Source organism: Rhinopithecus roxellana, chromosome 12 (assembly GCF_007565055.1).
Source record: "Rhinopithecus roxellana isolate Shanxi Qingling chromosome 12, ASM756505v1, whole genome shotgun sequence".
Taxonomy (NCBI): domain Eukaryota; kingdom Metazoa; phylum Chordata; class Mammalia; order Primates; family Cercopithecidae; genus Rhinopithecus; species Rhinopithecus roxellana.
The window spans coordinates 122,415,007-122,538,729 of NC_044560.1; the positions used below are offsets into that span (position 1 = coordinate 122,415,007).

Consider the following 123,723-nt stretch of genomic DNA (forward strand, 5'->3'; position numbering starts at 1 on the left):
TTCCTCAGTATCCAGGCCGGAAGGAGACTCTCGGCTACTCGCCCTAAACATGCAGAGCAGCACTGGCTTCCCTGTCTCTGGATGCCGCAGGGACGTCCTGTCAGGAGTTGCAGTGGCAAGATTCCAGTTCTTATGCGACTTGGTAGAGAAGCAGGAAGTTGCTGTTTATCGGACAAGGGGGGCTAGGGAGGGAAACAATCCCGCGGAGCCATATGGAGAGGGCAGTAGGTGTCCTTAGATAATGGTAGGCCTGCGGGGGACGGTGGGGCGGTGTTGAGTCCTGGCCCTTTAAACCCGAGGGGGAGGACCCGGAAGTGGCTGGGCGGGGCGAAGGGCCCTCGTATATAAGAGGGCACCAGCCGCGCGGGGTCTCTAATCTGCCATTTTCTGTCCCTGAGTGAGTCTCTGGCGTCCCAAATTGCCTGTTTTTCTCACAGGCTCTATTCCGTTCGCTAGTTCGCCACCCCAAGGGAACGATGGCCACTGAGTCCACAGCTACTGCCGCCGTCGCCGCGGAGCTGGTTTCTGCCGACAAGTAAGCGGGACTGGAAAGCTTGAGGCACTGGCCAGTCCGCGGGGAGGGCAAATGGACGGGGGCTCCTGAGAAAGGACAGACCGGTGGGCGGGCGTACTTGCCTTCCCGGGAGCAGCTGTCGCTGTTCGGGAAGGCCCGGTCACTGGAGCAGTCCTCCTCTTGCTGAGAGCCTCGCGCACCAGCGGTAACGGCGGTCGGCTGGCGCCCCCTGCCCCGCTTTTTGCGGCCGCCATCTTGCCGGGGGCAGCGGCGGCTGTATCCATCTCCTGCCCCTCTCCTTCCTCCCCCGGCCCGGGGCGGTTGGCCGGGAGGCGGGGCCCTGGCGCACGAGTTGGCCTTCACTCCCCTTCTGTCCCCAGCGTGTGCCTCGGGTAGAGTCCCTGGATAACCCGGGAATATAACCAACGGAGATTTGGCGCCAAAAGAAAAAAAAAAACCTTGCACGAGGAAGGAGGCTGGACCTGAGGGGTCGGGGTGGGCGGGGCCTTGCTGAGGGCGGGGTTTTGCGCGCGTCCGTTCGCTTCCCTTGCCGGCTCTGGAGCAGGGGGCGGGGCCTTGAGGAGGCGGGAAAACTCTATTGTTTGGGGCCGCTGCGGCTCCAGCCGGAGCCTTTGGACTATCTCTGTGGGACAGGTGAGGCTAGTTCCGCCCCCCACGCCTCGCTCACGTCTTGTGCTGGGAGATAGTTATCGCTCCCCTCAACTCCGTGAGCCCCTGCCTGTGGTGGGGAGGATTGTAGTTCTTTAGACTTCGGAGGTGTTGCCTTGTTCGGGGGAACATTATCCGGACGCAAAGCGTCTTCAGGAAGCACTGTCTGGAGCTCTCACCAGCACTGTTTGGTTGCTAGGTGAATCGGCAGTAATGTGCACGAAGTGGAGAAGGGCTGGAGGGAAACAAAATAGGATTGCTTTGAAAGCAGCACAGTGCCACTCAGGCGTAATCTATTTTTTGAACAGTGGAGGGAAACACTACATGAGTTCAAGGAAACAAGTGCTGTTTCCCATACAGTAGGTCTGATTTCCCAATCTTGCCTTATTTTTTTAGTGATCTGGTTCTGTTTTTTTTTCTTTTTCTAATCTTGTGCGCTTTAGAGGTTAGCTGCCTTCCCTGTGAAAGGAATGGTTGCTGTAAAGTTTTTTAAATTGATATTCTATAGGCTTACACTCTGTCATGATTATGTCTTAGTTTGCTTATAGTTAGAGATTTACTTACATCTCTGCTTACCACCTTTTGTTTTCTCTGCATTCTTGCAGAGCAGTGGTTCTCAAGTCACCCTGACAATCATCTGGGAACTCATGGGAAATATAATTTTAATTTCAAACTCCCATTACCTGCCTCTTTCCCCATTGATTCAATATGAGCAGTATAGATTGGACTTGGGAGTCGTGCTATAGCTGTTATAAAAAGAGCTCCTTTTTATAATGTTTCCTGGATAGCTCTGGCAGTCAGTATTTCACTGACAGATGTGTGTTTTTGTTTTGTTTTTGCAGACAGGGTCTGGCTGTCATACCCAGGCTAGAGTGCAGTGTTGTGGTCATAGCTCACTGCAACCTCGAACTCCTGGGCTCAAGTGATCCTCCCTAGTAACTTGGGACCACAGTCGCCATGCCTGGCTAAGTTTTTGTAGATACAGGGTCTTGATGTTGCCCAGGCTGGTCTCAGACCCTTGGGTTCTAGTAATCCTCCCGCCTTGGTCTCCCAAGGTGTTGGGGTTACAGGTGTGAGCCACTGCGCAGGACCAGGTGTGTGTATGTGTTTTTTTATTTTTATTTTTATTTTTTTGAGATAAAAGTATGCAACAAATATCTCTTGCAGGTCCCCTGTGTCTTGCCAGAGTTAGGTCATTAGTGAACTTAGTCTCAGCTTCCTGGCAGGTTATACGTACAGAAAGTTTATATGTGGCTACAAGAAAGCAAACCATTTAAGTAGTTCCTCACTACTTAATTGAAAGCTAAAATTGAAAGCTGAAACTGAGCAATTATATGTGCTGGGTGTGTGTGTGTGTGGTAGGGGGCAGGGTCTCTGTCACCCAGGCTGGAGTGCAGTGATGCCATCATGGCCCACTGCAACCTCTACCTCCTGGGCTCAAGTGATTCTCCCGCCTCAGCCTCCTGAGTATCTGGGATTACAGGTGCACACCACAAGACCCAGCTGATTCTAGTATTTATTTTGTAGAGACGGGTTTCACCATGTTGCCCAAGCTGGTCTCCCAACTCCTAGGCTCAAGGGATCCACCCGCCTGGGCCTCTCAAAGTGCTGAGATTACCGGCATGAGCCACCAAGCCTGGCTGGTATTTTCATTTTCATTCCCTCGTTTCCCCATCTAATTAGTGTGAGAGAACAATGAAAGCATGTGCCTCAGTTAAGTAAGTTAGTGGGGACATTTAGAAGTAAAGTTTATAAGGTCCTCATGTTTAAGGGTAAGTTAAAGAAAATGACTTGAATTTAGACTTTAGGTAAGAATGTACATTATACTTCGAGCATAACCATTGAAAGAATAAATATAACTTCCGAACCAGTAGAAAGAAAAAAAAAACGGAATGAGAAATAAACCTCAGTTCAGGTTTTTTAAATTTAGGAAATGGGGATTTTTTTTTTTTTTTTTTTTTTGAGACGGAGTCTCGCTCTGTCGCCCAGGCTGGAGTGCAGTGGCCGGATCTCAGCTCACTGCAAGCTCCGCCTCCCGGGTTTACGCCATTCTCTCGCCTCAGCCTCCCGAGTAGCTGGGACTACAGGCGCCCGCCATCTCACCCGGCTAATTTTTTGTATTTTTTTTAGTAGAGACGGGGTTTCACCATGTTAGCCAGGATGGTCTCGATCTCCTGACCTCGTGATCCGCCCGTCTCGGCCTCCCAAAGTGCTGGGATTACAGGCTTGAGCCACCGCGCCCGGCCGGAAATGGGGATCTTACTGTGTTGCCCAGGCTGGATTCCCAACTCCTAGTTTCAAGCAATCCTTCCACCTCAGCCTTCTGGGTAGCTGGGACTACAGGCATGTATCACCTCACCTGGCTTACAGTTGGCACTACTTCATTGCTTCAGTAGTGATATCGGACCAGTTTTGTCATCTGCAAAAAGTCTTAGGTTGGCTTTTGTCCCCTCATGCCATTAAAACAGTATTGTTTAAGGTGATGTATATCTAAATGCTAAATTAATCCTGTCATTCTTAGCTTTCTAACTAGTTGTTTTTTGTTTGTTTGTTTGTTTTGAGAGGGAGTTTTGTCACCTAGGGTGGAGTGCAGTGGCACAATCTCCGCTCACTGCAACCTCTGCCTCCCAGGTTCAAGCAATTCTCCTGCCTCAGCCTCCCAAGTAGCTGGGACTGCAGGTGTGCACCACCACACCTGGCTAATTTTTTGGGGTTTTGCCATGTTGGCCAGAGTGATCTCGAACTATTGACCTCAGGTGATCTGCCCATCTCGGTGTGAGCCACTGTGCCCGGCCGCAGTTATGATTTAATACTGCATCTTTGTTCATTTACATATCTCAACTGTGGATGGTGCCATGTATGGTCTGTGTGTTTTGAGAATTTTAACATTTTATAATTTGTGTGCATTTTATGGTAGTAAATAAGATAGACTAGTACCTACATATATTTTATGCATTGATTACATACATTTTGTTAATTATTCAACATTTCTAGGCCATGAGGTTTTTCTTTTTTATGTGTCTATATATAATTTATTTATTTTTTATTTTTGTTTTTTTTTTGGAGAGTCTTGTTCTGTTGCCCAAGCTGGAGTGTAGTGGCCCGATCTTGGCTTACTGCACCTTCTGCCTCCCATGCGCAAGCGATTCTTGTGCGTCAGCCTCCCAAGTAGCTGAGACGACAGTTTACAAAAATTAGCTGAGCATGGTGGTGGGCGCCTGTAATGGCTTGAAACCGGGAGGCAGAGGTTGTAGTGAGTCGAGATTGTGCCACGGCACTCTAGCCTCAGAGCAAGACTCCATCTCAAAAAAAAAAAAAAGGCCAAGTGCTGTGGCTAAAACGCTGGTAATCCCAACACTGTGGGAAGCCAATGCGGGTGAATCACTTGAAGCCAGGAGTTCAAGACCAGCCTGACTGACATGGCAAAACCCCATCTCTACTATAAAATACAAAAATAAGCCAGGCATGCTTGCGCATGACTGTAATCATACAGAGCCTCACTCTGTTGCCCAGGTTGGAGTGCACTGGCGCGATCTTGGCTCACCGCAGCCTCCACTTCCAGGGTTGAAGTGATTCTCCTGCCTCAGCCTCCCGAGTAGCTGGGATTACAGGCGCCTGCCACCATACCCGGCTAATTTTTGTATTTTTAGTAGAGATGAGGTTTCACCATGTTGGCCAGGCTGGTCTCCAACTCTTGACCTCAGGTAATCCACCCACCTCGGCCTCCCAAAGTTCTGGGATTATAGGCGTGAGCCACCATGCCCAGCCTACACTTCTTTTTTTTTAAATTAATTTTTTGAAATAGAGAAAGAGTCTCATTTTGTTGCTTAGCCTGGTCTTGAACTCCTACCCTCAAACAGTCCTTTTGCCTTCCAGAGTGCAGGGATTATAGCCATTAGCTACCCTGCCTAGCCTTGAATTTCTTTCCTTTTTTTTTTTTTTTTTTTTTTGAGATGGAGTCTTGCTCTGTTGCCCAGGCTGGAGTGCAGTGGCCGGATCTCAGCTCACTGCAAGCTCCGCCTCCCGGGTTTACGCCATTCTCCTGCCTCAGCCTCCCGAGTAGCTGGGACTACAGGCGCCTGCCACCTCGCCCGGCTCATTTTTTTGTATTTTTAGTAGAGACGGGGTTTCACCGTGTTAGCCAGGATGGTCTCGATCTCCTGACCTCGTGATCACCCGTCTCGGCCTCCCAAAGTGCTGGGATTACAGGCTTGAGCCACCGCGCCCGGCGCCTTGAATTTCTGTTAGCAATGTATGGGAGCACCACTTTCTCCTTAACCCTATCTTTGACTATTTGATGGGTAAAACTTTTTTTTTTTTTTTTTTTTTTTTTGAGACGGAGTCTCGCTCTGTTCCCCAGGCTGGAGTGCAGTGGCGCAATCTCAGCTCACTGGAAGCTCCGCCTCCCAGGTTCACGCCATTCTCCTGCCTCAGCCTCCTGAGTAGCTGGGACTACAGGCGCCCGCCACCGCGCCCGGCTAATTTTTTGTATTTTTAGTAGAGACGGGGTTTCACCGTGGTCTGGATCTCCTGACCTTGTGATCCGCCCGCCTTGGCCTCCCAAAGTGCTGGGATTACAGGCGTGAGCCACCGCGCCCGGCCTGGGTAAAACATACTTTCTAAGTATACTTTTTTGTTTCTCTTAAGAATGAGTGGCCAAGCACGGTGGCTCACACCTGTAATCCAGCACTTTGGGAGGCTGAGGCGGGCGGATCACGAGGTGAGGAGATCGAGACCATCCTGGCTAACATGGTGAAACCCCATCTCCACAAAAATACAAAAAGCCGGGCATGGTGGGGGGCGCCTGTAGTCCCAGCTACTTGGGAGGCTGAGGCAGGAGAATGGCGTGAACCTGGAAGGCGGAGCTTGCAGTGAGCCGAGATCATGCCACTGTATTCCAGCCTGGGTGACAGTGCGAGATTCTGTCTCCAAAAAAAAATGAGCAGTAGCAGGTGGGCAAGTGTTTGTGTGTTTTTTGTGAGTGTTTGTTTATATTAAATCCATTAATCTATTCCCATTGGGCTTTTTTATCCTGTTGACTGTAAGATTCTATGTATATTTGTTAAGTTAACCTTTTGTGAAATGAATTAGATGGAGTAGAATCTATCAATATCCTGTGGTTTCTGGTTTGTTTACTTATTTATTTATTTGAAACAGGGTCTTGCTCTGTTACCCAGGCTGGAGTATAGTGGTATGATCATAGCTCACTGCAGCCTCTATCTCCTGGGCTCAAGCAATCTTCCCACATCAGTCTCTGGAGTAGCTGGAACTACAGGCATACACCACCATGCCCAGCTAATTTTATTTTTGGTAGAGACAGGTGTCGCTGTGATGCCCAGGTTGGTTTTGAACCCCTGAGCTCAAACAGTCCTCCCACCTCGGCCTCACAAACTGTTGGGATTGTAGTAGAGAGCCACTGCACCCTGTCTGATTTCTGGATTTAAAATGACCTTCTCCAAACAAATTACTAAGTAATTTCACTGTCATTTCCTCTAGCTTCATACTCATTCTAAAAATTCATAAGGAACTTCATAAAACTAAGAAGTCATAGCTTCATAGTTGTAAATGTAGTGGCTATTAGAGTTAACGTTTTAAAAAATAACTGGATCAGGCCGGGTGCGGTGGCTAACACCTGTAATCTCAGCACTTTGGGTGGCCGAAGCGGGAGGATCACTTGAGGTCAGGAGTTTGAGACCAGCCTGGCCAATATGGTGAAACACCATCTCTGGTAAAAATAGAAAAATTAGCCGGGCGTGGTGGTGGGCACCTGTAATCCCAGCTACTTGGGAGGCTGAGGCAGGAGAATCGCTTGAACCTGGCAGGCGGAAGTTGCAGGGAGCCGAGATGATTACTACTGCACTCCAGCCTGGGCGACAGAGAAAGACTGTCAAAAACAAAACAAAACTGGATCAGACATATCTATTGCCCAGATAGGACATGAACATCTGTTTATAATTTTTGTTCATCAGTATTGTATAAATTTGTTCATCATCGGTTTATAAATTTTGCTCAGTCCAGTAGTCCTCAGAGCATGGTTCTAGAAACCAGCAGTGTGTCACCTATGCAGTTGTTAGAAATGCAGATTCTTGAATCTTACCTCAAACCTTCAGACTCAGAAAGTAGGGGGTGGAGCTCAAACTGTTTTAACAGTTCCTCCAAATGGTTTGCATACAGACTACAATTTGAGAAACACTGCTTTAATTCCGTTTTTTCCAACTGTACAAGTACTGCTTTAGTTCAGCCTCTTTTCTATTTGTCTAGGCTTGTGCTAAGCAAGAATAGATATAAATTTATCAGCTGGGCACGGTGGCTTACACCTGTAATCCCAGCACTTTGGGAGGCCGAGGCAGGCGGATCACAAGTTTAGAAAATCAAAACCATCCTGGCTAACACGGTGAAACCCCATCTCTACTAAAAATACAAAAAAATTAGCCAGGCTTGGTGGTGGGCACCTGTAGTCCCAGCTACTCAGGAGGCCGAGGCAGGAGAATGGTGTGAACCTGGGAGGTGGAGCTTGCAATGCGCTGAGATCCGTGCCTCTGCATTCCAACCTGGGCAATAGAGCGAGACTCCATTTCAAAAAAAAAAAGAGAAAAGAAAATTTATCACTGATAAGTGCTTTACAATGTTATTTAATAGTGTTTTTACTGGTTCCTTGCTTGTAAAGGTATTCAATTCAGAGTCTTATATTTTAGTTATAGTGTATTTTTTTTTTTTTTTTTTTTGAGATGGAGTCTTGCTGTGACATCTCCCTGACATTGTATTTAAAAAACCTATGTGTTACAGAATGGCAATAAAAGACCTAGTCCTTTAACCACAGGTAGTTTGAAAGGTTCTGCGCTAGACCATTTGGTCAGAATGACCCCTTAATAAAACTATTTGAGGCCGGGCGCGGTGGCTCAAGCCTGTGATCCCAGCACTTTGGGAGGCTGAGACGGGCGGATCACGAGGTCAGGAGATCGAGACCATCCTGGCTAACACGGTGAAACCCCGTCTCTACTAAAAAAATACAAAAAAACTAGCTGGGCGAGGTGGTGGGTGCCTGTAGTCCCAGCTACTCGGGAGGCTGAGACAGGAGAATGGCGTAAACCCGGGGAGGCGGAGCTTCTAGTGAGCCGAGATTGCGCCACTGCACTCCAGCCTGGGTGACAGAGCGAGACTCCATCTCAAAAAAAAAAAAAAAAAAAAAAAACTATTTGATATAAATGGCTGTGACAGAGTTTGTAGATAAGGATCCAAGACCATTTCAAGATTTTAGGCAAATGGCCCAGATAGCTTACAACCTGTAGCTGAAAGCACTGCCCTTTAAGTTGTTCCTCATCCCTGTGGTTATAGCTGTGAGGTCGCTACTTATTTTCAGCCGTGGATATTTGAGTAAGAATTAAATTTGATAATGTAAGTAAATAATACTTGGGTATTTAATAAATGACAGCTCTTTTATTCCTGTATATTTTTCTGAGTTTATTTTCAGGCTTAATACTTGTCTCCAGTTTTACCTTTTTTCTCATTTTTTTATTACAGAATTGAAGATGTTCCTGCTCCTTCTACGTCTGCAGATAAAGTGGAGAGGTAAGATTATTTACATGGTATATAATTAGATTCATATCTGGAACATTAAGAGAAATACAACTTTACAGTTTCATTGTTTTTGTTTTTTAATTAATTAATTTTAATTTTTTTTATTTTTTTTATTTTTTTGAGGCGGAGCCTCGCTCTGTCGCCCGGACTGGAGTGCAGTGGCCAGATCTCAGCTCACTGCAAGCTCCGCCTCCCGGGTTTACGCCATTCTCCTGCCTCAGCCTCCCGAGTAGCTGGGACTACAGGCGCCCGCCACCTCGCCCAGCTAGTTTTTGTATTTTTAGTGGAGACGGGGTTTCACCGTGTTAGCCAGGATGGTCTCGATCTCCTGACCTCATGATCCGCCCGTCTCGGCCTCCCAAAGTGCTGGGATTACAGGCTTGAGCCACCGCGCCCGGCCATTAATTTATTTTTGATAGAGGCAAGATGTTACTTTGTTGCTCAGGCCAAAGTGCAGTGTGCAATCAGGGCTCACCATAACTTTGAACTCCTGGGCTCAAGCAGTCCTCCCACCTCAACCTCCTAAGTAGCTAGGACTATAGGCACATGCCACTACACTTGGCTCCCTTTTTTTTTTTTTTTTTTTTTTGGAGACAGTCTCACTCTCTTGTTCAGGCTGGAGTGCAGTGGCACAATCTCAGGCTCACTGCAAGCTCCACCTCCTGGGTTCATGCCATTCTCCTGCCTCAGCCTCCCTAGTAGCTGGGACTGCAGGCACTTGCCACCACGCCCGGCTAAGTTTTTTTGTATTTTTAGTAGAGACGGGGTTTTACCGTGTTAGTCAGGACGGTCTTGATCTCCTGACCTCGTGATCCACCCATCTCGGCCTCCCAAAGTGCTGGGATTATAGGCATGAGCCACTGCGCCTGGCCCACTTGGTTCATTTTTAAGTTTTTTGGAGAGATAGGGTCTTGCTATGTTGCCAAGGCTGGTCTCAAACTCCTAGCCTCAAGCAATCCTCCCTGCCTCAGCCTTTCAAAGTGTAGGATTATAGGTGTAAACTACCATGCCCGTCTCACCTCTTCCCCCTGTACCTTTTCCATCTTGATATGACTATGGTTCTTTGTTTTTCTTAATCTCAGATCTACACCTGCAGTGACTATGTTTCTTAATCAGAGGTGGGCATAATAATTAACTAAAAAGCTTACCCAAAAGGTAGATGCTATCTCTAGATTTCTTGTTTTATTTTTTAGAGACAGGGTCTTGTTCTGTTGCCCAACCTGGAGTACAGTGATGTGATCATAGCTCACCACCACCGTGAACTCAAGGGTTAAAGGGACTCTTCTGCCTTAGCCTCCTGAGTAGCTGGGACTATAGGCATGCACCACCACATCTGGCTAATTATTTTATTTTGTTTATTTTTGAGATGGAGTTTCGCTCTTGTCACCCATGCTGAAGTGCAGTGGTACAATCTTGGCTCACTGCAACATCTGCCTCCTGGGTTCAAGCAGTTCTCTTGCCTTAGTCTCACAAGTAGCTGGGATTACAGGCGGATTCCACTACGCCTGGCTAATTTTTGTATTTTTATTAGAGATGGGGTTTCACCATGTTGGCCAGGTTGGTCTTGAACTCCTGACCTCAGGTGATCCTGTCCACCTTGGCCTCCCAAAGTGTTGGGATTACAGGTGTGAGCCGCTGCGCCTGGCCGAATTTTATTTTTCTAAAAGGAGTCTTGCTTTGTTGGCCAGGCTGGTCTCCAACCTGGGCTCAAGCAATCCCCCTGCCTTGGCTTCTGTAAGTGTTGGGATTACCAGCCCGATCTACCATGCCCAGCTGATTTTATTTGTTGAGCTTGAGGTAAAATTTGGGTTCATGTATTACGGAAAAGCTTTCTGATAAGATTGAGAATTATTACTGTTAGAATATCTTACAAATATGTTTTTTTTTTTTTTTTTTTTTTTTTTTTTTTTTTTTTTTTTTTTTTTTTTTTTTGAGACGGAGTCTCGCTCTGTCGCCCAGGCTGGAGTGCAGTGGCCGGGATCTCAGCTCACTGCAAGCTCCGCCTCCCGGGTTCATGCCATTCTCCTGCCTCAGCCTCCCGAGTAGCTGGGACTACAGGCGCCCGCCAGGTCGCCCGGCTAGTTTTTTTGTATTTTTAGTAGAGACGGGGTTTCACCATGTTAGCCAGGAAGGTCTTGATCTCCTGACCTCGTGATCCGCCCGTCTCGGCCTCCCAAAGTGCTGGGATTACAGGCTTGAGCCACCACGCCTGGCCTGCCAAATATGTTTTTTTGGTTGGTTGTTTTTTGAGACGGAATCTCACTCTGTTACCCAGGCTGGAGTGCAATGGCACGATCTTGGCTCACTGCAACCTCTGCCTCCGGGGTTCAAGCGATTCCCCTGCCTCAGCTTCCCAAGTAGTTGGGATTACAGACGCCACCACCACGCCCGGCTAATTTTTGTATTTTTAGTAGAGGCAGGGTTTTGCCATGTTGGTAGGCTGGTCTCGAACTCCTGACCTCGGGTGATCTGCCCGTCTCGGCCTCCCAAAGTGCTGGGATTACAGGCGTGAGCCACTGCTGCCCAGCCACAAATACATTTTTTAAGTGTCTACAGGGTTTTATGTTTTTCATGTTTGAAATCCCATTGTCATCTTGGTTATTTAACTCTTTTCCCATTTGCCCCGAGAATACTTGCCGGTGGTGCTTGGGGCTGCAGCATTTACCCAGTGATAAATGCCATGAAATGGCTCTCCTTTATTATTTTCACATCACTCTAATATATCGATTTTGGATAAAAAGACATCATTTATAGCATTCTGTTTTAGTAATGGTATTTCCATTTACAAAATATGGCAATTCTCATTCACTATAAATGTCAAATCCTAGAAAACGTAGCATTCCTGTGTATGATGTTAACGTTATTCTCAAATGGTTTTTGGCCAAAGATTCATTTGATGAATCCAATTTTTCTGAAATAGACGATTCTGATGTTAGTTGTGTTGAGAAATAACTCCGGCCAGGCACGGTGGCTCATGTCTGTAATCCCAGCACTTTGGGAGGCTGAAGTGGGCTGATACTTGAGGTCAGGAGTTCAAGACCAGCCTGGCCAACATGGTGAAACCTTGTATCTACTAAAAATACAAAAATTAAGCTGAGTGTGGTGGCGGGCGCCTGTAATCCCAGCCACCTCGGAGGCTGAGGCAGGAGAATCACTTGAACCTCGGAGGTTGAGGTTGCAGTGAGCCAGGATTGTGCCACTGCACTCCAGCCTAAGTGACAGAGTGATACTCTGTCTCCAAAAATAAATAAATAAATAAATAAATAAAATAACTCCAAGAACAGTTTTATATTTTTATTTTCACACTGAAAGTCAGATTTGCTTCAGCTTCAAAGAACATGTTTATGTAAAATTAAATGAGAGCTGGCAGCGAGCTGTACTTTTTTTTTTTTTCCTAAACGGGAAAAGGGTTAAAATTTATGAAATACTGTTTGGCTGGGTGTGGTAGCTTGCACTAGTAATCTCAACACTTTGAGAGGCCAAGCAAGACCTCCATCTCTGAGGGGATCACATGACCCCAGGAGTCTGAGACCAGCCTGGGCAACATAGCAAGACCCCATCTCTACCAAAAAAAAAATTTTTTTTTATTTTTTTATTTTTTTATTATACTTTAAGTTCTAGGGTACATGTGCATAACGTGTAGGTTTGTTACATATGTATACTTGTGCCATGTTGGTGTGCTGCACCCATCAACTCGTCAGTACCCCTCAATTCATCATTTATATCAGGTATAACTCCCAATGCAATCCCTCCCCCCTCCCAAAAAATTTTTTAAATTTTTCATTGTGACACTTGCATGTGGTCCCAGATACTGGGGAGGCTGAGGTAGGAGGATTGTGGCAAGCCCAGGAAGTCGAGGTTGTGGTGAGCTGTGATCCAGCCACTGCACTCTAGTCTGGGTGACAGAGTAAGACCCTGTCTCCAAAAACAAGGAAAGAAAAAAATAGGGCTAGGTGCAGTGGCTCATGCCTGTAATCTCAGCACTTTGGGAGGCCGAGGTGGGTGAATCACCTGAGGTCAGGAGTTCAAGATCAGCCTGGCCAACATGGTGAAACCCCATCTCTACTAAAAAAAATAAAAAATTAGCAGGGTGTGGTGGTGAGTGCCTGTAATTCCAGCTACTTGGGAGGCTGAAGCAGAGGAATCACTTGAACCCAGGAGGCAGAAGTTGCAGTCAGCCAAGATCACACTACTGTACTCCAGTCTGGGTGACGAGCGAAACTCCATCTCAAACAAAACAAAACAAAATGTCTTGTGAGTTAATCTGGTATTTGGGTGGTATGAATACTGAATACTGTTTAGGATTGATCCTAAACACAATACTTTTAAGGGGGTTACTTAAACCGTGGTATTTTAAGTTTCTGGACTGACTAAATGAAGCTAGGCTACCCAAAACACAGTGCTTGATATGTAATCATCAGTATTAAACTCCGTTGCCCAGGTTGGAATACAGTGGTGCAATTGTGGCTCACTGCAGCCTTGACATTCCCTGGGCTCAGGTGATCCTCCTGCCTTAGCCTCCTGAGTAGCTAGGACCAGAGATGTGTGCCACCATGCCTGGCTGATTTTTGTATTTTGTTTTTAGAGATGAGGTTTTGTCATGTTGCCCAGGCTGGCCTCAAACTCCTGGGGCTCAAGCCATCTTCTCACCTGAGCCACCCGAAGTGCTGGGATTACAGGCGTGAGCCACCATGCTTGGCATAAGCATTTGATTTTTAGAGGAGCAGAATATTCTGATTCTGAGAGAAACATGAAGAATGGTTGGAAAACACATTATTAGTCTCACTTTAAATTTATAACCTCTGACCTAAAGTGCGTTTTTAGTTTTGATTGGCACTTACACCTCATTTCTCCGGTCAAGTTGTTTTCCCATTCTGCTGAACTGCTTAATCTTTCCTCCTTTTTTTTTCCTCCTTGAGTCAGGGTATTGTTCAGCCACTCAGGCAGGGTATTGTTCAGCCACTCAGACAGTGGGTCCTGATCTTGGCTTGGTGCAGTGTCAAACTCCTGGGCTCAAGAGATCCTCCTGCCTCAGCCTCCCAGACTAAGTTTTTTTTGTGTGTATGTGTTTTAGGGACAGGGTCTTATTATGTTGCCCAGGCAGGTCTTGGACTCCTGACCTCCCTATGATGCTCCTTCCTCAGCCTCCCGAGTTGTTGGAATTACAGGCATGAGCCACGGCACCCAGTTGATCAACTTTTTCTTTATATTTTCTTAAACAGTCAGCACCATACCCCTCATCTTGCTTTTACCTGATGATTTTCCTTTGTTTTATGTTTGGTTCTGGATTTTTGTTTGTTCACTGAAAAACAATACTAAGAGAAATTTCTTAACACTGTGCCATAAATCTGTAGCCATATATTCTCTCCTTTTGAATGCCTGTTCATGCTCTTATTCAGCAGTTCTCAAAGTTTTTTTCTTGTATACCCTTGGGGTCTCAAGTACTCTTTCAGGGATAATGTAAGATCAAAACTGTTTTTGTAGTAACAAGGCTGCCTTTTTGACCACTGGCAATGATCGTGCAAAAGTAGTGGTGGATAAACCTGCTCTTGCCTTAACATAAATCAAGGCAGTGGCAACAAACAGTACTAGCAATTCTTGTGTTCTTCACTATCACCTTCACTTAGAAAATGTCCATGATGAAGCATTACAAACTTAAGTTTATTAATTCTCAGTCCTTGACTACGTGGCTTTTTTTTTTTTTTTTTTTTTTTTTTGAGACGGGGTCTCGCTCTGTCGCCCAGGCTGGAGTGCAGTGGCCAGATCTCAGCTCACTGCAAGCTCCGCCTCCCGGGTTTACGCCATTCTCCTGCCTCAGCCTCCCGAGTAGCTGGGACTACAGGCGCCCGCCACCTCACCCGGCTAGTTTTTTGTATTTTTTAGTAGAGACGGGGTTTCACCATGTTAGCCAGGATGGTCTCGATCTTCTGACCTCGTGATCCGCCCGTCTCGGCCTCCCAAAGCGCTGGGATTACAGGCTTGAGCCACCGCGCCCGGCCGACTACGTGGCTTTAAGGTAACCTGGCAAAATAGGAATTATAGATGGAGTGCTTCAGCATATCAAAAGTGGGTACAATGGTTTTCTTTATGAAAAGCCCTTGTGTGATTTTAATTAAGAGTTGATTGAGCTTTTTTCATGTAACTTTATTTACTGGCTTTTATTGGAAAGAATGTTTTACTCAAAAGTTTTATTTTTGAAAGAATGACCAACAGACAAACTTTTATTTAGACTTGATACTTAGCAGATGTTTTCTCCAAAATGAATACAGTGAGCCTGTCACTTTAAGGGAAATAACTGTCAGAATCGGTGCTAGTGATAGAATGTGAGCTTTCTTTTTTTTTTTTTTTTTTTTTTTTTGAGACGGAGTCTGGCTCTTATCGCCCAGGCTGGAGTGCAGTGGCCAGATCTCAGCTCACTGCAAGCTCTGCCTCCCGGGTTCACGCCATTCTCCTGCCTCAGCCTCCCGAGTAGCTGGGACGACAGGCGCCCGCCACCTCGCCCGGCTAGTTTTTGTATTTTTAGTAGAGACGGGGTTTCACCGTGTTAGCCAGGATGGTCTCGATCTCCTGACCTCGTGATCCGCCCGTCTCGGCCTCCCAAAGTGCTGGGATTATAGGCTTGAGCCACCGCGCCCGGCCTAGAATGTGAGCTTTCACATGAAAAATAAAAATTTTGGATAAGTTATATATCAACTGCTGTTGTGAGACTGACAGTATCCTAATACTTTGACTGTTCTGATGAAATTGAGTTTTAAGTTGTAAAATACACATAATATAAAATTTTCCATCTTTTTAAGTGTGTAAGTCAGTAGTGTTAAGTAAATTCACATTGTTGTATACCCAATCTTATCTTGCAGATCTGAAACTATTACCCAGTAAAAACTCCCTCTTTCTGTCTCCCCTAGCAACCACCATTCTGCTTTCTGTCTCTATGAATTTGGCTACTTTAGGTACCTCATATAAATGGAATAATAGAATATTTACCTTTTTGTGACTGGCTTATTTCACTTAGCATAGTGTTCTTAACGTTCATCCATGTTGTGGTGTGTCAGAATTTCCTTGCTTTTTATTGTGAGTACTGCTGCTGTGACCTTGGGTTTATGTAATCATTCATAAGTAGAAGATCTAGAATACAAGATAGACTGGTTTTTAATGTACCAGTATGAGAAGTTTATCAGTGTTTTCAGATTGTACAGTACAACTAACCTGTAAGAAATTACCACTTGTTGGTCAAATGTGGTGGCTCACGCCTGCATCCCAGTACTTTGGGAGGCTGAGGCGGGAGGATCACTTGAGGTCAGGAGTCCTAGATCAGTTTGGCAAACATGATGAACCCCTGTCTCTAGTAAAAATACAAAAATCAGCCGGGCATGGTGGCATGCGCCTGTAATCCCTGCTACTCAAGTGGCTGAGGCAGGAGAATCGCTTGAACCCAGGAGGCAGAGGTTATGGTGAGCCAAGATCGCGCCACTCCAGCCTGGGCAATAGAGTGAGAGGCTGTTTCAAAAAAAAAACCCAGCACTTTGGGCGGCCAAGGTGGTGGATCACTTGAGGTCAGGAGTTTGAGACCAGCCTGGCCAACATGGTGAAACAGTCTCTACTAAAAATACAAAAATTAGCTGGGTGTGGTGGTGCCCGCTTTTAATCCCAGTTACTGGGGAGGCCGAGGCACAAGAATGGCTTGAACCCAGGAGGTGGAGGTTGCAGTGAGCTATTGTGCCACTGCACTCCAGCCTGGGTGACAGAGCAAGACCTTTTTTTTTTTTTTTTTAAAGACAAATGACCACTCTGTTGGGTTTGGGTGTGGTAACAGAAGAATATCCAGTTATCTGAAAGGACTATTTAAATACTAAATATTCCCTTTCCAACTACATATCTATGTCAAGTCAGATATTCTTGTACTTTAATGAAAAGAAAACATTGCAGAATAGTGAATAGGGAAATCCTGTTCTACTAACAGACATTTAGGAGATTTGTAAAAATGTAACATTGCCACTATTCTCACCAAATTTTTGTTTGGAAGAGTTATTTTTCAGAGAAAGTCATGTTATTAACATTGTAACATTTTAAAATATTTAAAATTATTTTAGTTTTAATTTCAGTATGGCGAATACTGATAGATGTAACTTGCATACACAGAGGCTTTTGGAGGGCTTCAGTAATGCAACAGTGTAAAGGATCCTGACGTCAAAGTTTCTTTGCTCTTACATAACACCAACATCTCCATTTGTTCACAAGATCCCATTCATCATTTACTTAATAATAGAACTCCTGTAGTTCTCTATGCAACAATAACACTGTTTCCTATGAGATTACTTACATCAACCCACTAGGTATCATCAGGTTTAACCGTTTGTTGACCCCCTCATACTTGCCTTCATCTGTTACCTCACATCAGTTTCTTTGACAGGAAAATGTGAAAGAGGTATCCACTCTGTTTCTCTACTACTACTTTTGTTCTTAATTGAAGCTACTTCAAGTTTTTCTCTACCATTCTACTAAAATAGTCTTGTTTACAGTCTTTAATACCATCCATATTCCTAGTAGTCATTTCTCAGCTCTCTGAGTTAATCTTGTCTGTAACATTTGACCCAATCCATTACTCCCATTACTTTTTCCCTTTAACGTTTTTTATTTTTATTTTTATTTATTTATTTCTTTTCTGAGATGGAATCTTGCTCTGTCACCCAGGCTGGAGTGCAGTGGCGCGATCTTGGCTCACTGCAGCTTCCTCCTCCCAGGTTCAAGCAATTCTCCTGCCTCAGCCTCCCAAGTAGCTGGGATTACAGGTGTGCACCACCATGCCCCGCTACTTTTTGTATTTTTAGTAGAGACAGGGTTTCGCTCTGTTGGCTATCCACTGTGCCCAGCCCCGTTACTTTACTTCATACTATTTTCTTGTCTCTTTTCCTTCACTGGCTATTCCCCCCAACCCCTGTTCTTCCTTATCTCCCCTATCTAAATGTTGGAAGGCTTCCAGGGCTCAGCCAGTCCTACAGCCTCTTTATTAGTAGCCACTCCCTATGTATTCTCCTCGGTTAAGTCCCGTAGCTTTAAGTACCTGACTCCCATTTGTATCTCTAGTCCCCATATCTCTCCCAAATTTCTCCCTTATAATATCTTGGAGGCCTAATAGGGATCTCAGAATTAACATATCCAAAGCTAAATACCGTATAGTAATTGATTGCCTTGTTTCTCACTGACTTTTCCTTCAGTTGACTTTTTATCGACAGTGGCAATGTTGTTCTAGAATTTTTCATCTAGATTGTGTAGATTTGAATCGCTGCCATTAATATTGAGTTTTCCATCTGTAAAGTGGGGGTAATGATTCAATAATTTTATGAGGTGTAGATCCTAGGGTTTAAATGTAGGTAAAATTTCTACATAGTCCGTTATTAACACTTAATACCAGTTGCCCAGGCCAAAAAAGTTTGCTTTATCTCTGACTCTTTTATTCAGTAAATTATATACCTAGTCCATTAGCAGATTTTATTTTATTTTTATTTTTTGAGACGGAATCTTGCTCTGTCGCCCAGGCTGGAGTGCAGTGGCCGGATCTCAGCTCACTGCAAGCTCTGCCTCCCGGGTTTATGCCATTCTCCTGCTTCAGCCTCCCGAGTAGCTGGGACTACAGGCACCCGCCACCTCGCCTGGCTAGTTTTCTGTATTTTTTAGTAGAGACGGGGTTTCACTGTGTTAGCCAGGATGGTCTTGATCCCCTGACCTCGTGATCCGCCCGCCTCGGCCTCCCAAAGTGCTGGGATTACAGGCTTGAGCCACTGCGCCTGCCCATTAGCAGATTTAAAAATAAGTATATTCAGAATCAAACCTCTAATATTCCTCAGGTTCTTGTCTAGATTTTTACGGTTTCTTTCTTTCCTTTTTTTTTTTTTTTAAAAAAAAATAGGCCGGGCGCGGTGGCTCAAGCCTGTAATCCCAGCACTTTGGGAGGCCGAGATGGGCGGATCACGAGGTCAGGAGATCGAGACCATCCTGGCTAACACGGTGAAACCCCGTCTCTACTAAAAAATACAAAAAACTAGCCGGGCGAGGTGGCGGGCGCCTGTAGTCCCAGCTACTCGGGAGGTTGAGGCAGGAGAATGGCGTAAACCCGGGAGGCAGAGCTTGCAGTGAGCTGAGATCCAGCCACTGTACCTCCAGTCTGGGCGACAGAGCGAGACTCCGTCTCAAAAAAAAAAAAAAAAAAAAAAAAATAGAGAAAGAGTGGGGTTTTTGTTTTTTTTTTTTGTTTTGTTTTTTTGGACATAGGGTCTTGCTCTGTTGCCCAGGCTAGAGTGGAGCAGCATGATCCTAGTTCACTGCAGCCTTGAATTCCTGGGTGCTAACAGTCCTCCTGCCTTAGCCTCCCGGGTAACGGGGACTGCAGGTGCACACCGTGATGTCAGCTAATTTTTGTATTTTCCTGTAGAGATGCTAGTCTCGAACTTCTGGGCTCATGTGAGCCTCCCACCTTGGCCTCCTGAAATACTGGGATTATAGGCATGAGCCACCATGCTCAGCCTTAGACTTTTTCTTTTTCTTTTTTTTTTTTTTTGAGATGGAGTCTCACTCTGTCACCCAGGCTGGAGTGCAGTGGCACAATCTCGGCTCCCTGCAACCTCTGCCTCCCTGGTTCAAGCAATTCTTCTGCCTCAGTCTCCCGAGTAGCTGGGACTACAGGCACACACCACCACGCCCGGCTAACTTTTGTATTTTCAGTAGAGATGGGGTTTCACCATGTTGGTCAGGCTGGTCTCGAACTCCTGACCTTATGATCCGCCTACCTCAGCCTCCCAAAGTGCTGGGATTACAGGCATGAGCCACCGCAGCCCGGCCAAACTTTCTTTTCAACTGGTTTTCTCCCCAGTTCTATTCTTGTTCTGTCTTAGAAAGTCTATACTAACATGATGCTGCTCTCTTCCCTCTTCCCTTTTATTTCCCATATTCTTCCCCAGCTTAGTCTAGCTAGAAAAGTTTTCTGTTTTTCAAATATTTTAAGCAAGCTTGTTTTAGAGCTTTGAACTTACTGTTACCTCTGCCCTAGAGTGCTTTTCCCTTTTTTTTTTTTTGGCTTACCATCATAAGTTCTCTGCTTCAATTTGACATTGTCCATGTGGTCTTAGCTCATTCTTGTTATAATCACAGTGTCTTGAATTGTGCCCAACAATATTAGGTGCCCAAGTATTGTTGATTGAATTAAGAAGAGGGATTATCCTTCCAAATAATTTGGTTTTCATTAATGGAACTTAGAATATCACTGACTCTTGCTCTTCTGACCCAGGTTTTTCTTAAAGCTATAAGAAACATTAAATAAAGGTCTAATTGACACACAGGAAACTGCACATAACTTTAACAATTATGAGTTTCTACATATGTATATACACCTGTAAACCATGATCACAATCAAGATAATGAGCATATTCATCACCTCAAAGTTTCCTCATGTGCCTTTGTACTTCATTCCCTCCCCAGCAACCATTAATCTGCTTTCTGTCACTGAAGATGGGTTGCATTTTGTAGAATATTATCTAAATAGAATCATACAGTAAGTACTGTTTCTTTTTGTATAGTTTCTTTGATTCAGCATAATTATTTTGAGATTCATCCATGTTACCATGCGTATTAATAGTTCATTCTTTTTATTAGTGAATGACATTTCATGATGTAGATATATCACAATTTGTTTATCCATTTGGGTTTCCAGTTTTTGGCTTACAAATAAAGCTTTTGTGAATATTTGTGTACAAGTCTTTGTATGGGCATTCATTTCCATTTTTTGGGTCCATACCTAGGAGTGGAATGGCTGGATCATATGGTAGGTATACATCTAACTTTAAGAAATGCCCAAACTGTTTGCTAAAGTTACTCTATCATTACATTATTACCAGCAGTGTTTGACAGTTCTAGTTGCCCTACATCCTCACCATCATTTGATGTGTGGTCAGTCTTTTAAAATTTTAGCCATTATAGTGAGTATAACAGTATCTTATCATGGGTTTAGTTTGTATTTTTTTGAGTGACCCATAATGTTGGCATCTTTTCATGTGCTTATTTGCCATCCATGTATCTTTGATGACATGTTTGTTAAAATCTTTGTCCCCTTTTTATTGGATTGTTTTTTATTATTGAATTCTAAGAGTTCTTTATATATTTTCAAGTCCTTTATCAGAAGTTTTGCATATATTTTCTACCAGTTTGGCTTGCCTTTTTTGTTTTTATAACAGTGTCTTTCAAAATCAAAAGTTTTTCATTTTAATGGTATGTCTACTTTATTGATTTTTTTCCCTCTTGTTAATAGTTTGTGCTTTTTCTTTCATATTCAGGAAATCTTTGCCAAACCCAAAGTCACTAAGATTTTATCCTATATTTCCTTGTAGAAATTTTATGGTTTAAATCTTATATTTAGATAGCCTATGATCCATTTCAGATTAATTTTTGTATGAGGTATAGATAACAGTTGAGGTTCACTTTATTGCATGTGGATTTATAATTACTCCAGCAGCATCTGTTAGAAAGATTATCCATTCCCCATTGCATTTCCTTGGTACCTTTGTCAAAATTTCAATTAGTTGTATATGCGTGGATCTGTTTTTGTACTCTGTGTTCTATTTGATCCATTTGCTTTTCTTTATGCCAATACTACATTGTCTTAATCTTAAAATCACTGCCTCTTGCCCTATTGACCTAAATGCTTCCTCATAATTCTTCTAGCTAGTACAATTTGTATGAATTTATGGTTCTTTTATGATACCTTTTTTGTTGCTTAATTAGCAAATATTTATAGTAATATACAATACAGGCTTTGTGAGTAGATGAGCCGTTATGAGAAAATACTCTAGTCAAGCTTCTGGGAATGTCGCCTTTAAGATTTCTTTTGATTTTTGTGATGGTAAATAAGTGTGTTAGCCAGGCCTTGCCAGAGTAGTCCAAAGGTTTTAAAAAATTAAACTATTGTTCAAATGTAGCAGGTATTCAAATAATACTGATTTAAACAGTACTTGACACTAGAAAAAAATCTTTTTCTTGCAGTCTGGATGTGGATAGTGAAGCTAAGAAACTATTGGGTTTAGGACAGAAACATCTGGTGATGGGGGATATTCCAGCAGCTGTCAATGCATTCCAGGAAGCAGCTAGCCTTTTGTAAGTATTGTATATTTTGCTATGATGTAATATTATGTTCTAATAAACCTTGAGTTATAAAAAGTTATTTTATGGGGAAAAAACATGAAGAGCAAGAGGTTTAAAACATTTGATTATTTTTCTTTTTTTTTTTTTTTTCTTTTTTTTTTTGAGACGGAGTCTCGCTCTGTGGCCCAGGCTGGAGTGCAGTGGCCGGATCTCAGCTCACTGCAAGCTCCACCTGCTGGGTTCACGCCATTCTCCTGCCTCAGCCTCCGGAGTAGCTGGGACTACAGGCGCCCGCCACCTCGCCTGGCTAGTTTTTCGTATTTTTTAGTAGAGACGGGGTTTCACCGTGTTAGCCAGGATGGTCTCGATCTCCTGACCTCGTGATCCGCCCGTCTCGGCCTCCCAAAGTGCTGGGATTACAGGCTTGAGCCACCGCGCCCGGCCCATTTGATTATTTTTCATGTGGTTTGTACCAGTAACTGTAAGTGTAAAACTTAAATATCACCAAGCAATTCCACCCTTTCATTTTCCTGAGTAATGTAATTTATATTCCAATCACTGCTAATTTAGGTGACCATACCTTGTCCTGGTTTGTCTAGGACCTCTCTCCCCACCCTCCCCTGCCTTTTTTTGTTGTTGAGACAGGGTCTCTGTCATCCAGGCTGGAGTGCAGTGGCACAGTCTCATGCTCACTGCAGCCTCAACCTCCCAGGCTCCCCAGTAGCTGGGACCACAGGTGTGTGCCACCATGCCCAGCTAATTTTTGTATTTTTTTGTAGAGATGGGATTTCCCCACATTGCTCAGGCTGGTCTTGGGCTTAAGCGATTAGTCCACCTTGGCCTCCCAAAGTGCTTTGTAAAGGGATTACAGGCGTGAGCCACTGAGCCCAGCCTGACTTTCTCAATTTTAACACTGGAAGTTTGTGTCTATGGAAACTCTTTAGGCCCAAGCAAGTCATGATTGATAGTGCTATTATTAGCACAGCATTTTTTCATACATTTTTAGCACATTTTTCATACATTCTTAGCACTGTTGCTGGAATTGCTTAGAAGTTGGTAGCTACCACCAGGTAGCCATATAGACCTATATCCTGGAGGAAAAGGTTAGCTTTAGGGCCTTAAAGATCATTTATTTTCCCCAAAGACTTTAATGTACCTCCATTATCTGAGAGGAAAAAAAAAAAAAACTAAATCTTCAAGCATGAGGCTTTTGGTTTTTGGCTAGGTTTGAGTTAGTTTCATCAAATATAGTATTAGCAATTGGAATTGAAGGTCAGTCATTACATACATTACATACAGTTGATTACATTACATACAGTTAAATGTTCCTTATAAAAGAAATGGTTATAACAAAGCATTTGTGGGTTTCAGGTTTGACGCTTAATATCATTCCATTCTTTTCCTAACCCCCTACTGCCTCTCCCAATATCCAGAACAGAATCTTACTCCTGGATATCTGCAGTAATCTCTTGTCTGATTCCTGTCCTCTTTGTTCTTCTCTGCTTGAGCTTAATGAATTGGAGCTCTGGTAGGGTAGAGACCAAATTTTATCTGGTAGTATTTAGGGATTTTTTTTTTTTTTTTTTTTTTTTTTTTTTTTTTTTTTTTTTGGAGACGGAGTTTCGCTCTTGCTGCCCTCGCTGGAGTGCGACAGCACGATGTCAGCTCACTGCAACCCCTGCCTCTCGGGTTCAAGTGATTCTCCTTCCTCTTCCTCCCGAGTAGCTGGGATTATAGGCACGCACCACCACGCCTGCCTAATTTTGTATTTTTAGTAGAGATGGGGTTACTCCATGTTGGTTAGTCTGGTCTCGAATGCCCGATCTCAGGTGATTCACCTGCCTTAGCCTCCCAAAGTGCTGGGATTACAGGCGTGAGCCACTGTGTCCAGCTGAATTACGTATTTTTATTTAAAAATGCATGGTTGTCTTACAACATAAAATGTTACCTAAGTTTTTAAGCACACATAAACACTTTTTTCTTAGGTTATTTTTCCCAGATTACTGGAGAGGTCAGTATTCCCACGTTTTCCTGCCATTAAGGGTATTTAGGAAGAAAATTTGAGATGTCCTATTCTAATCTAGGAGACTACCCTTAAAGATGACCTCCATCACAATTTACTGCTTAGATTCTCTGTTTACTCTCTTTTTTTGTTTGTTTGTTTGTTTTTTTTGTTTGTTTGTTTTGAGACGGAGTCTTGGTCTGTCGCCCGGGCTGGAGTGCAGTGGCCGGATCTCAGCTCACTACCAGCTCCGCCTCCCGGGTTCTCGCCATTCTCCTGCCTCAGCCTCCGGAGTAGCTGGGACTACAGGCGCCCGCCACCTCGCCCGGCTAGCTTTTTGTATTTTTAATAGAGACGGGGTTTCACTGTGTTAGCCAGGATGGTCTCGATCTCCTGACCTCGTGATCCGCCCGTCTCGGCCTCCCAAAGTGCTGGGATTACAGGCTTGAGCCACCGTGCCCAGCCTTGTTTACTCTCAATAGACTCTTAGGCCATTAGTTGGCCTGGCTTTGCATGAATTCTGTCAGTATTTCACTCCATGAAAACCAGTCTTCCTACCTTACATAGAAAAGTACTTTCTCCTTTCATTTATTTGTTCGTTTTTTTTTTTTTTTTTTTTTTTTTGAGACGGAATCTTGCACTCCAGTCGCCCAGGCTGGAGTGCAGTGGCAGTGGCCGAATCTCAGCTCACTGCAAGCTCCGCCTCCTGGGTTCACGTCATTCTCCTGCCTCAGCCTCCCAAGTAGCTGGGACTACAGGCGCCTGCCACCTTGCCCGGCTAGTTTTTTTGTATTTTTTTTAGTAGAGACGGGGTTTCACCGTGTTAGCCAGGATGGTCTTGATCTCCTGACCTCGTGATCCGCCCATCTTGGCCTCCCAAAATGCTGGGATTACAGGCTTGAGCCACCGCGCCCGGCCTTCTCCTTTCGTTTATTATACTTATGTAATTTTTGTTCTTCCTTCTCTAAATTTAATAGCTAAGACTTATACGCAGTGCTATTTGTTGTCTAAACATTGTTTTCAGTGCTTTTACATACATTAACTCATTTAGTTCTTGCAACAGCTCTTTGAACAAACAGTTATTAACGTTCCCATTTACAGATGAGAAAACTAAGGCACTGTGAGAATAATTTGTCTAAGGTCTTTTTTTTTTTTTTTTGAGACGGAGTCTCGCTCTGTTGCCCAGGCTGGAGTGCAGTGGCCGGATCTCAGCTCACTGCAAGCTCCGCCTCCCGGGTTCACGCTATTCTCCTGCCTCAGCCTCCGGAGTAGCTGGGACTACAGGCGCCCACCACCTCGCCCGGCTAGTTTTTTTTGTATTTTTTAGTAGAGACGGGGTTTCACCGTGTTAGCCAGGATGGTCTCGATCTCCTGACCTCGTGATCCGCCCATCTCGGCCTCCCAAAGTGCTGGGATTACAGGCTTGAGCCACCGCGCCCGGCCCCTTGTCTAAGGTCTTACAGCTAGTTATGGGTTAAAGGTAGGATTTGAATCCAGGTAAAACAGCTCCAGATATTCTGCACTTTACATCATGCCTTTCCATGGGCCTTAATCATCCTCTAGGTCCCAGCCAAAGGTCCTTTAACTATTCTGGTGTATATTGACATCCGTCTTTTAGCAGGAGGAATACCTATTAGTACCTTAGGGTTGTTTGGCCCTACATTATATATTACTAATTGTAGCACAATTATTTCACTTACGATGTGTATATGTTATATATTGATAAAGAGCATACAAGATTTTCATGGATTGTTTAACGTCGCTTTGACCTTGACTTGAAAGCAAGAGGGGCATTGGTTTCCTAGGAGTATGTTACTGGAGAAATACCAATTTATAACTGAAGAACTAGAACTAAATGTTTTAGACTAGATGGTAATTCAGATTTTAGATTTTTATTCTCTTTGTAGAGGTAAGAAGTATGGAGAGACAGCTAATGAGTGTGGAGAAGCCTTCTTTTTCTATGGGAAATCACTTCTGGAGTTGGCAAGGTATGGATGTTGTATTTAAAAACTGAAGTTTCCTTGTTACGATTGTTTACTAGCTTTGAGATTTCACAGGAACTAAGCAAGATTGCTTTTACCTAGAGAGTTTTGAAGGAGCTTGAAGTAGTGATCGAAGTTGTGAATGGCACTTGATAAAATTAGTAGTTATATTTAAATTTTGACTTCTGGAGTCATTAGGAGCAAAGATCTTTCCAATAGTAAATGATCCAAAGTTCAATGTAGGGAGAGAATGCTTAAAAGCACTGTGAGCTAGCTCAAAACAAGGACTGAATAGAGGACAACTGGAAAGAATTAGCAGGTGAGACTGTCGAGTAAAAAAGACTTACTATTGAAAAGTTCTCGGCTATGTTCTATCAGAATTTATTAACCAGAATAAGTTCTGTTTAGGGTATACAAACTAGCAAATGATGTCATCTATTTAATCTCAGTTCTGGTAAGTTTTTTTCTTTGAGATGGAGTCTCACTCTGTCACCCAGGCTGGAATGCAGTGGCATGATCTTGGCTCACTGCATCCTCCATCTTCCGGGTTCAAGTGACTCTTCTCCCTCAGCCTCCTGAGTAGCTGGGACTAATAAAAATTTTTTATTTTTAGTAGAGACAGGGTTCAGCATGTTGGTCAGGCTGGTCTTGAACTCCTGACCTCAGGTGATTCACCCACCTCGGCCTCCCAAACTGCCGGGATTACAGGCGCGAGCCACTGCGCCTGGCCCAGTTCTGATAAGTTGTTTTTTTTTTGAGGCGGAGTCTCGCTCTGTCCCCTGGGCTGGAGTGCAGTGGCCGGATCTCAGCTCACTGCAAGCTCCGCCTCCCGGGTTTACGCCATTCTCCTGCCTCAGGCTCCCGAGTAGCTGGGACTACAGGTGCCCGCCACCTCGCCCGGCTAGTTTTTGTATTTTTAGTAGAGACGGGGTTTCACCGTGTTAGCCAGGATGGTCTCGATCTCCTGACCTCGTGATCCGCCCATCTCAGCCTCCCAAAGTGCTGGGATTACAGGCTTGAGCCACCGCACCTGGCCTGTTTTGTTTTAAGACGGAGTTTCACTCTTGTCACCCAGGCTGGAGTGCAATGGTGTGATCTCCGCTCACTGCAACCTCTGCCTCCCAGGTTCAAGCGATTCTCTTGCCTCAGCTTCCTGAGTAGCTGGGATTACAAGCCTACGCCACCATGTCCAGCTAATTTTGTATTTTTAGTAGAGACGGGGTTTCTCCATGTTGGTCAGGCTGGTCTTGAACTCCCGACCTCAGGTGATCTGCCTGCCTCCGCCTCCCAAAGTGCTGGGATTATAGGCGTGAGCTACCGTGCCTGGCCTCTGGTAAGTTTTTAATCTCATAATCATACAGAACTTCCTCATGATTTGCCATGAAAATCTTGCTAGAGCATTTTTGGCTATTGAGAGAAATGGGTGGATACAGAGTTTGGGAAACAGTATGGTTCTGTTACAAATGGAATGCATGTAGGTCTTGTTCTTTTGACAAGAGACATCATGCTTTTCAGTGGCTGGATGGAGGAGTAGAGTATGCTTATTTCCTTTCAGTGCTCTTGCAGTCTTCATTTATATTACTAAAGTTTTGATCATTGCTTCCTTGAATATAATATAGTTATATATTGCCTGCGCTTGGCTTACTCTTCCCTTGCTTTTATATAATACAGGACTATATTTTCTTAGAAAAAATTGCTAGGTTCTAGCCATCAAACCTTTGGTGCTTTCTCTTGTTCTCCTAGAATGGAGAATGGTGTGTTGGGAAATGCCTTGGAAGGTGTGCATGTGGAAGAGGAAGAAGGAGAAAAAGCAGAAGATGAATCTCTGGCAGAAAATAATGATAATATAGATGGTATGTGGAGTTGCACGTGACATTCAAGAGATGCGACGTTGTATATTTCTTGTATACAGTGGTGGAAACATGGCTCTACCTGTCCTGCATGGTCTCTCCTAAGATGCTTGGGGTGATGCCTGCATCTGGTAGAGATTGCAGTGGGGGTAGCTGTTTACTGAAACTGACACCAGATTTTTCTAAGAGAATAACTTAATTTCTCAAGTAAATTTGGTTATTTCAGTTGGGGGTTTTTAAACCAAAAAGATAAAAGCAAGATTAAATTGGTGTTTTAAATACTATTACAACCTTAAATATTTTTCTGATGCAAATTTTTTTAAAACAGCCTGTGCAGTTCAGTTATTTTAATAGCGATACTTTTAGAGCCCTTGTACATTTTTTATGTCTGTGAAAATTACGTAATTTCTAAGCTGAATTTGGCTGCTAGAGTTTTACATATCAGTTGGGGGAGAAAGAAAAACTTGGCATCTCTTACCTAACTGGTAATCAGAATGCTCAAGTAAAACAATAGTTTAACAAGCTTGGGTTTCTTTTGCAATAAGTTGCTCTGCAAGCTGGAACGCTCCCTTTCCTTTTCTCTAGGGGGCAGATAATTTTTAGGCCATCTGCTGAAACTTGGTAGGCTTTTTGAGGGTTTAAAGGGAATGTATTTTTAGTTTCCATTTATGCCTTTATCATTAAACTCGAAGACATGTTTATGCTTCATGTTCTTTAACCATGTAGAGGAAGCAAGGGAAGAGTTGAGAGAACAGGTTTATGACGCCATGGGAGAAAAAGAAGAAGCCAAAAAAACAGAAGACAAGTCTTTGGCAAAACCTGAAACTGATAAAGAACAGGACAGTGAAGTGAAGAAGGGTGGAAGAGAAGATATGGATATAAGTGAATCTGCAGAGGAGCCACAGGAAAAAGTTGACTTGACTCTAGATTGGTTAACTGAAACCTCTGAAGAGGCAAAAGGAGAAACAGCACCAGAAGGACCGAATGAAGCTGAGGTTACTTCTGGGAAGCCAGAACAGGAAGCACCAGATGCTGAGGAAGAAAAATCAGTTTCTGGAACTGATGTCCAAGAAGAGTGCAGAGGAAAAGGTCAGGAGAAGCAGGGAGAGGTAATTGTGAGCATGGAGGAGAAGCCAAAAGAAGTTTCAGAAGAGCAACCTGTGGTGACTCTAGAAAAGCAGGGGACTGCAGTGGAGTTAGAAGCAGAGTCTTTAGACCCGAAAGTCAAGCCAGTGGATGTGGGTGGGGATGAGCCAGAGGAGAAGGTAGTTACCTCTGAAAATGAGGCAGGAAAGGTGGTTCTTGAACAACTGGTAGGTCAAGAAGTGCCACCTGCTGAAGAGTCACCAGAGGTGACAACAGAGGCTGCAGAGGCCTCAGCTGTAGAGGCTGGATCAGAAGTCTCTGAAAAGCCTGGGCAGGAGGCTACAGTTCTCTCTAAGGATGGTGCAGTCAATGGACCGTCAGCTGTAGGAGATCAGACTCCTATTGAACCACAGACTTCTATAGAAAGACTGACAGAAACAAAAGATGGCTCAGGACTAGAGGAGAAGGTCAGGGCAAAGCTGGTTCCTAGTCAGGAGGAGACTAAGTTGTCTGTAGAAGAGTCTGAGGCAGCTGGAGATGGGGTTGATACCAAGGTAGCCCAGGGAGCTACTGAGAAATCAACTGAAGACAAAGTTCAGATAGCTGCTAATGAAGAGACACAAGAGAGAGAAGAACAGATGAAAGAGGGTGAAGGTAACCGGGATATGCAAGAGCTACAGTGGGTGGAGTACATTCTGGATTTGACTCACTAATTATGGGTAAAAGTCAGCCTTCCATTCAGGATTTTCCGTCTGCCTTTGGATTAGGAAAGGGCTAAATGCAAAGGGGGGTAGTTTAACAAGGTTGTGCTAGTCAAGTAAGTTAAATCAAAAGCAGCAAGTGTTCTTTTGTTGGCTTATAAACTAACATTTTTACTAACTGCAAAATAGACCTCTGTGATTTCTGAGACTTGGCTAGCTATCAGTAACTTGTTGCATCATACTAGCCAATAAAGTGGGATGGAAAAGGTAGATGAGGGGTGGGGTAGGTAGGGAAATAGTGGGCTAGTAGGCTGGCAGAGAATGCTGAATGGATGTTCACTTGCATGCCTCTGGATTTTAAAATTTATTGTTCACATGACTCCTTTTCTGTGTGTTAGGAAGCAGGAACAGAGCAGTAGAATCCACTGAATTGGTACACTGAAGCAGGCATGCCATTTAAATGAAGACAGTTAACCTTGACTGTTGTATCACCAGAGTTAAAGAATTCTGGTGCTCCTCTCTACCTTTAAGTCTTCAGGAAGTGTTTAGAGGCTTATTCACATTAGTTGAAACAGGCCCCCCACCACCTTCCCCAAGGCAACAAAAAACAGAACCATTAGCTGTCTTGCTGCTTTCCTTCCTCATTTCATGCTTGCTTCGGCTGCTAAACTGAATTTTTTGTTACTTAGAATATTATAAAGCGTGGATGCTTTCTATAATGCTATTGGTCTAATTGTGATTAAATTTCATTAAGATGTATAAGCCTCTAATTACTACATAACTGGCAAGTCTGACTTTTGCTATCATTTGAGGATTCTACTGTATATAAAGTTCATCTAACATTGGGATTAATAACCACAGGTATATTCCAACTAATTGTTACTTCTTGTAATTGCCAGACTACTTCAAGAGTTCTCTTCAGTTTTAGATTTTCAGAGACCCATCTTCAATACTTTGAGCTCATTCTTGTAAACTTCCTTCCACCTATGTGCAGGTCCCTGTACTCCAGCCAGCACAGGCTCAGTAACTGGAAATGAATTGGCTAAAATGGTAGCACTATTGGGTTTCTTATGGAGCTTTAGGAGTTCTTTATGGAAAAAAGCACAGAACTAAATTCCTAAAAAAAAAAAAAAAAAAAAAAAAAACCAAAACAAAACTCCCTTGTCTTGATCTTAATGATTGTGAGCAAGCTCTGCTGACTGACTCCTAAGACCTTGAATGGTAAGCTACGATAGAGATGTCATAGTAGGATCATAATTAACATTGTTAGAGCTCTCTCACATACATTACATCTGATCCTAAAACAATACTATGTGGTAGGTAGTAGTGCCCAAGTTATAGTGATGAGGTTGAAGTTTAAAGGTTACATGACTTGTTTAGGGTCATAGTACTGAATCCAAACGGAGATCTGCCTTGAATATATTATTCTTCCCAAGTTACCACACATCGAAGAAGACAGTGTTCATCCCTTTCCTACACTCACTTAGAAATTTTGTTGTGGGCCAGGTGACAGTGTTCCTCGCTTTCCTGCACTCATTTAGAAATTTTGTTGTGGTCCGGGTGCAGTGGCTCACACCTGTAATCCCAGCACTTTGGGAGACTGAGGTGGGCGGATCATCTGGTCAGGAGTTTGAGACCAGCCTGGCCAGTATTAAAAATACAAAAGTTAGCCGGACATGGTGGCATGTGCCTGTGGTCCCAGCTACTCAGGAGGCTGAACGAGAAGAATGGCTTGAACCTGGGAGGCAGAGGTTGCAGTGAGCCGAGATCACGCCACTGCACTCCAGCCTGGGCAACACAGCAAGTCTCTGTCTCAAAAAAAAAAAAACGAAATTTTGTCATTTATTTTAAAAATTAACTATATTTTAAAAGCCCCAGGCTTTTCATATGCTGCATCTTTTGGTGTTGTATATCAGGTATTGTTCTGCTTGTAAAGACAATACAGTTTTCCATACTTTACAAAAGAAGAAATGGGAGAAAGGGTTTAAGTAATTTCCCCTAGTCACACAGTAAGGAGAAGGCTGGGTACCCAAATTTCTGGCTCGAGTACTCAACCACTTTCTGTGCTTTATTTTCCGTTATGTGGCAGCACCATTCTGCAGAAATCTTCCAAGCAGTTTTTTCCCTTAAAAATTAAAACCTTATTTACTGTCACCTCTTGACTCTTTGCCATGTGTTGGGCTGTACATTTCCTTCTAATAAAGATAATTGGTCTGTTCCATTTCTCTTTGAATCGAGTCTTGCTCTTTTGCCAGGCTGGAGTGCAGTGGCATGACAGTCATGGCTCACTACAGCTTCAAACTCCTATGCCGAAGCCATCCTCCTGCCTCAGCCTCTCAAGCAGCTGAGGTGTGCATCACCATGCCCAGCTGGGGTGCAATGGTGCAATCTCGGCTGACTGCAATCTCCACCTCCCAGGTTCAAGCATTTCTCCTACCTCAGCCTCCTGAGTTGCTGGGACCACAGGCACATGTCCCCAGGCCTGACTAATTTTTTTGTATTTTTAGTAGATATGGAATTTCACCATGTTGGCCAGGTTGGTCTCGAACTCCTGACCTCAGGTGATCCACTAGACTCAGCCTTCCAGAGTGCTGGGATTACAGGTGTAAACCATAGCACCTGGCCCACCATACACCATTATCTTTTCATATCCAAATTTCCAAGTGGGTCTGGGCTTAACTCCCCAAAATTAGACCAGATGGGTGGTGTTATTACCTCTGCCCATCTTCTAGCAGAATACGCAGAAAAGCTGAAGTAGATTTACATATTTAGTTAGGATAATTGACAAAGTAAATACTTCATTTTCTCAATGTGTAGGAAAAATTAAATTGATATTATCTTCTATTCTTATCTGGTATCTCTTCCTATTCATGCCAGAATGCTAGAAGACAACCTCTAATTTGAAACAAAATATCTTAATTACTTGGAAGTTTTACATCAGATTTTTAAATTAAAATTCCTATAATTGCCTCAGAAGAATGTTATTGGGTCCTCCTGAGGAATCGGTACCATCTTCAAGGAATGGTGGGGAGCTAGGTTAAGGAGAAAGCCATTGCCATTAATTTTTTTTTTTGGAGACGGAGTCTTGCTCTGTCACCCAGGCTGGAATGCAGTGGCATGATCTAGGCTCACTGCAACCTCCACCTCCCAGGTTCAAGCGATTCTTCTGCCTCAGCCTCCTGAGAAGCTGAGACTACAGGTGCATGCCACCACGCCTGGCTAATTTTTTGTATTTTTAGTAGAGATGGGGTTTCATTGTGTTAGCCAGGATGGTCTCAATCTCCTGACCTCATGATCCTCCCGCCTTGGCCTCCCAAAGTGCTGGGATTACAGGTGTGAGCCACTGCGCCTGGTAGCTGTTGCCATTACTTTAAAACCTTTCCCAACCCGTGCCCAGGTATCAATGGCAATGCCCTGATGTCCTCAGTAAATAAATTTGTTAAAGTATTTTCTTTATTTTTTTTTTTTTTGTTAAAGTATTTTCTAAGCTGCTTTGACAATGGAATATTTTTGTGGTTGCTGCTGGTAAAACTCCTTTAACCTGACTATTGCTCTAAGGCCTAATTGCCATTTTTATATTCCCATTGTAGGGTGTTAGTATTTGAGCTCTTTTGCTGGTGTTAAAAATGCATAATGAAAGATGGCAGAGAGAGGTACATTGTATCCAATTCATGAGTTGTTTGTATTAAAAAGCTTATTTTAATCATTTAACGTTGATTTGTCTAATCACTGACAGTAGAGGTGTTGATTAGGAGCCTGACCTTTAGATGGTTGACTTGTGAGTGTATTCAATATGGTGAGATATAGTGTTGATAAGGCTGCAGATTTTAGAGGTGTCATTAACAAGGTATAGGAGTAAAATAGGGGTTATAGTATTTCTTACTCAAATTCTGTAGGTGCTAGAGCTGGCTGGAGTCTGTGGCATGCTCATTGGTGTAAGTCGGTAAGGACTATGCTTTTTGCTCCACAGCTCAGTTGTGGGAAAGCTAGTCTCTTGAGCATTCTTGATCAGAATGGACTGGAATAATTTAACTTTGGTGCTTTCCCAGGCTGTTAGTATTATCAAATGAATGGCTTAAAGATATCAGAGGCCGGGCGCAGTGGCTCACGCCTGTAATCCCAGCACTTTGGGAGGCCGAGGCTGGTGGATCACAAGGTCAGGAGATCGAGACCATCCTGGCTAACTTGGTGAAACCCCGTCTCTACTAAAAATACAAAAAATTAGCCGGGCGTGGTGGCAGGCGCCTATAGTCCCAGCTACTCGGGTGGCTGAGGCAGGAGAATGGCGTGAACCCGGGAGGCGGAGCTTGCAGTGAGCCGAGATTACACCACTGTACTCCAGCCTGGGTGACAGAGCGAGACTCCGTCTAAAAAAAAAAAAAAAAGCTATCAGAAACACTGACTGAGGTCTCCATCTGCTTCTGGCTGAGTGGATGGGAGCTTCTAGCCTGTGAATAAGAGGCATTAGCCAATGTATCTTATTCTGAACGGTCCGGGTTGACTTTTAAAAGAGAAACAGCCTTTTACTTGCTGAAGGTCTGACCCATAGACTAAGATTACACATTCTTAGTCTAGGTTACACTTGAACTAGACTGCACCCACTGACGATATATTCAGTTCAGGTGTTAACTCACTTGGATTAGCATCTGGCCTGTCCTATCTCTGAATATAGGTTGACACGTGTATTAGAATCTCTGACTAGTCAGAAGATGTTCTTAGTTATATTCTCAATACTGAGGAATTTTTACTTCTAGAAACTGAAGGATCAGAAGAGGATGATAAAGAAAATGATAAGACTGAAGAAATGCCAAACGATTCAGTCCTTGAAAACAAGGTACGTTGTTAGCCACTCAGTACTGTTGTCAGCCTTTCTCTTTTTTTGGGAGACAGGAGCTCACTCTTGTTGCCTAGGCTGGATTACAGTGGGGTAATCATGATCATGGCTCACTGCAGCCTAGACCTGAGCTTAAGTGATCACCTTAGCCTCTCAAGTGGCTGGGATTACAGGCTTGTGCTAATTTGCAGGACTGTAGCTTACCTAGTTTAGGCATGATTTTTCTTTTTTCTTTTTTTTTTTTTTGAGATGGAGTCTCGCTCTATTGCCCAGGCTGGAGTGCAGTGGTGCAATCTCGGCTCACTGCAAGCTCCGCCTCCCAGGTTCACACCATTCTCCTGCCTCAGCCTCCCGAATGGTTCGGACTACAGGCGCCCGCCACCACACCTGGCTAATTTTTTGTATTTTTAGTAGAGACTGGGTTTCACCGTGTTAGCCAGGATGGTCTCGATCTCCTGACCTTGTGATCCCCCCACCTCGGCCTCCCAAAGCGCGTGGGCCACTGTGCCTGGCCTGTTATTTTTTTTAAGAGAGAGAATCTCTGTCTCTATTGCCCAGGCCAGAGTGCACTGGCACATTCACGGCTCACAGTATCTTCAGCCTCCTGGGTTCAAGGAATCTGGCCTCATCTCAGTTAACTAGGTCTCCAGATGTTTGCCGCCATGTCTGGCTGATTTGTTCTCTTATTTTGTTTAGACGGCCGTCTTGCTATGCTGCCCAGGCTGGTTTCAAACCTGGCCTCAAGTGATTCTCCTGCCTCAGCCTCCAAAAGTGTTGGGATTATAGGCATGACCCAATATGCCGAGCCCTCGGCATGATTATTATAGATAACTCTCCCTTGGTTATGGATTAGGGACCCTTTATTCATGCCTAGGATGGGTGGATAGATTTGATTCTAGGGGTCCTGTGTGTTAGTATGTGAGCCAACATTTCACTGTTAAAATACCACTGACATGGCCATGACTTAGGATAGTATGTGGACCCATTCTCTAGATTTTAGGGAGAAAGTCCAAATGTTGAATTGTAGATCAACTTTTTTAAGCTACACTAAGTTACACGTTTAGATTTGTATTCTGAAAAGATGGCTATCTTTTTTTTTTTTTTTTTTTGGTTATACTTTAGTCTCTTCAAGAAAATGAAGAGGAGGAGATTGGGAACCTAGAACTTGCCTGGGATATGCTGGATTTAGCAAAGATCATTTTTAAAAGGTAAAACTCTTGGTGCTTCTAGGCTTGGGTTGGGAGCTTGGTGGTTAAATAGAAACCAGTTAGGGTTAGACAGATACTGTTAAGGTTTTTGATCAACTTTCCTTCTTTTAGGCAAGAAACAAAAGAAGCCCAGCTTTATGCTGCCCAGGCACATCTTAAACTCGGAGAAGTTAGTGTTGAATCTGGTAATGCATTTTCCATTTTATACTCTCCTACCCTCTTCAGCTCCTTCGTTCTTCCTCTAATAGATTCTCTATAATCCAACTTGATCTTTAAAAAGACAGGTCTGGGTTCCCTGTAGACCCTGGAACAATGAACAGTCTCTTTGAGTGGCACTGATAGAAAGTCTTTCAGTAGGTTTTTTTTGTTTTTTTGAGATGGGGTTTTGTTTTTCGCCCAGGCTGGAGTGCAGTGGCATAATCTCGGCTCACTGCAACCTCCGCCTCCCGGGTTCAAGCAATTCTCCTGCCTCATACTCCCGAGTAGCTGAGATTACAGACAGCCACCACCATGCCCGGCTAATTTTTGTATTTTTAGTAGAGATGGGGTTTCACCATATTGGCCAGGCTGGTCTTGAACTCCTGACCTTGTGATCTGCCCGCCTCGACCTCCCAAAGTGCTGGGATTACTCGCCCAGCCTCAGTAGGTTTTTAAAAGTCATTTTGACATTCTTTATAGCCATGGGTCCTGGAAATAACTATAAACAAAAATGAAATGTTAAGTATGGATGCATTCCCGTAGGATGGGTCTGAATTCTGGAAGTATTTTATGTTAAATGCTGTCCATTTACTTGCTCTTCTTTTTCTCTTCGTTAGAAAACTATGTGCAAGCTGTGGAGGAGTTCCAGTCCTGCCTAAACCTGCAGGAACAGTACCTAGAAGCCCATGACCGTCTCCTTGCAGAGACCCACTACCAGCTGGGCTTGGCTTATGGGTACAACTCTCAGTATGATGAGGCAGTGGCACAGTTCAGCAAATCTATTGAAGTTATTGAGAAGAGAATGGGTGAGTGAAGACCAGCTGCTTCATGGTGATGTTGGATCCAGCAATTAAGGGATAGTAACAGTTCTTTTTTGTGCCATTACTAATCACTTTATTCTTTTTAGCTGTACTAAATGAGCATGTGAAGGAGGCTGAAGGATTGTCTGCTGAATACAAGAAAGAAATTGAGGAACTAAAGGAACTGCTACCCGAAATTAGAGAGAAGATAGAAGATGCAAAGGAGTCTCAGCATAGTGGGAATGTAGCTGAACTGGCTCTGAAAGCTACTCTGGTTGGTTCTGTTAACATTTTGATAATAGCATGTTTGGTACCATTTATGTTAATGTTTCATTTGCCAGGAACTTTTCATCATGACTTGGTTTCCAGGGAGTTGGTGGGCTCATCTAATTATTCCTATCAAATAATGCAGTGGTTAAGAGGAAATACCCTGGAGACCCAGACTATCTGGGTTTTAATTCCATACTTATATGTGGCCATGGGCATTTCTCTCCCTCAGTTGACCTATTTGTAAGATGGGGATAATACAGGTTGAGATTCTTACCTGAATGCTTGAGACCAGAAGTGTTTTGCATTTCAGATGCTTTTGGATTTTGGAATATTTGCATCATACTCAACAGTTGGATACCCTTAATCCAGAATCTGAAATGTTCCAGAGAGCATTTCCTTTGAGTGGCAGTCAGATTAAGGAATGGGCTGCCCAACCTGTAGTACATATGTGTAAAATACACTTCTGACAGTACTGGAAAAATAGACATTTCTTAACAAATGTAAGTTGCTATTTCCATCTCTAAGAACTTATTTGCATAAATTAGTCAGGCATTGAGAGGCATTCACCACAAATTGCCTGGTTCTGTTTTTGGCTGTGTTAGAATGTCCCAGAGCTTTTTACCCTGCAGGTAGGATATGGAAGATTAAGTTTATCAGGTACACTCTATGCGACTATGCTCTGGGTGGCCACTAGACAGGGATAGGTGGGCCAGGGGTAGAAGATCTTGATACTTTATGGAGGCCACTAGCATTTCAGGTCTTAGTCAGTTGTTTGGATGGTGATGGGTACCTGTTACAAGGCTGTGGGTGGCCTGGGTTCTGTCCTGAAACCAGTTTGGGTTTGCCATTTCTTGCAGGTGGAGAGCTCTACTTCAGGCTTCACTCCTAGTGGAGGAGGCTCTTCAGTCTCCATGGTGGGTATTCAGGTGGTTTTTTTGGTCACTTATATTAAATCTCAGTGTTGGCTTGGTGTGGTGGCTCATGCCTGTAATCCCAGCACTTTGGGAGGCCAAGGCAGGAGGATTGCTTGAGGCTTGGAATTCAACACTAGCCTGGGCAACATAGTGAGACCTTGTCTCAAAAAAACTAAAAAATCGGCCGGGCGCGGTGGCTCAAGCCTGTTCCCAGCACTTTGGGAGGCCGAGACGGGCGGATCATGAGGTCAGGAGATCGAGACCATCTCTGGCTAACACGGTGAAACCCCGTCTCTACTAAAAATACAAAAAAAAGCTAGCCGGGCAAGGTGGCGGCGCCTGTCGTCCCAGCTACTCGGGAGGCTGAGGCAGGAGAATGGCGTGAACCCGGGAGGCGGAGCTTGCAGTGAGCTGAGATCTGGCCACTGCACTCCAGCCTGGGTGACAGAGCGAGACTCTGTCTCAAAAAAAAAAAAAAAAAAAAAAACAACACTAAAAAATCATATAAGCCTCAGCATCGATCTCATATAGCTTGCACAATTGCTAATAAAGCCTTATTTTGCCAGATTGCCAGTAGAAAGCCAACAGACAGTGCTTCCTCATCAAACTGTGTGACTGATATTTCCCACCTTGTCAGAAAGAAGGTAAGTCTACATGTGGTGTTTCTTTCCTACTTTTTCCTCAGATTCCATTTTTAATACCTTTTCTATAAACCTCTCCCTATATAGTTGGTGAATATGACACTCATTTTCCAAAGGGGGTAAGGATTTGTGAGTGGAGACAGTTTTTGTTGTTTGTTTTGAGACGGAGTCTTGCTCTGTCACCCAGGCTGGAGTGCAGTGGCACCGTTTCGGCTCACTGCAAACTCTGCCTCCCACGTTCAAGCGATTCTTCTGCCTCAGCCTCCAGAGTAGCTGACCTCGTGATCTGCCTGCCTTGGCCTCCCAGAGTGCTGGGATTACAAGTGTGAGCCACTGCCCTCGGCCACGGAACTCTGAATTTCTGTTGTGTTTCCTGACTCAAACACAGGAATTCAAACCCGTACAGTGATTACCATTCACATCTCCTCACCCCAACCCTGTCTCCCTGTGCTTCAGGTAGAGGGCCCTGAAGTGGTATGGTGGGACAGATTAATTTATTCTGAGAGTACAATTTGGCATCTGCCCATGGCTAGGGAGAGAGAGCCTCAGAGCTGTGAATCCTGGTGTTCAGGATCTTTGCACCACAAGGGTTAAGGAAATGTTTTGCAGTTGTCTTTTTAAAAACATTAAGCACATTTGTGAAGCCTTCACAATTATATCTTTAGAGGAAACCAGAGGAAGAGAGTCCCCGGAAAGATGATGCAAAGAAAGCCAAACCAGAGCCGGAGGTGAACGGAGGCAGTGGGGATGCTGTCCCCAGTGGAAATGAAGTTTCGGAAAACATGGAGGAAGAGGTGGGCAGTTAAGCAGGGCTTAGCCTCTTGCCTCATTCCTTGTTCTCAGGACCTGGGGAAATCAGTCCTCCCAAGTGCATGCTCCCCACCTTGAACCTGTTAACAATTGTTGAGTGCAGTCCTCACAGAAAATGGTACTTGTGCAGGAAAACAGTTTGGTTATGGGAGTGTAGGATGACTCACTGACAAAAGGAACCTGTATATCATAGGTCCCTCAATGAACATATGAGAAGGCACTTGATTGGCAAAACCATTAGATCTCTTCCTTCCATGTAATATGATTATTGATTCTGTCAACCCCATTATCACAGAGCATTCAAGAGATACTTTCTGGTCACTGCCCTCTTAATATAGGGAGCAAAGCAGAGTTTGGGTGACTTGTATATGCTTCCTCTCACTGAGGCCTCAGTTACGTAAGACAGAATGGCTTAAACTAGGCTCACTCATGCCCAGGCTCTTGTTTGTCTTCCAGGCTGAGAATCGGGCTGAAAGCCGGGCGGCAGTGGAGGGGACAGTGGAGGCTGGAGCTACAGTTGAAAGCACTGCATGTTAAGAGGGGGCACAGCCCCCCTCCCAAGGGAAAGTGTTTTTGTATATAATGTATTTTTTCACTTTTGGAGGATTCTTTTTGTATAACTTCAATAAAGATTGTAAGCAAAGGTTGAGGCTTTGATGGTTTTTTTTCTTAATTATTGGCTGAATCTGCCTTGGAACACTCCTGGTTTTACACAGTAGCCAAAGGTTTTGTTTTGGCCTTCTGTACTGATCTGTGTTCCTGATCCTAATTCCTATCTGTCTAATGTGGAGGTGATCAAGTGTGGCTGTAGGCCTTTTGTTTTCCAATGGTGCTATATTCTGTTTTCAAATACTTCACTGAATCCAGCTGTCTTGCAAACCTTTAGTGGTGCTGTCCCTGGATGGGGCTACAAAAACAAGACTTGGTGAAGATCTTGCTCTTCGGTGCTGAAAATGGATTAAGGACTTTGGCTGTGAGCCAGGCCTAGGATGGTGCTTGTCCTGTATCAACCTAGTCTTCAACTGGGGCTATAATCCTGTCCTGGAAAAAGAACTCGGAGGAAAACCTGGGTCAGGGGAATGATTCCTAAGGAAAACGGTCTGCATCTGAGCTCTGGTTTGAAAGTAGCCAAGGGACTGATGGTGGACACTCCAGATGGAAGCATATGTGGGGAGGCTGGCTGGCTGAGTTTTATTTGTTATTTTCTGTATAGAAAGGCTGAGATATATCAACACTTGGAATTGTTACCCATCAACTGAATTGACTTCTCAAATAAAGATGCTAAAAATCTCCTTGTCTGGAATTATGTTTAAAGATCTTACAGTGGGATCTTAGGCTGTGTATTTTTGAGATGGAATCTCGCTCTTGTCGCCCAGGCTGGAGTGCATGATGCGATCTCAGCTCACTGTAACCTCTGCCTCCTGGGTTCAAGAGATTCTCCTGCCTCAGGAGGCTCCCAAGTAGCCAGCACTACAGGCATGTGGTATCACACCTGGCTAATCTTTGTATTTTTGGTGGAGACAAGGTTTCACCATGTTGGCCAGGCTGGTCTCAAACTCCTAAAGTGATCTGCCCACTTCGGCCTCCTGAAGTGTTGGGATTACAGGCGTGAGCCACCTCACCTGACTGCCCGGGGCATTTCTGTGTGTGATAGAGGGTTTCAAAGGCAGGAACGAGCCCACCAGTCCCAGGATGCTGGTGGTGAGGGCACTAGTATTAATGTTATACCCATTGGGCTCTCACTGGTATCTAGAGTTCAGGGCTCTCTTTAAGTATCAGGATCTGAATTCCAAACAATGCCTGCCCTGCATCACTACTAAAATTTAGTCCCAACATCCATAGGGCTGCTTTGTTGCACTGGAGCCAGAGGGAGCTATGGCTGACCCCTAAATTCAAGCCCATTTTTCAGACTAAGTTTTTCTGGGCTGGTCACAATAACTCATGGTTGCAGGATCTCTGGCTTATTCTGGCTGTGGAGTTTCTTCCTGATGATGCCCTTGCAGTGTATGTTCCAGGTCCTGAGACTTTTCCCCCCTTTCTTGGTTAGGACAGTCATGATATAGTTTACTCCCAGGCACCTGACCTCCTCTGGTTGGCACTGGGGTCTAGGGCTAGGCACAGTATCTAAGCTAGGCTCTCACATGTGACCTCTGGTTGGGGGAACAACCTTGGGCTGGGGACCTATCCCAGAATCGAAGTACATAAGGCCTCAGGAGCTTCCTGTTTATTGGTACCTTGAGAACCTGAAAGGTTTCCTGGCAGAAATACTGAGGAAACAGATTTAAGTTTGGCAATAAAACTGGCTTTACAAACCAGTGGGAACTAGTGGGAATTTAAAGTTCCTTTAGTTGGAATTAAAGAATGCCCCCTAGTCACCTTTCGGAGAACTTCATAAGTGCCAGACAATATCATAAATACCTGACAAACTCATTTAATCCTTAGCCTGTTTTACAAAAACGAGGTACAGAAAAGGACTTATGGGAGGTGGTAAAACTGGTTGGAGCTCGTATTCTGTACTCAGCTGCTAGTTGCTTCTAGACCCGATGTCAGAACACGGAGTAGTAAAAGCTAGGTCTGGAAATAGGCCCCAGTCCTGTGCATGTTCAGATGCTCATCCCCACATTCACTTGGGTTCAGAAACTCACTGGGGGCAAGTCAGAACTGTGGTGAGGGCCCAAACCCTCATCTCTATCCTTGACTCCACTGAGGGGCTCTTCTGTACGAGGTGGGGGATCAGCAAAGCCAACTGTAGGGGTGAGGAAGTTGGCTTCCAGTGAAGATGTGCTCGACACCTGTGAAACAGTAAGACAGGTTTTGAGCAAAAATGTAAAGGTTAAGCACACAGATTGTGGAGTTAGGCTTCCTTAGAGTCTCAACTTACTGTGAACCAAGTTAACCTGGTCCTGCTTTGATTTCCTTATCTGTTACATAGTAGGACTTCACAGAGATGTGAGGATCAAACAAAAAAATATTGGTAATCACTGGCATACAGTGGTCAATAAAGGCTGGCTATTAGCCACACTGGTATGGGTAGCTGTGGTGTCCCTAGCTGCAGCTGGGCCCTCACCGGAGGTGGGTACTGGTACTCATGGGCACTTGCTGGATTGATCTCTGCCAGTGTCTGGACAGCTGCATCTCTTGCATTCACCAGCCGCAGAAAGAGCTCAGCCTGACCTGCCTGAGGAGAGATGAAATGGTATTGCACTTGTACCTTGCTGTATGCCCAATCCCCACCCACCACACTCACCTGAGGAACCCCATTCAGCTGCCTGAGGCTAAGGCTGGGGTCCAGAGGAAGGGCCCGAAGTGGGAGGCGCCAGCGGCCGCTTAGCACCCGCTGATCTTGGTCAAATAGCCCAAGTGAGACCCAAGCCTTTGGCTGTGATGCCCTAGCCCATGCCAGCCCCTGCCAGACCTGCAGCTCACAGACCAAAGATACTGATGGTGAGGGTGGCAGTCTGTAGAATAACCAAAAAGCAGTGTCGGAAGCCAGAGCTGTAGTCCCTTCCTAGGACTTAGCCCTTTAGAGCCAGTGGCCTCTCTATACAGATGAGAAAACTTAGCAGAATAATGGATAAGCCTTAATTGTGGCAGAGTACCAGAGTCATGATTCCCACCTACTGACCTGGGCACAGGCTGCCTGCTGGCAAGGATAGCACAGTTGCCCATGGGCCCGGGAGCAGGAGGTGGGGGCAGGCAAATGGCTGGGGGCAATGTTGTGGTCCCTCCTGTATCCTGTCCATCGCGTGCCAAGCCAGTCCTTAGTTGCACCCAAATCCAGGAAGCCTCAAGGCCCCGCAGGAAATCATAGAAAATGACCAGGCCAGCCCTGGGGAACAGAAGTCTTAGCACAGAAACACCCAATTCCTTTCAACCTCTCTCCTCTCAGGCAGGTTCCTAACCCTATCTGGCCCTAGTGGGCTCCCTTAACCAGCAGTGCTGGCCAAGTCACAGAGGATGTGAAAGGTGGCATAGGCCTCACCCAGGATCGTAGGGTGCAGGGCCCAGCACGTCCGATGTGGGTAGGAGGAAGTGTGGGTGTAGGCCCAGGTTTCTGGTCATTGTTCCAGGAAGCTGTGGCTGTGGGGAAGATAGGTGACTCCTCCAGAAAGCCTTTTAGCTGCCCAAGTTCCCCCAACTGCTCAGAGCAGAGCTGCCCCCAACCTATTCCCCCACCCACCTCGTGTCTTCACAGCCTTTCCCCCACCCAGGAACCGAACCTCTGTGAAGCCTGGAAGTGGTGGCAGTGGTGGTGCCACTGGCGGTGGGAGGAGTGGGGGATCTCTCCCCCACTTCGGTTGTAGGTTGGCACCACACAGGAGTCGCAAATCCTGGGGCCCTAGGAGCAGAAGAAGAGTTAGGGTGCCCCTAAGTTGGACAAAGCAGGTAATTAGCTGAGATACCCACAAATGGGTTGGCGGAGCCCTGAGGATACAGGGACACACACATGCAGACTAGGGGAGTCATAAACACGGGTCTTGTTCCCCATGTACTGGCTGCCCGAGCCAGGCCTGCTGGGGAGAGAGGTGGGATGGGATAGGGTTGGGGTGCTCACTGACCCAAGGCTGCCTGACTCCGCTGCATTTGCAAGGCCAAGATTTCTGCCTCCAGGCACCGGTTTTCAGCCTCCACTACTGGAAGCTCCCCTGAGGTGGCACCAGCCCTTCCTGCGATGAACAAGTGTGACCTGTCACCTTTGACCTCTGGTGACTGGCCGGGTCCAGCTGCGAGCAGCTCTCCAGCGCTAAGGTTTTTCGGATAAGGCTGGACTTGTCAGCTCACATCCTATCCACAGCCACAGACCCTCCCTCGAGTTCTTTTCTCCTCCCAGGACTGACCACCGCTGCCGAGAGGCCCTACTGTTCACCTCTGCGGGTCTGCGACCGCTGCAGCTCCAGTGCAGACGCCTCCACCTGCAACTGCCATATCTGGTCCAGCACACCGGGGTCCCGGCCTCCGTCTCGAATGTAGGCCTCCCGCAGGGCCCTAGGGAATGGGGAACAGGAAGGCCGTCTTTCCAGAACTGCTCAGCGCTTCGTCCCATGCCCATCTCCAGACCCCGGCCCTCACCCGATTTCGGCAGCCAGAGTTCCCGGGTTGGCCTTTAGCACCGGAGAATAGAGTTTTGCCTCTCGCCCGGAGCTCAGCGGGTTCCTGGGGTGGCCGGCGACGCGCAGGGAGACGGTAACGCATCAGGGGCCCGGAGCTCCAGCCAGCCCGCCCGCCCCTCCCACCCCGGAGCCGCATGTTCCGGGGTTCCGCTTCGTCGGGGTCTCACCCTGGCTCCGCCTGCAGCTCCTGAATGCGGGCCCCCAGCACCTCTAGAGCTCCCCGCGTCCTCCTGGCCTCAGTTCGTAGTTCTCGAATCTCCTGCTCCAGGCCGAAGAAGCGGGACATCCCGCCCCGCATACAGGCCACACCTTGGAGGCGCCGGCTCAGTTCTGAGGGAATGAGGGCCGAGTCAGAACCCGCGCGAGCAAGCTTAAGCCAAAGGGTAAGGGCAGAGGAGGTCCTTGGTCCCCGCCCCCCATCTCCTTCACCCTGGCCGCGTCGCTGCAGGGCCCGGCTCTGCGCTTCCGTCTCCGCCACGCGCCTGGCGCGAGTCCTGAGCAGCGCTTGCAGCCGCTCGCTGGGGCTTCCCACCGCCTCGGACATGGGACTCTGAGGGCGCGCCTCGGAACGTGTCCAGGACCCCGCGAGCACCCTGGGGACCTCTGTTATCCAGGGCCGCATTTCCTGTAGGGATAGCCGCAGCCACTGCACCTGGATCTCTGCGATCCGTGATCTCTGTATGGGCAGAATCTGTCCCAAGTATGATCTACAGGTTTGGGGAAGACGCTCAACGTTTTGAGGCCTGGGGAAAGGTAGGCAGCTGTACCTCCTCTGTTAACCTCTTTAGAGCAGATTTACTGGCCTGCTGGTCTGGGAGGCCCTGGAGATCTTGTGGCACAACCTGGGGACAGGGTGTAGGAGGATGAGGAATTATAAAGGTCCTGCTCCTTTGAATCCCCACCCATGGCCATGGAGGCCCTTACCTCGGCCCGCTGGGGTTCAGTGGCAACTGAGGGCTGTGCTCCAAATGTCTTCTCTTGGGTCGGCTGGCCAATGCAGAAGCGCTGTGTGTGGGTGGCTAACAGAGCTGAGGAGCGGAAAACCATGTCACAGGTCCCACAGGGCAGGAGCGCTGGCTCCCCAGAATGGGAGTCCATGGGATGGGACCTGTTTCCTGAAACAAGTCAAGACCTACAGAAGGGATCAAGGGCAGGGGAAAGGCAGAGGAGGATGAAAGAGACAGACAGCCAGAGGCACAGAGGAAGGCCAGGTCTGTTAGGTCTGCCAGATCTTCAAGTTTGTTTGGTGAGAGCCTTAGCTCCCTGGACAGCAACCACAGGGCTGGGCAGGTCAGGAGAATGGGTGGGGACACCTTGGCCATTTGGGAGGAGCCACTGGCTTGAAAAAGTGTTACAAAGTCTGAACGTGCGCAAGTCTCTTTAACTGTAGCTTGGTTTCCCTATTAATAGAGGAAACAACAGTTGCCTCCTAGAGTAGCTGGGCCCTTATCACTCCATCATTGGTCATTTAATAGCCTCTTAAAAGGCAAGCATCATCTTTTTCATTGCTGTACTCCTAAGTGGATGTAAGTAAGTTTGTACCATTCTGCAATCCAGAGAACTACATAGTAAAGGAGGCACACTGACCTTTCCAGCATTCCGCCTGGAAACCACGTCACACCAGAGATAGCAGTCTTTCCCTAACTCCCATTCCCTGATTACTCGTTTTTCAGCTGTTGATGGAGATAATCAGCACAGCCTAAGAAGCTGTGGGCGAACACAATGAATCTATCAGATGAGGGAGTCAAGTCCACAAAGAAACCCCTTCTCTCCCAAGATTGGCCAGAAGCCAGAAAGGCCCTGAACTGTTGGTGAAATTCTTCACTCCCATTCCCAAAATATATACAGGAGCTCTGAGGTGACCACATATTTCTTAAGAAACCCCCTTTAATTAATTAATTAAATTTAATTTTTGAGATGGAGTCTTGCTCTGTCGCCCAGGCTGGAGTGCAGTGCAGTGCTCACTGCAAGCTCCACCTCCTGGGTTGACACCATTCTCCTGCTTCAGCCTCCCCAGTAGCTGAGACTACAGGTGCCCGCCACCAAGCCTGGCTCATTTTTTTCTATTTTTTAGTAGAGACGGGGCTTCACCATGTTAGCCAGGATGGTGTCCATCTCCTGACCTCGTGATCCACCACGCCCGGCCAAGAAACCCCTTTTCTTAACAAGACAGGGACTTAAGACATTTCCCAACACAGTACCTAAGGCCAAGGTATGGCCCACCAGCAGCAAGTGACAAAGTGTTCAAAGTTATGTTATCTCAATTCAGCTTCATTCCAACTGACACCAAGAGCACAGTTTCAGAAATATGTTCTCAGAAAACAAGTAAATGGCAAAGCCTAAATCGAAATCTACTTTTCAACAGCTAAGTTTGTCCCGATTTTCAGTGGTTAGACTTTTGACTGTTTGACTTTATAATGGTGCAACAGTGATAGGCATTTGGTAGAAATACTACTACCAATCCCCCCACTCCCCCTCAAGAGACAGGGTCTCACTCTGTCATCCAGGCTGGATTGCAGTGGTGCCATCATGGCTCACTGTAGCCCTGACCTCTCTTGGAATCAAGCAATCCTCCTGCCTTAGCCTCCCAAGAAGCTGGGACTAAAAGCGTGTGCTACCAGGTGGACCTGGCTATTTTGTTTCTGTTTTTGAGATAAGAGTCTTGCTCTGTTGCCCAGGCTGGAGTGCAATGGTGCAGTACAGGCTCACTGCAACCTCTGCCTCCTGGGTTTAAGCAATTCTCCTGCCTCAGTCTCCTAAATAGTTGGGATTACAGGCGCCTGCTGCCACGCCTGGCTAATTTTTTTGTATTTTTAGTAGAGATGGGGTTTCGCCATGTTGGCCAGGCTGGTCTTGAACTTCTGACCTCAGGCGATCCACCCACTTCAGCCTCCCAAAGTGATCAGATTACAGGCGTGAGCCACCATGCCCGGCCGGACCTGGCTATTTTAATGTTTTTGTTTTTGTAGACAGGTCGCTGTGTTGCCCAGGCTGGTCTTGAACTCCTGGCCTTTTCTTAGATCACTGTCTATTCTCTCCCCTATGGGGCTGGGCACTCCTTGCATCCTCAGAGCCTTGCACAATGCCGGGGACATACAACAGGGGTTTGGAAAGTATTTGTTGAATGGGACGGCACAGTGGCTCACGCCTGTAATCCCAGCACTTTGGGAGGCCAAGGCGGGCAGATCACGAGGTCAGGAGATCAAGACCATCCTGGCTAACAAGGTGAAACCCCGTCTCTACTAAAAATACAAAAAATTAGCTGGGCGTGGTGGCGGGCGTCTATAGTCCCAGCTACTTGGGAGGCTGAGGCAGGGGAATGGCGGGAACCCGGGAGGCGGAGCTTGAAGTGAGTCGAGATGGCACGACTGCACTCCAGCCTGGGCGACAGAGAGAGATTCCATCTCAAAAATAAAAATAAAAGAGAAAGTATTTGTTGAATGAAAAAACCTGCTTCCTTCACTAGCCATCCGGCTAGCATCATCCAACTCTCCCCCAACCCCCGCTCCAAGTTCTAATAGTAGGAAAACAGAATAGACTTCCCTTAAAATATGTATACTGGTAAATACATGGGCACTAAAAAACAGTTTCGGGAAGAAGAAAAAAAAAAAAAAAAAAAAAAAAAACTTGGTTTCTGACTTTATTAGTGGTAATTTATTGCACAGGTTTTTCTGCATCAAAAAAGTATCTGCTAAAAAGGGAACAGTTTTATCTGAATTCACATTTCCCCCGACTTCTAAAAATATTTCCCCTAAAAAAGAATCCACTCATTTAATTTTAAAGAAAATATACTTCTTACACAAGACAATCCAAACTGATGCAAAATATTTATTCCAAGTTAGTTATTTTATGCAGTAGTTTCCCCCTCGAGACTTGTGATAACCACATCTTTTAAATCTGTAAATAATGTTATCAAAATAATCTTAATCTTTGAAATCTCACAAAAATTTATATTTTACAATCCACCCTGAATATCAAGGCTGCAAGATAACACAACATTTCCTATATCCAAATATTTTACAGCTGTACCCAAAAAGGAAAAAGAAAAGAAAAGAAAACAAAACAAAACAAAAAAACAACCAAAAAAACCACGTATGCTTGGTTAAGGGCGAAAGTTACCCGAGCAGCCAAAAATAAAATAAAATATCCAAATTATTAGCATTAATTTAATACAATTATAACTTCAATAGTCACTTTGTCATTGACAATGATTGCTTGAGCACAGGGGTGAGTGCCCTAAGGGCTGGTAGTAGAAGCTGTTGCTGCAGACCGGTATCTCCTCTTCCCTGCACTGCCAGCTCCTACTTGTGCATCGACCCATATATACTGGGTGTGTGTGTGTGTGTGTGTGTGTGTGTGTGTGTGTTTAAAAAATCTGTCCCACCACACAAACCTCTCTCTATTAAGCAGATAACAGGGAAGAACAACAACAAAAGCGAAACAAGCCAATCGCTCTCTCTTTGGGATACGATTATTTCCCTTGTGAATGAAGTATTCAACAACATAAGAAAAGGAAAAGAACGATTTCTTTTGTATACTCCCTAAACAGACAGAGTTTACTGGGTCAGATTTAACTGTGAGCATTTATATGCCTACTTCCAGGCATCGTCATCTGATGTTTCACTGCTACTGGTTTCGGTGTCTGAGTCCTCAAACTCTGCTCTGCAAGTGCTTCTCCAAGGGGAGAACAGGCTGGAACTGCGGCTCTGCAAGAAGCCATTCTTTCCAAAGCCATTTCTTCTCAGCTATGGTTAGCATGGGAGAGAAAGAAAAAAGAAAAAATTGTCAATGACTGTACTGACCCATAAGCCCTGGGAAAGGCCAGGCCTCAATTCAATTCCAGGTAGAATGTGGGATAGGGGGTGCTTCTAAGAGCGCCTCTGAGATCTCTTACAGCAGTGTTTTTCAAATTTTAATGTACGAGTCATCTATGCATCTTTCAAAAATGCAGGTTCAGATTCAGTATGTCTGGGATGGGGCTTGAAAGTCCTTTTTCTTTTCTTTTTTTTTTTTTGGAGATGGAGTCTCACTCTGTCACCCGGGCTGGAGTGCAATGGCATGATCTTGGCTCACTGCATACTCTGCCTCCTGGGTTCAAGTGATTCTTCTGCCTCAGCCTCCCAAGTAGCTGGGATTATAGGCGTGCGCCACCAAGCCTGGTTAATTTTTGTATTTTTAGTAGAGATGAGGTTTCCCCATATTGGCCAGGCTGGTCTCGAGCTCCTGACCTCGTGATCCGCCTACCTCAGCCTCCCAATGTGCTGGGATTACAGGCGAGAGCCACTGTGCCCGCCATAAGTCCTTATTTCTTTCTTTCTTTTTTTTTTTTTGAGACGTATTCTCGCTCTGTCCCTCGGGATGGAGTGCAGTGGCCGGATCTCAGCTCACTGCAAGCTCCGCCTCCCGGGTTTACGCCATTCTCCTGTCTCAGCCTCCCGAGTAGCTGGGACTACAGGCGCCCGCCACCTCGCCCGGCTAGTTTTTTTTTATTTTTTTAGTAGAGACGGGGTTTCACAGTGTTACCCAGGATGGTCTCGATCTCCTGACCTCATGATCCGCCCGTCTCGGCCTCCCAAAGTGCTGGGATTACAGGCTTGAGCCACCGCGCCCGGCCCATAAGTCCTTATTTCTAACAGAGTTCAGAGTGGCAAGGTCTCATGCCAGCTTGTGCCATGCCCCTTTTAAGGACTTGGCCAATTGTACTTCGTGCTGTAAATATATGCCACCAGAAGTTCAAGGATTTTTATAGAAACCCCATTTGTCTTGTTCACCCTAGGATCTAGCAGTGTTTTATTCAGAGAAAGAATCCAAGCAACCGCTGGATAAACTGACACAAGCTATTTAGCTTCTTAGCTCTGGCCAGAGGACCAGGAAACTACAGGGCAGAACAGGAAGCAGAGGAAGGCGAACCTGCTTCCTTAAAGACCAAGAGCTCAGACCGTAACTCTGGAACACAGCCTTGTGGTTCTGATAAGGAGTTAGAGCTGTTAGGATGAAAGAGTATACTATTTTCTGGAATCTGCTAATAACTGACACTTGGTTTTTGTATCCAATACTGGGGATCCTTATTTCCCAGGCAGATTTAGGAGCCCCGCTACATTTCTACTAAGGTAATTTTCCCATCCCTCCCAGATATTTCTCTCACATTAAACTAGGGCTCCCTCAGGGCAAGGACTGTCTGGACTCCTTATTCTCCTGGTTACTAACTGGTCTCTAGGAAGAAGGTTTACAACATACCTGCTCTGTCTTCATGTGGAACTCTTTGAGCTCATCCTCTGTGAGGGGAAGGCAATTCTCATCGTTTTCAGGATATTCTTGCCATCCCATTGCTTTCAATAACCTGGTGGATGCAGAAGGACAGGTAAAGAGAATATGACATCATTAAGCCTCAGTGAACAGCCCATCTCTTTTCAGAGAAAACTTTTCTGCCCAGGGACAATGGATGTTAAAGGAATTCTGTTTTCCTCCCTGTGGGACAAGCTTTAATTGTGGCTACTTGGGTGCCCGTAAATAAATGGAGGCTCTTCACAGTTGAGAGAGGAAGAGCTACAGAAGAGACAGTACAAGCAAAACCAAAGCAGTGTAAGGAAGAAAGAGAGCACTTCCAAAATCTGGCTTTTTTGGGGGGGCGGGTGGGGACGGGGACGGAGCCTCACTCTGTCACCCAGGCTGGAGTGCAGGGTGCAATCTCAGCTCATTGCAACCTCCACCTCCCGGGTTCGAGCCATTCTCCTGTCCCAGCCTCCCTAGTAGCTGGGATTACAGGCACACACTACCATGCCCAGCTAATTTTTGTATTTTTTGTAGAGACAGGGTTTCACCATGTTGGCCAGGCTGGTCTTGAACTCTTGACCTCAAGTGATCCACCCATCTCGGCCTCCTAAAGTGCTGGGATTACAGGCATGAGCCACTGTGCCCGGCCTGAAGTTAAAAATATTAAAGTATTGGAGAGTAGATTGTGGAAGAGATGGCTGGGTTTGTGACAGAATATTTGATGGGCAACAGGCCAACCTGGGGCATACACAGAGAACAAGTTATGATTGTGCCACTTCTCTCCGTATGTGGGACTCTATCTGAGATATCTTCTCCAGTATGTTCAAGGTCCTTAAGGGTCAGACACTGCATGCCCTGTGATGTCCTCCTCACTTACCTGTGCTCTGCTTCTAGAGAGTGTGAGAGAACCTCCCCTTCTTCCACTACAGGGAGGGCAAGACCATTCTGATGACAGCCTTCCTCCCCATTTTCCTTTGGTTCAGGTGTGCTGTTGTCCTCCAACTGCAATAAGGAAAAGGAAGGAAGGACACACTTGGTTTAAGGTTCCTTTGTGGTAATATAAGCAACCTATGAAATCAAGGATTCACAACCCAGGAAAGTGTTTTCCAAAAGACAGCCTCAGCCCATAGATTTGTTTTCCCCATTTACAAATGAGGACCTGCTTTATCAACAAATCAATTTAAAAATTGTTTCTAAAGTTTTAATGAAAAGGCAAAAGATCCAGAACAGCCAACACAATACTGAAGAATAAAACCAGAGTACTGATATTACCTGACATCAAGACTTACCACAAAAGCTAGAGTAATTAAAACACTATGGTAAAAGTGCTCATAAGAGGTGTGGGGGGGAAAGTGTGGTACTGGCAGAAGATGACACAAATAGTCCAATGGGACAGAACAGAGAGCCCACAAACAGACAACTGATCTTTGACAAAGGAAATACAATGGAGAAAAGATAGTCTTTTCAACATATGGTGAGGGGAACAATTGGACACCCACATTAAAAAAAAAAAAAACCAATCTAAACAAAGACCTTGGCCGGGCACGGTGGCTCAAGCCTGTAATCCCAGTACTTTGGGAGGCCGAGACGGGCGGATCACAAGGTCAGGAGATCGAGACCATCCTGGCTAACACGGTGAAACCCCATCTCTACTAAAAAATGCAAAAAACTAGCCGGGCGAGGTGGCGGGCGCCTGTAGTCCCAGCTACTCGGGAGGCTGAGGCAGGAGAATGGCGTGAACCCGGGAGGCGGAGCTTGCAGTGAGCTGAGATCCGGCCACTGCACTCCAGCCTGGGTGACAGAGCAAGACTCTGTCTCAAAAACAAAACAAAACAAAACAAAACAAAACAAAAAAAAAAAACAAAGACCTTACAGCCTTCACAAAAATAAACTCAAAATGGGTCACAGACCTAAATGTAAAACAGAAAACTATAAAACTCCTATAAGGACAACATAAGTGAAAACTCAGATGACCTTGGGTATCACATTTATTTATTTACTTACTTACTTATTTTTTGGAGATCAAGTCTCACTCTGTTGCCCAGGCTGGAGTGCAGTGGCACAATCTCGGCTCACTGCAACCTCCGCCTCCCGTGTTCAAGTGATTCTCATGCCTCAGCCTCCCATGTAGCTGTGACTATAGATGCATGCCACCATGCCGGGCTCATTTTTGTGTTTTTTGTAGGAACGAGGTTTTGGCGGGTTGGCCAGGCTGGTCTCGAACTCCTGACCTCAGGTGATCTGCCCACCTCAGCCAACCATGGGATTATAGGTTTGAGCCACCATGCCCAGCCTACAATTAATTGGGCTGGATTTCATTAAAATAAAAAATCTGCTTTGCAAAAGATGCTGTCAAGATAATTAAAAGACAGTGTAGTTGCTCACACCTGTAATCCTAGCACTTTTGGAGGCCAAAGTTGGGAGGACTGCTTGAGTCCAGGAGTTTAACACCAGCCTGAGCAACATAGCAGGAAGCTATCTCTGTAACAAATAAAATATTAGCCAGGCACGGTGGCGCAAGCCTATAGTCCCAGCTACTTGGGAGGTTGAGGCTGGGGAATCGCTTGAGGCGGCGAGGTCGAGGCTGCAGTGAGCTGTGATCATTAATGCCACTGCATTCAGCCTGGGTGACAGAGTGAGACACTGTCTCAACAACAAATATGGCCAGCTGGGCATGGCAGCTCATGCCTGTAATCCCAGCATTTTGGGAGGTGGAGGTGGGTGGATCACCTGAGCTCTGGAATCTGAGACCAGTCTGACCAACATGGTGAAATCTCGTCTCTACTACAACCAAAAACATTCCAGAAAATAGTATACTCTTTCATCCTCACAGCTCTAACTCCTTATCAGAACCACAAGGCTGTGTTCCAGAGTTATGGTCTGAGCTCTTGGCCTTTAAGGGAGCAGGTTCGCCTTCCTCTGCTTCCTGTTCTGCACTGTAGTTTCCTGGTCCTCTGGCCACAGCTAAGAAGTTAAATAACTTGTGTCATGTGGTGGTGCATGCCTGTAATCTCAGCTACTTGGGAGGCTGAAGTAGGAGAACTGCTTGAACCTGGAAGGCGGTGGCTGCAGTAAGCCGAGATTGCTCCACTGCACTCCAGCCCGGGCAAGAATGAAACTCCATCTCAAAAAATAAAATAATACAAATAAATAAATAAATAAATAAATATGGCCACGTGTGGTGGCTTATGCCTTTAATCCTAGCATTTTGGGAGACTGAGATAGGCAGAACACTTGAGGCCAGGAGTTCAAGACCAGCCTGGCCAAAATGATGAAACACCATCTCTACTAAGAATACAAAAATTAGCTGGGCGTGGTGGCGGATGCCTGTAATCCCAGCTACTTGGGAGGCTGAGGCAGCAGAATTGCTTGAACCCAGGAGGTGGAGGTTGCAATGAGTCCAGATCGCGCCACTGCACTCCAGTCTGGGTGATAAGAGCGAGACTCTGTCTCTAAATAAAATAAATAAGAAAGAACGAAGAGTCAGATCATAGACTTGGAGAAACTGTAGTCAAAGACACATGTAATAAAGGACTATGAACTAAGATATAAAAAGAACTCTAAGAACTCTTAAAACTTAGCAATAAGAAAACAGACAACCTCATTTAAAAATGGGTGAGGGACCTGAACAAACACATCACCAAAGAAGATACAGATGGATGCTCCACATCGTATGTCATCATGGAAGTGCAAATTAGAACTACACACCTATCAGGAGGGCCAAAATCCAGAACACTGATAGTATCGAATACTGGTGAGGATGTGTAGCAACAGGAATTCTCATTTACTGCTGGTGGGAATGCAAAATGGCACAACCACTTTGGAAGACAGTTTGGTGTTTTCCTAACAAACTAAATAAGCTCTTACCATATGATCCAGCAATTGCGCTCCCTGGTATTTACCCAAAGGAGTTAAACTTATGCCAACACAAAAACCTGCACATGGATGTTTACTGCAGTTTTATTCATAGTTGCCAACACTTGGAAGCAACCAAGATGTACTTCAATAGGTGAGTGATTACTAAAATAAACCAGAATTTAAAATTTTTGCTGAAAAAAGGATTAAACTCACTTTACTATGTGGTCTAGAAGGCAGTTATACCTACAGACATTATCTCTGTACATTTAAAAATCTTGCCACATCTTTATCCTTTAAGAAGAAATCACATAGGTATCAAAGGACAATTCCTAGGCTACCCCAGAAAAAGCCAATGCTCTTACATCTTCTAGCTTATCACAGTCTCTGTTCTCTGAGAAGTCTCCATTCCGGTCATCCTTCAGAGTTTTCAGGAACTCACTCTTCCTGTCGGTGGTTCGGCGGGTCAACTTGGTCAGACGAGAGGAGCTGATCTCAATTGGAGGGGTGGTGCTGGAGGGACTCTGGGCAAATACCACAAATAGGTTTCTCCTGACAGCAAAGAGCAAGAACTGGGGTTCTCTTCTACTTAGCACTAACTTCAAGAATCTGGTAGCCTATTTATCACTCTGTCTTAAACCAAACAATTCTTTTATTTAAGCAGACTTCAGTTTTGCAGGATTTATACAGTTAAGAGGAGCTGGCTTACATGGCACCTCTTTGATCTTTCTACAGACACCAGCAGAATGCCAGTCTAACATAGGATGCCCTTGGTCCACCACAGAGCATCTACCTCATTTAGCCATTGCCCGCTTTTGGATGCTAACAGAAAACATCAATAAAGAAAGCATTCTCAGCTAAATATAGCTACAAAACAAAGTGTCACAGCTATACATATTACACTTGTTATCTAAGTGAACAGGAAATGCCAATTTCAGAAAAAGACTGTCCTGCTTTATCCTCACTCACCTCTTTGGGAGAACTCAGAGCTGCACCACTAGCCAGTACCACTGGTTTGGTAACAGAGATTGGACTGGTAAAAGCGGACTCCCGGCTAGAGGAAAGGGATCCTGACTTGTGCTCCATCCTGTTAGCTTTCCATGCATTAGGCTACACAGGATGAAAGAACAAATCGGTCAGAACAAGCACACAAACAGAATCTCAGCTTATAAAATCATAAAGCAAAGAGTGAAATGTGACATGAGAACAAGTTTCCAGGGCTTAACCGTCTTAACATGTTTGGGAAGTGTGCAACCTCTTTCGGAGGTGAGGCACTTCAAGGAAAATGGTAGATGGGATACAGAAGAACCATGGAATATTAATAGTGACTTCCCAAAAAGAGGGCTCTAGTTCAATGAGTTTGGGAGGTGCTAGGGTGAAGAAAGTTCAACAAGCTTTTTACTGGCAATTTCTCAAAGCACTTAACTGCACATAAAGAATGTGAGAAGCAGTTGGCCAGGCGCGGTGGCTCATGCCTGTAATCCTAGCACTTTGGGAGGTCGAGGAGGGCGGACCACAAGACCATCCTACCTCACACGGTAAAACCCTGTCTCTACTAAAAATACAAAAAATTAGCTGGGCATGGTGGCGGGTGCCTGTAGTCCCAGCTACTCGGGAGGCTGAGGCAGGAGAATGGTGTGAACCCAGGACGCGGAGCTTGCAGTGACCCAAGATCATGCCACTTTACTCCAGCCTGGGCGACAGAGCAAGACTCCGTTTCAAAAAAAAAAAAAAAAAAAATTTGAGAGGCAGTTATGTAGCCTTTTCCAAATGTATTGAATCCCAAAACTTTTTTTTAGTAGTGTTTGTTAACTTTGGATGTAATCCTGATAGCCCACAAAGTGTCACATAACTGCAGCTTTCCAGGAACTCTGATGGCAATATGCTAGTTCCAGGCCAGGGTGGCTATTGTAAATGGTTGAACAATCCTGATTTATTTGGTCTGGAGGCCCATCTACTCAACTCTGCAGGGTCTGGGCCCATTCTGTCATTCTGGCCATAACCCCAACTATGATGGATAGCTTCCTGGAATACTGAGTTACCACACTGTCTGAGGAGACCAAGGAAGATGTGGCAAGTCAAAGGAGTGGTACTGAAGCAAATGAAAACCTTCCAACTTCTTACTTCCAGAATGAAACACTCAGAACTGAGGACCTCCAGGACAAAGAGGGGGCCTGAGTGAAATGGATTCCTTTCCTGGTTGCTTTCTTGATTGATGGGCATTAAAAAAATACACAGCAATAGCTTTAGGAATGGAATTAACTTTACTATCTACCACATACCAGGTGATGGTCACACCGTTTTATTTAATTCTTAAACCAATCAGGAATAATAATTGTTATGCTGACTTTATTAATAGAGAATGACACTGACGATAAGAAAGGTACACAATTGGTTCAAGGTTATTCAGCTGGTAAATGAAACTGCCTTTCCACTATCCCAAAATGCCTCCAAAAAGAACAAGCAAGCAGATAAGAGAAACAATGATCCAATCAGAATGAAGATTAATTTTTTTCTTGCATTGATAAAAATCTAAAGATGGTTGCTTGTGTCACGTTAACTCTCAAAGATGATTTGTGGCTTCCCCTGAGTTGTAGAGTCACCAGATGTCCTGTCTTTAAAACAATGTCAATTCAGAGCACAGAAACACTTGGGTTTCTGCCATAGTAGTACAAAAGATTTACTCTGTTACATAAAACAGAATATCTACATCTCTGCCAATTTTATTTCAACTTAATTTTCAGTAACTTAAACGCTATGGGATAGCTAGACTACCCCTGGAAAAATCATTATGTCCCACACCAGTTTTTATTAGATGATTAGATATGTAAAAGTCCATTAAAGTGAATTGTATACCCAGTTTTCTTGTTTTTAAAATGTTCTCTCCTTTTCCTCTAAAATTCCGAACCAACCCTAGCTTGCTCCACTTCAAATGCTTATCTTCTTCTACTGGACTAAAAATCCTAAAATCACTGGGCTTGAACTTTCTCCCACCTCCTCTGCCATTTGCCCCTCCAGTTCAAAGGAACTTCCTCCTCCCTTTCTGGCATTATTTGTTCTCTTTCCTTTTGGGTTTATCAAATTATGCTAACCTACCTTACTGAAATTAGGAAAAAAAGGCCAGACTTCTTATTTTCAATCTTATATACCACCTTCTTATTGCCAAACTTCTAAGTCAGTACATGCTATCTTTCACTCGCTCATTAATTCCTTACTGCTTAGTTCCCTGCAATACTCACCTCTATCCCCAATTTTAGCAAAACTCTTTCATAAATAACCAAAACTTTCATCCTCATATTACAAAGGCCAGCTCTAAAAAAACCTGTCTTCTTTGGGAAATGTGATACTGCTCATTACAAATATTTTCTGAACCTGTCCCTTTCTCCCTACTTGATTTCCTGATGCTTCACTCTCTCGGTTCTCTCTTTACCTCTTGAATTCCCTTCTTTTCAATGGATGTAAGAATACTAGCATTCTGGCTGGGCGCGGTGGCTCAAGCCTGTAATCCCAGCACTTTGGGAGGCCGAGACGGGCGGATCACGAGGTCAGGAGATCGAGACCATCCCGGCTAACACAGTGAAACCCCATCTCTACTAAAAAATACAAAAAACTAGCCGGGCGAGGTGGTGGGCGCCTGTAGTCCCAGCTACTTGGGAGGCTGAGGCAGGAGAATGGCGGGAACCCGGGAGGCGGAGCTTGCAGTGAGTCGAGATCCGGCCACTGCACTCCAGCCTGGGCGACAGAGCGAGACTCCGTCTCAAAAAAAAAAAAAAAAAAAAAAAAAAAAAAAAAAAAAAAAAAAGACTACTAGCATTCTAGCCTCAGTACTCTTCTTCTGTAATCTGTTGGACTAGGTGAACTTCATTAGAAAAAGCAATTACTTATAACTGTTTCAGTTAAAAATGTTAAAATTGTGTAGATAATAAGTAAAACTACATCTCTACCTACTTTAACTTCTCTCCTGTTCTTTTTATACAGGCTTCCAGGAAGTCTTACTTCCCCATCGACTTCCACATACCAGCCATACTGAACCACTATGGTTCCTTTACTCCAAACACACCATATTCTGCATCCAGTTTCTGGGTAACAGATTCCCTCTGCCGAGAATGCCCTACCTACTTGCTTTCTAACGCACTACTGTACTACTGTTTTTAAACGTCCACTTACTGAGTAATTAGGATGTTTCAAAAATTATATTCCAAGTACTTGCTCCAATTTACTGTCGAGAAAAGTTTAGCAAAATCTAATAACTTAAGATCACAATCCTAAAAAGTGTCACAAAGATTTCAACTTAGTTAAGTTTGAGTCAAAAGACTAAATTCTCAACTTCCTCTTCTATTCTTCATCCTTCAAGAGAGGAGGCATTCTGGAACAGTAGAAAGAGCCCTGGTTTTGAAGTCAGACCTGTGTTAAAAGTCTGACTCTATCACTTATTAGCTATGTAACCCCACAGTATGTCATTCTCTATATCACAGGATTAAAGGAGTAAATGCTTTAACATGTGTAAAAAGCCTAACCAAGCAACATAGTAAGATGTCAACAAATGGCAGTTCTCTTTCCTTTATCACGTATTTGAACCCCAGGTATCCATAAAGACGACTTTGATGACCCTCCCCAGGCAGAGGAGAACAATTTTTTACAATTTTTTTTTTTTTTTTTGAGACGGAGTCTCAGTCTGTCGCCCAGGCTGGAGTGCAGTGGCACCATCTCGACTCACTGCATGCTCCACCTCCTGGGTTCACGCCATTCTCCTGCCTCATCCTCCTGAGTAGCTGGGACTACAGGAGGCACCACCACGCCTAGCTAATTTTTTGTATTTTTAGTAGAGAGGAGGTTTCACCATGTTAGCCAGGATGGTCTCTATCTCCTGACCTTGTGATCCGCCCACCTCAGCCTCCCAAATTGCTGGGATTTCAGGTGTGAGCCACCGCGCCCAGTCAATTTTTTTTTTTTGTATCTGTTTCTTCACTAGACAGTAAACTCTTTGGGATTACAGGCCAAGTATTATTTTGTGCCTCTAGTGACACACAGTGTTTACTACTCAGATACACTCAGTAATTATTGCTAATGTTTAGATAAAATGAATGGATAAATCAACATCTGCTTATTAGTTAGCTTACCTCTACCTCCCTCTAACATCTCATATCCTAGGTACCCAGAACCACAATCACATTTCCTGAAACCTGATCTTCCATCGTTACCCTAATTTCCCAGGGAAAAATGTCTTGTTTTCTTTTGCTGCCTAATTTGCCTCCCACTATCTGCCATTACCACCTCCCTTCTCTGCCAACTGTCACCATCCTCTTCAAGCTTCAACAGCAGCAGCCTTTATATTAGTTTTCCAATCTTCATTCTACTCCTGACTCACACAGGGCTAAAGTGATCTTAAGTTTTGTGTCATAATTTTTATCCTTCTCACTTTTTTAACCTTTTGATTTATGAGACCCTTGAGGACACAATGACATTTTCTTACTCATTTTTATATTTTCTGTAGTCCTGCAGAATGCTTGCAGACATCTTAAAGTAACACTCAAGAAAGTCTTTATAAACTCTCAAGAAATGGGACAAACATAAGGTGTGCTGGCAGGTTGGTAACAATAGCTACCATTCATTGGCACTTATTATATGCCAGTTTTAGTTATTTCATTAAATTTTCCCATTTACTCCTCACAAAAAAACGGTGAGTATTACTATGTCTATTTTATAGAAGAAGAAACTGAGACTGGGAAGTGAAGAAACTTGCGCAAGGTGGTAAGATGAAGAAGGTGCAAGGTGGAATCTGTCTATTCCATAGCCTGGCAGTTAACTTCCGTGCTCGGCTGTTTCTTTCTTTGTAATAGTTGCTCTCTTCACTTGAATTCACATTCTTTTCCTTCTACATCAGAGGAAAAGAAACCCTACGTATCCTAAACCCTTTTCAAAGATAACTGTACTTGTCAATTAGTTTTATTCCCACATATTTCTTCTTGGCCCATGATCCTTTAATCATCTCTTCTCTTCCAAGTACAGTTCAAGTTGCTTCCAGTGGCTTCTTCTGACAGACTTCCTCATCCATTCACTTATCATTTCCACCACCTATATTCTACCTAGTTCCTTTTACTGTCAAGGTTAAAAGGTGCCACTACCTCCATATATTTCCAAAAGCCCTACTTTATTCCCTAAAAACATCAACTCAAAAGTCTCCTAAAATAATCACTAAGGCTTTTTTTCAGTTATTTTCCTCAACTTGTTACCCCTGTTGCTATTACAAACTCACCCACTTGTATTTCTGTGATAGTTTACAATTTTTTTCTGAACTAGTTTCTCAGTACTATCCCATTCTTTATTCCTCTTTTTCTATCATCTTCTCTTCTGTCGTCTTCTCTTGTGTATCTAATCTACCTTGAAAACTCCAATCATTATCACTAGAATAATAATTCCCAGTGAATTTCTTCAGAGGCAGGGCACAGTGGCTCACGCCTGTAATCCTAGCACTTTGTGAGGTCAAGGCGGGAGGATGGCTTGAGCCCAGAAGTTCAAGACCAGCCTGGGCAATACAGTCAGACCCCAATCACTATTATAGATAGATAGATAGATACATAGAGAAAGAAAGAAAAAAATATTCAGAGAGGATGGCATACACCAGAATAATTCTTCCCAGGTAAGAGAAAAAAGAGGCAATAAGATGCAAAAGATGGATTAGAGTTTTTCTATGAGCAACTTCACAGGCCTCTGCTTAGTCTACACACTGACTATAGGACTAGCAAACTATGACCCATGGGCCAAATCTTGCCCGAGGCATTTCTGTATGATTCATGAGCTCATATTTATTTTTACATTTTTAAAGAGTTGAAAAAAAAAAAAAAGCAATGTGTAACAAAAATCATGTATATTAAGCTAAGCCTAAAATATTTATCTGGCCCTTCATAGAAAAAAATTATCAATCCCTGCCATCAATGGTTTGGAGCCACTGAAGGGATTGAGGAAGGAATGTGATATATTCAATTGTTTTGGGATGATCATTCTGGCAGTTCTGCAGGACATACAGAGAGACATGAGAAAACAGAAAGGTATACTACAACAGTAAATGTGAGAACACAAAGTCCTGAACAAGGATAGCACAGAGAGAATAACAGGGACTTTGTAATTCCTTGGCTGAGGAGAATGACTAAGGAGGAAGAGGAGAGAAGCAGCCAAGGTAGTCAAGCTGAGTGATCAGATGGATGTTGTTGCTATTACAGAAAACCAGAGGGGCCAAGTGTGGTGGCTCACACCTATAATCTCAACACTCTGGGAGGCTGAGGCAGGAGGATTGCTTGAGGCCAGGAGTTAGAGACCAGCCTGGGCAACAAAATGAGATTCTGTCTCTACAAAAAATAATTTAAAAAAAAAAAAAAAAAAAAAATAGTTGGGCATGGCCAGGCACGGTGGCTCACGCCTGTAATCCTAGTACTTTGGGAGGCCGAGGCGAGCGGATCACGAAGTCAGGAGATGAAGACCATCCTGGCTAACACAGTGAAACCCCGTCTCTACTAAAAATACAAAAAAAATGAGCCAGGCGTGGTGGCAGGTGCCTGTAGTCCCAGCTACTCGGGAGGCTGAGGCAGGAGAATGGTGTGAACCCGGAAGGTGGAGCCTGCAGTGAGCCAAGATCGGGCCCCCGCACTCCAGCCTGGGCGACAGAGCGAGACTCCATCTCAAAAAACAAAACAAAACAAAACAAAAAATAAATTAAAAAGCCAGGCATAATGGTGTGCCCCTATAGTTCCAGCTACTTGGGAGGCTGAGGTCACACTGAGTCATGATTGTGCCACTGCACTCCAGCCTGGGTGTCAGAGTGAGACCCTGTCTCAAAAAAAAAAACAAAGGAAGAAAAAAAGAAAGCTACAAATCAGGAGAAAGATTACGAGGTGATGAAGCTAATGAGTATGAGAGGTCTACTAAAAATCCAGCTGGCAGGAGTAGAGTCTGGATACAGAGTACAATACTATACATATAATAGGTACTAAATGGATATCTGGTGACTGATTCGACAAGAAAAAACAAATTTATTAATTTTTTTCTAATTTATTCCCAAACCTCTCTTGTACAAGGTTCTTACACCTTGATTCTAAATCATACCTTAGAAGGAGGTGGTACAGGCTTAGGAACCAGGTTCTTATAGACACTTGGAACCATGGATGACAGTTTGTTCCCATTTGCATGGTGAGATCCTGGTGAGGTGAATGCAGCAGAGAAGGCAGCAGCAGGATCCTCTTTGGAAATTTTTTTGATAACTAGCATCTTGGAGGGTTGCTTGGCACTAGGTGGGTTTTCTGTAAAGTACAATAGTGGAGAGACAAAAGAATATAAAACCTGTTGTGTAACATGAAGCACAGTTTATACAAAGGCCTTAGTCAACAAAACAACTGACAATTGAGACAGAGGCATTAAACATTCCCTGGTATGCACTTAATACTCTCAAAAGTGAGATTACTCAGGAACTGTACAAAAAAATGCAGCATACGAGGAACTTGATACTAAATTTATAAATCAGCCAGAAAGTCCAAAGATGTTAGCAGTCCTTCAGGGGCACAATATGTCTGATGCACTGTGTGATCAGTCAAGCATGAACCAAACAAGAATAAATCCAAGGGCCACGCACTGTGGCTCATGCCTATGATCCCAAGACTTGGAGGTGGTGAGGTGGGCAGATCACTTGAGTCCAGGAGTTCGAGACCAGCGTGGGTTGGCAAACCCTGTGGCAAAACCCCATCTTTACAAAAAATACAAACATTAGCCAGGGATGGTGGCACACATCTGTGGTCCCAGCTACTTAGGAGGCTGAGGTGGGAGAATCACTTGAAACCAGGAGGTCGAGGCTGCAGCGAGCCATGACTGTGCTACTGCACTCCAGCCTGGATGACAGAGCGAGACCCTAACTCAAAAAAACAAAAGCAAAACAAAACAAACAAACAGAAAAACACTTAAGAGTAGCAGCTCCTGTCAGCATGAGAACAGAGAGAGATGAGGTAATCAGGGATTGGAGTCTGCCATGAAACTCTCTGATGAGGCAAACTGGAGCAAAGGTATACACCATTAGCAAAGAGGAGAAGGTACAGTGATCAATCTTAATCCTACAATACTGGATTCTAAACCCATCATTTAGGTAAGTTAAAGACTTCCCATGTTCATAGCTATGAACATGTCTAATGAAGGAACCAGGAGAGTTCAATTTGTAAATGCCAAAGATCCCAATGCTACAGATTAGGTTTGGTTTGAAATACAGATTCCTATCGCACCACTGCACTCTAACCTGGGTGACAGAGTGAGATTCTGTCTCCAAAACAAAACAAAAAACCACAAACATATATATATATATATACACACACACACACACACACGGATGTTTAAACATACATATATAGGAATGTTTAAGAATATATTGTTATGGGCCGGGTGCGGTGGCTCATGCCTTAATCCCAGCACTTCGGGAGGCTGAGGCAGGTCAATCATGAGTTCAAGATATCGAGACCATCTTGGCCAACATGGTGAAATCCCGTCTCTACTAAAAATACAAAAATTAGCCGGGCATGGTGGCGTGCGCCTGTTAATTCCAGCTACTTAGGAGGCTGAGGCAGGAGAATCGCTTGAATCTGGGAGGCAGAGGTTGCCGTGAGCTGAGATTGCGCCATTGCATTCCAGCCTAGCGACTAAGACTCCATCTCAAAAATAAAAATAAAAATAAAAAAAATAAAAAAGTGAATTAGCAATGTTAATTAAAAGTTACTTTTTATGAATGTTTTCTACCTAAAATCTGCTTCCTTGTTGGTCATGGTGGCTCACACCTGTAATCCCAACACTTTGGGAGGCCAAGGCGGGTGAATCACTTGAGGCCAGGAATTCGAGACAAGCCTGACCAACATGGTAAAACCCTGTCTGGACTAAAAATACAAAAATTAGCCAGGCGTGGTGTAGTCCCAGCTATGAAGGTGGAGGCTGCAGTGAGCTGAGATCACGCCACTGCACTACAGCCTGGGCAACAGAATGAGACTGTCTCAAATGAACAAAGAAACAAACACCCAAACACCACCACCAAAACAACTGCTTCCAAATTCTGGGTTCTATAAACTCTCAGTTGTATTATGACTCCACTACCATGGTAACATTTCAATGGTGTTTGGGGGTTGGGGGGCAGAGTAACCTGCTACAGTAGAATGCTAGTTACCATGGGCAAATGCATGAGATGAGAAACAAGAGATAAAAAGAGATAAGGAATCTCTGCTCCTCTCCCTGATAAGAAAAAATTTTTAAGTTGTGCCTTTAAAATGGCAAAATCTACCTACCCCATACTCCAGAAGGTGTCCCAATAGGTCTGCATGGCTGATTCTGTTTGCCAGCTTCTGGATTCAAGGAGGGCTAGGAAAAAAGGGATATGAATGGTTGATAGAGAAAGCTGATCATTTTGGTACTTTTCACAAAGTAGCCATCACCATGGAACCTATCAAATAACCTATCAAATAATTACATATTAGCAGGACTTACTAATTTGACACTGTATTCAGAATTATAACAAACAGAAAATGTCAAAATGCAAAATCAGTAAGTATTATGTTAATCTTAGTTTCTCCTGAGTTTCATTTCCTTTGATATAAGGCATTTCATTTATTTTAAATAGACTAAATGTGCAAATTCCCACTTTCCTATAGGATATGTATGCCAAACAAGGAGGCACTGAAAGTTAGATGAACAAGAATGTGGATCATTTTCCTCAGATTAAAGGAGGACAATCTGGTCAGTGAAATGTATAGTATTCACTGCATTTCTAAGACGGGTGCAGGGCAGGGGCAGACTATATGCCAAGGACTGTGCTAGAAATACAATAAAGAGCCCCTGTCTTCACACAGGTCACAGTTTCGCTATAAAAACTTGTAGACAAGTTAAGTACAATAAAAGGTTACAAGGATGATGAAAAAAATTCGTATCAGGGAAGAAGGAGTACTCACGAAGAAATGTCAATTCTACTTGAAAGAGAAGTGCTATCAGAAAAGGTTTTACTACAGGTGATTTAAGAATCCTTAAAGATAAATTCCAAAGCTGGAAAATGGGTAATTGCAGGAACAGAAAGCATTAAAAAGAATATTCAGGTCTGCAAATAGTTCAGCATGAGTAGTGCTAGGGAAGGAGGGGACCCTTCTGTGGGGAAAGAGATATCTGGCAAAGTAGGCCAAGAGCCAGTTTGTGGAGGATTTCTTAGAGGAGATTAAGTTTTATTCTACAGGTAATGAGGATCCATCTTTCATGCAGAGTTAACAGGATCTAATTATCAATTTACAACCGTCACTCTAGTAGCAGCCTGAAGGATGGATCTGAGGGGTTTAAATATCAACTAAAAGACCATTAGGAGGCCGGGCACGGTGGCTCAAGCCTGCAATCCCAGCACTTTGGGAGGCCGAGATGGGCGGATCACAAGGTCAGGAGATCAAGACCATCCTCGCTAACCCGGTGAAACCCCGTCTCTACTAAAAAATACAAAAAACTAGCCGGGCGAAGTGGCGGGTGCCTGTAGTCCCAGCTACTCGGGAGGATGAGGCAGGAGAATGGCGTGAACCCGGGAGGCAGAGCTTGCAGTGAGCTGAGATCTGGCCACTGCACTCCAGCCCGGGCGACAGAGCAAGACTCCGTCTCAAAAAAAAAAAAAAAAAAAAAAAAAAAAAAGACCATTAGGAGATCAATTCCATAGTCTGGGAGGGTAATAAAGGCAAGAGAAGTAGAGAACAAGATAAGGAAAAGGGCAGGGAAGAGTTAAGAGCACCAGACTAGACTTAATAACTAATTGTATGACACTGCTGTCCTAGCCCAAACTTTACAATCTGGTAACAGGGTAGGAAAATGGCTTTTTTTTTTTGAGACAGTCTCACTCTGTTGCCCAGGCTGGAGTGCGGTGGCATGATCTTGGCTCACTGGAACCTCCATTTCCCAGGTTCAAGCAATTCTCCTGCCTCAGCTTCCCGAGTAACTGGGATTACAGGTGTGCACCACCACACCCAACTAATTTTTGTATTTTTAGTAGAGACGGGGTTTCACCATGTTGGCCAGGCTGGTCTCGAACTGACCTCAAGTGATCCACTCACCTCGGCCTCCCAAAGTGCTGGGATTACAGGCGTGAGCCACCATGCCCAGCCGGAAAATGGCTTTTCAGCACAATTGCCTGTGAACATTATACAAACAACAAAAGGACACCCAGACTCCACTACAGAACTTCAGAATCAGAATCTCCAGGGGCAGGGCTTCTAGCAGGTCTAGCAGGCGACCTGGTGCGCGCCTGTAGTCCCAGCTACTCGGGAGGCTGAGGCAGGAGAATGGCGTGAACCCGGGAGGCGGAGCTTGCAGTGAGCTGAGATCCGGCCACTGCACTCCAGCCTGGGCGACAGAGCAAGACTCCGTCTCAAAAAAAAAAAAAAAAAAAAAAGCTGTGGTTGTTTCCTTGTCTCATTTTAATAGACACGTGTTCTTGGTTACATCGTATCCAGGGTTCTCAGAGACAATGCTCCTATTTATACAGTATCTTTGATCTCTTTCCACTGTTTTAAAAATGTACAGTTTTAAAACTTTTAAAAATAGTAAAATATAAACAGAAAAAATATAAAACAAATGAATAAGTTAATGGTTAAAAGTTCTTTTAAACACTACATGGTTTAAGCAACATAACATTACCTGCCAAACCAGAAAGACATTACAAATCTCATTAGAAAAAAAAAACAAAAAATACTCATATGGTGATCACAGAATTTTTTTTTTTTTTTTTACTATCCAACTGTGTCTCCCTAGACACTATAGTTTTGTCTCCAAAAACAATCTCAACTTTTAATCTACTAGTTTTTAGAAAATCTTACGCCTCGGCATTTTCTATAAATTGGTAGTTGCTTCTAGAGGTTACAGAATCCTTAGTGGTTTTTTTTTTTTTTTTTTTGATAAGCAAAAGCTCTGTTATTGTTTACTTTGATAACTCAAAGACTTTTAGTAGTGTCTCAGAAGGAGACATACAAGATAAAAATTTGGGGGATTGAAAGTTTATTATTTCCTTAGTGGTTTTGTATTATTCCATTAGGAGACACACACATAACACGTGGTTGTGCTTCTTTTGGTTATGTTGGCAGACACTGACGCTTATAGCCTAAAACCGTCAACTCAATACAAGATGCAAAAACAATGATCTAATATTACAATTCTTTATAAAGTAGTATAATTCCATAAATAGGAACTTCCTCTCATCTATTTGGCGATTCAATGGTACAGTTCATATAGAAAAAATATGATACATGCTTATTCCTAAGGTGAGGCAGGCATCATTGTGAATTCACAGATTTAAATCCAATTTGATGTGATTCAACCCTCACCATTATCATTAACTGATGCATAAAACTGTCCCATGTTTGGCCTGTGGAACCCTCTTCAATTTGGCTTCTAAATCCTTTTGTTACAACCATAGTAGTTCTTTAATTACTTCTTTGCTATCTAGTTTGAAAAAATATTCTAGACTCTTCTTTTAAGTATGCGGTCTGAACTATTTCAAGATCAGAATCCAAGCAGTAGAGTCACTCATTGCTATGGGGGTTGTTCATTGTTCCCATGTCTTTTCAGTGGACAGAACTGCCTAGAAGAATGTATTTTTTCACTCCAAAGCTAAAACACCTCATAACTTATTACTGATATTCCCAATTCAAACTGAGTGTACCCTTGTCGATTTTACGGAACATCTATTTTATGTTTTTATTTTCTTCTACACAGAATCCTGATTTTCAGGCATACAAAGGATAGAATATCATATTTAATTGCTTTATCTCATATTACGCACAAGTTTCAGAATAGCAATGTCAGTATTTCACCAGTTACCAAAATGTTTTTCTTTGGACATGTTCTCCCCATCTTTCCACTTAAAAAAAGTTATACTATATCCAGATTGTCAGATCATATAACTATCACATGCAAACTCTCTTTTAACCCTCATTTCATCTTAGCTCTACAATTAACCATACATTTAATACGTACCACCATTCCTTTTGTTATCATCTTTCTGGTTTGTCAGAAGCTTGTTCTTTTTTTGTTTGTTTTTGAGACGGAGTCTTGCTCTGTCCTCCAGGCTGGAGTGCAGTGTGGCCTGATCTCAGCTCACTGCAAGCTCCGCCTCCCAGGTTCACGCTATTCTCCTGCCTCAGCCTCCTGAGTAGCTGGGACTACAGGTGCCCGCCACCGCAGCCGGCTAATTTTTTGTATTTTTAGTAGAGACGGGGTTTCACCGCGGTCTCAATCTGCTGACCTTGTGATCCGCCCACCTTGGCCTCCCAAAGTGCTGGGATTACAGGCGTGAGCCACCGTGCCCGGCAGAAGCTTGTTCTTTAGTAGTTCTCAGGAAAAGTCCTGGGAACAATATTCCAAAGTTTTTTTTTGAGGCATTTTATTTGTAAATATGTACTGCATCCCTAGAAACAAAATCCAAGGATTTTCCCTCCTATGTGTTTTCATCTTGCTTCTTCATGGTCCGTGATACCAGTTAAGTTTGTCAATATGAGGAAGTCAAACTGGTGGGACAGAAGCAGATTGTTCTGCCGTTTTTCTAGATCTTTGAGTTGCACATCAAAGCTGGGGCTCTACACTTGTTTAGCCTGCCTGTGAGGTTCACAATTTTCCGAGCTCTGTAATCATCAATGATTTCAAATTTGCCAATGTAACGATGCTTCGTCATCACAGCGAGAAGTTGGACAATGACTTTGGAGCATGGCCTAATGGTGTTTGCCGCTCTTTCCGGCATTGGTGACACTCTTGAGAGCATGAGGTAGGATGTTCACATGCACCACTGTGACAGCGGGAAACAATGGCGGAAAGAGCAATACTCCAAGAACTTACACATTGATGTTTGTCTGTGATCTTTATAACTGAACATTAGATTGACAAAGCACAAAATTTTTGGCTCACATTTTATCGTAATTGCTACTCCATTTACTTGTTATAAAGCTTTGCTGTCAGTCTATCTGGTTTTCTTTCTCTTAACAACTCAGTCTTTATGCCTGAATGGCCAAAGGATATCTTTTTTTGTTCTAGTATTCTGTAAGAGTGTATTTTAGTCGTCCTGACTGTCCTTTCAATTTGTAGATTCAAATCTAAATGTATTTCAGAAAAATGTTCTTGAATTATACTTTTCAGTATTTTTTTTTTTTTGAGATGGAGTCTCGCTCTGTCACCTTGGCTGGAGTGCAGTGGCGCGATCTCGGCTCACTGCAAGCTCCACCTCCCAGGTTCAAGCCATTCTCCTGCCTCAGCCTTCCGAGTAGCTGGGACTACAGATGCCCACCACCACGCCTGGCTAATTTTTTTATTTTTAGTAGAGACGGGGTTTCACCTTGTTAGCCAGGATGGTCTTGATCCCCTGACCTCGTGATCCGCCCACCTCGGCCTCCCAAAGTCCCACCCGGCCACTTTTCAGTATTTAAGCTATTCCTTTATTTTGGTTTTCTTTCTGGGGGTGGAGGTGGGAAGATCCTATTATATATCTATATTAGATCTTTTCTGCCAAACTGTTTTCCCCAGTTTTAATTTCTATATATTTCTCCTTCATTTAAAAAATTTTCCTTTCCTGTCTTCTAATTCTTGAAAAATATTAGTATTTATTCTCTTTATTCTTTCTTGTTTAGTCTTTATTTTTCTGAAATCTTTTATTATTTCTTTTCTAGAGTTCTAGCCCCTTATTTTGAGTTTTTCCAGATGATTTTTTTTTTAAACCAACTTCTTAGGATCATTAATCTTTTTTCTTTTTCTTTTTTTTTTGGAGACAGAGTTTCACACTCTTGTTGCCCAGGCTGGAGTGCAATGGTGCGATCTTGGCTCACTGCAACCTCTGCCTCCCAGGTTTACTTTCTTTAATGTCCTGGTTATCCTTTCCCTACCGCTTTTATCTGAAACTTTCCTTTCCTTTGTTTCTAACTGACTTGTCTCTCTGCAGCTCAATCTGGATTATATTTCCAACAGTTTGCCCTCAGTGAGGGACTTTGTTCTGGAAGGGTATATTGGCCAGTTAGTATGAACAACGATAGAACCCTGTGCTGATTACTGCTTCTTAGTTACCAAGTCATCCCTTCTGCCTGTTGTGCAAAAATGTGCCTGGACACTTTAAAATTTTTCCTTTGACAGCTGACATGTTAACTTCTGCCAGCAGAGAACAATGGAGAGATTCTTATTTCCTGTTCCTGTGTGCTTTTTCAGTGGGCTCCTATAGCGCCCAGTTCCTCAAAGCCAGGTTCTGACGTACAAGCTCAGAGACCAGCAGCTTCCCTCAGCACCCCGTCTGAGTAGTTTTGTAGCAGAGTGACACCTCTAATGAAAAGCCTTTCAGCACGATTCCCCAGAGAAGGACATTAGCAATTACTTTGCCATTCAGTGGGCCACAATTGAGCCCTTTCTAACCAGGTATGAATCTCAGCCCTGGGGTGGTGGTAGGGAAATGGGGGACTCATTCTTGGACACTATCTAAGCTTTAAGGGTAGTGGCTGCTCCCTGTATGTATGTATTTTTTTTCTTCTTTTTTGAGACAGGGTCTCTGTCACCCAGGGTGGAGTGATGTGGTGCCATGTGGGCTCACTGCAGCTATGACTTGCCAGACTCAAGCAACCCTCCCACCTCAGCCCCCTGAGTAGCTAGGACTACCAGGTACGCACCACATCCAGCTAATTTTTTTTTTTTTTTTTTTTTGAGACGGAGTCTCGCTCTGTCGCCCAGGCTGGAGTGCAGTGGCGCAATCTCTGCTCACTGCAAGCTCCGCCGCCTCCGGGGTTCACGCCACTCTCCTGCCTCAGCCTCCCTAGTAGCTGGGACTACAGGCGCCTGCCACCACGCCCGGCTAATTTTTTTGTATTTTTAGTAGAGACAGGGTTTCCCCATGTTCGCCAGGATGGTCTTGATCTCCTGACCTCGTGATCCGCCCGCCTCGGCCTCCCAAAGTGCTGGGATTACAGGCGTGAGCCACCGCACCTGGCCACGTCCAGCTAATTTTAAAATTTTTTGTACAGACGAAGGTTTCACCATGTTGCCCAGGCTGGTCTCCAACTCCTGGACTCAAGCGATCGTTCTGCCTGGACCTCCCAAAGTGCTGCGATCACAGGCGTGAGTCACTGACCTGTGCTTATGTGCTATTTCTATTTTCTTTAAAGATCTTTTTACTTTGTACTAGTCAATCCTTCATTACTCCAATCTTGCTATAGTTAATAATTCCTTATATTAACTTTCTCTATTCCAACTACTGTGTGGTTTGAACTCTTGACTGGTCCAGTCAGATCCTTCATATCTTATCCCAGAGCCCCCATATTTACCAGTTACTCCATTACAGAAAACCACTCCCGATTAACTGCTGCTCTTCTCAAATATGCCCTGCAAGTTTTCCAGAAAAACGGTTGGCTCTGCTGGCATTCTTTATGCTGTCAGGTGCTCTTGCTTCCCTTCAGCTCCCATTGCACAAATGCTAATATTAACCAAGCCTCTTATATAGATTTTGGTGGTTTGTCCCTATCGGCTTTAGGGGTTTGTGGGGAAATCTCATTTTGCTTTGATGTAGATGGCGTCGGTAGATTTTGTTGATTCCTCAACTCTACTTGCTTTATTTTTAACTTTATTTTAAAATAATTTCAGGGCCAGGCACAGTGAGTGGCTCACGTCTGTAATCCCAGAATTTGGGAGGCTGAGGCAGGTGGATCACCTGAGGTCAGGAGTTCGAGACCAGCCTGACCAACATGGCAAAACCCCGCCTCTACTAAAAATACAAAAACTAGCTGGGCGTAGGGGTGCATGCCTGTAATCCCAGCTACTTGGGAGGCTGAGGCAGGAGAATGGCTTGAACCCAGGAGGCGCAGAGTGCAGTGAGCCGAGGTCGCACCATTGCATTCCAGCCCGAGAGACAAGAGTGAAACTCCGTCTCAAAAAACAATAAATAAAATAATTTCAGACTTACAAAAGAGTGGCAAAAACAGTACCAAGAATTCCTGTACAGCCTTCATCTAGACAGTCATACAGGTTTAAGTATCCCTTACGTTTGGGACTGTGTTTCAGATTTTGGATTTTGGAGTATCTGTGTATTATATTTGCATATGTGAGACACCCTGGGGACAGAAACCAAATCTAAACATGAAATTCATTTTGGGGCCGGGCGCGGTGGCTCAAGCCTGTAATCCCAGCACTTTGGGAGGCCGAGACGGGCGGATCACGAGGTCAGGAGATCGAGACCATCCTGGCTAACACGGTGAAACCCCGTCTCTACAAAAAAAAAAGACAAAAACTAGCCGGGCGAGGTGGCGGGCGCCTGTAGTCCCAGCTCCTCGGGAGGCTGAGGCAGGAGAATGGTGTAAACCCGGAAGGCGGAGCTTGCAGTGAGCTGAGATCCGGCCACTGCACTCCAGTCCAGGCGACAGAGCGAGACTCCGCCTCAAAAAAAAAAAAAAAAAAAAAAAAAAAAAAGAAATTCATTTTGGTTTCATATACACATGGCCTAAAGGTAATTTTATACAATATTTTAAATAATTTTGTGCATGAAACAAAGTTTTCACTGTGATCTGTTGCATGTGATCAGGTATGGAATTTTCTACTTGTGGCATGACATCCACACTCAAAAAGTTGTAGACTGCAGATGCTCAACCTGTATTAATATTTCACACTTCCCCATTCTCTCTATATCTTTCTCCTGAACTATTTGCAAGTTGAAGGACTTGATGCCACTTACCCTTAAATATGTATTTCCTTAAAAGGATATCTTTTACATAATCAGAGTAATGATTAATACTTATGCATACTATTATCTAATCTACAACACTTATTCAAATTGTCCCACTGACGTTTTAGCAAAAGAAAAATTTTGCAAAATGGTTTTTGCCTCACCCATTATTTATTTAATCTAGGTTTACATGTTGCTTTTAGTTGTCATATCTCTAGTTCTTTAATCTGGAGCTTTTTTTTTCCCCATGGCCTTAACATTTTTGAAGACTACAGGCCAGTTATTTTGCAATTCTTTTGAAGAATCCTCAATTTGGGCTTGTCTGATGTCTCCTATGATTAGATCCAGGCTATGCATTTCTGGAAGGAATGTTACAGAGATGATGGTGCATATTTCTCAGTGCCATCATATCAGGAGGTTTAAATCTATTTGTTTTACTACTGGTAATTTTAATTTTTTTTTTTTTTTTTTTTTTTTTGAGACGGAGTCTCGCTCTGTCGCCCAGGCTGGAGTGCAGTGGCCGGATCTCAGTTCACTGCAAGCTCTGCCTCCCACGTTTACGCCATTCTCCTGCCTCAGCCTCCCGAGTAGCTGGGACTACAGGCGCCTGCCACCTCGCCCGGCTTTATTTTTTCTTAATACGAGAATTTTCATACAGTAAAATCTACACATATAAAATACACTAAATTATATGAGTTTTAAAAATGCTAATACCTGTCCAACTTCTACGAAGATTAACACATCTATCAACCAGAAAGTTCCCTTCATACCCTTTCCCAGTTAATCCCCTCTGTGCACAACCAACCATAAAACCATTCTGATTTTCTTTCCCATCATAGATGATATGGCTGTTCTGGAATTTCTTTTTTTTTTTGAGACGGAGTCTCACTCTGTCGCCCAGGCTGGAGTGCAGTGGCCGGATCTCAGCTCACTGCAAACTCCGCCTCTCGGGTTTACGCCATTCTCCTGCCTCAGCCTCCCGAGTAGCTGGGACTACAGGCGCCCGCCACATGCCCGGCTAGTTTTTTTGTATTTTTTTAGTAGAGACGGAGTTTCACCGTGTTAGCCAGGATGATCTCGATCTCCTGACCTCATGATCCACCCGTCTCGGCCTCCCAAAGTGCTGGGATTATAGGCTTGAGCCACCGTGCCCGGCCTGGAATTTCATATATAGTTTTCTACAGAGTCCTTAGATTTTCATGTTACCTGTAGACATAAAGTTTTATTTCTTCTTTTTAAACTGTATACATTTCTTTTTCTTGCCTTATTGTACTTGTTAGGACCTCCAATAGAATGATAAATACAAGTGATGAGAGTAAACATCCTAATATTGCTCCCAATATTAAAGGGAGCTCTGCTTTTACTGGAGAATTGGGGAAGATGAAAAAGCTGTAGCCAATACTGCTGGCATCCTCTCAGAGTCCCTTCTCTCCACCAATTTCTTACTCCTCAGGTTTCAAACACATTCAAGTCTCCTACTCCTAGAAAAGTCTTCCCTCACACCTGGCTCTTTACTGTCCAAAGAGGAGTGTATCATTCATCACCAACTTACTCTCTAACCCTTCCAACCACACTTGTCACTTTTGTAAGGCCACCCCAAACTGCCAGAGTCAAAGCTCTCTCCCATACTTAGTAACAGCTACATTTAAAAATCTGTGTTCCTCTCTGTATCATGTACTTCAAAAAAGCAAAACACAAACAAAAACCTATCTGTCGAGGTCTGTGCTGAGTGGTTCACATACATTCTCTAACTACTCAGGGACAATTAGGACTATTTAACTTCCCCAGGTAACAATATAGGACTGCTAATTACACTAAACCAATACAATTTTAAAATAATTTTCTAATTATACAAACATATATAGAAAAAAAAATATATAGAAAACCTACTGCAATCAGGTCCCAAAACATTTTCAATTTGTGATTTTCATCTACCTACTTTTTCTTGGTATACTCATTCCTTCTTCAGCTAACCACTTCTCAGTCTCCCTTACTGCTACTCCACAGGTTCTGCTCTACACCTCCCTTCTTTCCAATGTATTACTCTCCCTGGGCAATTTTATCTATCCACAAACCTCAACTATTATCTCTATTTTCATGTGCACATCTCTAGACCTAACCCATCTCTTTGGCATCAAGAATTTGTTTTCTCCTCTAACCAACTCTGCTCCTCTGCTCTCTCTCTTCAAGTTAATTACCTACTTTTCTTTCTTTTTTTTTTCTTTTCTTTTTTTTTTTTTTTTTGAGACGGAGTCTAGCTCTGTCGCCCAGGCTGGAGTGCAGTGGCGCGATCTCGGCTCACTGCAAGCTCCGCCTCCCGGGTTTATGCCATTCTCCTGCCTCAGCCTCCCGAGTAGCTGGGACTACAGGCGCCCGCCGTCTCGCCCGGCTAGTTTTTTGTATTTTTTTAGTAGAGACGGGGTTTCACCGTGTAGACCAGGATGGTCTCGATCTCCTGACCTCGTGATCCACCTGTCTCGGCCTCCCAAAGTGCTGGGATTACAGGCTTGAGCCACCGCGCCCGGCCGTTAATTACCTATTTTTCATCAAGTCACTTTGGATAGAAATCTTTAGGAAAATTTGTATTACTTTAATTATTGTTTATGTACAGAAAGCTCAACAGTGTACATTTAACCCAACTGGTGGCAAGTTCTTTAGCCTCCGCCTTTTTGAGCTTGGCAATGCGAGTCACAGACGTGGGACCCAGGACACTGCCTCCCCAGTGATGGCAGATCTCATCGTATCTGTCATTGTAATTGATCCTGATAGCTTCTACCAGCTTAGCCAAAACTCCTTTGTCTTCCGAGTTAACCTGTGTGAAGTGAACCAGTGGTGCAGGTCTTTCTGTGGACTAGATGTCCCCCTCTTGCCTTCCCCTTGATAATGCAGTAAGGGACCTCCATTTTATGACACAGGGCAGGTAGGAAGACAACCAGCTTGATGAGATCCATGTCATATGCAATGACCACTAGCTGAGTCTTTGTGCTCTCCACTAAGGTGGTGACAGTGTTGACTCCTGCTTCAAAGACAGGTGGTCTCTTACTGGGGACATCCCCTTTGCTGGTAGCTTTCTTCTCAGTGTGGGCCAATAGCCTCTCCTTTCTTTTGCTTTGTCTCTGGTCTGTACTTACGGGCCAGCTTAAGTAGCTGAGTAGCTGTTTGGCGGTGCAGGGACTGGATGAACTGGTTAATCGCAGGAGGCACTTTCAGTTGCATATAGAGGATGGCTCTCTGCCGCTGCAATCTGATATAGAGGGGCCATTTCATAAAGCGAGTGACGTCTCTTTTGGGTTGGGTGTCCTGTCCAATGCCAGAATTCGTAGGCCTTTTCTCAAACAGGGGGATTCACCACTTTCTTGGCCTCCTGCTTCTTGACAACAGCAGGGGCTGGAGCCAAGGCCCTTGCCCTTCTTTCCTTTTGGCATCTTGGGTGGCAGGAGGAAAAGAAATCTTATTTTTGACTCTTCCTTCTCTAATTACAATACCTCAGTTCCAATTCTTTAAGTTTAGCCTCCAAAATAAGGTCTTTTACTAACTGAATTTCCATTGACAGAAAAATGGATAAATCAAGTATATTCACACAATGTAATATTTGCTATACAGTAGTAAAAAAGATCCAGAGCAAGGTTTGTCAAAAATGACACTACTGACATTTTAGGCTGATGAATTCTGTTATGGGGCTGTCCAGTGTGTTTTAGGTGTTTAGCAACATCCCTGATCCCTACATATTAGATGATATTAGCACTAACCCCAGCTGTGACAACAAAGATGTCTCCAGGTAACGCCAAATATCCCCCAGTGGGCAAACTTGCCCCAGTCGAGAACCGCTAAGCTAGAGCCCCATGATTCAACACATGTAAACTTCAATTTTACATAAATAAGAGAATTACAGTATGAATTATTCATATGAAGGTAAAAATGTGCAAACTGATAAAATACAATGTTTGTATCATTTCCACTGGGAATGTCACAGGACTGATAATGAAGCTTCTAATCAAACTATGCTAATCAGCAGCATACTACCCAGTTTAAGAGGGACTCTTACTTCTACTCGACTCCACACTATTTCTTGTTTGCCACCGTCTTCTCTTTTTCTTATTGAAGTACATAAGAAATCAAAACTGTTGGGGATTCAAATAAATTTTTCTATATGCACAGTTGGTTATGGTTATATTACATATACTCTTTCATTTCAGATACAAATTATGTTAAAATCATTATGGGTTTATTTAATCATATAATAAAAGTATTAATGGAAAGTAGCTTTTAATAAGAATATACTATAATTGTTGCATTTTTTTTTTTTAAGAGACAGAGTCTTGCTTCCACCTCCCAAGTAGCTGGGGCCATAGGTGCACGCCACCAGTTCTGTTGCTAATGCTTTTGTTGCTAGTTTGATAAGAATTTCATTAAGTTCCTTAAGTGTAATGAGCAACATAGATTATATTTTCAAATCATTCCCACTGGTCTTTCTTGGATTTGTTTATAAGTTTGTTGTATAAATAATAAAAATTACGTTTGAAATTATAGTAATTTTTGGACTATTTGTTATCTAGAACATTCTGGACAAATATTCAATATGTAAGGGCAGTATAGACCTTCCTGAGGATAAAGTTTTGAAGACCAGTCACCTGGGAATAGGAATTCACATTAATATATAATTTAAATCAAGACCCCAGGTCACTTCCTAGACTTGAGGGTAGAGGAGCTAATGCCTAAATTTCACTCCTCTTTAGGTGACTCTATTAACTGATGAAATGGCTATAATAGAAGTGACTGACTGATGTGCTACTTAAGAACAGCTAGAGGCTGGGTGCGGTGGTTGGTGTCTGTAATCCTAGCACTTTTGGAGGCCGAGATGGGAAGACCACTTGAGGTCAGGCATTCGAGACTGGCCTGGGCAACATAGTGATACCTAGTCCCTATAAGAAATAAAAAAATTAGCTGGGCATGGTGGCATGAATGCAGTGGTGCAATCATAGCTCACTGCAGCCTCAAACTCCAGCACTCAAGTAATCCTCCTGCCTCAGTCTCCCTAGTGGCTGGGACTGCACGCATGTGCCATCATGCCCAGCTAATTTTTTAAAAAATTTTTATAGAGACAAGGGTCTTGCTGTGCTGCCCAGGCTGGTCTCAAACACCTGGCATCAAGCAATCCTCCTGGCTTGGTCTCTGAAAGTGCTGGGATTACTGGCATGAGCCACTATGCCTGGCCAACTTAAAGATATTGATTTGTTAAAATGATAATCTTTTTTCTTTTTTTGAGAAAGAATCTCGCTCTATCGCCCAGGCGGGAGTGCAATGGCCCAATCTCAGCTCACTGCAACCTCTGCCTCCTGGGTTCATGTGATTCTCCTGCCTCAGCCTCCCAAGTAGCTGGGATTACAGGCGCTTACCACCAAGCCCAGCTAATTTTTGTATTTTTAGTAGAGATGGGGTTTCAGCACGTTGGTCAGGCTGATTTTGAACTCCTGCCCTCAGGTGATCCAACCGCCTCGGCTTCCCAAAGGGCTCAGATTACAGGCATGAGCCACCGAGCCCAGCCTGATAATTTTTTCTTAAAGTATATTTTAAAAATTTTATAGATACTCTAAAAATGCTACCTTCAAGAGGCCAAAAGGCATGTAATTTAACACACAATAACACAAAGTGTTACTGAACATATAGGCAACAGCGAAAATACTCCCAATTACATGTTCATATCACAGTAATTTTATATGATAGAGAACAAAATCAAGAGAAAAAATGTTTTATCATAGTTGGAAAAAAGACAATTTAACGAGTACATTTTAACATAAACTATATTTGAGTAAACTTTGTAAGACTTAAGAGAAATTAAAGATTTTTCTGAATTCCAAAGACACAAAGATGAAAAACTTGCTACAAGTTACATAGGGATTTTGGTCACCATTTTCAAATGTTATCAACTTAACTCCTTTCCTCTAAATACAATAAAACCCTCAACTTACAAATTCCTTTTTCTGTAATTTCTGAAATGTTCTCATTACTAACAGCGTCTCATATTTCAGACATTATTTGTCGGCTTCTAACCATACATCTAAAGATCCATACTTACAAAGTCCTCCTCTTCAAACTGCAACTTTTCCACCTTGTCTTCTTTCTTTTCTTCCCTAATCTCCATAGGTGGCTTTTCCGGAAAAGCACACCCTTTTCGGGAGTGGAAGCTGCCATTCCAGTGGCGATGGTTCCCTGTGCCACCTCCGCTACGCTGGCTCATGCCATCATGACCTCGGGAGGAGCTATGCCAACCAGATGGGTTCCCTGTGATTCCAGCATATGCTCCCTTAGAGACACCAGAGTCCACAGAATCATGGCGGAACAGGGAGGGCTGGTGCCAAGAATCTAGAATAGTAAAGAAAGGAACTAATTAGATTGTTTGCTTCCTGATTTGGTTTAAGGTATTGGCAAAAAGCCTTCAGGGGAACTTGTTAATAAAAAGTCCACACACAAAAAATCACAAAATGTATCTTTTCTTTGTGAGGTAATTTCTGAAATCTGAATAGATTTCAACTGAATAGATGATTCACGAGAATCATAATCATAGTTAGACCTAGAAAGAAATGTAGTTGCATAATGACTACTAGAGAATCTAAATGTAAACTACGTTCAGAAAAGATCCTATTTCAAGATTACAGACACGTACCGACAGCCTGGGCTTGTCCTAAATGAGTAGCTTAAATATAGTCACGAAAGTTGGACACAGCTCACCTCCTGCAGTTCGTAGGAGACCATTGTTAAAAAAACCATCAGAGGAATTATGTCGACGGCGGCTTACTCCAAATCTACCTTCTCCTTTGGGTAGGTGCTCTCCGTGTTTTTCAAAGGTGGCAGTAGGTGACTAAGATGATGAAGTATGGAGAGGCAAATGGATAAACAGCTATTAGTCCCTTTCAATATCTTAATAGGTTTTGCATCAGGCCTTCAAAAAACAAGTAATAATGGTGATAGAAACCCATATTATAAACATATAGACCCTAAGGGTACCCCCAGGTGCCTAATTTAGAGAAGTCCTAGGTTATATATTCAATCATTAATTCACTTCCTTTATTCCAGGAGAGGAGAAAAGCTACCCATTTCAATTGTTTGCATGAAAGGAGGGGGAGGGGAAAAAAAACCTTGCAAATATCTGTAAGTATAAGCTCCAAAACTTTACACTTAAAAATATTTATCTTGTAGGAGAGGAAAATCAAGATGATTGCCTCAAAAATAATCCTAAAGTTTTAGTATTTCTGGAATAAGGGTGAAGGCAATGGTTGAAATATCACCCTAGGAGGTCGGTAGTAATTACAGAGGTTTTTTTTTTTTTTTTTTTTTTTTTAAAGTGATGAAGTCTCATGGTTGCCCAGGCTGGAGTGCAGTGGCACAATCAAAGCTCACTGCAGCTGCTTAAACTTGAGCTTAAAGGATCCTCCTGCTTCTGCCTATGCAGCAGCTAGAACTATTGACCCATGCCACTAAGTCTGACTAATCTTTTAAATTTTTTGTAGAGATGGAGGTCTCACTATTTTGCCCAGGCTGATCTCTCACTCCTGGCCTCAAGCAATCCATTCCTGCCTTGGCCTCTCAAAGTTCTGGGATTACAGGTGTTAGCCACAGCACCAAGCTACTAGAGTTCTTATAGTTTTATAAAACATTTATTTCCAGATATAATACTTGTAACAATACTAAACTTTTGGCATCATACCCATTTTACCCATAATGAAAGAGGTCAAGAGAGAAAAAAAGTCTCTGAGGTAATAAAACTGAAAGGAAGCAGTCTGAGAAACTTTATAGATTAACTCTAATATCCCTTCCTTTTTTTTTTGAGACAGAGTCTGGCTCTGTCGCCCAGGCTGGAGTGCAGTGGCGCGATCTCGGCTCACTGCAAGCTCCGCCTCCCGGGTTTATGCCATTCTCCTGCCTCAGCTTCCCGAGTAGCTGGGACTACAGGCGCCCGCCATCTCGCCCGGCTAATTTTTTGTATTTTTTAGTAGAGACGGGGTTTCACTGGGTTAGCCAGGATGGTCTCGATCTCCTGACCTCGTGATCCGCCCGTCTCGGCCTCCCAAAGTGCTGGGATTACAGGCTTGAGCCACCGCGCCTGGCCTCCCTTCCTATTTCAAAGAATTTTATTCTATGACATTCGTTTTTTGTTTTTTTTGAGACGGAGTCTCGCTCTGTCACATCGGCTGGAGTGCAGTGGTGCTATCTCGGCTCACTGCCAGCTCTGCCTCTTGGGTTCATGCCATTCTCCTGCCTCAGCCTCCTGAGTAGCTGGGACTACAGGCACCCGCCACCGCATCCGGCTAATTTTTTGTATTTCTAGTAGAGACGGGGTTTCACCATGTTAGCCAGGATGGTCTTGATCTCCTGACCTCATGATCTGCCCACCTCGGCTTCCCAATGTGCTGGGACCACAGGCGTGAGCCACTGTGCCTGGCCTATTCTATGACATTCTTAAATTATAGAGACCAAAGTCCATAAAGCCATGAAAATATGGGTATGTTTGACAAGGAAAACCTAAGTCAGGGCATGTTTACATTTATTTTTCTTACTATCAATATCCTTGCCAATATTTTACCCATTCGAGTGGGTAAAAAGATTTTCTCCTGTTTTCTCTTAAAAGTCTTATGGTTTTGGCCGGGCGCGGTGGCTCAAGCCTGTAATCCCAGCACTTTGGGAGGCCGAGACGGGCGGATTACGAGGTCAGGAGATCGAGACCATCCTGGCTAACACGGTGAAACTCCGTCTCTACTAAAAAAAAAAAAAAAAAAATACAAAAAACTAGCTGGGCGAGGTGGTGGGCGCCTGTAGTCCCAGCTACTCGGGAGGCTGAGGCATGAGAATGGCATGAACCCGGGAGGCAGAGCTTACAGTGAGCCGAGATCCGGCCACTGCAGTCCAGCCTGGGCGACAGAGCGAGACTCCATCTCAAAAAAAAAAAAGAAGCCTTATGGTTTTAAGTTTTTAACTTATGTTCCATTTCAAGTTAATTTTTCTGTGTATGAAGCAAAGGCTGGGGTCCTTTAACCCGCCCCCATACAGATAGACGCTAGTTCTTCTAGTTCAAAAACACAACACTATCACTTCCTCATTGAATTACCTTTGTACTTTAGTCAAAAATCAACAAAATACATACATAAGCCTTTTCTTTGGTTTTTTAAAAGCCAAGGTCTCATTCGGTCGTCCAGACTGGAGTACAGTAGCCTGATCATAGCTCACTGTAGCCTCAAACTCCTTGGCTCAAGTGATCCTCCCGCCTTAGCCGCCCAAGTAGCTGGCATGACAGGTATTCGCCACCACACCTGCCTAGTTTTTTTCAAATTTTTCTTGTACAGACAAGGTCTTACTTTGCTGCCCAAGCTGGTCTCAAACTCCTGGCTTTCAAGCAACCCTTCTGCCTCAGCCTCTCCAAGTGCTGGTATTACAGGCATGAGCAACGGAGCCCAGCCTCTACAGGCCTATTTTTGAACTCACTATTCTATTATATTCCTTTTATGTCCATCCTTATGCCAAAACCACAGGACTTTGCTTACTATAGTTTTGAAAATGAAAGAATGTCTTCTAATTCTTTTTACTTAGTTCACTGTGCTAAAACAATTATTATTCTCTGATAGATCTGTATACTTTTCATGTAGCCCACTAGCTCCAAGCCTTGGGTCAGATTAGGCCAATTATGAGATCCTGCAAATTTCATTAAGACAATTTGAAATTAAGTTTAGAACCGGGTGTGGTAGTTCATTGCTGTAATACCAGCACTTTGGGAGACTGAGGCAGGTACATCACTTGAGCCCAGGATTTTAAGACCAGCTGGGCAACAAGGCAAAACCCCGTCTCTACAAAAAAACACAAAAAATTAGCTGGGAGTGGTAGTGTGCGCCTATAGTCCCAGCTACCTTGGAGGATGAGATAGGAGAATCGCTTGAGCCAGGGAAGTCAAGGCTGCAGTGAGCCATGATCGCACCACTGCACTCCAGCCTGGGCAACAGAGTAAGACCCTGTCTCTATAAAAAAAACAAACAAAAATCTCAAAATGAAGTTTAGGCTGGTACAGTGGCTCATGCCTATAATCTCAGCACTTCCAGAGGTTGAGGTGACAGGATCGTCTGAGGCCAGTTCTAGAACACCTTGGGCAACATGGTGAGACTCTATCTCCACAAGAAAAACAAAAAAGTTAGCCAGGCATGGTGGTGCTCGCCTGTAGTACCAGCCACTCTAGAGGCTAAGGCGAGAGGATTGCTTGAGCCGGGAGTTCAAGGCTGCAATGAGCTATGACCACGCCACTGTACTCCAGCCTGGATGACAGAGACCCTGTCTCAAAAATAAGTAAGTAAAATAAAGTTGAAACAAAATGAAGTTTAGAGAAAAGACCATGGGTCTAGATGAGACCAGAAGCACCTTCCCGAAGTCCACATTTTAAAATAGGAAAGGTAGGCCTTTTTTTTTTGAGAATGCCTACCTATTTCATTCTTCCTCTATTCGTTGGCAATATGGGAAGTGCTTTTAAGTTTACTAGCTTCCCAAACGTTTCATCAATAACTCAGGCTGATTCTTTTGTGTACTGTGACTAGGTCTGCTTTAATCTATATAAACTGGTAATTCCATTTGTGTTTACCCCTAATACAACACACACCTCCCCTGAAACTATTAAGTAGGTTAATGCCTCTAAAACAGTTTTTAGAATTTAATCTGAGATCCATGTAGTAGTTGAACAATTACTGTCTCTACCTTTTCCTTCTCTTCATCTATTGCCATAAACAAATGTGTGTTCACTCCAAAGGTCTGTTTACCCAAGTGCCATTCCCCTTTTACTTCTGCCCCTTTGACCTCGACAACAGGTTAGCAAGTATGTTTAATCTCCAAAGTGTGCTGCAGCTAATACAAGACTTAACTGTGTCATGTAATGAGAAAAGCCTTAGGATGTAATGAAAAAAGTGAGATACTTAAAAAAAGAAAAAAAGAAACATAAAAAAGTGAGATACTTGGCAGTAATAAGGTACTAAGGTACACACTCATGTGGACTGCCTAATTACTTACATCCTTCTAACAGAAAGCTATCGTCTATGAAAATGTTTTTGAAATCCTCAGACGAGATTGAATATATTAAAAAACATCAGGACTGGGCTGAGTGCAGTGGCTCACGCCTGTAATCCCAGCACTTTGGGAAGTCCAGGAAGGCAGATCACTTGAGCTTAGGAGCTGAAAACCAGCCTGGGCAACATGGTGCAATTCCATCTCTATAAAACGACAACAACAAAAACAAAAATTAGCAGGGCGTGGTGGTATGCAGCCTGTAGGCCCAGCTACCCTGGGAGCTGAGTCAGGAGGATTGCCTGAGCCCAGGAAGCCGAAGTTGCAGTGAGCTGTGATCACACTACCACACTTCATCCTGGGTGACAGAGGGAGACCCTGTCTCAAAACAAAACCAAACCAAAAAACAACCAAAAACCACCTCCAAACCCTCTAGTATTTGAGAAGTTACTACAGGAATGGAGAACAGTACCTTAGCTGACTGTGGTGTTGAGAAATTTAGCCAAGCAGGAACAAAATCATGCTGCGCCATTTAGGTCCAGTGTCTCCTTTCAGCAAGGTGAGGCATCCAACCTCATGGCCAGGATCTGAAAACAAAACAACTCAAATCACTAATGTTTATAAGAATGTGATACCAATGTGTAAAGGAATCTGTAATTATTCTAAGATTCCTCTTTACAGAAAGACCTGCCCTCTGAGCCTCTTTATAGATTACTTACCAAGCTTTATAACTCAGAGAAGTTCTAAATAAAAGTAATTTTTGTTAAAACAAAAGTTCTAAACAAAAGAAAACGGTAACATGTGCCTGGAAGATTGACTTTTATTTTTTGTAGAGGAAGGTCTTGCTATGTTGCCCAGGCTGATCTTGAATTTCTGGCCTCAAGAGATCCTTCTGCTTCAGCCTCGCAAAGTGTTGGCATTACAGGTGTGAGTGACTGCACCCAGTTAATCTGGAAGGTTTTATGAAGGAAGCTAATGAATTCTTGATTGTTACATCAAAGAACTTGAAGAATTAAACATCTATTTAAAACCACAGACACTTATGAAAAGAGATTAATCTGCTTCAAGTACTCAGGTAAATTCTAGCAAAAGCAGTAGAAAATATTCTTGGCTGGGCACGGTGGCTCACACCTGTAATCCCAGCACCTGGGGAGGCCGAGGTGGATCGCTAGGGCCCAGGAGTTTTTGAGACCAGTCTGGGCAACATGGCAAAACCCCATCTGTACAAAAAAATAATAAAGGAGCCAGGTGTGGTGGCACACGTTTGTGGTCCCAGCTACTCTGGAGGCTAAGGAGGGAGAATCACCTGAGCTGGGAAGGTTGAGGTTGCAGTGAGCTGAGACTGCACCACTGCACTCCAACCTGCGTGACAGAGTGAGACCCTGCCTCAAGCGGTGGGCAGGGGGGTGGGGGGGGATCTTCCTAGAGAAGGACGATACAACCTCTCAAGAGCTTTTCTATTTAGTTCACATTAATTTCTTCAAATACCAACTAGCATCAGTTTTCCTGAGATCTGCTGGTGTCTTCAAATCACCCCACTGATATTCTCCAAAATTAAATACATCAGAAAGCAGTAGGTATTTTTTATGATGCATATACACAGAGTCTTCTTTCCAAGTTAGACACATGGATATTTACCCCAGAGTGTAACCTCTGTGGTCCTGTTTCTGAACTCGAGTTGGCCAGCTGGATCTCCCACGAGGTTTTCCTGTTAAAAGGGTGCTTAAGTAACCTGGCCGGCAGCACGACTTATGATGAAGCACAAAGAAGCCAGGTTCTGTGTGGATCACTCTCTCAGTCCCCTCAACTGCTCATCTTAAACTATTTGGTTCCCGACACGTTTCCAAAAGGGGAAAGGGGAAAAGGGGAAGGGGGGAAGGGGAATATAAAAAGTATTTGTTACATTTAAAAAAGGGGGGAAGGGGAAAGAGCTGTATCTATGTTCACCTCATTCAACTTCCTTGAGTTATGGCACTATGATGTTGCTTAATTAGGTAAGACATGGATATCTGCACCGAGTGCAAACACTGTTCATAACAAGGTCATAGCTAGAAAGACAGATGGGCTCAAGTGTGGAAAAGTAATGTCATCAAGGTGATAGATCAAAAATACTAAGGCCCTATAAAAGATCTGAGCAGTCAACTCCAAAACATCCACATGACAAAGTCCTTAAAATACAAATCTCATTATTCTTACTCACGCAACTGCTAAAAAATAGTGTGCAGATATGTATTTATATTTGCCTTAACCTTCAAAATCTAGGGACATAAATCTTGTCTTTGTTAAAAAAAATAAAAATAAAAATATATCAGACAGGAATTTGCTATACACTTTTCCCTCCACAAACAGCAGCTTTCAAGGCAAATTTCTTGGTATAAAGCTTCTAAATGTATATTCTATGTCTTTGGCCTTTACTATTTATATATTCAGAGCAAAGTTAAAACATTAGAAAGATGGGTGGGATGGGTATTAAGAAATAGTCAAGGAGAGATATAGTTCCAAAATGAGGATTTCTTCTTCGGTTTTCTGTGTTTCACTTGTTCTGCTCCTTCCCAAAATCTGAATTAAGCCACTGGAAGGAGATATGGAGAATCTTCTACTGCTTTGGTAGAGAAGTCACTTATTATTTTGGATCCATTTCCACCATTTCACAATCATTTGAAAGGCCACACGAATCTATCACTCTGTAAATGAAGAAACAAAACATAAAATCACAGGAGGCAAAATCACTATCTCATATATATCTGCTAAAATGAGACACAGTTAATAATCAAATTAAGGCCCTGAAAGTAAAAACCCTTAAGTCCAATTTAGACACTATGGATGTATGTCACCACCTATACCAACAAGATGACTTGGATATAAATCTTTTTTAAGGATTTGAGAAAAGTCACCTAAACAGTTTGCTTTGGTTTTTTTTTTTTGGGGGGTGGGGGGGAGATGGAGTTTCGCTCTTGTTGCCCAAGCTGGAGTGCAATGGCGCTATCCCAGCTCACTGTAACCTCCACCTCCCGGGTTCAAGTTGATTCTCCTGCCTCAGCCTCCCAAGTATCTGGGATTACAGGTGTGCACTAACACGCCCAGCTAATTTTTTGTATCTTTAGTAGAGACAGGGTTTCACTATGTTGTCCAGGCTGGTCTCGAAACTCCTGACTTTGTGACCTGCCCGCCTTGGCCTCCCAGAGTGCTGGGATTAAATGAGTGAGCCACCGTGCCTGGCTTGGAGTTTGCTTTTTTATATAAAAGCACCTGTAATCTCAACACTTCAAGAGGCCAAATTTTCCAAACAGCTGTCTAAGGTATTCAGAAATGCAAACTAATGGGTCTTTCAGATCTAGATTTTTCTCTCATAAATAGAACAGGTTGCCATGAGTGGTCAAAGAACCACATAGTTTGCTGGTATATTACCAAAGTCACCAACTACCTATTTGTTTAGTACTAGCCACAGCTAGGATCCTTAAGATATCTGTCATAGTATTTTGCGTGTGTGTGTGTGTGTGTGTGTGTGTGTGTGTGTGTATATATATATATATATATTTAGATACCTGGCTCTCAATTCAGAGATTTAAAACTTTTATAATCTAACTTGTTAGGCACTGAGTGAAACAAAAATTTCTTTGGTAAGTTCTCAACATTCTTTTTTTTTTTTTGAGACGGAGTCTCGCTCTGTCGCCCAGACTGGAGTGCAGTGGCCGGATCTCAGCTCACGGCAAGCTCCGCCTCCCGGGTTCACGCCATTCTCCTGCCTCAGCCTCCCGAGTAGCTGGGACTACAGGCGCCCACCACCTCGCCCGGTTAGTTTTTTGTATTTTTTAGTAGAGACGGAGTTTCACCGTGTTAGCCAGGATGGTCTCGATCTCCTGACCTCGTGATCCGCCCGTCTCGGCCTCCCAAAGTGCTGGGATTACAGGCTTGAGCCACCGCGCCCGGCCAGTTCTCAACATTCTTTCAGGGGATTCAAATTAGAAACAGGGTCTCACCCTATTGCCTAGGCTGGAGCGCAGTGACTTGATCATAGCTCACTGCATCCTTAACTCCCAGGTTTAAGCAATCTTCTCAGAGACCTCAGCTTCCCGAGTAGCAAAAAATCATGGGACTAGAGATGTGCACCATCATGCCCATCTAATTAAAAAATTTTTTTTGTAGACACAGGGTCTCACTTTGTTGCCCAGGCTGGTCTTGAACTCCTAGGTTCAAGCAATCCTCCTGCTTTGGCCTCTCACAGGGCTGAGATTACAGGTGTGAGCCACTGTGCCTGGCTGCAGAAAGATTTATTTGATAGAAAAGAAAATTTGCATCTATGGGCAATTCTGGTCTATACTGGTAAATTTCAGTTTGGAAGATACTTCTCATATATCCAATTCAGCAGCCTGGCACTATATTGTTCACGGGAATAAGTTCATGGGAAAAAGAAATACCAAATTCAGGATAGTAAGTATCTCTGTGGGAAAAAGGAAGGGAAATAAAAAAGAGGTCCCAAAGAGTTTCAACTGTATCTGTAATGCATTATTTCTCAAGTTGAGTGATGGGTACAAGATGACTATTCACTTATTGCTCTTTTTATAAACTTGTAAAACTGAAGAGTATTAGGCCGGGTGCGGTGGCTCATGACTGTAATCCCAGCACTTTGGGAGGCCGACACAGGTGGATTACTGGAGGTCAGGAGTTCAAGACCAGCCTGGCCAACATGGTGATACCCCGTCACTACTAAAAATACAAAAATTAGCCAGGCGTGGTGGTGCATGCCCGTAGTTCCAGCTACTCAGGAGGCTGAGGCAAGAGAATCACTTGAACCCAGGAGACAGAGGTTGCAGTGAGCCGAGATCCTACCACTGCACTCCAGCCTGGGTGACAGAGCCAGATGCTGTCTCAAAAAAAAAAAAAAAAAAAAAAAAAAGGCAAAAAAACCCAAAATTGTTTCTATACAGGCCTATACCTGTAACTCCCAGTAACAGATACATGAAACTGTCCCTGTAGTGAAGTTATTCTAGAGAAATAATCAAGTCAAGCATCCTTATGGAAAAGATATAATTAACTGTCTGGTGCACACTTTTTATCTTAAGAATTCTAGTTTAAACCACAGAAAACCTGAAGTTCAAGACAGAGAGATAAATCATCTATTAGGGTATAAAACTGTTGGACACAAAGGAAAATGCCTCAATTTTCAACATAAACAATTCCCTCTTTTCAATAACCACTAGGTACTTTGCAGTTTTCCAACTGACACACACCATCACCTTTTCAGTGTTTTACACACCGAATCCAAAGTTTCTGTACCAGAGTCCCAACTTAGGCAGGACTAGAAGAAATACTAACTAGCAATACCTTGATACAGGTCCTATGGCTGTTGTATATCCGTAACAATTACCCATCACCCTTAACAAGCTGGGATACCTGAAGTGTAAAGAGTGTGACCTACACATGTATGTGCACAGTATGTGGTTGAGCGGAGATGCACTAAAAGTGGGGACGTTTGATCAAATAGAACAAATAAAAAATGAAGAAGATAGATAACAGAAATTTCTGTTCTGGAAGTAACAGACTAAAAGGAAAATTTCCAAAATGTTAATAATGGTTTTATTAGGATGGTGGAATTACAGGCATTTTGTTTTATCTTCTCTATTAGTCAGAAGTTTTTGTAATGAACTTACTTTGCTCAGCAAATTTTAAATTAAAGATCTTTAGTGATGCCTTTTAGGGCTGTGGGTAGTTTTACAGAATGGTTAACTGGGAGACTTCTGCTTACTACTAAAAAATTCTGAGAAGAAAAAACACATCATTTAAAATTCTCTTAGAACTACTTTTTTTTGGTCTGAGAAAATACAGCAGGGTTCTGAGTAGCTGGGACTGCTGGTGAATGTCACCATGCTGAGCTAATTAAAAAAAAAAATTCTTGGGCTGGTGTGGTGGCTCACACCTGTAATCTCAGCACTTTGGGAGGCTGAGGTGGGTGGATCACCAAGTCAGGAAATCAACACCACGGTGAAACTCCATCTCTACTAAAAATACAAAAAATTAGCCAGGCGTGGTGGCAGGTGCCTGTAATCCCAGCTACTTGGGAGGCTGAGGCAGGAGAAGGGTGGGAACCTGGCAGATGGAGCTTGCAGTGAACCAAGATCATGCCACTGCACTCCTCCTGGGCGACAGAGCGTGACTCCGACACAAACAAACAAAAAAAAAAAAAAAAAAAATTCTTCTGTAGAGATGGGGTCTCACTATGTTGCCTAGGCTGGTCTCAAATGCATCTGGCCTCATAGAACTTTTAAAAAACATGAAAGATGGCCAGGCGTGGTGGCTCACACCTATAATCCTAGCACTTTGGGAGGCCGAGGCAATTGGATCACCTGAGGTCAGGCATTCGAGACCAGCCTGGCCAATATGGTGAACCCCGTGTCTACTATAAATACAAAAATTCACTGGGCATGGTGGCTGGCACCTGTAATACCAGCTACTTGGGAGGCTGAGGCAGGAGAATCACTTCAACTCGGGAGGTTGAAGTGAGCTGAGATCCTGTCATTGCACTTCAGCCTAGGTGACAGAGGGAGACTCTCACAAAGAAAAACATAACATGAAAGACTAGACTGGAGGGGAAATCAAGATTCTTTTTTTTTTTTTTTTTTTTGAGACGGAGTCTCGCTCTGTCGCCCAGGCTGGAGTGCAGTGGCCGGATCTCAGCTCACTGCAAGCTCCGCCTCCCGGGTTCCCGCCATTCTCCTGCCTCAGCCTCCCGAGTAGCTGGGACTACAGGCACTGCCACCTCGCCCGGCTAGTTTTTTGTATTTTTAGTAGAGACGGGGTTTCACCGTGTTAGCCAGGATGGTCTCGGCCTGCCAAAGTGCTGGGATTACAGGCTTGAGCCACCGCGCCCGGCCGATTCTTTCTAATAGGAGATGTCAAGCATGTGCTCTGGAGCTCAAAGGAGAGGTGTGTTCTACTGGTAGAATTTTGGTAATTGTCAGTATTTGGTAGACAATGTTTAAAGTTGGGGAAAAGGTAAAATCTAAGGAGAGTATAAAGATGAAAAAGTTGGCCAAGTGCAGTGGCTCATGCCTGTAATCCTAGCACTCCTGAGAGGCCGAGGCAGGCAGATCATGAGTTTGAGACCAGCCTGACCAACATGGTGAAACCCCGTCTCTACTAAAAATATAAAATTAGCCGGGTGTGGTGGTGCACAACCTGTAATCCCAGCTACTCAGAAGGCTGAGGCAGGAGAATCGCTTGAAACCGGGAGGCGGAGGTTGCAGTGAGCTGAGATCACGCCCCCACTGCACTCCAGCCTGGGCAACAGAGTGACACTCTGTCTCAAAAAAAAAAAAAAAAAAAAAAAAGAGAGAAGTTTACAAGTCTTGTTTATTTCATTACTTCTTTTCTATCTGTTACTTGTGACTCTTCAAGGTCTAATTACTCTCCAACTTAAAAAACTAATTTTTTAGGCACTACTAGTCTCTTTCTACCATCTGCCTCAGCCTCTCCTACTGGTTGCCACACTCTGTTCCTAGACTTAGATTGTAATTATATTACTACTCTGCTCAAAAATTTCTGGTTTCCCACCAACAATATAACAGGATTTAAATTCCTCAGTCTAAGAGACAAGAAATAAGCCTTTCCCGCAGCCCTCAAAAACCAGCCCAAAGAGTCTCCTTTAATTCTCTTATCTGGAAGTAATTCCTGCCTCTGAAAATGAAGTCTTCAAAGTACTTTTTTTTTTTTAAAGACAGAGTCTTCTGTCACCCAGGCTGGAGTGCAGTGGCACTCACTGTAACCTCCGCCTCCTAGGTTCAAGCAATTCTCCTGTCTCAGCCTCCCAAGAAGTCCCAAGGTGGGACTACAGGTGCCCACCACCACGCCCGGTTAATTTTTGTATTTTTAGTAGAGACGGGGTTTTACCATATTGGTCAGGTTAATCTCAAACTCCTGACCTCAGGTAATCCACCCGCCTTGGCCTCCCAAAGTGCTGGGATTACAGGCGTGAGCTACCGTGCCCGGCCTCAAAGTACTTTAATTGTGCCTACTAGGCCACTAACACTCACTTCTTCCAAGATAGTTATAAATGTTTATCTTAGCTCCAAAAATAGGCCAAAAACTTGTCACTTCTAAGAATCCTGATTTGCTATTCTTTGAAACACATATAGCATGTACCTAGCATGGTACCGTGCATATGGTAAGGATTCAAAAGTTTAATAAATTTTTACAAAGTATAATAAAGCAAGGATGCAGAGAAATTAGAAACCTCATGTATTGCTGGTAGAAATGTAAAATGGTGCAGCTACTGTGAATAACTGGTTAAACACTGAGGTACCATATGACCTAATAATTCTACTTCTAGGTATATATCCAAGAGAAATAAAAACATGTCTACACAAATACTTGTAACTGAACGTTCATGGTAGCCTTATTCACAATAGCTACAAAGCAGAAACAACCGAATTGTCTATCAACAGATGAAGGAACAATATACTGTATATTCACACAACAGGCTATTATTCAGCTATAAAAAAGGAAATGAGTACTGATATAAGCTACAACACGGATGAACCATGAAAATATTATGCTAAATGAAAGAAGGCAGACACAAAAACTGTAAATTGTATTATTTCACTTATATGAAACATGCAGTCCCACAGAGCTAGAAAACAGATCAGTGATTACCAAGGCTTGGGAAGAGGAGGGAATGGGGTGTGACTGCTTAATATAGATGAAAATTTAGTTTGGGGTAAGAAAAGGTTCTGGAACTACACAGCGGTGATGGTTGCACAACACTGAGAATGTACTTCATGCCATGGCAATTGCACACTTTTTCAATTGGTTCTGATGGTAAATTTTGTATTTTCCCATAATTAAAAAAATTATAATAAAGCAGTCGATGTTAATATTAAATACAAACATTGCCCTATATCAACCATTCCTTTTCAGATTACGAAAGTACTTTTGCTCCCTCTCTACAAACTCCCTGTATCTGAATACTTGATACAACCATTCATTCATAAACATTTGTCAAATATTTTACCTCTTCAAAACAAAACCTCCAACTTATCAGGCACCTCATATGTCAGGCGCATTATTCAGTACTTCACAACATGACCTAATTTTGTATTTTATAATTAAGTTTATACTGCTAGGAGAGCACCTCCCTGGCCAAGGGCCTTATCTCAGTTACCTCTACTTCGGACTCCTTTTACCTAGATACAACACTACCAGTGCTGTTGGCTTCAACCACTCATTTTCTCCAGAGTCCAGTAGCATCACCAATTATTCCTTCTGTTAACTTCAACTTCTATTTATACTGGGTCCACTCAATTTACAAAAAACTGTACTCAATTCTCCAAATTAAAACAAACCCCCTTATTAGAGCCTGTATCTTGCTCTAGGTATATCCTTGATGTGCTTTACCCTCCAGTCTTTTGTTTTTTTTGTTTTTTTTGTTTTTTTTTTGAGACAGAGTCTCACTCTGTTGCCCAGGCTGGAGTACAATGGCGCCACTTGGCTCACCGCAACCTCCACCTCCTGGGTTCAAATAACTGTTGTGCCTCAGCCTCCCGAATAGCTGAGATTATAGGCATGTGTAACCTGTATTTTTGTATTTTTAGTAGAGACGGAGTTTCACCATGTTGGCCAGGCTGGTCTCCAACTCTTGGCCTCAAGTGATCCACCTGCCTCAGCCTCCAAGAGTGCTGGGATTACAGGTGTGAGCCACGCCACCCCGCCTGCCCTCTAGTCTTAACAAAAATCTATACAGAACAGTGGACCCTTATTGTCTTTATTTCCTCACTCCCCCATTTATTCCTCAACCCACAGAAAATTACCTTTTCCCCACAGCTCTGACTGGTGCCCTTCTATTTTCAAAATATTCACATTAAGTTAATCTAACTAGTATATGATAGGCATAAATAAGTTTGCAGAGAAATAGTTGATGAATGACAGTGAACAAAAGATTTGCACTGAAAAAAGAATGAATATATTTGTAGTATTCAAAATACTGTAGGAATATTTACAAATTTTTAAGTACCTAATAAATTAAATTGCACACTTAAAAACAGAACACCTAGCCAGGCACAGTGGCTCAAGCCTGTAATCTCAGCACTCTGGGAGGCTGAGGCAGGTGGATAACTTGAATTCAGGGGTTCAAGGCCATCCTGGCCAACATGGTGAAATCTCATCTCTACTAAAAATACAAGAATTAGCCGGGCATGACGGCACACACCTGTAATCCTGGCTACTTGGACAGTTGAGGCACAAGAATTGCTTGAATCTGGGGAGTGGCAGAGGTTGCAGTAAGCCAGTATCACACCACTGCACTCCAGCCTGGGCAACAGAGTAAGACTGTCTCAAAAACAAAAACAAAACAAAACAGAACACCTGCATCTACATGTTAGGCTGAACAAATGTTCTTGAGGAAGTTAATGGCCGATTTAATGCCCTTAACTTGAAAAACTTCACCAGCCTAGGCAAAATAGGGAGACCCTGTATCTTCAAAAAATTTAAAACTTAGCCAGGCATGGTGGTAGGTGCCTATAGTTTCAGCTACTTGGGAGGGTGAGGTAAGAGAATCACTTGAGCCCAGGAATTCAAGGTTGCAGTAGGCTATGACTGTACCACTGCACTCCAGTCTGGGTGACAGTGAGACCCTGTCTTAAAAAATAAAAATTAAAAACTTCACTTAATTTCAATACATTCTCCATATGTCATTGATATACCATTTTAATTCTGTCAAAGGCATAATTTTGAGCACATCTTCAACCATGAAATAGTTTCCATTCTATCTATACTACATAAAATAATTAAGCACTGTCTTCTCTGTAACACCATTTAAGTTTGGCTCAAATACAGAGATTATTCTTTCTTTTTTTGGAGACAGGGTCTCACTCTGCTGCCCTAGAGTGCACTGGCACAATCATAGTTCACCATAGCTTCAAGCTCCTGAGTTTAAGCAATCTTCCTGCTTTAGCCTCCCAAGTAGCTCAGACAACAGGTGCATACCAGCAACAGTGGTGGTAGAGATGGAGGTCTCACTATGTTGCTCAGGTTGGTGTCAAACTCCTGGCCTCAAGGGACCCTTCTGCCTCAGCTTCCCAAAGTGTTAGGATTATAGGTGTGAGCCACTGCGGCCAGCCCAGGGATTTAATAGCTCTATGCGAAAATCTAAAAGTATGCAGCATCTGACTTTTGACCAGCCTTGTTTAATTTTGGCTCCATAAAGTATCTTTAAGTAAAACAATAACAGACATAGTTTAGTCATTTGAAAGTCTTCTTCAGGGTAAAGGCTTTTGGGTATGATCCCCCCACCCTCTGCCAAAATTGATAAAATGACTAAGTAACATGACTTCATAAATTAACTGGATAGTTTATAATCTGTGTATTGCACAAAATAGAAAAAGAACATAATGTAGTTCTCAGCTAAGGGATCATTAAAAATATTTTTGATGGATTGTGAAGTGATTTTTAGTAAATAAAAGGATTCAAAGAACGGAGTGGCACTGATTTATAACAAACAGTATGTAACATTCTTAGATCTTATGTCCATAAAAATGAAAAACATAAGTTGGCCCAAATCTGAACTCCTTTTCAGTATTTCCCCATACCACTGGTCATCAACCTATCTTTATTTGTCTCCCACTGATCCCAAGCACATAGAACACTATCTGGAACACAGTAGATAAATATTTCCTGAATAAATGCTTTGGTGACTAGTAGGGCGGTACATCTTCAACTTCACAAGGTAACGTCATAATACTTTCGAACAAGGTGTAACCAGTTTTCACCATCATCGGCGCATTTTAAGCATTCCATCTGCTTTACATCTTCAATCAAACTACATATGGCCAGACTGGAGGTAATTCTTTGCTGGTGGGTATAACATGATCACCTGCTGTAGTCTTTTAATCTATTTATCAGGTCTTTGTATTTCCCATTTCATAAGATACCTATTCTTTTTACCATTCTTCTTTTGGTTGTTGATCTTACTTATTTAACGCAAGAGAATAAATCAGATACAAATCCTTTGATTATGAGTTGCAAATACCTTTTTCCACTTCAAAGGTTATCTTTTGATTTTCTTTCCCATGTCTTTTGATGAGCACACGTTCTTAATTTAGATGCAATCAAGGCTGCTGGTCATTTCCTCTATGATTCACATTTCTGTGTCTTATTTATAACAGTTTTTCTCCAAGGTCCAAACAATTTACCTATATTGACTTCTTAGTTTTAAGTTTTGTCTTTCATATTTAGGACTTCAATCAGTTGGAAATGATTTGTATATGGTATGAGACCCAGGTCCAATTTCAACAGAAGTATTCTTTTTTCACTGATTTATACAGCCAGCTCTATCATAAATTGTTTCTATGTATGTGTGGATCTGCTTCCAAATTTCTGTTCCACTGGCTTATTTACATATTTTGACACTACCACCATATGTCTTAACTATTATACCTTTACAATAATATTCTGATATGTATTGGAGCAAGGCCATCTCCCCTCATAATATACCTATAGAATGCCTTGGCTATTCTTGGCTCTCGGGCTTTTTTTTTTTTTTTTTTTTTTGAGACACAGAGTCTCACTCCATCACCTAGGCTGTAGTACAGTGGTGTGATCTCAGCTCACTGCAACCTCTGCCTCCCAGGTTCAAGCGATTCTCATGCCTCAACTTCTCAAAGTAGCTGGGATTACAGGCGTGTGCCACCATGCCCATTTTTTTTTAGTAGACACGGGGTTACACCATGTTGGCCAGGCTGGTCTTGAACTCCTGGCCTCAACTGATCCACCTGCCTGAGCCTCCCAAAATGCTGGGATTACAGGCATGAGCCACCATGCCCAGCCTCTCTGGCTCTTTAATATTAATTTTAAAACAGGCCAGGAACGGTGGTACATGCCTGTAATTCCAGAACTTTGGGAGGCTGAGGCGGGAGAATCGCTTGAGCTCAGGAGTTCAAAACCAACTCAGCATCATGGTGAAACCCCATCTCCACAACAAAGAAAATACAAAAATCAGCTGTGTGTGGTGGTTCACACCTGTAGTCCCAACTACTCAAGAGGTTGAGGTGGGAAGATTGCTTGAACCTGGGAAGCTGAGGCCACACTGAGCAGAGATGGTGTCACTGCACTCCAGGCCTGGGTGACAGGGCAAGACTCTGTCTCTAATAATAAATGAATAAATAAATAAATAATTTTTAAAACAACTACATCAAATTTAAGGGGGAAAATCTTGTTATGACATTGCTTGGAATAACAATATATCTAGATTAAAATGGGAGAACTGACATCTTCATAATAAATCTTCCAAATGGTCAATTTCTTATTTCAGTCTTCTTTAACATCATCAAGTAAAGTTCTAAACTTTTTTCCATAAAGATGCTGTATATCATTTTATTTATTTATTTATTTATTTATTTTTTTGAGACGGAGTCTCGCTCTGTCACCCAGGCTGGAGTGCAGTGGCGTGATCTCAGCTCACTGCAAGCTCCGCCTCCCGGGTTTACGCCATTCTCCTGCCTCAGCCTCCCAAGTAGCTGGGACTACAGGCGCCCGCCACCTCGCCCGGCTAGTTTTTTTGTATTTTTTGGTAGAGACGGGGTTTCACCGTATTAGCCAGGATGATCTCGATCTCCTGACCTCGTGATCCGCCCGTCTCGGCCTCCCAAAGTGCTGGGATTACAAGGTTGAGCCACCGTGCCCGGCCTATGTATATCTTTTTAAAAAGATTTATTCAGGCCGGGTGCGGTGGCTCCTGCCTGGGAGGCCAAGGCAGGCAAATCACAAGGCCAGCAGTTTGAGACCAGTCTGGCCAATACTATGAACCCTGTCTCTACTAAAAATACAAAAAATTAGGTGGGCATGGTGGCAGGCACTTGTAGTCCCAACTACTCAGGAGGCTGAGGCAGGAGAATCGCTTGAACTGGGGAGGTGGAGGTTGCAGTGAGTCGACATTGTGCCACAGCACTCTAGCCCAGGCGACAGTGTGAGACTCTGTCTCCAAAAAAAAAAAAAAAAAAATTATTCTTAGATACCTTACAAATGTATTTTTGATGCTATTGAATTATTTCCTTTAAATGGCTGTTTACTGCTGGCATAAATTATATCCAGCAACCTTGCTAAACTCTCATTAATTTTAATAATTTGTCTATAGATTCCACAAATAATGAGAGATAGAAGAACTCTTTTTATACACATGTTAACTTTTAGGTGTTTATCAGACATCAAGGTGGAGATGTTAAGTAGATAGTTGGATAACAGTCTGCAGTTTGTGACAAATACAGACTGTAGACAAATTTTATTTAAATCCATGGACCTAGATGAGATCATCAACAAAGTGAATGTAAAAAGAGATGGAACCTTGATATGTAACTTTAAAGATTGGGAAGACTGAGGAAAAAAACCATCAAAGTGTGGGGACCCAGAAGCTAAGCAGAAACATGTTTCAAGAAGGTAGAGTGACCATTATTCAAATGTTATTAAATAGGATAAAAAGCTGATAATTCACCACTGGATTCACTTGGAAGTGTCAGTGACGATGTTGGACAGGGGAGGTGGTGAAAGCCTGATTTCAGTGAGTTCAAGAGGGAAGGAATTGGAGACTAAAAGTATAGACAACTGTTTTGAGAAGTGTTGGTGCAGAACAGAGAAAAGGAGCATGTAGGCTAGAAGGGGATGGTGTGGTCAAAAGAAGTTTTTTACTGCACTGATAGGAATAACCCAGCAGAGAAAGAAAACTTGATGCAGCTGATACAGAAAACTGCTGAAATATCCTTCAGCAATTCAGAGGGGTGAGATGTGATGTATCAGTAAAGACTGGCCTTCAACAGGCTCATGAATACTTCACTTAAAGGAACAAGTGGGAAAGCAGAACGCATGGGTAGTAATGCAATGAGAGTTCGGAAGGTCTATCCTGATTGCTTCTATCTTCCTAAGTAGAAAGCAAGACCTTCAGCTAAAAGTATGGGTAGGTGCAGAGGAGTTGAGGGGTGTGAGAACAATTAAAGCGTGAAACTGAAGAATGAACTACAGAGATACAGTAGAGCTTCCCAGCAGAGCAAGAGCCCACATCTGTAAGCTACCATGACTTTGACTCCCTGAATTCTCTTGTTCTTCTCACTGACCCATACCCAATTCCCAAACGCCAATCTAAGTTAAGATCCCAGTTCTTGCTTACTTTGCTTGTCACCCATGAAGCTGACTGTGGTTGAAAGAGACACAACCATGCTTTTAAATATTTGTTTTCGGCTGGGCGCGGTGGCTCACGCCTGTAATCCCAGCACTTTGGGAGGCCGAGGCGGGCGGATCACAAGGTCAGGAGTTCAAGACCAGCCTGCCCAATATGGTGAAACCCCATCTCTACTAAAAATACCAAAAAATTAGCCGGGCGTAGTGGCACATGCCTGTAATCCAGGAGACGGAGGTTGCAGTGAGCAAAGAACCAACCCAGGCAACAGAGCAAGACTCTGTCTCCAAAAAAAAAAAAAAAAAAAAAAAATTGTTTTCTACTACAAAGAACCCTAATCAATACACTCTCAAAAGTCAATGAAAGCTGGACATGGTGGCCCAAGCTTGTCATCCCAGCTACTTGAGAAGCTAAATCACGAAAATCTCTTCAACATGGGATGGGGAGGTTGCAGTGAGCCGAGATTGTGCCACTGCACTACAGCCTGCGTGACGGAGCGAAATTGTCAAAAAAAGAAAAAGTCAATGACTTGTGAATCACCAACTTCAATGGCTTACACTGTTTACATGTTCTTTAGCAAAACCCATCTTAAATCCCCTGATTTCCATGACATCACATCATTAGAAGACCATTATCCGAGTTCTCAAACCCGGATTACATCAAGCTAAAAAATTCAAAAGATGGCCAGGCGCGGTGGCTCACGCCTGTAATCCCAGCACTTTGGGAGGCCGAGGTGGGCGGATCACGAGGTCAGGAAATCGAGATCATCCTGGCTAACACGGTGAAACCCCGTCTCTACTAAAAATACAAAAAAAAAAAAAAAAAAAAAAAAAAAAAAAAAATTAGCCGGACGCGGTGGCGGGCGCCTATAGTCCCAGCTACTCGGGAGGCTGAGGCAGGAGAATGGTGTGAACCCGGGAGGCGGAGCTTGCAGTGAGCCGAGATCACGCCACTGCACTCCAGCCTGGGCGACAGAGCAAGACTCCGTCTCAAAAAAAAAAAAAAAAAAAATTCAAAAGATGTTTTAAGGACTGACACAGGATTGTCTGTTTTATTTGGATAAGTAGAAGATTAAAAATTTTAATATCACAATTTCATTGAAGGCAGTATGTCATAAAAGACAATTCTTGGAAAAAGGAACAACTCACCTTAAAAAAAAGTTAACAATCTTACATTGATAATATTCACAAAGGGCTGAAGTCTTTGTCAGAGAGCAGCACTGAGTGACAACCACTGCATTAATATATGCTGATTTTCTCCCTACCGTGTGATTACAGATGGTCCCTAACTTACAATTGTTCAATTTAAGATTGTTCAACTTTACAATGGTGTGAGGTGAGAAAGAAACTCAACAGAAACCCATACTTTGAATCGTGATCTTTGCCCAGGCTAGCAATATGCAGTACAATACTTTCGTGTGATGCTGGGCAGTGCCAGCAAGCCATAGCTCCCAGTCAGTCACAAGGGTCAGACAAAAGTAAACAACTGATACTGTACAGCGTATGTGTTGCCAGATGATTTTGCCCAACAGCAAGCTCATGTAAGTGTTCTGAAAACGCATAAGGTAGGCTAGGCTAAGCTATGATGCTTGGTAGGTTAGGCATATTAAGTACATTTTCAACTTAATGTTATTTTCAAATTACAATGGGTTTATCCAAATGCAAGTCAAGGAGCATCTGTACTTTTTTCGGACTCTTCCTTTCTCTTGTCAATGTAATGGTTCTTTAAATGCTTCCACGTAGTCCTTTCCTTGTTTTTCTGTGCTCTTCATTATCTCATCAATTTTCAAGACTTCAGGTCTCCAAGTGAGTGACTTAAATTCTTGCTTCATCACTTTGGGAGGCTGAGGTGGGCGTATCACAAGGTCAAGAAATCAAGACCAGCCTGGCTAACACAGTGAAACCCCGTCTCTACTAAAAATACAAAAAAATTAGCCGGGCGTGGTGGTGGGCACCTGTAGTCCCAGATACTCGGGAGGCTGAGGCAGGAGAATGGCGTGAACCTGGAGGCAGAGCTTGCAGTGAGCCGAGACTGCGCCACTGCACTCCAGCCTGGGCAACAGAGCGAGACTCTGTCTCAAAAAAAAAAAAAAAGAAAAAACAAATGGGACACGCTTGGTAGGGATTAATAGCAAAGGTGATTATCTCTATCTTTTTATAGACAGGGTCTATTTAGTGGGTGCCCAATAAATGGTAATTTTGTAAAGGTGTTGACAATTCTATCAATTAGTATCCCCTTCATCTTAACTGTTCTTTTTTGAGACAGGGTCTCACTCTGTTGCCTAGGCTGGAGTGCAGTGGCACGATCACGGCTCATTACAGCTGACCTCCCAGGCTTGAGTGATCTTCCCAGCTCAGCTTCCCAAGTAGCAGGGACTACAGGCACCTATCACCACACCCGGCTAAATTTTGTATTTTTTGTAGAGACAGGGTCTTGGCCATGTTGTCCAGGCTGGTATCAAGTTCCTGAAATCAAGCAATCCACCAGCCTCGGCCTTCCAAAGTGCTAGGATTACAGACATGAGCCACTGTACCCAGACTTCTTACTGTTCTTAAGAGCTCTCCTTGAGCATTCCTTATTCCTTAAACTGCAGATCCTAAGACTATGGTACGTTTATCTTTAAATATTCACTAACCCTAATATTTCTTTTCAAAATCTCATGATTTGAAAACCACACAGGTTTAAAGGACTTCCTTCAAAGGACTGTATAACCTTACAGTAGTCTATATACTCATTTTCTATCTGTACATAGTTTCCCTCCCAATTCCTCAATAAGCAGAACTCAAAGGTTATTACTGCCTTGCTTCTTTTATTTCTAATTCTCAACAGAAAAGAGCCTAAAGCCATTTTCTACTTTAGCACTGCTTATTTTAACTCCAGAAGAGAGAAATTCCTATTTAAGAGTTTCTGAAGAATATGAAATTTGAGCAAGTCTTTCAATGAACCAAAAGGGGACATAAGATTTGTTTCCCGTACAGCATTTCTGTCTATTAAGAAAAGACTTGGGGCCGAGCGCAGTGGCTCATGCCTGTAATTCCAGCACTTTGGAAGGCCAGGGTGAGCAGACTGCTTGAGCCCATGAGTTTAAGACAAACTTGGGAAACAGGGCAAAACCCCATCTCTACAAAAAAACACAAAAAAATTAGCCAGTTTTGGGAGGCCAAGGTGGAAGGATCACCTGAGGTCCGGAGTTTGAGACCAGCCTGCCCAATAGAGCGAAACTCCGCCTCTACTAAAAATACAAAAAATTAGCCGGGCGTGGCAGCAGGTGCCTGTAATCCCAGCTACTCGAGAGGCTGAGGCAGGACAATCACTTGAATCTGGGTGGCGGAGGCTGCAGTGAGCCGAGACTGCACCACTGCACTCTAGCCTGGGTGACGAGAGAAACTCTGACTCAAAAAAGTCAGGCATGGTGGCACATGCCTGTACTCCCAGCTACTTGGAAGGCTGAAGTGGGAGGATCACTTGAATCTGGGAGGTCTAAGCTGCAGTGAGCCATGATTGTGCCATTGCACTCCAGCCTGGGTGACAAAGCAAGACCCTGTCTTAAAACAGCAACAACAACAACAACAACAAAGTACTTGGCCAGGAATGGTGGCTCATGCCTGTAATCCCAATACTTTGGGAGGTCAAAGGGGGAAGATCACTTGCGTCCAGGAGTTTGCCATCAACCTGGGCCACATGGCAAGATCTCTACCAAAAAAAAAAAAAGGCCCAGGTGCGGTGGCTCATGCCTGTAATCCCAGCACTTTGGGAGGCTGCGGCAGGCGGATCACTTGAGATCAGGAGTTCGAGATCAGCTTGGTCAATGTGGTGAAACCCCATCTCTACTAAAAATACTAAAATTAGCCAGGAATGGTGGCGCATGCCTTTAGTCTCAGCTACTCGGGAGGCTAAGGCAGGAGAATTGCTTGAACCTAGGAGGCGGAAGTTGCAGTGAGCTGAGATTGCGCCACTGCACTCCAGCCTGGGTGACAGAGGAAGACTCCTCTGAGGGAAAAAAAAAAAAATTTAGCCGGAAATAGTGGTGGTGTAGTCCCAACTACTTGGAAGGCTGGGAGGACTGCTTGACCCTGGGAAGTCAAGGCTACAGTGAGCCGTGATGATCATGCCACTACACTCCAGCCTATGCTACAGTGTGAGACCCTGTTTCACAAAAGCAAAAACAAAGAGAAAGTAACTAATACTATGGTGATTAACATGGATATGTAAGTCTATTATGGAGTCTAATAAACAAAATCCCTGTAGTGGCTAGGAAAAGAAAAAAATATAAAGGAACAAAATTGTATTTCTATCACAAATTCAACGACAACAATGGGATTTCTGTACCCATAAGAGGTGCATGAGAGAAATCATGTGAAGTGCTATGACATAATATAAGGCACAGTATAGAACATTATCTTGAATTACTCACTAATTCATACTCTTAAAACCTGAATCAAATCATGAGACTATTTTACACCTATCAAACTGGCAAAAAAAAAAAATTCTGACACTATAAAGTGTTAACGAAGATGAGGCACAAACAAAGAATTCTCATACACTGCTGATTAGAGTGTAAACTGGCACACAACCACTTTGGAAACTGGCAAACAACAAGTTGTAAAACCTCTATGATCCATTAATCCTAATCACGCATAACCACAAGAAATACTGATAACATCCTATAACATGGATGAACCCTCATCCATTATGCTACATGAAAGAAGCCAGACACAAAAGATCATGTAGTTCTACAATGGTTGTACAACTCTGAATATACTAAAAACCACTAAATTGTACACTTTAAATAAGTGTATTTTGTTATATAAATTAGAGCTCAGTGAAACTGTTCCCCAAAAAAATTAAGACCAACGATTGATAAGGGACTGGGAAATCCTTCGCCACCAACGTTAACACCATGCAAATTAGTTTCTTGTTCTAAGTGGAAAGATTGATTAATATATAGATAGGACTACCTATCTTAGCATTACAATGTCTTTTGTGATACAATGCAAAATGAGGAATTGCTATGCTGTATTTTAGTCAACAATGTTTAAAGGTGAATCCATCAATCTGTCAGCTATCAACTTTAGAGAAAAATATAGGAATTAAAAAAAGAACAAGCTAAATAATACCATAAGTATGTGATCATACCAAACCATTCTAGGGTAAGTGACACAGTCTCAAAATCAGTGTCACTGAAAAATAAAGACTATACTACACTAAAAAGATATAGATAAATTAAACATCTGCAACAAGGTCCTAAATCAGATAACGGCTTGGATAGCTAGCTGCAATAAACACTTTTTTTTTTTTTTGGATCAGCTGGAGAAATTTGAATAGCACCTGGGTATTAGAAGAAATGAACATTTACTCACATGGAAAGTGGGTATCACGAACTAAAAAAAGAAAGTTGATCTCATTTAGTAAAATAAAAATAGAAACCTAAATATACGCGCTTAGACGACAATCTGGAAAAAAATGCACCAAGTTGTTAACAGTGGTAACTCCTATGTGATAGGAATGCCAAGGCTTTATTTTTGCGTATCTATATCGTCTAATATTCTACATTATCCTTACACTGCTTCTGTAATAATAAAAAGATTACTAAAAGAAAGAATCACATGGAGAGCTTTAATAAACCACTGATGTCCAGGCCTTACTCCAGATAAATTTTAAAAGGTTGAGAACTATCGCTTTTGAGAATTGGGGCAGATAAAAGGGAAAATTGTCTGACAAGGCTTAAAAAGAAATTTATCAGAAGAACCCTGGGAATTCAGAGAACGAAGGAGAGGCTGTCTCGACTTGGCAAACACCAAAAACCAAAGGAAGCTAAGCAGTCAAAACCCCTGCCAAGGTCATGCCACAGGAAGAGCCTGCTGAGGAAACTGCTCCAGCTAGCAATGCCACCACCAACAGCCACTGGAATGAATTCCAAACTGTCCTTGCATCTTCACATCTCTCACTCCGATGCAAGTCCCCAAAGTGAAGGGCATCTGACTGGCACAGTTTGGGTAACATGACCCAGCTCTAGCTGCCAGGGGTCCAGCACAGAAAGTTTATCTATATAGTATGTGTGTGTGTGCACCCAACCTTTCCAGCATCCTCTCCCACTAAGATTCACAAAAAAGCAATACTGGAAAGGGGTTAAAATGGTAAACAGACAAAAAAAACAACAAAGGATCATTTTAAACCCCAATTAGTAGAATGTCCAACACAGGAATCCTGCTAGCCTTGCCATTAGGAATCAACTTGAATTACTGTGCCTTCTTTTGCTTCATTGTTCCAAAAACATTTCCTAAAAAGTAATTTCAGGTCAGGCACAGTGGCTCATGCCTGTAATCTCATCATATGGGGAGGCAAAGGTGGGAGGAATTGCTTGATTCCAGGAGTTCAACACTAGCCTGGACAACATAGTGAGACACTATCTATACAAAAAAAAAAAAAAATTAGCCAGGCATGATGGCACACACTTGTATTTCCCAGCAGGGCTGGGGGTGGGGGCCCAGGATGGAGCTGAGGTGGGAGGATCACTTGAGCCTAGGAGGTCAAAGCTGCAGTGAGCTATGATCATGCTACTGCACTCCAATCTGAGCAACAGAACAAGACTGTCTCTGCAAAATAAATAAACTTTTATCAGTTTCAGCAGCACCAAAAGGCTCTAATTCTCTGTGATTACAACAGGCTATTTGTAACATTTTCAAAACTATGTTTTTTTTTAAATAATTGAGTGATTTAATAGTAGTGACAAACAGATTGAGACACGCTTTTTTTTTTTGGAGAAAGAGTCTCGCTCTGTCACCTAGGCTGGAGTTCAATGGCACAATCTTGGCTCACTGCAACCACCACCTCCCAGGTTCAAGTGATTCTAGTGCCTCAGCCTCCAGAATAGCTGAGATTACGGACATTCACCACCACGCCCAGCTAATTTTTGTATTTTTAGTAGAGACGGGGTTTCGCCACGTTGACCAGCCTGGTCTTAAACTCCTGGCCTCATGTGATCCGCCTGCCTCGGCCTACCAAAGTGCTGGGATTACAGGTGTGTGCCACCATGACCGGCCAAGACATACTTTAAAAAAAAAAAAAAAAAAAAAGAATCACTTTACAAGCATCTCTAAAAATCTCTTCTCAAGATAAGCTTCACTTCCAAAGCAAATATTAATTTTTTTTTTTTTTTTTTGAGACGGAGTCTCGCTCTGTGGCCCAGGCTGGAGTGCAGTGGCCGGATCTCAGCTCACTGCAAGCTCTGCCTCCCGGGTTTACACCATTCTCCTGCCTCAGCCTCCTGAGTAGCTGGGACTACAGGCGCCCGCCACCTCGCCGGGCTAGTTTTTTGTATTTTTTAGTAGAGACGGGGTTTCACCGTGTTAGCCAGGATGGTCTCGATCTCCTGACCTCGTGATCCGCCCGTCTCGGCCTCCCAAAGTGCTGGGATTACAGGCTTGAGCCACCGCGCCCGGCCGCAAATATTAATTTTTAAGGTAGAATAGCAAATTCGGGACCTAGATGGCTCTGTCACACACTAGCTGTGTGACCTTGAACAAGTCATTTCACCTCTTTGTGTCTCAAATACCTACCTAATTTGGAGACTCTTGAATTGCTGTTGATTAAATGAGTGAATGTATATAAAGTGTTAAGAGTAATGCCTGGATGTTGTTCCCTGCAAAAAGAAAAAAGAATAGTGCCGAGCCTATAGTGAGTATACCATAAGCGCAAACAATAAAATGCCTAATAGTTGGAGGATAGATAATAGGAAAAAAAATTCAGTTTTGAGAAATTTTCAGATTGAATATGCTGAGACAACTATTCATTAGTAACCAAATCAGGAAATAAAAACTTTTCAATTTTATAACAGAATATACAAGTAGGGGAAAAAAAAGGCAGGAAAGAACCCACCTGGAAAAGTTAACACTGAATTGGGCACCAAAGCAAACCAAACACTCCACTTTACATAGCATCTCAAACGAGAGTCAATAACCCATAAAATTACCCTGTGTTGCCCAACAGAGAAATTGCAAGAAAATGATACAATGAGAATCACTGAACAAACCAGAAAATAAAAATTCCCAAATACACAGAATCACCTAACAAATTTAGTCTTCTCAGTCTTCTCTATTTCCAAATCAAATCTCGATCTAAGCCTCTATAGCCAACTACCAATTTACAAGGAATCAAGAAAATCTAGAATGTGGGAAACTGCAGGACAAATGACCTGGTTTCTTTAACAAAGTACAAGGAAAAAAACTGAGGAGAAATATGCAAATAAAGGCATTTAAAATGGCAGCCAATTGCAGTTTGTGGGACCTAGATCCTGATTCAAATAAATTACAAAAGTCAACAGAAAACTAGTATCTAATAAAGAAAAACACCACTGCATGTGCAACTCATCTATGCAGATTTCACTGAATTTCACTGGATTGGTATGTAAAAGGATGTTCATTAAAGACAACTTCTCTAATAATCATGAAGCTCTTACAGTCAGACATTATTTTAAGAATTCTACAAATATCATTTATTTACTACAACAACCCTAGGAGAAGGTACTATTATTATCCCCACTTAACAGATGAAGAAACAAAGAGTCTCACTTAAGTAATTCACTCAAAGTCACCAAGCTGTAAGCAGCAAAGCTGAGATTCGAACCCAAATGGTCTGGCTACAAAGCCAACCACTGATTACCATACTATGCCATTTCTTTGCGTGCTATGGTGGAAACTATGCTTTGGAATCACAGAAAGCTGCCCAAATCTCCATCTCTATGTTACCCAAATTACTTAACTTCTTGGAACCTCTGTATACTCTCTCGTAGAAGAGTTAATATCTACTTCTTTAAATAGTAAGGAATAATAAGATTACATAATTGACTTCATTACAGCATCTAAGTTTATGAAGCCCACAATAAATGGTTCCTATTGCTCTTTCTGCCATACATGGTAAGACGAATTAAAAAGTAGAAAAATTTACAAACAGCACAAAAACTGGAAAAGCTCTTTCAAATTAATTAAACAGCCCCAAAACCAACTTTTCTATATACTTATATACTTTAAGGATAGCAATGATTCAGACAAGAACTTTTTTATAGGCCGGGCGCGGTGGCTCAAGCCTGTAATCCCAGCACTTTGGGAGGCCGAGACGGGTGGATCAAGAGGTCAGAAGATCGAGACCATCCTGGCTAACATGGTGAAACCCCATCTCTACTAAAAAATACAAAAAACTAGCCGGGCGAGGTGGCGGGCGCCTGTAGTCCCAGCTACTCGGGAGGCTGAGGCGGGAGAATGGCGTAAACCCGGGAGGCGGAGCTTGCAGTGAGCTGAGATCCGGCCACTGCACTCCAGCCTGGGCGACAGGGCGAGACTCCGTCTCAAAAAAAAAAAAAAAAAAAAAAAAAGAACTTTTTTATATGCCAGACTTTTAAACTTGAGCAGAAACAGAGTCTGCAAGCTCAATTTAAAGTATAGCCAAACTTAACCAAATGAGATTTTTCTGGGGGAAAAAACTTACTCCACACAAATAGACCTACTGCTCAGAAAAGGGTACTAAAACTTTGTTCATTGTGGTGATTCTCTAGCCTGACGTATGGTTAACAAAGGCAAAGTGGCTTTGAAGGCAAAGTGGTTTTTATCTTAGAAAAAGAAGGTGAACTTAAAGAGTTTGTTAAAATCACCTCCTTTAAGAATAATTGTTTTTTATGTTATCCTCCAACTATTAAGTATTATCTGTTAAACCATACAGTTCTTTGTTTTATGGTCATCTAGGTATTCCCAGTCCCTAGTTTCTTTTACTGAGTTGTTTTAGCTGAAAAAAGATTCAGCTAATAGATCAATTAAAGGCTAATTATTTGCCTTAGTAAAGAAAAACAATAGGCTCTTTTAAATGTTTGCCTAGCATGTTTGAAATCACCTATAAAAATTCAATTTACATAACATCAGAAATATATCTACTTCAGTTAAGTTACACCTGTGGACAAAAGTTCAGTTCCTCTTACTGAACTATTTTTCAAGTTTGATTATAAGCTATTTGAGGCAGATTTCAGTGGGAAATAGGAAACACTGAGTCTGATTTAGAAGTAACTTTGGCAATCAGGTCTCTAACAGCACAACCACATATTAAATTCCAGACAACAGTCAATTATGAGGTGGTATGTTATTTCTCCGTCACCTAGATTTTTCCACTCATCTACCTGAACAACCATAAATACACCAAAATTTGCCTTTCCCATTAGTTTTTTTTAGTTGGAATCCTTTAAAATTTTGTGTGCCTTTCATCTTTTAGATTAACAGTCTTACTTTCATGTTTAAAGACAGTGACCATAACCGTTAAGTTAAACACAACGACTCAGATTGCCTAAATTTGAATACAGGCTGTTACCTACTAGCTGGATGAGTCTCTGGACTTCTTTTCCTCAACTATAAAATGGGTATAAAACAGCATCTACTTAGACTTGGCGCTGTGGCTCATGCCTGTAATCCCAACACTTTGGGAGGCCAAAGTGGGCAGACTGCCTGAGCCCCTGAGTTTGAGACCAGCCTGGGCAACATGATAAACCCTCCCCCTCCTAACAAAATACAAACAAACAAAAAATTAGCCCGGCGTGGTGGCACACACCTGTCGTCCCAGTTACTAGGGAGGTTGAGGTGGGAGGATCGCTTGAGCCTGGGAGGCGGAGGCTGCAGTGAGCAGAAATCGCGCCACTGCACTCCAATTTGGGTGACACAGTGAGACCCCATATCAAAAACAAAACAAAACAAATGAACCAGTATACTTATAAAAATAAACAACAAGCCGAGCGCAGTGGCTCATGACTGTAATCCCAGCACTTTGGGAGGCCAAAGCAGGTAGATCACCTGAGGTCAGGAGTTCAAGACTAGCCTGGTCAACATGGTGAAAACCCATCTCTACTAAAAAATACAAAAAATTAGCCGGGCGTGGTGGCGAGCCCCTGTAATCCCAGCTACTAGGGAAGCTGAGACAGATGAATCGCTTGAACCCAGGAGGCGGAGGTTGCAGTGAACCGAAATCGAGCCACTACATTCCAGGCAGGGCAACAAGAGTGAAACTCCACCTCAAAAAAAAAAAAAAAAAGAAAAAAAAGAAAAAGAAAATAAATAACAAATATAAAGCACTTTAAACAGCAGTCAGTCCCTGGCACATCACAGTTATAACCATAAAATAAAGATATGCAATCTTCTGGCCGGGTGCAGTGGCTCAAGCCTGTAATCCCAGCACTTTGGGAGGCCGAGACAGGCGGATCATGAGGTCAGGAGATCGAGACCATCCTGGCTAACACAGTGAAATCCCGTCTCTACTAAAAAAAAAAAAAAAAAAAAAAAAAAAAAATAGCCAGGCGAGGTGGCAGGCGCCTGTAGTCCCAGCTACTGGGGAGGCTGAGGCAGGAGAATGGCGTAAACCCGGGGGGACGGAGCTTGCAGTGAGCTGAGAACCGGCCACTGCAGTCCAGCCTGGGCGACAGAGGGAGACTCTGTCTCAAAAAAAAAAAAAAAAAAAAAAAAAAGATATGCAATCTTCTGAAGTATGATTCACAATTGTGTCTTACCTTTAACTCAGCATTAAAAATGAATTATAAGCAGAAATGTGCACCAGATTTCTTATCATTCTAAATTTAAATGGTTGAATGTGTCCTCCTCAGCTAAGCATCTTAACAGCCACTGATGAGCAATCTAGTAAATTGAATTCGCTCAAAATAAAGAGGCTTCCCAAGAGTTCCCCCCACACCACAAATTAAGAGCTCTGATAAGACACCAACCAGAATCAATTAAATGTTTATATTAACATGTACAAACCATTTGAGTACCCTAAAAAAAAGAGTAAGATCTTACTCCAGTTTAGTAGTTAACAGTGACAAAACACAAAGCAACTTGTAATTTCTATTAAAAACTTTAAATATTTTTCCTGTAAAACCACCAAAATAATTTAACAACAACAACAAAAATCCTAGGGGAGTTAACAAAAATCAACTTTTGTATGTGAAGAAACGTCAAAAGTACATTGAAAACTGACTCCCTGGGAAAGATGACAGCTTATTTTACTATTAATTTCGAAGTTTTCATTCACAATTAGCATTTCACTCTTTTATCTTTTAAATAGATACAGGCTCCAGCACCTTTCCAAATACTGAAATTTACTGGTTTTGGTTTCCAATCTATGACTTTTTGTTTAAACTTCTAGATCTATCGGTTTAAAAAAAAAACAAACAGGAAATAAAAGCCTCTTGTTTAAAAGGGCACGACAATCAGGCACTCCATACTTAAAGTATGTTTTCACTTGTTAAAATGTCTTAACACTATTCTAGTAAATATCTCAAACTTAATAGCACCCTAATTTCCTTTCAAATATTGAATATAAAAGACCTTAGAAAAGAGCAGCAGTCTACCAAAGTACAAATATAATTCTACTGAGGAGTGACTACCAATCACTTTACTTTTGGATAAGGTTTACACAAGAACATGACTTACTACTAAACTAAAACATGAACCACTATTATTAACTTCGTATTTTTCTGGTAAGCAATAATTATCAATGTCAAAAATATTTCAACAAATATGACAAGCCAACTTCAGAGCACAAAGTTGGCAGATAAAATTGACACCACAGCACAATTTCAAAACTATAAGCGACTATTAAACACGCACAACACACCGCACCACACCCATTCTTATGTAAACTTTAGGAGTACTCAACTTTGTGAGCCTCACCTTTGTTTTCACCTAGCATAAGGAGAGTTAAAGGTGAGACACAATTTGCAAAAAACTAAAAGATCAAAAGATTCAGTTAATGTCCCCACAGGGAAAACGACTAAAACCTTTAAACGTTAATGTATTTAAGTAATCGAAGGGCAGGGCACTTCCCCAAGCTACAGCCATTTTAGATTCAGACTTTCTTTCGAATTTCACGGGTTGGGGAGAACTAAATTTAAAACAAGAGAAAAAAAAACACTTAAAACATTTCAGGATCGACCAGCTTTCCCCGCCCTTCCAAGGAAAGGAGGTTGGTAGACATTGGATAGACTCAATCTAAACGAAAACACCTCGCTACCACAGAGAACCGGAAAGCTGGGGGTTAAAACTTTTTTCCCCTCAGATATCCAACATTTGACTTATACTTTTTCGTCCTCAGGTTTTCCTTTGAAGGAAAACAAAAGCCCTTAGCTTTCATTTCAAGAAGTAAAGATAAAAACCCTTAAGCCAAGTCACTCAACCAGCACCAAGCCGGATCGCCTGGAGAGGAGCCAAAGAGCCGCAGGTGAGCGTTCCGACCCGACGACCAAAGTTAAAGTAGGAGCGCTTTCGCCGAGCCCCGGCGACGCTCGCGTGCAAAGCTCCATGTACGGGGGTGGCAGGGGTGCCGCGTCCGAACCACTTGACCCGTGGGCTGCGCTCGCCCCTCTCGGGTCGGACCTACACCCAACCACCTGTGTGAGAGGTTCTTTCAACTAGTTTTAACAGCCGGTTGGTTAGGCACCGGGCGGAGCCTCGCGCCGGAACGACTCCAAGATCTCCTACTGCCCAGTTGTCCCAAACTCCCACTCACCGGGCAGCGGCGGAGCCACGGCCAGGGACTAGACGCGGCGTCTGAGGACGCGTCCCCAGCTTGTCGACCCGGCAGAGGCGTTTAGTCTACAACCATAACAAAGCTCTTCCCAAAATGGCTGCCCGGCCCACAAGGTCCAGGAGGGGCAGAGCGGGTGGAGGAGGAGGAGCGACGAGCAGCACGGCCCTCCCCTCCCCCGTCCGACCCCGCCTTACACACGCCCACCTGAAGAAGCGCATGCGCACGGGACTGGGTCCGGCGGCCCAGCCGGACGCCAGTACACCACGCTGCCAACGTTCGGCCTCCAGAACGGCGGTGATGCCCTGCCCCACTCTCGGCTCCCTTCCTCGCCGCTTGAGGCGGCGCGTGGTCGCCTCTACCTCCCACAGAATTGAATCCTCTGCCTTTCCTCGTGCCGCCTGAGGCAGGGACAAGCCTAGTTTAGTACGCCCCTTCTAACCCCCCTGCCCACTTCCAGGGCCTGGGCGCGTATGAATGAGTGGGTGGGTATGCATATGTGTATCCCTTTTTTCTTCACCCTCCCACAGCCCGCCCCTGGGCCAGTGCGCGTCCCGAAACTACCTCTACAAGGACTTGCAAACCGGTTTCGGAGGAACGTGTGTTTTCCAGCCCTTTCCCACCTTCTGCTCCTTACTTTCCGTGTGCGCGTCGTTGAGACTCCAGCCCCCAGCGGGCCACACGGCCTGGTCCCGGAGACTGCGCGGCTGCGTCGGCCGCGCTACCTGCTGGGAGTAGTAGTTCCCCGGGAGCGCAGGCGTCACTGCCCCGCCCCAGCGAAGGGCGGGTTTCCGGCGAGAGCCTGCGCTTGTGACAGTGCCGTTTCTCCTACCTGAAGTCTCATTGGGTATCGCGCTACTGGAAGGGGCGGCGCTGCCATGACAGAGGAGGCAATAAAACTGAAGGCCTAGCTCGACTAAAAGCGCTTTAACGGACTTCGCTGTGGCTCCATCTAGCACGGAAAGCTAAACCTTGTAATGGCTGGCAACCAGGAAGCTAGACTACCTAGAATCCGGAGGACTGGAGGGACTGGCAGGCGTGGGCCCCTGAGATCTCCTATTACATGTCTTCAGCGTTATCCATAGACACGGAAGGACACTAAGATTGCCTGGTGCCATTTCCTGTGAAATAAGTCCAGATAAGAGAAGGGACTTGCCCAAGGTCACATAGCCGAGAAAGCCGAGGGCATCAGGAGAAATGATCTGACTTTCCAAACCACCCCCAAGCCTAGGGCCCTTATCACCACACCTTTCATGGAAGTGAAAATCCTGCTCTTTTGCTCTTTAATCCTTAATGAAGTTTCTAGGTCCTAGCAAAGAAAATGAATATAAGAACTGGGCTTTATTCCTCCTTTAAATGATAGTAAAGGGCCGTAATGCAGAGTGAGATGTGTCCCCATAGGTCTTACAACCCCTGTTTTACAAAGTGAAACGTAAGTTCCACAGATGGCAAGCAATTCCAGGTCACACCGGGCCTAAAATCCCAAGTCTCTTACCTTCCTTCACCACCATCATTCTGAGATTGTTTCAGTACTTGCACTCTACCTTCCCGAACTCTGTGGGCAGATTCTGCTGCCTGGGAGCCCTGGAATAAAAAGTCAAGGACCGTTCGACATCTGGATTCAACTAGAAATTAAGAATGGCCCCCAAACAGAAAGCCGGGCATAGGAACCAGTTAGCGCAGGTCAAGTCCTACCCGGACTCATTTTTTTCAGTCCTCAGGAAGTAGGGGGCTCTCTGAATCCACTTGCCGGAAGTGCCTTTCCAGTAGACCTGGGCTGTTGTTGCGGTTGTTCTCCGCCTCTCCGTGCAACGCTGGCAAGTCTCAAAGTCGCCACAGGTGCAGGTTGGGATGGGAGGCACCAAGGATTGGTAGTAAATTGGAGACGCGGGCACTATCGGGCAGGGTTTCCCGAAGACACTGGCGTCTAAACCCCGCCTTCCTTTCTCAGAGGTCAGTTTGAAGTTTGCGGTTTGCAGTCTTCCCACTAGGGCAATGGGAATATTGAGCTTTTTCAAATATTAGGAGGATTAAGCTTTGCGTCTCAGTCCTTAATCCCGTATCACCTGCCGTCCCTGGACTTTGGGTTATCACTTTTTAATATCCACTAGTTGGAAAGCACGTGCCAGAGTTAAGGGAGTGTCCAAAGGTGGGGGGGATGGTTGAGATTTTAAACGGAGTGATCTGGAAAGTCCTTACGAAGAAAGTGATTTTGCACAAAAGTGATGGGTACGCTCTGCAGACATTTTGGTCTGGGGCTCAGGTGGGTGGGTGTGGGTGTGTGGGCCTTCTACTCGGAGGCCCAGGATAACTTACCTCCCTACTTCCTTAAGTATAGCATGAAGACATTAACTGGTATACAGGATTTCTTGACCCAGCCCTAAGATCTGTGATCAATAAATTAGTTTAATCGGTTTTGTTTTTTGTTTTTTTTTTTTGAGACGGAGTCTCGCACTGTCGCGTGGGCTGGAGTGCAATGGCACGATCTTGGCTCACTGCAACCTTCGCCTCCCAGGTTCAAGCAATTCTCCTGCCTCAGCCTCTCGAGTAGCTGGGATTACAGCCGTCCGCCACCACGCCCAGCTAATTTTTTGTATTTTTAGTAGAGACGGGGTGGGGGGCGGGAAGGGGGGGGTTCACTGTGTTGGCCGGGCTGGTCTCTAACTCCTGACCTAGTGATCCACTCGCCTCGGCCTCCCAAACTGCTGGGCCTACAGGAGCGAGCCACTGCGCCCTGCCCAATTGATTTTTTTAAATTAAGCAGCAACTGTAGGTTTTTTTAGACATCCCATTCTCCTGGTTATGAATGAAGTTGGCAGATCTAGATCCGTATTATCATTCACCTGTTTTTACTGGCTGCTTACATTAGAGTTTTCAATCAGTCCCTGCTGTGTAAAGTGCTTTGTGTCAGGGACAGTTCTCAGCTATTTACATGTAGTAACTTATTAAGTGTTACATCAGGCTAAGTGGCACACACCTGTAATCCCAGCACTTTGGGAGGCCGAGGCGGGTGGATCGCTTGAGCTCAGGAGTTCGAGACCAGCCTGAGCAATATGGCAAAACCCCTTCTATACAAAAAATACAAAAATTGGGGCCAGACACGATGCCTCACACCTGTAATCCCAGCACTTTGGGAGGCAAGTGGATCACGAGGTCAGGAGATCGAGACCATCCTAACACGGTGAAACTCCATCTCTACTAAAAATACAAAAAAATGAACTGGGTGGGCATGGTGGTGGAGGCCTGTAGTCCAGCTCCTCAGGAGACTGAGGCAGGAGAATGGCATGAACCTGGGAGGTGAAGCTTGCAGTGAGCTGAGATGGCACCACTGCTCTCCACCCTGGGTGACAGAGCAAGACTCTGTCTCAAAAAAAAAAAAAAAAAAAAAAATTAGCTGGGCATGGTGGTGTGGCCTGTAGTCCCAGCTCCTTAGAGGGCTGAGGTGGTAAGATCCCTTGACCCTGGAAGGTCAAGGCTGCAGAGAGCGGCGATCACACCACTGTACTCCAGATTGTGTGACAGAGCGAGACCCTGTATCCCCCCAAAAAAAAGTTACATCAACCCTATGAATTAGTTAGTACCCTTCTTTTTTTTTTTTTTTTTTTTTGAGACGGAGTCTTGCTCTGTCGCCCAGGCTGGAGTGCAGTGGCCGGATCTCAGCTCACTGCAAGCTCCGCCTTCCAGGTTTATGCCATTCTCCTTCCTCAGCCTCCTGAGTAGCTGGGACTACAGGCGCCCACCACCTCACCTGGCTAGTTTTTTTTGTATGTTTTAGTAGAGACAGGGTTTCACCGGGTTAGCCAGGATGGTCTCGATCTCCTGACTTCGTGATCTGCCCGTCTTGGCCTCCCAAAGTGCTGGGATTACAGGCTTGAGCCACCGCGCCCAGCCGAGTACCCTTATTTCAAAGGTGAATGAACTACACCATAACAAGGTTAAATAATTTGTTCAAAGACACACAGCTAATAAGTAGTGGAGCCAGGATTCCAACCAAGTTTGACACCAAAGTCTGTACTCCAACAGGCTATTCTCTCTCTCAGTACTAAGTTAATGAGGTTATTTTGAGCATTAAATGAGTTAATGCTAGCTGGGTGCGGTGGCTCACGCCTGTAATCTCAACACTTTGGGAGGCCTCGGCAGGTGGATCACCTGAGGCCAGGAGTTCGAGACCAGCCTAGCCAACATGGCAAAACCCCATCTCTACTAAAAATACAAAAATTGGCCGGGTATGGTGGCGGGAGCCTGTAACCCCAGCTACTTAGGAGGCTGAGGCACAAGAATCGCTTGAACCCAGGAGGCGGATGATGCAGTGAGCCAAGATCGTGCCACTGTACTCCAGCCTGGACGACACAGCAAGTCTCAAAACAAACAAAAAAACCTAAATTATATTGGTTTGGTACTATCGTTATTTTGTTGTGAACTCTTAAGCCCCAAAGTAAATAACTAAGGAGAAAAAAAGGAAACAGAGAAGCTATGACCTTCCAGTTTTTTTTTTTTTAATTTTTTTTATTTCACAAAAATGCCATTTAGAAGACCCTTCATTTTAAAGATGAGAAAACTGGTACTCAAGCAATTTGCCCAGTGTCACACAGCTAGGAAATGGTGAGAGTATCTATAAAATCTCTATGTGCATTATTCTTTCTATTACACCAGACAGCCAAAGCTAAAAGAACAGTTCAGGTATTAAAAGTATCTGTTTCGTTACTGTGTTACCGATAGTTTGAAAACATTAATGATTCTTTTCAAAGGAAACTGATATATTCATGAATTACTATTTAAAAATTAATGTATAAAATGAGGAAAATGAAGTGACATCTTGTGTTATACACAGAAATGCCCCTGATTCAGTGCCTCCACTTAGCTGCAACAACACGTTAATCAGAACTGCCTGGCATCTTCCTGAACAAGACTTTCAATAGGGGCCAGGATGCTTCGCTTCATCCAGAAGTTTTCTCAAGCATCTTCAAAGGTTGGTTTGTTCAGCAAATATTTGAGCACTATTTGTCAAATATTGCTTGGGCTAGGGCAGTAGCAGTGAAAAAGACAAAAATTCTTACCCTTGTGTATTCAGGTAATGGAGGGAAGAGTTAAGTAAAATACAAGTAAAATCTTTATTATATCAGGCTGGGTGCAGTGGCTCACTCCTGTAGTCCCAGCAATTTGGCAGGCCAAAGTGGATGGATCACTTGAACTCAAGGAGTTCAAGACCAGTCTGGGCACATGGCAAAACCCTATCTATACAAAAATTTAGCTGGGCATGGAGTCACACGCCTATAAGTCCCAGCTACCTGGGAGGCTGAGGGAGGAGGATCACTTGAGCCCAGGAGGTTGAGGCTGCAGTGAGCAGAGATCATGCCACTGCACTCCAGCCTGGGTGACACAGCAAGACGATGTTTGCAAAAAAAAAAAAAAATTGGCCAGGTGCCGTGGCTCATGGCTGAAATCCCAGCACTTTGGGAGGTTGAGGCAGGTGGGTCACTTGAGGTCAAGAGTTCAATACCTGCCTGGCCAACATGGTAAAACCCTTGTCTCTACTGAAAAATACAAAAATTAGCTCAGCGTGGTGGGCGCCTGTAGTCCCAGCTGCTTGGGAGGCTGAGGCGTAAGAATCACTTGAACCCAGGAAGCCGAAGTTGCAGTGAGCCGAGATCACGCCACTGCACTCTGGCCTGGGTGACAGAGGAAGACTTCATCTCAAAAAATAAAAATTAAAAAAAATAAGGCCAGGCACAGTCACTCATGCCTGTAATCCCAACACTTTGGGAGGCCAAGGCGGGTGGATCACTTGAGGTCAGGAGTTTGAGACCAGCCTGGACAACATGGTAAAACCCTGTTTCTACTAAAAATACAAGAATTAGCTGGGCGTAGTGGTGGATGCGTGTAATCCCAGCTACTCAGGAGGCTGAGGCAGAGAATGGCTTGAACTTGGGAGGCAGAGGTTACAGTGAGCAGAGATTGCACCACTGCACTCCAGCCTGGGTGATAGAGCAAGACTCAGTCTCAAAACAATAAAAATTAATACATCAAATGGTAAGTGCTGGGGAGAACTATAAAGCAGGGAAGGGGAATAGGTAGTGTCAAGATGTAGGATTGCACTTATAAATGGCAGGAGATCAGAAGTAAGTAACTGAGGGAAGAGCAGTAAATATGGAAATGGGAAATGGTTCCAAGATGGAACCATTCCTAGCATGTTTGAGTGATCACTGAAATTCTTCAATAACTTCAATTTTTGCTGGGCGCGGTGGCTCACGCCTGTAATCCCAGCACTTTGGGAGGCTGAGGTGGGCGGATCACAAGGTCAGAGATCAAGACCATCCTGGCTAACATGGTTAAACTCCGTCTCTACTAAAAATACAGAAAATTAGCTGCCAGGCGTGGTGGCAGGCACCTGTAATCCCAGCTACTCTGAAGGCTGAGGCAGGAGAATAGAGTGAACCTGGGAGGCGGAGCTTGCAGTCAGCTGAGATCAAGCCACTGCACTCCAGCCTGGGCAACAGAGAGACTCTTGTCTCAAAAAAAAAAAAAAAAAACTTCAATTTTTTCTTTAATGCAACACTTTTTAGTTGAAGTCTGATAACTAAAACACAGAAACAGCAGGAAAGGTTATTACTTTGCCCGTGTACAATGAAAGGCACTGGGGATTTTAAGGCAAGGAAAAAAATACGGTCCTGGCTCTCAAGTCTACTAAGACAAAGACAAGTAAACACACAATTTTAATTCACTGTGAGAAAAATTATGATGGAAGTGTGCACAGGATACTTACTATAGGAGCATTAAATCAGACCGTAGAAGGGCAAAGGAAAGCTTTAACTTGAATGTTGAGGTAAGTTTCCTAGATAGAAAAGTAGTAAGAGCTAGAATTCTAGGCAGAGCCTACACAAAAGCATGGAACTGTGAAAAGTATGTGGTGTTTATAAAGCTAAGTTGGAAGGTAGATTTATTTTCTCCATATAAAAACAGCATTCCCACAGTAATTAGTGCCGCTTCTTTTGCTATTTCTAAATAGAAGAGGCAGTTTAGAAGGCCAAATTCTGAAGGTCTAGTCTTTACCTGATCCTTTTTCAGATATTTTTCTTACGGAATAAGATTAAGTGGTAGGTTGAAATATATCACTGGTTTGTGTTCAGTGGTTTCTTTTGTACATTTTATAGTCATTTAATACTTTTACCAGCAATAACATCACTTCAGAGTTAGTTCATCCTTGCTGTATAGTTTGATGTGGTAATGGAAAGCAGATCTTTTTTGTTTGCTCCTTTCAAACAATTCCAATTGTTTCATACTGGGATTGACTAAAATCTGATGATACATATAGATTTTTAATTTTGTCTTTTGGTTCTGTTTTCTTTGTAGATGCTGAAGTACTCTTTCCCAGTGGGACTAAGAGCCAGCAGAACAGATACACTTTCTCTCAAGGTGTCTCTCCAGCAGAACTTTTCCCCATTTCCAAGGCCTTGGCTTTCCTTATCATTTCCGGTGTATATGAGCAAGACACAGTGCTATCATACATCCCCCTGCAGCTTTAAAAAGGAGAAGCAAGCACTTCCAGCCAGGTCACCAAGCACCATCAGTTACATAACTGACAGCCCAAAGCCAGCATTATATGTAACTCTGGCAGGACTAATCCCCTTCGTTGCTCCACCACTGGTCATGCTGATGACAAAAACTTATATTCCCATATTAGCTTTTACTCAGATGGCTTATGGAGCCAGTTTCCTATCTTTCTTGGGTGGGATCAGATGGGGTTTTGCTCTACCAGAAGGTAGTCCAGCCAAACCAGACTACCTTAATTTAGCCAGCAGTATAGCTCCTCTTTTCTTTTCATGGTTTGCCTTCCTTATTTCTGAAAGACTTAGTGAAGCCATAGTCACAGTAATAATGGGTATGGGGATAGCATTACACCAAGAATTTTTTCTCTTACCACATTATCCCAACTGGTTCAAAGCCCTGAGAGTAGTAGTCACTTTATTGGCTACTTTTTCATTTATAACCACTTTTGTAGTTAAAAGTATTTTTCCAGAAAAAGGACATAAGAGACCTGGTCAAGTATAAAAAATATAAAAATACACTGTAGATAACATTAGTATGCCGGCTACACCTTCTTCTACTTCTGTTTGGCTCTTTTTTCCCACACCAGTGGTAATTTATTCTTCACAGATTGTTCTTCATTTCTAGAAGTTGTTATTTCATAGTAATTACTTGAGCAAAAGCTTGAAAATCCCTGACAAGTACTTTTCATCTCATAGTATATTAGTTTTCACTCAGTCATTTTATGAATAATAGTTATCCACTTAAACATTTCAATATTTTAACTGTCTTGAAAATTAAAAGATTAAAAATCCCCTTTGTTAGAGTCCTGTGATCATTGAAAAGAATACACATATTCTCCCACTTCAAGCGGAAAACATCTTATCTGTGAGTGTCTGGAAAGAAAAGGTAGTTCCATTGAGGAGTTTTCACAGGAGTTACCACTGGGAAATGCATGTCCAAGCTTATTTCACATGGTGTAACCCAATTATATAAGCCAAAAGGATCTATGGCTCTAAAGTCAGTAGAGAGCAGTGTCATGAGGGAAAGCCACATTCAAAGGTAAGTCGGGCATGTTTTCCAGTTTTTATTAGGATATTTGGCATGGTATAGATACAACTTATCCCTTACCACCAAACACATAATAGCTGGTCACAATGATTATTTTCAAAGGAAACTATTTAAAATAAAGCCACTAGTACATATAAGTTAGGAAAGAAAAGTCAAGCTGGAGCCATCTTGATATTCTAATGAGCAGGCCTATTTAGTTCTACATCTTTTTTTTTTGAGACGGAGTTCATTCTGTTGCCCAGGTTGGAGTGCAGTGGCACGATCTTGGCTCACCGCAACCTCCGCCTCCCGGGTTCAAGCAATTCTCCTGCCTCAGCCTCTCTAGAGTAGCTGGGATTATAGGCAAGTGCCACCATGCCCAACTAATTTTTTTGTGTGTATTTTTAGTAGAGGTGGCGTGTCACCATGTTAGACGGGCTGGTCTAGTTCTACATCTTTTAAATCAGAGAGAAGCTTTTAACTTTGGTGTGTTTTTGTTTTTGTTTTGTTTTGTTTTGTTTAAAGACAGGGTCTCACGCTGTTGCTCAGGCCGGAGTATAGTGGTGTGGTCATGGCTTACTGCAGCTTCGACCTCCTGGGCTCAAGCAATTCTCCCACCTCAGTCTCCTGAGTAGCTGGGACTACAGTTGTGCACCACTACGCCAAGCTAATTTTTTAATTTTTTGTAGAGACAGGGTCTTCCTATGTTGCCCAGGCTTGTCTTGAACTGAGCTCAAATGATCTTCCTGCCTAGGCTCCCAAAGTGTTAGGATTACAGGCGTGAGCCATTGCACCCAGTGCAGAAGCTTCCTTAAAACAGCAAAAGCAACTCCTTAGATTTTCACTTGAAAACCTAATCTCTAATCACCCTACTTAAGGTGGAGAAAAAAAGAACAAAAAAGAAAACCTAGTTTTCTGAAATTCCTAGTCTCACCAAAAAGGAAAAACATTTAAAATGGTATAAGAATATAGATCAGGATATAGTATAACCTGGAATTTTTTTTTATTTTTCATTTTTTTTACTTTTTAGATGGGAGTTTCACTCTTGTTGCCCAGGCTGGAGTGCAATCACGCTATCTTGGCTCACCACAACCTCCGCCTCCTGGGTTGAAGCGATTCTCCTGCCTCAGCCTCCCAAATACCTGGGATTACAGGCACGCACCACCATGCCCAGCTAATTTTGTATTTTTATAGAGACAGGGTTTCTCCATGTTGGTCAGGCTGGTCTCAAACTCCCAACTTCAGGTGATCCGCCTGCCTTGGCCTCCCAAAATGCTGGGATTACAGATATAAGCCACCATGCCCGGCCTGTATATTTTTTAGAGATGATGTTTCCACTCAGTCTCAATCTGATTCTACTCAGATTGTTTTGATAAGGAAACTCACTTCTTTGTTACTAAATTGCGTGAATGCTATACAAACTTAAGACTTTTCCATAATCTGAATTAAATGAATTATTTTCCAGAATAGAGGCAAATCATATTTTTAGGCTAATTGCCTAATTTTACTTAAAAAATGCTAGTTTCCAGGTGAATTACAGTGTATGCTTCTTTAAGAAAACTGATTTTTAAGTACATTTGATTAAGTACATTGGCAGGATACTTAGAAGCATATCGGATTGTTAAACATTTTGGAGGTAGATCACTTTAATCATTTCTCAAAAAGCAGAATTAAATGTAAAACTAAATATGCAAGTCCTTAAAGTAAAAACAAAACCAACTAAAAAACTTGTGCAATCCTACTACAGTTTGGTAACCCAGAATGCCACTGATAAAGTAATACAAAGAAACAAAAAAACTAGATACTTTATTAATACATTCTTTTAAAAACAATCTGGTTGGCCTGGCGTGGTGGCTCACGCCTATAATCCCAGCACTTTGGGAGGCCAAGGCAGGCAGATCACCTGAAGAAAACCTGTCTCTACAAAAAATACAAAATTAGCCGGGCGTGGTGGTGCATGCCTGCAATCCCAGCTATGCAGGAGAGTGAGGCGGGAGAATCAGAGGCAAAGGTTGCGGTGAGCCAAAATCGCGCTATTGCACTCCAGTCTGGGCAAAAAGAGCAAAACTCCATCTCAAAAAAACAAAACAAAACCAATCTTGTCATTACCTAGGAATAATAAGCATATTTACAGTTACCACAGTTACCTATTTTCAGGGATCTTCAGGACCTGTTAAACACTGACTGCTTTGACATTACATTTCTGCCAAGCTGTGCAAAGCACCCCCCTCCACAGTGTCATTTTCAGTTGCTACTGGACAATAATGAGAAACTAGTTGT

General features: G+C 43.5%; 4 protein-coding genes across 11 annotated transcripts; 2 read left to right on the forward strand and 2 right to left on the reverse strand.

Moving 5' to 3' along the window:
- The first annotated feature begins 319 nt into the window (after nt 1-319).
- Nucleotides 320-40,475, forward strand: NASP (nuclear autoantigenic sperm protein). Of its 4 annotated transcripts, XM_030942548.1 has the most exons (16): nt 371-535; nt 8,705-8,752; nt 20,234-20,306; nt 21,791-21,901; nt 25,799-25,879; nt 27,617-27,726; nt 28,450-29,463; nt 34,265-34,344; nt 35,467-35,552; nt 35,664-35,737; nt 36,368-36,556; nt 36,658-36,824; nt 37,678-37,734; nt 38,301-38,378; nt 39,041-39,169; nt 39,642-40,475. In XM_030942548.1, exons 2-16 carry the CDS (start codon nt 8,713-8,715, stop codon nt 39,720-39,722), a joined length of 2,370 nt encoding a protein of 789 aa, XP_030798408.1. In that variant the 5' UTR covers nt 371-535; nt 8,705-8,712; the 3' UTR covers nt 39,723-40,475. The 4 variants fall into 4 exon arrangements, with proteins under 4 accessions (XP_030798409.1, XP_010361357.1, XP_030798408.1 ...); XM_030942549.1 differs by lacking the exon at nt 20,234-20,306 and having other exon boundaries at nt 320-535; XM_030942550.1 differs by lacking the exon at nt 28,450-29,463.
- A 1,125-nt stretch (nt 40,476-41,600) lies between these two features.
- On the reverse strand, nt 41,601-46,285 carry CCDC17 (coiled-coil domain containing 17). 2 transcript variants are annotated; one of them, XM_030942551.1, is made up of 13 exons: nt 45,221-46,285; nt 45,064-45,138; nt 44,726-44,921; nt 44,464-44,626; nt 44,256-44,339; nt 44,053-44,171; nt 43,745-43,852; nt 43,406-43,524; nt 43,168-43,265; nt 42,811-43,014; nt 42,433-42,643; nt 42,253-42,363; nt 41,601-41,977 (listed from the first exon to the last, which is right to left on the reverse strand). In XM_030942551.1, the coding sequence occupies exons 1-13, from the start codon at nt 45,392-45,394 to the stop codon at nt 41,819-41,821; spliced, it is 1,821 nt and encodes a 606-aa protein (XP_030798411.1). In that variant the 5' UTR covers nt 45,395-46,285; the 3' UTR covers nt 41,601-41,818. The 2 variants fall into 2 exon arrangements, with proteins under 2 accessions (XP_030798411.1, XP_010361354.2); XM_010363052.2 differs by having other exon boundaries at nt 44,726-44,948.
- A 1,646-nt stretch (nt 46,286-47,931) lies between these two features.
- GPBP1L1 (GC-rich promoter binding protein 1 like 1) lies at nt 47,932-114,469 on the reverse strand. 3 transcript variants are annotated; one of them, XM_030942553.1, is made up of 12 exons: nt 114,365-114,469; nt 85,806-86,851; nt 84,640-84,754; nt 79,866-79,995; nt 79,213-79,499; nt 64,729-64,801; nt 62,525-62,718; nt 55,394-55,534; nt 54,790-54,948; nt 51,447-51,571; nt 50,534-50,636; nt 47,932-49,041 (listed from the first exon to the last, which is right to left on the reverse strand). In XM_030942553.1, the coding sequence occupies exons 3-12, from the start codon at nt 84,697-84,699 to the stop codon at nt 48,889-48,891; spliced, it is 1,425 nt and encodes a 474-aa protein (XP_030798413.1). In that variant the 5' UTR covers nt 84,700-84,754; nt 85,806-86,851; nt 114,365-114,469; the 3' UTR covers nt 47,932-48,888. The 3 variants fall into 3 exon arrangements, with proteins under 3 accessions (XP_030798413.1, XP_010361349.1, XP_010361348.1); XM_010363047.2 differs by lacking the exon at nt 114,365-114,469 and adding an exon at nt 113,434-113,595; XM_010363046.2 differs by lacking the exon at nt 114,365-114,469 and adding an exon at nt 112,852-113,064.
- A 134-nt stretch (nt 114,470-114,603) lies between these two features.
- Nucleotides 114,604-121,212, forward strand: TMEM69 (transmembrane protein 69). 2 transcript variants are annotated; one of them, XM_010363043.2, is made up of 3 exons: nt 114,604-114,822; nt 117,701-117,838; nt 120,220-121,212. In XM_010363043.2, exons 2-3 carry the CDS (start codon nt 117,797-117,799, stop codon nt 120,916-120,918), a joined length of 741 nt encoding a protein of 246 aa, XP_010361345.1. In that variant the 5' UTR covers nt 114,604-114,822; nt 117,701-117,796; the 3' UTR covers nt 120,919-121,212. The 2 variants fall into 2 exon arrangements, with proteins under 2 accessions (XP_010361345.1, XP_010361346.1); XM_010363044.2 differs by having other exon boundaries at nt 114,610-114,708.
- Nucleotides 121,213-123,723: the final 2,511 nt, after the last annotated feature.

Bases quoted from the DNA above. Each gene is read 5' to 3' on its own strand.
- NASP (XM_030942548.1), top strand. From the start codon at position 8,713: ATGTTCCTGCTCCTTCTACGTCTGCAGATAAAGTGGAGAG. The intron at 35,553-35,663 runs GTAAAACTCTTG...TCCTTCTTTTAG, and splicing joins GCAAAGATCATTTTTAAAAG to GCAAGAAACAAAAGAAGCCC. The intron at 36,557-36,657 runs GTGAGTGAAGAC...TATTCTTTTTAG, and splicing joins AGTTATTGAGAAGAGAATGG to CTGTACTAAATGAGCATGTG.
- CCDC17 (XM_010363052.2), bottom strand. From the start codon at position 45,394: ATGGACTCCCATTCTGGGGAGCCAGCGCTCCTGCCCTGTGGGACCTGT. The intron at 45,139-45,220 runs GTAAGGGCCTCC...CCCTGTCCCCAG, and splicing joins CTGAACCCCAGCGGGCCGAG to GTTGTGCCACAAGATCTCCA. The intron at 44,172-44,255 runs GTGAGGGCCGGG...CCCATTCCCTAG, and splicing joins ACTCTGGCTGCCGAAATCGG to GGCCCTGCGGGAGGCCTACA.
- GPBP1L1 (XM_030942553.1), bottom strand. From the start codon at position 84,699: ATGGCGCAGCATGATTTTGTTCCTGCTTGGCTAAATTTCTCAACACCA. The intron at 62,719-64,728 runs GTAGGTAGATTT...TGTACTTTACAG, and splicing joins GACACCTTCTGGAGTATGGG to AAAACCCACCTAGTGCCAAG. The intron at 50,637-51,446 runs GTAAGTGAGGAG...TGCATCCACCAG, and splicing joins TCTCTAGAAGCAGAGCACAG to GTTATTGAAAGCAATGGGAT.
- TMEM69 (XM_010363043.2), top strand. From the start codon at position 117,797: ATGCTTCGCTTCATCCAGAAGTTTTCTCAAGCATCTTCAAAG. The intron at 117,839-120,219 runs GTTGGTTTGTTC...TTTTCTTTGTAG, and splicing joins TTTCTCAAGCATCTTCAAAG to ATGCTGAAGTACTCTTTCCC.